This window comes from Arachis ipaensis, chromosome B5, assembly GCF_059453495.1.
Source record: "Arachis ipaensis isolate K30076 ecotype BB chromosome B5, ASM5945349v1, whole genome shotgun sequence".
NCBI lineage: Eukaryota > Viridiplantae > Streptophyta > Magnoliopsida > Fabales > Fabaceae > Arachis > Arachis ipaensis.
Window position 1 is genome coordinate 133,922,399 of NC_142440.1, and position 144,179 is coordinate 134,066,577.

Consider the following 144,179-nt stretch of genomic DNA (forward strand, 5'->3'; position numbering starts at 1 on the left):
ACCTCTATTCAAAACACAAAACGTCAAAACCTTTTGCCGAATAAAGTTCAATTCACTATTCAAAACACAAAACCCCAACCTCTGTTTTTTGGAACACAAACACAAAAGCCTTAATCCCTACCCATTATTTGAAATGTCTCAAATTCGATGAGCTTCTTCATTAACGCGCATTCCTCTCTGCTTGTTCATCATTGTTTGCATTTTGAGCTTCTTTAATTTTAAACTTCGATCCTCTCTGCTTGCATTTGTTTATCATTACAAGTACCTATGATTCTGCCACTTTTTTTTTCTTTTTATTTTCGCGTTTTAAATCCTAATTTTAATAATGTTGTTGTTACTATTATAGTATTTTTTGTGGTATTTCATCGCCATCACCATGTTCGATTATCAGTGCTCGCGTTTATGCTCGCGCATTGAGCTTTTCTAGGTTTGAGATTTTCGTGTTCGATCAACACTGCTCGTTGTTCATCTCTAATCTCTTCCAATTTTTCGACGTTCTTCTACTAGTGTTCATCACCGTTGCTCATTGTTCTGCAGCTGCCTCTATTTTTCTTTTCTATTTTTGTGTTTTGAATCCTAATTTTTGGCTATATAAAAACTGTTGCTGTGCGCATTAGTGTTGAGCAATGTTCTGAAAACTGGACCAATTATCAAATCGTTTTAGTTATTGGTTTACTGGTTTATTGGTCTAACCGGTTCAATTATAGTTTAATCGAAAAAATTATTTTATAATAAAATAATAAATAAATTATAAATAAACACCCTAGTTGTAAAATTCCAAAATTAATAAATGATTAACTAATAAATTAATTATTATTTAAAGAAATTAGAAAATTAAACGTTATAGTTTAATGGATAGAAATAATTAAAGTATAAATTTTAACACTAATTCTAAATATTTTAGCCCAAAATTAGGTCGTAGAGCCGAACCGATTGGATCGGGTCCATATTGGACCTAAGGACCAGCATATAACTTAACAACACAACCACTTCTTCCCTTCATTCATCACATGTCACGTTGAAATTGGGAAAGGGGATAGCAATCAAGAACTCAAACCCTTGCTTCAATTTCAATTTCACTAATCTTCCAATCTGGAGCTCTGATTGACGAGTCGTCAGCGACCATGCGTTCATCTCGAAATTCTCTACAAAATTTACCGAATAATTTGTTAAGAAAATCACATTTTTTCACGCAACCTTTCCCTTTTCAGTTTCGGAAATCTTAGGTTTTGGTATTGAGAAATTGAATGATTTTGATGGTTTAAGTGAACTCTAGCAGTGGGTAATCACTAGATTTTGCCCGTTTGACTCGTGGGATTAGAACACTCGTTAATGTGTGACCCCATAGGTTCAATACTATGCGGGTAGTAAATTAGTCTTACTAAATTTACTAATCAAGGTTGGCATCTAGCAACACTCATTGACAACCCAAAAGTATGAAGTAATGATATTTTTACTAAGAACCCAAGATGAACAAAAAATATAACTCTTTCCATCTTTTCAACTCTTAGCTAACTTTTAGAGTATGGTTTGATTGTTAAACTCTAACTTGTTACCATTATTATAATGAATTATGAATAACTTAAGAAACTCATTTCTTAATTTATTCAAACCCTTTAGCCAAGGCATTATTTATTTCATTTTATAATCGTAGAACTCAAACTCATTACCATAGTTGATGGATTCCATATTGACTAATCATTAATTCTACAAGTATTTAAATCATACCCAATGTCCATTCAACTAGCACCGTAAGGTATTAGGTGTCCTGAATCAAAGTATAATAAATACATTGTCAATTACTATGATAGTCGCAGGTCAAAGGAAAATTCTAATATTATGTTCATCATAAAAATATCTTATTGACAAATATACGGTAATTATAACCATTAGAAATTCTCAAGGTGAGTCAGTTTAATAGTCGTGTATATATATATATATATATATATATATATAGATATATATATATACTCGAATCACTAATGTCCCAAATTTAGTGATTCTATGATTAAAAACAATTTAAATTAAAAGTACTCAAAAAACGTATATCTCATTATTACGATTCCTATCATAATTATTCATTTCTAATTTTAATTAAGGATACTATCATAAATTATAAAAATTTATTCTTATAATAATAATAATAATAATAATAATAATAATAATAATAATAATAATTTATGATAGCATTTTATTAAACATACACACTTATCTCCAACACTAATTTCATTCTCTGCAAAACCCACAACACTTATTTCTATCTTTTCACTCTTCGAATTTTACTACCGCGCACACTCAACTACCTCTCTTTCTTCTTCCGTCACCATCCTTTCCCTAGGTAACAACATTTATCAATAAGATTCAAAATCATGTGTCTAATAGTGGGTGTTAAGCTTAGTTTGATTTTGGGTTACACTATGATGACAAACATTCAATTGGGTTGAAAGCCCAATAGTGTTTAATATGTGCTTTATTGTGGCAGGCCCAAGTATACTAGCTTATGATGCATCAGCCCATCAAAGCAAATAGAAAAGCAGCTCACATTGTTCCTTAGTGCAGTAACCAAGTCCAACAATTCCTCTTAGCACCATTCAGCAACATAAAATGATTATATTTGCTAAAAGCAATATGAGGACAGCTGTATCATGCAAGGACAGGTGTGGGTCTGTAAAAGAAAGAAAGGACACTAGACAACCACTAACTCAAGGACATCAGCTGAACATACTAGGATCGTGGTTGAGCAAAACAAAAACGAGCAAAGAGCACAGAGCAGCAGCAGCTAGGAAATGGAGCAGAATGAAAAAGAAGAGCATGCCAAGGAAGAAAGAAACACCAAGGACAGCAGAGGTAGTGGTCGAGCTCCTCGGACAGCAGAGGTGGTGGAGCAAGATGAAGAAAGGACTGCATGCCATCAAGGACAGCTCCAACGAGCAGCTGGCACAAGGAAATGGAAGAGGCAGAAATTCTAGGCAAGCTGGAGATATATAAGAAGACTCATTCCATCATTTCAAGTGAAGGAAGAGAGCACACACATTCAGAGCACCATCTCTAACACAAAGCTGGAATCTCTTTCTTCTACTCAAGCTTAATTCTGATTTTATGTTATGGCTGTCTTGCGTTATTTTCTGTTTTGAAAAAGGTATTTATGTGAGATTCAAAAGCCAAGAGAGAAAAGGCAAGAGTGATGCAAAATAGCCACTATTTTTCTGATGTAATTTGGGTTTATGAACTAGGATTAGTTCCCCTTGCCAAGTTGGGTTAGCACTTGGTGAGAATTGAATCTGTGTAGATTTCCCTTCCAAGTTGGGTTAGCACTTAGGGGTTGCTAAGCTTTGGTGAAGAAAGCTTAGGGGTAGATACTAGTTGAATTAAGGAGTAATTCAATAAGTATTGGTGTATGTAATCTGAGGATTATAGTAAAAATTCCACCATGGTTTGTGGTGGAGACTGGACGTAAGATTCATGGTACTGAGAATCTGAACCAGGATACATGCTGGCCCCTTTCTCTTCTTCTCTGCTCTTTTAATATTCTGCGTATGAGATTATTTCAAATAATCTCCTGCAACTTAAGCTTCCACTGCAACAGAGTTTGAAACTCTAAATTTTAAGCTAACTTGATTCAACCCCCCCTTCTCAAGTTCATCTAGAACCATCAATTGGTATCAGGAGTAAGGTCTCAAGGAGTCAAACTTCACAGCTTGGAGCAAAGATCCATGGCCAATAACATGAATCCCAACATCGTGGCTTTCACTCTCACTGAAGGGCAGTCCAATAATAGACCTCCCTACTTCAATGGCAGCAACTACTCTTATTGGAAAGAGAGAATGAGAATCTTCGTGTAGTCGATCGACTACAACATCTGGAAGATCATTCTCAACGGTCCAGACGCTCCCACCAAACAAAATGCTGATGGAGAAGTTGTGGCAAAGGAGGACAACGAATGGACAGATGAAGAAAAGAAGAAGGTTGAACTCAATGCCAAGGCAATCAACCTGATGCACTGCACAATCAGTTTTGAAGAATTCAGAAAAGTGTCAAGGTGCAAAACGGCTAAAGAAATCTGGGATAAGCTCAGACTCACTCATGAAGGCACTAAGCAAGTGAGGGAAACCAGAATTGACATGCTGATGAAGGAGTATGAAATGTTCAGTATGAAGGAGGATGAGAGCATCGATCAAATGTTCGAAAGGTTCTCAATAATCATCAACAATCTGGACGCCATGGGAAGAAACTACTCTGAAGAAACCTTAGTAAGAAAGATTCTGAGAAGTCTTACTAAGAAGTGGGAAGTGAAAAGCACAGCCATCTCTGAAAGGAATGATTTGATCAAAATCACCTATGATGAGCTGAGAGGCAAGCTGCTGGCTTATGAAACCACTCACATGTCTCAAGACAAAGATGACAAAAAGAAAAGTGTAGCACTAAAATCAAGAATGACAGCCCAAGGAGAAGAATCTGATGACAGCTTCTCAGATGAAGAAATGGTGCTCTTTGCAAGAAAAATGAGAAGACTACTGAGATACAAAAACAAAGGCAAAGGAAGCTCTTCATCCAAAGATGTCAAGAAAGATCAAGTCAAGTTCACATGCCATCACTGCAAGGAACCTGGTCACTTCAAGTCAGATTGCCCTCAACTTAAAAAAGGCAAAAAATCAAAGAAAGACAAAAAGAAGGTGATGATGGCAACATGGGAAGACTTGGAGAACGACACTAGCTCAGAGAGCTCAGATCAAGAAGCTCAACTATGTCTGATGGCAGATCATGATGATGAAGATGAGGTAGATCTCTCTGACTTATCTATTGATGAATTGCACTACATTATCAAAGACATTTCTGTGAACTCTAAGAAACTCTCGGATAAGTATGCTAAATGTAAGAAAGAAAATGAGGCTCTGAGGACAGAAAATGACCTTCTTTTGAAAAAGGTTAAGGCAAATGAAACTAGCAATGAAAAGTTTTTAAAAGAAGAAAACATTGCCTTACGAGCTGAATTAGAAAAATTCAAACTCAAGCATGAAGTTACTGCTTCCACTGATTTGATTTCTGAAAACAAAAAGCTGAATGAACAAATAAAAAATTTGAATGAAGACTTAGCAAAGTTTGTTCAAGGTTCTCAAAATCTGAACAAACTACTTGCTAGTCAAAGGTTTGGATCTGAAAAATCTGGACTTGGATTCATAGAGGAAAACAAGGCTGTTTTCAAACAAAATTTTAAAAAATCTGAAGCCTCCTCTTCCAAGCTTTTCAAACCAAAAGGATTCAGCAAACCTCAAAAATCAGTAAGTAAGAATCATTGCTACAAGTGCAATAGAAATGGTCATGATCCTCCTCAATGTTTCATCTTTCTTAAGTCTTTTGGTAATGATAGTAAATTATATAAAGTTGTTCATGATTATAATGCTCTTGGGCAACCAAGAAGATTTCACATCAAAGGATCCAAATGGATTTGGATACCTAAGGTTAGTTGAAGAACATGCAGGTTTGCCTTGCATCCAAGAAGAAAATGGACATGTGGTATCTTGATAGTGGATGTTCAAGGCATATGACCGGAAGGGATACTTTCTTCATTAAACTCAACAAGTATAATGGAGGATTTGTCACTTTTGGAGATAATAGTAAAGGTAACATAATTGCCATTGGTAAGGTTGGCAAAGATTTTTCAACTTGCATTGATAGTGTCTTTTTAGTTGATGGGTTAAAGCATAATCTATTGAGCATAAGTCAATTGTGTGATCTTGGATATGCTGTAACCTTTAGAAAATCTGATTGTAGAGTCATGAATGAGAAAATAGGGGCTGTTTTATTTGTTGCCAAAAGAAGTGACAATGTTTATGGTATCACTCTAGATGATCTAAAGTTCAAAATGTAACTTGTTTCTCTTCAATGGAATCTGAAAAATGGATGTGGCATAAGAGGTTAGGACATGCTAGCATGTTCCAAATCTCCAAGCTTGTAAAAAGAGGCTTAGTTAGAGGTCTTCCTAATATAAAATTTGATAAGGACATCATTTGTGATGCTTGTCAAATGGGTAAATAAATTAAAACCTCTTTCAAACCCAAGGAAGATGTCTCTACTAAGAAACCATTGGAGTTGTTGCATCTTGATCTGTTTGGACCTACTAGAACTCAAAGTCTTGGAGGAAAGAGTTATGGCACGGTAATTGTGGATGACTATACTAGATTTGGCTGGGTGTTCTTTCTTGCTCATAAACATGAGGCCTTTTCTGTTTTTGAAAAATTCAGCAAAAAGATTTAAAATGAAAAAGGTTCAAAAATTATTTCAATAAGAAGTGATCATGGTAAAGAATTTGAAAATCAATACTTTGAATCTTTTTTTGATGAACAAGGCATATCACATAACTTCTCTTGTCCAAGAACACCTCAACAAAATGGTGTTGTTGAGAGAAGAAATAGAAGTTTACAAGAAATGGCTAGAGCCATGTTATGTGAATATGAAATCCCTAAGTTAAACTTATGGGCTGAAGCTGTGAACACAACTTGCTATGTTTTAAATAGAACCATCATTAGGAAGTTTTTGAAGAAAACCCCATATGAACTTTGGAAAGGGCATCCTCCTAATCTTAGTTATTTTCATGTGTTTGGCTGCAAGTGTTTCATCTTGAACATCAAAGAAAATTTAGGAAAATTTGATCCCAAAACACATGAAGGAATTTTTCTTGGTTATTCCACTAATAGCAAGGCCTATATAGTTTATAACAAGAACTCCAAAACTGTTGAGGAAACCATGCATGTCACATTCTATGAATCTAACTCTGTTCCTAGTGTTTTCATTGATGATAGTCTAGGTTTTGAAGTTGAAGTACCTAAGAACAGTGAACCAGTTCCACAAAATCCAAGTTCTCATGAAGCTGCACCTGCTAGCAACGAAAATCCTAATTCTGCAGGAGACAATTTGAAATTATCTCCTGTTTCTGCAGAAAATACTGATGCAAAGGCCATTGTTGACCAAGAGGAATCTGAATCCTCAAACCAGTCAAGAAGACCAAGAGAATGGAGGTTTCTGAAAAACTATCCTGAGGAGTTCATAATAGGAAATCCATCCACTGGTAGGACTACTCGTTCATCTTTGAAAAGAGCCGAATCCAACAACATTGCTCTTTTATCAAAGATTGAACCTCAGAACATTCAAGAAGCTCTTGCTGATCCTTCATGGGTATTAGCTATGAAGGAGAATTCCAGCAATTTGAGAAGAATCAGGTCTGGTCATTGGTGCCTTATCCAAATGGAAAGAAAGTCACTGGCACTAAATGGATTTTCAGAAACAAATTGGGTGAAGATGGATCCATAGTCCGAAACAAAGCTAGATTGGTTGCTCAAGGATATGATCAAGAGGAAGGGATCGACTTCGATGAGTTCTTTGTGCCTGTAGCTAGAATGGAAGCCATCAGATTGCTACTTGCTTATGCAGCTCATTGTGGTTTCAAGCTATTCCAAATGGACGTAAAGTGTGCTTTTCTCAATGGCATAATAGATAGAGAGGTTTATGTGGCTCAACCACCTGGGTTTGAAAACAAATCTTTTCCTAACCATGTTTTCAAACTAGCTAAGGCCTTATATGGCTTGAGACAAGCTCCTAGAGCTTGGTATGAGAGGCTTAGCTCATTTTTGTTGAAAAATAATTTTCAAAGAGGAGCCACTGACACCACTTTATTTATTAGGAACTATCATGATCATTTTATTCTTGTGCAAGTTTATGTTGATGATATTATATTTGGTTCGGCTAATGAGGATTTGTGTGCAGATTTTGCTAAGCTTATGACCAATGAATTTGATATGAGCATGATGGGAGAACTCAATTTCTTCCTAGGCTTGCAAATCAAGCAAACTGCTGAAGGCATATTCATACATCAAGAAAAATATGCAAAGGAACTTGTCAAGAAGTTTGGGCTGGACTGTGCTAAGCCTATGGGAACCCCCATGCATCCTAAATCAAGCTTGATAAGGATGAACATGGTAGAGATGTTGATGAGACACGTTACAGAGGGATGATTGGATCCCTAATGTATCTAACCTCCTCAAGGCCTGATATCATTCAAAGTGTTAGAGTTTGCTCAAGGTTTCAATCAAAGCCTAAGGAGTCACATCTCTCTGCTGTCAAGAGGATCATCCGATATGTACTTGGTACCACTAATTATGGGTTATGGTTTCCTAAGACTGATTCTTTTAAATTAGTGGGTTTCTGTGATGCAGATTTTGCTGGGGATAGAATTGATAGAAGAAGCACAAGTGGCATGTACTGCTTTCTTGGGAAATCTCTCATTGTTTGGTCTAGCAAAAAGTAAGCTACAGTAGCACTTTCAACAGCCGAAGCTGAGTATATTGTAGCCTCCTCTTGTTGTTCTCAATTATTATGGCTGAAAACTCAACTAGCTGACTATAAATTGAATGTCTCAAATATTCTATTATTTTGTGACAACATGAGTGCTATTAATATTTCCAAAAACCCTGTTTTGCACTCAAGAACAAAACACATTGAAGTTCGTTTTCATTCTATAAGAGAACATGTGCAAAATAGAAATTTAGATATTCAGTTTGTTAATTCTGAAGGTCAGCTAGCTGATATATTCAACCATTGATAGAGGAGAGGTTCTGCAAGTTGAGAACTGAACTGGGCATTCTTACTTCATCCTTGTTCTCTTAATGATTCTGATCATGAGATTTTTTTGTTTTATCTCATAAATCGCGGTGAGATTTTTTTTTTAGGCAGATGATGAGCAGACTTCTTTAAATCACCATGAAGCCAATGGATTCAAATCTGAACACAATACATGATGGACGTCTAGTGCTAAAGCAGTCTTTGCACCCATGAGCTTTTTCTTTATGGAACACTTTGGGGCTTTTTCAATTTTCACTGAAAGTGGGCTTTCTATTTTTTTGGGCTTAAATTCAATCTCTAAGTTTTTGAGACAACTGGACTCACTTCGTTATTTTTTTGTCAGTCTCAAAATTTTTGTCATTTGCACTGTGCTTTAATTGGGTCTCACTTCATTTGCATCCTTTTATTAAATTTCCTCTTTGTTTGCATTTTGTCCTTATTTCAAACGTACAAAAGTTACAGCTGTTACTTTTAAAACGTTTTCAAAGATGGAATTTTTATCTTTTCAAGGTGCAACCTTTACACTTCTCTAAGTTTATAATAACTTCCCACTGCATGCATCCATTCACACCACACTCTCCACTCTCCACTCTTTCATCTTCTCCGAACCAGTGCTCTATAAAATGGCACGAAAGAAAAGAGCAGTTCGCAGAGGTTCACATAGTGGCTACCATCGTTCTGACCATACACACTCTTCTCCCTCTCAATCACCTACTCATTCTTCACCTCCTTCACCACCAAACCCTTCTCCTAACATGGCCCGCACTAAGACCACTGCTCGTCGCCCTGGAGTTGCTCCTCGCCCTACGCCTCCTCCTCCTCAACCAAACATCTCTCAGCCTAGTTCTTCCAAACCCAGCTCTTCCAGAGGAAAGAGGCCTCTTCACGAAGATGAAGAGACTCGCCCTACTCAGGATTGCCATACTCGCGGTACAGTCATTGCCTTTGATCTTCGTCCTGTTGCTGAACCTAGACTCTCCAATCCTATTGCTTACAAGTCTTTTTATGCTGATTTTCCTGATGAGTCGTTTGATCGTCGCCGTTTTCAATCTCTCATGAACTACCTGTTTTTCTGCAAAGATGTTTACAAGCGTACTTTTTGTCCCTCTAAGCTTGTCAATCTAGACAAACTCCGTAGGAAAGGTCTGAACTTTACTCCATTGTTTGCATATCAAGGTTGGACATCCATACTGTCCATCAAAGAGAAAATTTACCCTGATTTGATAAAACAGTTCTATAGCAACATGTCCTACAAAGAAGGGAGAATCGCCTCTTTTGTTAAAGGCAAAGTGATTATTCTTGACAAATATCACCTAGGCAATGCCCTAGATTACCAGGATCGAGGCCCTGATGTCTACACCTCTGGTAAGTGGGACGAAACGCTCAGTGTTTCATACTTTGATGCCCTAAGCACTGTCTGTATCAATATCCCTCTCTTAGAAGGTAACACTCCTACTCATAAGTCTCTTGGTCCAGTCTGTGCCCAGCTGTACCGGATTGTAAACCATGTCATGTTACCTCAGAGCGGCTCTTTTCAACGTGTATCATTCTGTGACACTCTGGTTTTGTATGCACTGCTTTCAAAAATTCCCATCTCTTTTGCATATTTACTTGTAAGGCATATGTATGCTTGTGTCAGTACCAAAAATGCATTACCATATGGCATGTTTCTTACAAAAAATTTTCAATATTACAATGTTGATTTTGGGGCTGAAATTGCAAAAAACTGTAACTCATATATCAAAGGAGGTGGTGCAGTAAAGAAAACAGCTCCTAGGCATCGCCGAACTGATAACAGCACTGATGTTCCCTCTGTTGATGAGGATCCTCTGATCCCCCCTTCCACCTCCACTACAATCAAGGTCATGACACGCATTCTGAAGAATGTGCTTGAAGAATTCATCAATCTGACTGACCTTCTTCTCCATCATGGTGCTGAGCGCAAAAGGAACCAAGTTTTGGAGGAAAATGCTCTCAAGAAGACCAAGGGAATGATTCGCATTCTGAGAGACTTTGTGGAGGATGTTGAGGTTGGCCTCACCACATCTGACAATGAGGGGGAGGACGATGGAACCTCTGATGAATCCAACTCTGATGCCTAGCTCTTGTTATCTCATATGCGAATATGACTTGTTTTCATTTTGAACTTGTTTATTTTACTTTCTTTTGGATGACTGTAACAGACTTAAACCACTCTGCTACTTGGACTATATGCACTAGCCACTAATAAATTTTGTGCAGGTTTTTTCTTTTCCCCCTTGATGACAAAAGGGAGAGAAAAGAAAAGGAATGTTAGTTTTGGCTTAGGGATTAATAGTAATAGTTAAGAACAATGTTTGAAAATATTGGTCTTGGCTATTTTTTAGTTTTGTTCAGGAAAAGATGTAAGCCATGATCAAGGGGGAGTAATGCTAGCATTCAAGGGGAGCAACTCTCAATCCGAATGTCACCAAAGGGAAGTGTTCTTAACTCATTTAAATTTTTCTTTAATTTCCCTATTTTATCATGTTTGTCATCAATGAGGAGATTGTTAAGCCTAGTTTGATTTTGGGTTACACTATGATGACAAACATTCAATTGGGTTGAAAGCCCAATAGTGTTTAATATGTGCTTTATTGTGGCAGGCCCAAGTATACTAGCTTATGATGCATCAGCCCATCAAAGCAAATAGAAAAGCAGCTCACATTGTTCCTTAGTGCAGTAACCAAGTCCAACAATTCCTCTTAGCACCATTCAGTAACATAAAATGATTATATTTGCTAAAAGCAATATGAGGACAGCTGTATCATGCAAGGACAGGTGTGGGTCTGTAAAAGAAAGAAAGGACACTAGACAACCACTAACCCAAGGACATCAGCTGAGCATACTAGGATCATGGTTGAGCAAAACAAAAACGAGCAAAGAGCACAGAGCAACAGCAGCTAGGAAATGGAGCAGAATGAAAAAGAAGAGCATGCCAAGGAAGAAAGAAACACCAAGGACAGCAGAGGTAGTGGTCGAGCTCCTCGGACAGCAGAGGTGGTGGAGCAAGATGAAGAAAGGACTGCATGCCATCAAGGACAGCTCCAACGAGCAGCTGGCACAAGGAAATGGAAGAGGCAGAAATTCTAGGCAAGCTGGAGATATATAAGAAGACTCATTCCATCATTTCAAGTGAAGGAAGAGAGCACACACATTCAGAGCACCATCTCTAACACAAAGCTGGAATCTCTTTCTTCTACGCAAGCTTAATTCTGATTTTATGTTATGGCTGTCTTGCGTTATTTTCTGTTTTGAAAAAGGCATTTATGTGAGATTCAAAAGCCAAGAGAGAAAAGGCAAGAGTGATGCAAAATAGCCACTGTTTTTCTGATGTAATTTGGGTTTATGAACTAGGATTAATTTTCCTTGCCAAGTTGGGTTAGCACTTGGTGAGAATTGAATCTGTGTAGATTCCCCTTCCAAGTTGGGTTAGCACTTAGGGGTTGCTAAGCTTTGGTGAAGAAAGCTTAGGGGTAGATACTAGTTGAATTAGGGAGTAATTCAATAAGTATTGGTGTATGTAATTTGAGGATTATACTGAAAATTCCACCATGGTTTGTGGTGGAGACTGGACGTAGGATTCATGGTACTGAGAATCCGAACCAGGATACATGCTGGCCCCTTTCTCTTCTTCTCTGCTCTTTTAATGTTCTGCGTATGAGATAATTTCAAATAATCTCCTACAACTTAAGCTTCCACTGCAACAGAGTTTGAAACTCTAAATTTTAAGCTAACTTGATTCAATCCCCTTCTCAAGTTCATCTAGAACCATCAGTGGGTTTTGGTGTTTCTAGGAATAGATCGAAAAAAATTAAAAGAAATGTTTAATGTGGTTATGGTGTATTAAAATAAGATTCAACATGCCATCATTTAACTATACACGTAACTAGCACATTAATAATGTCTCCTTGATATATAGCTATGTATCTAAAACCTTAAAACCTAGCTAGTTATCATTGTTATGGTTTGAGAAGTGTCATGCGCAATTTATTACTATTATTTTCAGTTTGTTTAAATTGAGGTTTGTTGTCATGCATATCCTTTCAAATGAGTACTCTAGAAATATTTGTAGTTAGTTGAAAATAGATTTTGGGTTATGTACATGGCATGGAGGCATAAACATATATGTGTAGCTGTATTAGTAGGCCCTTCTCTGCTGAGGCAGTGGTCTTGGTCTATATTACATTATTATATATGTGACCGCCGTTGCCCGTTGACTTTGTATAATATTATACTGCAATAAAAGAAGAACATGGAATCATTGTTTATAGGCGAGTTTTATGATGACCAAGATTGTCATGCTTAAAAGTGACTATGTTTTAACCGGTAAATTAGTGAATGGTATGTGACATATCTATTCAAGTATTAAAAGTTTTTAATGTTAGTATTAAAAAAGATTAAATATAATTAAGTACGATAATTTGCTAAGTTTTACGGCACTAACAGTATAGTTATTTTAAATCCAAAAAATTGATTATTTCATGTGAATTTTAGATTGTATAGACAAAAACCATATCAAAATAAAATATCTCTTAAAAATAATAAAAAAAAAGAAAAAAACACGAAAGCAATTTTTTTTGTTATCTGGCCAGTATTGCATCTGAGTTCGTGAAAGAGCGCATAAAGATTGATGAAAAGAGTTTTGGTGTATTGAAAGTAGAAGCATACTACTGCCGGCGAAATTCTGAGCGTCAAAGGAGGGATTTTTTTCAGAAATAAAATAAAAAAAATTCATATTTTTTTAAATATTATTTTTAAATTTTAATTTTTTAAATATGATTTTTTTCTTGTTTAGAACAAGTTCGTCATACTCCAACGAACTCTATAAAAATTATAGAGTTCGCTTTATCCCGGCAAACTCCTTCAACTTTTTTTTGAGAACCACGTTTTTAATCTATTTTAATCCATTATCATTATCTCCAAATAGTATATAGATCTATAAACAGGATATAGGAGTACACAAAAATATACGGACAACAAGCATGGCTTCTTCAAAAAAATTTTTAATTATAAATTAAAAAAAATTAGTCATATTTAACAATAGCTTGTTAAATATGACTTATTTTTTTTAATTAATTTTTTTTAAAAATAAAATACGACTTATAATTAAAAAATTTCTTGTTAAATATGACTCATTCCTATGTACCTGGCTTGTTAAATATGACTTATTTTTTTTAATTAATTTTTTTAAAATAAAATAGGACTTATAATTAAAAAATTTCTTGTTAAATATGGCGTATTCCTGTGTATCTGTATATTTCTGGAGACGATGATAATGGTTGCCATTGTTAAATATGGCTTTTTTTAATTTATAATTAAAAATATCTTTGAAGAAGTCATGCTTGTTGTCTGCGTATGTATTTTTCTGTACTCCCATATACTGTTTGTATATCTATATACTATTTGGAGATGATTATAATGGATTAGAATGGATTAAAAACATGGGATTCAAAAAAAGTTGAAGGGAGTTAGCGGGGTCAGGGCGAACTCTATAATTTTTATAGAGTTTGTCGGGGTGCGGCAAACTTGCTCTAAAAAAAATCGTATTTGGGGAATTAAAGTTTAAAAATGGTGTTTGGAGAAATATTAAATTTTTTTATTTTATTTCAAAAAAAATCCTACCAAAGGAGAGACAGAATCATCCAATGGTGAGACCCAGAACAAGCAATCTAGCATTCTTCTCTTCCAATCAACAGAGAAGAACGGAAAAGGAAGTATTGGTGCAGGCGAAGAGTAACCCGTTTCTATGGCAGCAGTGTTCAATGGCTCACCAACATTCTACTCTATTCCGTCATCCAGCAGCGCACGTTATTGGTAGAGGAAACGCCTCACTAAGAAGAAGTGTTCTTAGTTATCTTGATTAGGATTAGGAACGATTGAGTGAGATAAAAGGGAGGAAGTTAGTGGAATTATCCCTATCCATAACCCCAAAAAATATTTTTTGTTTTTTTTTTAAATCTAGTAAGTTAAAATACGTAAATCACTATAAAAAAAAATATCGAACTAGTTGTTTCCATGGTTCTAAAAACCGGACCGAACCGGCTAGTTCAACTAGAAAAACTGGAACCGGTTACCTAGCCAGTCCGGGTAACGTGGAAAACCGTCTGGCAAAAAACCGATGGAAAAATCGGTCGAACCGGCAATTAACCGACGAACCGGAAGAACTGTCCGGTTTTTTGGCGGTTTAGTGGTTTGCAACTTCACTAGCCAAACGACGTTGTTTTGGCTTTAAAAAAAAAAAAAAAGAAAGGCGTACGCGAAAGTCCCAAGCTCCTGACCTAACCCACTATGCCAATTGCCACAGCACTAACCCTAATCTCCCATTCTCCCCTTTCTTCCCCTCTCCAAGTGCATTCGGCGCCAGCCTCCATTCACCCACGAAGGCCACGAGTGCCACCCACAGCAGCCGCGACCACCACCGGCCGAGCCCGCCTCCTCGTCGCCGAACGTCACCTAGCCCGCCTCCTCATTCGCCACCCACAACCATCCACAGCAGCCGCGACCACCACCGACCGAGCCCGCCTCCTCGTCGCCGAAAGTCACCTAGCCCGCCTCCTCATTCGCCACCCACAACCATCCACAACAGCCGCGACCACCACCGGCCGAGCCCGCCTCCTCGTCGCCGAACGTCACCTAGCCCGCCTCCTCATTCGCCACCCACAACCATCCACAGCAGCCGCGAGCACCACTGGCCGAGCCCGCCTCCTCATTCGCCGGTAAGACTCTGTTCTTGTCTCCTCTATGCTGCCTTCTTGATTTTGGATTTTGATTTTCTGAGGTTCTGTGAGCTCGCCTGTTCTATGCTGCGTTCTTGATTTTGGATTCTGATTTTCTGATGTTTTTTATTTTGAATATGTTTTGCTGCTTCATGAATGATGATGAATATTTTTTGCTGCTTCTTATTTTGATTGCTGTTTCATTATTTTCATGATTGCTGTTTTTGATTTTGAATATGTTTTGCTGCTTATGTTAGCTGCTTCATGAATCATGATGAATATGCTTTGCTTCTTATTTTGTGAGCTCGGCTGTTTTTTGATTTTGAATATGTTTTGCTACTTCTGTTAGCTGTTAGCTGCTTCTGAGGTTCTGTTAACTGCTTGCTGTTTCATTATTTTCATGATTGCTGTTTTTGATTTTGAATATGTTTTGCTGCTTATGTTAGCTGCTTCATGAATCATGATGAATATGTTTTGCTTCTTATTTTGTGAGCTCGGCTATTTTTTTATTTTGAATATGTTTTGCTGCTTCTGTTTTGCTGCTTCTGTTAGCTGCTTCTGAGGTTATGTTAGTTGCTTGCTGTTTCATTATTTTTATGGTTTTCTGAAGTTGTTTTCTGGTCTTTGATTTTCTGATTGTTATAGATTGAATTTATATACTTAAGATTATTTTAAATTTTTTAATAATTTTATTTAATATTTAATTAAACCGGTTGAACTCCGGTTGAACTCCGGTCGAACCAGTGAACCATTAAACCAGTGACCTCACCGATTTATTGACCGGTCTGGTTCTCGCAACCTTGGTTGTTTCTTTCACTAATTAGTTGTTCTCCTCTCACTGGCACGCTTACTGGCCGCGCTGGGGCTTAACCCTCCGATACTTGACCTCCAATCTCAATTGGAATCCTAGTTTTCCAATCACTATACTATACCCAGAACCAATCTTTATCAATTTTTCCATAAAATTACATTATTGATTTTTTTTTCATGTTAATTACTCTAATTTTATGCGCCAAATAATTTACTGCATTTAAAAAAGTCAATGTCCATTCTCTATGTTCAAACGTTATAGATGTCTTCTTCACATTGATTCACTTGTTATGACCACCTTAGCCATCAATATACATCAGCCACCACAGACGTTACCTTGTTTATAATGCACTTATATTTTAACGCACATCCATACTGCTCATAAATATTTTTTCCTAAACCAACGTTTTAATGCACGTATATTTAACACAAATTCAACATCTAATTGATATAAATCTCATCTATTTACTCTCTATTCATTTTAAAAATAAATTTCAATAAAAAATATCTCTATTTAAATTCAAATAAAATTTGAACTTTGTGTTTTTGTTTAAATTTTGAAAAATTTGTGATTTTACAAAATTATAAATGTAAAACAAATAATTAATAATTTTTTAACTTTATTAAAAATTATCTTTCAATTTATTAGCATTTAAAGTATTTTATGGAGACTTTTAATGTGAAAAAGTTAATGTAAAATATAGCCTCAAAAAATAATATAAGAGTTAAAACATAAAATAGTTATATTTTTATGTAAAATAGTAACATATAATTATTTATTTATTTAAGAAAATCCGTTTTATGATTCTATGTATCCTAGAACATACGCCATAACAGAAATGACTCTCGTTTTATCTTCTTTTTTTCTTTTCAGGGAGTCTGCATGGGATTACATCTTTAATTTGTAATTGTGCGCATTCGAAAAATTAAAGGGAACGTAGTTTGGTAATAAAGGTCAACCCTATGATACTTTTCACCAAATAGTATAATATTAAAAGAACAAATCAAATTCCCCCATTTTTTCTCAATATTTAATTCCTTCATTCCTAAGCTAGCAGAGCAAATGATGCATGGTATTGGAGATTAGAGCTTTATGAATTATCTTTTTTCCCAAGTAGTATTTTAGCTTTTGAAAAAGTTGAATGGAAGTTGGGGAGGAATGTTTCCACTTAAAGCGATAAAATAAATTCCCAAATTCAGTTTTAATTAAAAGTACTTATCAAAGTTTAAAAGTGATCTTTTTTTATTGAAATTTTCAAATTTTTTGTCTACTTATACTTTTCTTATTATTAATCCTCTCGTCAATGCACAAATTTTCTAACTCTCATCTTGCCAAAATCTAAATTAAGAAAAAAAAATTCTTTTGATAGATGACTACGATCGAGAGTAGATATTCTAACTCTCATCTTCCTAATATCACTCTTTACAAATGATAATTTAGGAATATAGAAAAAGTATATAGAGAGAGAGAGGTCAGTTCTATAGTAACTACAATTCAGGCAGGGACGGAACCTCTCGTGGTAAGAAGGGCAATGGCTCTCCTAAACTTTAATTTGTTTTTATAAACTATATATAAATTTTGGTTTAGCTTTTTTTTTTTTTTTATATTAGAAAATTAAATTTTGATCCCTCTCCAAATTTTATGTTAGGTCTGTCTACAGATAATTATATTTTGATCGTCAAATGGAGACTCGACACGTGACGTTAGTGTTGTTTGTTGTTTAGTTGAATGATAATGGATTAATTATCTTTTGGCGATAAATCGCTTTTTTTAACCGTCGTATTTTCTATTTTGGTATTATATGTCTCAAAAGGAGTGAAAAGAGTAATTTTATCTTCGTTTGAGAGTTCTGTAGAGGTGGTGGATAATGTCGGTAGACATTCAACAAGTCTCAAGGATCAATATTTTATTGAAATTTAATCGATATTTAATTATTAAAATAAAATATGTAATCATATTATTAAATATAATTTTATATTATTAAAAGTATTAATAATAATTAATTAATAACTATAAATCATAAAATATACTAATCTTCAAGTACTACTGCTAAGAAGGTGCTGTTTATTATGATTTGTTGCAAGAATTATCTATTGATTTATCTTTTCTTTTCCGGAGAATACCCTTTTATCTCTTACTTCTTTAATGCTATTATTGGATGGCCCATAGTCAAAATTGTAATTGCAACACCTCATGCAATGAAATTTACTATGCTTCATTAACCTAGTTCCCGTAACTCTAAGCCAGTCAACAACTTCAACACAATCTACTCTCTCTCCAGGTGTCGGCTTTTCGTTCGTCAAAGCAACATAACCATACTAACCATATATTATGCTTTTTGGCTAATAATTAACCGTTAATAATTTAAATATACAAACAAAATTGAAACACTTTAAAAATATTACGACAAAATTAAAATATTTTAAAGTTTGAGGGAAAAACTAAAACGTTGACAAAACATTGTGGGTATTTATATACATGGTCACTGAGCGTACATATTCAAATAAAATTACAATGGAATATATTAAAATGAAATTACTAAAATGAGATAATAATATCCATTTCAATAACTTATTATTCTTCTATGTACTTTTATCAGAAATGAGATTAACGGTAGGTTCATCATTTAGAAAGATGGAAGAGTGATGATTGTGTGAAGTGATTATAATAAAATAAATAAAAGGAAGATTAATGGGGGTGCAAGAGTTGCGCATAACAAGGACTTTGCCTTTTTTGGATATGTTTTTGAAGTGTGGGCAACTGTTATTCAGTATATGGTCTAAAATTAAGACCATGATGGAAAAACAAAAAAAAAAAGTTTGTGGGTTGGTGGCGCCACCTTTGTGTTTTAGGGAATGAGACGCATGCAATGCCGCAATTATCAGATAGATGGTTTAAAATAACTATTATTCTAGTACCCACCCAAAAATAAAAACTATTATTCTAGGAAGAGAAATATCAAGAGACTAATATTTTTTGTCAATATTAATGAATATTTAATTAATATTTTATTTTTATATTTTCAAAATTTAAAATTTAGACTTTAGTACTTACTCTCTTTAGTAATATATGATTAATTAGAAGAGTTTTGTTAGGCGATTAACATTTTTTTAGCGTATAACTAATATTTATATATATATTTAAAAAATGAAAGATATGACAAAAAGGGAAAGTAGAATATTAATTAGTTAAAATAAATTTGTTGGTTACATATTGTTTACAAAATATTAGTCAAAATTTTTTTTGGGGGGGGGAGGGGGGAGGGGGGTTTATATACTTAAAATCTCAGTACACAATAAATGTAGGTATAATCATATAAAAATACATGATCGATATTTTCAATGTTTGAAAAAGATCATTTCTAATACATTAGAATATACGTAATTTTCATGAAAGGAAAGACAGCCTTATTATTCCACTTTGTAGTACTACTAGCTATAAGAACTCTTCACCATCACCACTCACTATTAAATGGTTGAGGACCATCCACTTCGAGTTATTTGTGGTAACCAAAATTATCAGACTAAGAATATCGTTAGTGGTAATTTAGTATAATTCTTTATGCGCTTAGAATTTCCATTCATTATTTCAGTAGTTTGATGGCTGGTCTTTATAGTTGTATTTAAAGGAATAAGCATTGAGTTTTATGTTAACTTAAAAAGCATATTATCACAACATATGTTAGGGGGGGAAAGAGAAAAAAGGCCGTTTGCTTTCAATTCCTTTTTTTTTTAATAAACCAAAAGTGGGGCATTTTCCTTATAGATATTAATGAATAGTAGATTAACTTTATAAGTGTCTTAACATCACTAACTTATCTATATATCAATATACTTTTCATTTTTTTAAAGGTGTATAATAATAACAAATATGATACTATTATAGATGATATATAAGTATTTTACACTCTAATTAAGAGCTTTTGAATTTAAGTGTTAAAAATAGCAACAATGTTATTTTTTATGAATTTATATGACGATGAAGGATATTTTAAAAGAGAAAATTTTGTACATTAAATTTCTCCCAATTCCTTTTCGTAATAGATGGATGTTAAGAATTTTTTATTATGAAATATGTATGATAGATGAAAAAGAAATTATTTAAGACGATGCTCTTCCTCCAAAAAAAAAAAAAAAAGATCTTGTTTTAGCCCTTAAAAACATAAATATCCCATTTCTTAAAAGATTTTTAACATTAATTGAATATTATATTTTCCGGCTCCAAAAAGGCAAAAACATATAAGTTTTATGATGAATAGAAACAGACATGAAGCGCAACAGGACTCATGAATATACTAATCTTATTTTTGTTAGGTTTGGGCATACAACATTTATATAAATTATAAAATATAAAATATTTTGTATATAAATTATAATAATATCTTAATACTTTATTGAAAAAAATGTAAACTAATATTTTTAAATATTTTTATATCTTGTAAGAAAGCATTTTAGATAATTTTTATAGTAGTAAATAAAAATATGTACTTTTTCTAAATTTAATTTAAGTGTATTGACTACAAATAAAGTTAGACACATTAATATATTATCATATTTAAATGTGTTGTAGTGTGTCTTAAAAAAAATTATTATTTTTTATTAGATTATAATTAAATACAAAAAATATGAATATCAAATAAGTATTATATTTAAAATATGACATGGATACAACTTAACGAATTAAAGTATATATACATATTATATTACACAATTTTGGTTCCTAAAAGATGTAAGCAATATTATTAGAATAGGAGTGTTTTACCAAAGATAGAGAGACTCAAACCTGCGACCTCTTAGATAAGTATAGAGAGACTATACTATTTGAGTTATAACTCTTGATATTAGAACAGGAGTGTTGTTACATGTATACCTTTCTTTTATATATTTATATCTTTTGTGCATATGTCGTATAATATACCTTACCTGCTATGTCATAAACTCATAATCAATATTCTGAAAAAACTGAATGAAACATCAATTCCTTCAAATTACTGGTTCATCCTTTTATAAAATAATATATAAAATCATAAATAAATACATAAAATACAAAGATAAATAACTAATTTATATTCTTATTATATAAATATAAATATAAATGAAAGTTTATAAATATTCCAGCATTACTTTTAGTTTATCTAACTACTGTAATTAAAAAAAAAAAAACATTTTGTATTAAAGTTAACATAAAAACTGTTTTAGGGTATATATGATGGGCAACAGGCCCAACATAAAAACATTAATTCCACTGAATTTAACACAGACTTGTTAAAAATTTCATAACTGACCAACTATTAGCCTATAACCCATTAAATTATGGGCTTCAAGCTTTTATCTATTACTATTTATAATTAGTCCATCATATTTAAGCTACAGATAAATTAATTCAACAATTCTACATCCGTTAACCCGAAAAAAAAAAAAAAAACACTTCTCTACATCCATGTGACCATGTCCAAAAGAAAACAACTCTACATACTTTTAAAACTAACAACTACCTTGCTCAAAAAAAAAAAAAAAATTGGCTAAATGATACGCAGAGAGAATTTTTTTACAATAAAATTCTATCCCTTAATCTATAGAATTTCGTAATTCCCTGCTTCGAAAAAAAGAGCGATCCAGCATGGAGCCATAAATGCATATAGAATCAATATAAACAACGATAGATTGTAGCTAGAATACAAACTTTGTGGGTGAATGATTCAATGGTCCGGCATTTTTTTTACCAAGATAATTATTCTCTTATACGGTTATACCGTTAGGTTTTCGGATTTAGTTCTTTTTTAGAAATTATTGGGCCTTATAATAGCCCATTTATTAAAGCCCAATTAGTCTAATAAGTTTTTCCACCCAAAAGTTCTAATAATTTTAGAATAGCATTATATTTTTTTTGGTAAAAAAATTAAATTAAAATCCTGAATTAGTAACAACATAATATAAAATGTTAAAATTTAATTAATATTTTGACCCAAAAAATGAACAAAATTTTATTTTTTAAAATTAATTTTAGTTTGATAAAAATACACATTTAATGACAAATAATTCATGTATTTAATTCAGTCTTTTATTGGGTTATCTAAAAATTTATTTATAAAACACATATAAAAAATAATAAAAAATATCTTTAGACTATTTTTAATATTTTGTTAATCGCATAAAAATACAGAAAAAATCATTTAAAATAAAATTATCAGATTAAAAACATAATTTTTTTACTCTTTTAAATAGACTTGTAAAAAATTATATTGATATTTATAACATTTTATCATAATTTTCTCATTTATTCAGAGTATTCCTACTAATTACTCAATTCAAGTTGATAACTTGATGCTATTGTGTGAAGTGATTATTTTTAACCAGATATCTTTGGAGAAGAGCAAGAACCACCATCACCTTTCAAACCAACTTTCTACTGATGTCAATATGGATTCTTCAATTTTTTCTCCTCTGCAATAATTTGCTATTTTTTCTATTTTGTATATATTACATATTCCTTGTGTGTTAATTTAGTTGCTAAAAGAGAATCATAACTTTTTTTATATTTATATTTCCAGTAAAATCCTGTTAAAATGGTAATATTTCAGCCTGTATATATTGTGTAGATACGTAAGATGTATTACTGAAAATTGTATATTAGCAATCAATTCATTGTAATGTTATGTAAAGATCATGTATACCTTCTCGAAAAGATGTGAAACAGACAACTAAATTATCATGAATGGATTCAGAATTTAATAAAAATGTCCGGATCGGACCGGCCGGTTCTTTAATTTGAAAAAAAAAAGAACCTCCCTACCACATCCTAACTAATTGTTTTTAGATGATTGATATAAGATTCAAATATTCAACCATTTTTACTTATGTATAACATGTATTAATTGATGGATATTAGAAATTTAAACTCTTAAGACTTGATTAGTGTTCTAAACACTACTAGAAATGCATGTATGTATGTATGTATAATACTTTTTTTAATTATATCCAATCTATAATATATATATATATATATATATATATATATGTGTGTGTGTGTTAGATTGGATATAATTAAAAAAAAGTGAATAATATCTCTCTCACAAGACCAAAATTAATATTTTTCACTCATCAGTGTTATCATTGTGTAGGTTAATAACACTAATATAAAATATATAAATATTATTATTATTCTCAATTTATTATTACATAAAACTTACTACTTTAACACTTTAACAGTAAATATATTTTTATTATTATTGTTACATAGTATAAAATATTTTACTTTTTTTAAAAACATTTATCCTAAAAATTAAATATATTTCATGATTAACGTAATAAATAAAATGTATTATAATAATACATATGTTTCATATATTTAATATTAATCATAATACATATATTTAATATTAATAATAACATAAACTATATTTCTATTAATGTAATAAAATTTGGAGTTAAATATTTTTGTAACACGTTAAAATATTTAAAAATATCAAAATTTTAATAGGTACATATATTTCATATTATTCTCTATTTTTTTTGGGAAACAATCAAATAATTATTCTTAATTTATACATAAAAAAACTTTGAAATGTCATTTTATCAAACGAACTAAATAGTGAGAGCATTATCTCCTCATTCTTCTTTAATTTTTTTGGGTCATGGATCATTTTTTTTTGTCAAAGTTCAAAATAATGTCCCACATATTCTTACTTTCATAATTCATTTAAGAATGTAAAATCCAAACAATTTTTTATATTATCAGAACATAATGATAAAAAGAAAATTTAGAGCTGACTGCATAATCTCATATCATACAAAATAAAAAGTCCATTTAGACTAAGCAAACCTGAAAAAGTTCAGCCCAATTCTAAAAACTATAATCACTCAGATTAATACAATTGTTTTTCTGAATTAAACATGCAACCAGTTATGACAATCCATTTACATCAACCTGCAGTCACACGCTTTTAGGTTTACAGTTTTCCATGTGACTCAGAAAAAAAAAAGCTATGCGTTGGTGCCTGGTATACACACACCTCAACATCTATATGTATGGATATTTTTTCAATTTATACCAAAAAATTTGCCTAATTTTTTATCTCTCTGAATAGCTGAATAGCAAAAAAATACTTTCACATGTTTCCACCATTCTCTCTCATATTCATCAAGAATAGATTCCTATAAACCTCAAATATCTATCATTTTATAATTTAAACAATCATTAAAAAAATAAGAATTAATTGAGGATAATAGTAAAAGTACAATTTTACATCAAAATATAAGAATAAAAAATGTATTGAATAAAAAGTTTTTCGAGACAATAGACATTGTGAAATGAAAAAGCACTATTATTTATTTTATATATTTATGTTGTCTCTAGAATTATTACTATGAGATTTGTCTTCTTGTATAATTTAAAATTGAAATGTGACGTATATTTGATTATATTTTTATTTCAGCATAAATTATTATTATTTTTCTTTCATCGATTTCTGTTGTAATTTAATGACATATTTGAAGCATATAAGGGTTATAATTTATAAAGTATATACCCACATAGTTATATCACTACCTTCCAAAAAACATTACAATTCTAAACTCCAAATAAGGTTTAAAAAAATAAATATTATATCACTCTAGTGATATATTAAAATATATTTTATAAAAAAATATTTAAATATGTAATATAAACTTAAGAGAAGTAAGCATTTTATACATAGTTGTTCTTTTCTCTGTTTTGGTTCTTTCAAGTAAAGTTAAATAATTAAATGTAAGATGTAATGCTTACTCCACCAAAAATTATATATTTTATAAAAAAATATTTAAATATATAATGCTCACTCACTACAGCAGAGGCGGAGCATAGCAGCATTTTTTTTAATGATTAGTGGCGGTTTTAAACCGCCGCAAAATTAAAGGCTGGCGGCTCTTCCAACCACCACGATTATGAGCGCGGGAATTATATTTGGCGGCAGTTTTCAGTAACCGCTGGCATAATCGCCGCCAAATCAATATTTCACGGCAATCGTTCATAAAACCGTCGCCAAACGTGGGTGACACAATTACTAGCATGTTCATCGGCGGTTCCAAAACCGCCGCTATTCACTTTGATCTTTTCATGATGCCGCTTGTTTTGCTGCGCTATTATAACCGCAACAAAACGGTATTGTTTTTTCTGAAGCATTTTTCGGCGGTTACAAACCGCCGCAATCTTTGACAATTTTCCAGTTACTTTGGACGACTTTCCTGCGGTTCTAAACCGCCACTAAATTAAGAATAATTAAAAAACAGGAAATTTGAATTTTCATTAAAAAATCGTATAATTTTTAATATCAAAACTATTTTTTTTCTTTTTGTGGCTTTTTAGATTTTTTTAATATCTTAAGTGTTAATATTTTAGACCTTAGAATGTAAAATTGTAGAAAAAATAAATAAATTATCTGCAAGCTAAAATAATATATTCATAAAAATATGAAGAGTACAAATCTCTTGCAAAGAGTTGCATAGTCTAATTAAAAAAAAAAAATACTTGATTCGATCCAAAATATCTCTAATCCTACTATTATTGTTCACTCTATTATTTCACGGAACTCATCCCTACAGTGATGTCTCGTGGCAGCTCCTCACCCTGCCTTTGAAAAAGATAAATCAGAGCTCTTTCCATCGCCTGCATCTTTTTCTTCTCTACTGCTACCTCGTCCTCCATCACCTTCCTCTTCAACTTCTTGCCTTCCAATTCTGCCTGTAGTGCAAACAGCTTCCTTTGGGTCTCCTCTACTTCGACTCTGTTGCCTGGCACATGTGAATTCGAACCGAAGAGTTGGGTAGGAGTCGGACCGAAACCCACACCACGTACTCTACTCGGTTTCTCTTTACCCAAAACCTGAGCAATGGAGTCATTTTGAGATAACACTCTAGAAGATTCATCCTGTTGCTCAATCTCCTCAATTCTTTCCTACAGATACAAATTAGCAAATACAATCATAGCATTTATTGGTCTATGTCAATAAAAACTCAGTCAAATATGAGAGAAAAATATATGGTTCGAAAGTAACTTATGTAAAACAACCAAAATAACGCACGTCACATAGGATGTTGCTAACACTATAAAAAGAAATAAGGAATAACATAAATTGAATTATTTCAATTTCAACCCAACTGTCTCTAAATTACATAGAAGTTTAAACACTCTAGAAACAACTGAGGTAAATTAGCAAACTAAATAAAAGTAACCAGCATTGGAAAATGAAAATTTCCTTTGGTCCATTTTGAATTAGGATTAATAGAAACTCATCTTTGAATATCTTCTTGCTGTTTCCAACCCAAGTCCAAACCAGTCAGCAAAGAAAAATAGAACAAAATATAATAGAGAACTAAACTATTAACGTATTTGAAAACATAATTTTATTGAAAATTTCTGAGAAGTAGTACTTACACCAATTGCCCTTGCTTCATCATTCATATAGGAGCCATCATTTTCTTTGTGCACTGTGATCCATAACTCTCCTCTACCGACTCTCCTTCCTTGTTCTTCATACTGTAACAACAATGTTTACGCCATTACCGTATTCCACACAATCAAGGAAACTTAAGTCATATAGATAGTCCAAACAGTGAATAACAAGTGGAGTACATCTTCTTCCATCCGCCGTGTGAAGCTTTTCAAACCGCCAGTGTGGGTATATAGTTGTTTTGATCGATTAATCGCGTTCTTCCTGCACTTCTCCTATTGGTCCATAAGTGCCAAATTAAAGTCACGATTAGATACTGATTTAAAAGGACTCAATGCAACATAAATTGCTGTGTTTTCTACCAATGGTATACTAGATTACCTTCGTCTCAGCTTTGGTGCGATATTCTAGGAACTCTCTCTAATGCTCTCGATCAATTCCCGGTGGACGGTGCTCAATATTCTGCTCAAATGTGAATGTTGGCTCGTAAAAAGGCATTATACAACCTCAGCCTTGTTTCCTTCCAAGACCTTCCCATACTTTTCAAAATATATTTCTTGATACTGCCTTCACTATCTTCATCAAAATGAAAAATTTGCTACACATATAATACAATTTGTCAATAATTGAACAATAAGCAGATTTATTACAAAGGGGATATAAATCTTTACCTTGACACATTCGTTATAAACCTTGTCTTTAGTGGTAACCTTATGGCAACTTTCCTTACCGATAGAAAATTTTTCATAGTTAGATCCCAGCAGACCAAGCACCCCACTCAACAGTCCAGCCTCGTCTCCAATTGGCTGCATTTCGTTGTTGAATCTGAGCACAATCCTTCTACCATTAGGCCGTTCCATAGCCTCCCTCACGCTTAATCTTGCCGGCTTGACTGTGCCATCAGATTCTATAAGCCAAATATAAATCCTTATGTGTGCATCTGTTGTTGATATTATGCACGAAAAAAAATTATATAACATAGCTCAAATCGATTATAGAAAAATTATAAAATACGTTACCGATGATCTTAACTATCCAAAACTCTGTAGTCTTGTGTCTTTTGCGACTCTGAGCTCCAGAAGCACTAAAGTGGTCGTCAACCTCATGATCACGAGATTCTACCTCTGGAGCATTACCCTTCAAAAGGGTCTCCTGGCCTAGCTCCGAGTTGTGAACGTTATTTGCGCTCATCCGTGTAGCAGGCCTTGGTTTATTGCGCGGTGGACGAAATGGGCGGGAAGTTGGAGGGATACCGTCACCACTGGCCGGGAGGACTTGAGAGTTAGCCTAGTGGGAACCAGAGGCCGAAGGCGGAGCGGTTAGAGGTTGCTGACATCCTGGTCCTGATTTTGGCTTTTTTGTGTACCGACCTTTCCTAGCCATCTTAACGCCCTAACACCAGGGGGTTAGGATAAAAATCAAGTCAAATTAAAATCCAATTAAGATGATTTGTTAGTAACCATGAGCAAGTTCGAACAGCATTAATCAACAATTATAACAGAAAAAATCACTCAAGCAGAAGGTAAATACATGTTTCATAATCTGGGTCTTTAGTAGTCAATAGTAATGATTTGCTTCCAAAATTTAAAAGATGCATTTGAACAATATTGCCCGGTACTTCAGAATAATCAGCAATGTGAAAAACTAAATGATTGATGCATCTATGAGTGTATCTGCACAGAATTTTGGTGATTAATTAATACAGTTATTTGAATGCATTTACAAGCACAATACAAGTGCACCAAAATTGGACTAAGCGAGATTCATCATTACAAAAGCAAATCATGAACCTTGAAGGCCAAAAACAAGTTATAACACCAAATGAAACCAAAATAAACAAAATATAAAGCCTAGTAAACTTCACACAATGGACAGGACTATATTGTGCTTAGACCCACTACATGCAAGCAAATTGATATACCTAGTGTTTTCAATGAGTGGAATTTCGTGTGGCAAGAGAAGAGAGATGTTCAAACTATAGCTGTGTGTTCTTAATCCCTAAAATCCCTACCTTTCATCCTTTCTTCCCAATTAGATCAAACTCCCAAGCATATCCTAAGAGAATATTGACACAGTATGGAAAAGCCATCTCAATAAAATGTTCCATTTTAGTAAAAAAAGAAAAAAGTTAAAAAGGAAGCATACTTTGATAATATAAAAAATAAAATAATGTTTCACCCATGACTCTATTCTTGATTTGTTCATGACCAAAGTCCAAACACAAAATGCTTTTAATAATGTGTACCAATGGTAATGTGTTCGCAGGGGGGAAGTTACGACACATAACACGCCTACTGTGCTAGCTAAGTAACTATGTATATACCATGATATGAATATATCAAATGTACATGGAAGGATCACAGCCGTTGGTGTTTGGTGAGTGCTATTTCTCTTTCTGTAATAATGAAGAACCTTGTTTTAGCACTTTTCCTTATGAAGTTATGATAATTTTATTACTATAAAAAATTAAGCTTGGTTAGTTTAATAATTAGTTCATTAATTTATTTAAATAAATGTTAGAATTCAAATTTTATTTTGTTTATATAGTAATTGGTTAATAACAAATTTTCAAACTATAGCTGTGTGTTCTTAATCCCTAAAATCTCTACCCTTCATCCTTTCTTCCCAATTATACCCTAAGAGAATATTGACACAGTAAGAAAAAGCCATCTCAATATCAACACATAGATGGAATAATAATATGAAGAACTCCTAAACTCTAGGACTACTCATGAAAACATCAGCAATATTAAAGGATTTAAGATTTTAAAGACACTTATGAGAATCAAATTCATTCAATGCCCTCCAGACACCCACCATAAATGCAAGCTTATTATGATCCCAAGAACATCAAAACATATTAAAATAGGAAGCTTCATGGGAACAGATATGCAAGTTAATCGCAGTAGTAGTAATGAACCTATAGTCCACCTCTCATCCTAAATTGTGAAAGTAAACACACCACCTGTTTCCCAACAACAATTGACAGATAGCAAGATATCTTGAATATCCAATGCTTCTTATAAGTCCCACAATGACTATAATAATCAATTAATAATTAAAAATCACACTAATTCATCCAATTAAATGCATGTTCTATTTGACAGACAAGTATTCATATAAACTTCATTGACTTGTTCGAACACCTACTGCAATCACATTAGAACATCACAAATGTTATTGGAAGAAATTGGGGTGGTTACCGGAACAGAGAGGGCCAGCCTAATAGCAGTCCTGAACCGACGACTACCAAAATAATAGAGAGAGTGACGTGACCGGCAGGTTCTGTAACCTGAAAATCAAGGATAGAGATGAGTAGTTCTCCTCGGCGACAACAAAGATAGGCCATATTAGTGAGCTAGGGCTGCGTGGGTTATAAAGTGTATAAGGAGTGGGGAGAAGAGGTAGGGTGCAGCAGCTGGGGTTTTTGAAATTGGGTTGAAACAGATCTACTATTTGTTATAATGAGTAAATATTGCCCAAAAAAAAAAAATTAAGTGAGACGCGAGAATGATTATAGCAAGAGAAAACTAAAACACTAAAAATATTATAGAATCTAAATTTATTACTGATTTTTTAATTTTGAAACAACAACAACAACAACAACAACAACAACAACAACAACAACAACAACAATAATAATAATAATAATAGGGTAAAAGGAACAATAATAACAGTAAGCACATCGGACACTTTTCATTCAAAACTGAAACATCTTATCATATTAAAGTTCAAATATATCTTATTTCATATTATATTTATTCTATTATACAACGTGTCGTAATTGACCTCACAAATGAGAAGCTACATGTCCTAATATAAGAGCTTTCTAAATTGCACCCGAAAAATAAGAGTTCAGAACATCTGATTCTGAGCAGCTAGTAAAGCTAAGTTAATACTTTGGATTTTTGTTGGGGTGAAACAAACCAAAATGGCTTCCGGTTTCAACAGGGCCTTTAAGATCTTCATCAAACATAGCAAACAAATAAATTTAAATTTGACTTTTGCCTTTCCTCTGTTGATAATTTATGTTAGAGCCTTGCACTACTATACCACCTTACTAGAACAGACCCAAGGCACAACTTCTCCATCTATTTCTATCACATCTATCTTCACTATGGTTATGATATTTCAGTGATGGAAAAGCATATCTCATTTTTGCCGCAGTTCATAGTGCAGCTGGTTCTTATTTTTCTGTTTTGCAAAGGATTTGCCATTCTATCTATTTGCTCAGACTGTAGCATTTGTAGCATTCAACAAGGTTTGCACTTAAATTTTCCACTAGTTCTTATTCCCATTTAATTGTGTACAAGGACTTTGCACTTAAACATAAGCATTCAACACCATGAACTTGAAATAGTGACAATTTTATGGCACTTGAAACCTTAATTTTTGTGTGTACCTTGAATGATACAAGTGTAGCATAGATATTATGCATTGCCTAGAACACAAACTGGGCTTGTTGATCATTTGGCATAATTTCATTGCCAACAAAAATGTACCTGAATTTGACATAATTTCAGGGTTGTATATTCTATGCGGAACAGAGCAGGAATCATAGCAAAACAGGTCACTCATTGTCTCAAAGAATTTATATTAATCAGCATCTTGAAGTAGTCAAAATAAAAAATGCAGAAAAAGGTAAAATAGTAGACCAAGGGCCTTCAATAATGCAGCATACTAACAATACCTAAAAATAATATGAAGAGTTATAAAGTCACGACAACTTTAAAACACAAGTCTTGGGCATCCTATAAATCTGAAACCAAATTCTTCAATTATACTATTGCAATATCCTCAAGGATTTAGGTATTCTGTCGCCCACATAGCTAGGTGCCATGCATTCTTCTTATCAGGAGACATTCCACTATATAGATATTCATTCTCGTCTGGCGTTTTATTGAGGTCATATGACAGCATCGAGGCCTTTTGTTTAGCAGAATCAGCCTCTTCAGAGCTATCGGAGGAGACAACGGCCTCTTTCTCCACTAAATCCGGAACCACCTCCCCCGTTTCTTCGAATGCCTCCTGAATCTGGGATCGAGATAACCCTGAGAGGTACATCATAGCCAAATATAGGCGCAGAATATCAAGAATTAGTGTATGAACATAATCATATTAATTCAACAACCAAAAAGTTGATAATCTTACGTTCCCATAGTCGTTCAAGTCCATGTTCTATGAGTTTGAATTCCTCTCGTGCTGCAATATCCAGTTCAATAATAAGAGTATTTTCATAACGTACCTGCACAACACACCACCAAAATAATGTAGAAACACTTTTTGTAAAAACCTGAGACAATGTAATCCCTTACAATATATGATATATAAATTTATTCAAATTATTCCTAACCTAAAAATTAGAATACTGGTGACTCGCTAGTAGAAGAATTACATATTTTTTTGATATAGGAAACAGATTAGATCGCAAGAAGACTATGGTATCAAAGAAAGAGAATACAAGTAACAGCAGCAAAATAAGGAATCTTTGGGGTTATTCCTTCTACTCAAGTCAGAATAGCAAAATATGCCTCATGCACACAGTTGAGTTTATGATATAAAATTAAAAGATAATCCACCTTCAGCAATATCCGTTAATATATATATATATATATATATATATATTCCTTGAACTGAGCGAAGAAAGGTACTTCAAAGATAGATCTGCTGAAGATTGCATCTAAACAATCTCCAATAGACTTACCAAAGAAAGTTCTAATAAGGTTAGTCTTCAGACTTAGGGGCCACCTATCGGTGGCAGACTTCAAGTCAAAAGAATAAACCTTACTGAAACCTTTTCATCTATCCAACGAACGGTCGGAGCTGATTCAAAGTTCCATCCATTGGAATAGACCGAAGTGATGAGGAAATCATGAAGAGGCTTCAATACCCTTTGATTCACAAAGTTACCTATGGCGAATATCCGTCTCTTACCAGCACCATCCTCGGTAGATTGCGATAGTCTACCAGGGGAGCCTGAGTCAATAGACTCACCGAAGTGTCTAGACCCGAAAGAGAGTTGATGGTACTCTCAGCGGTCTCTGTAGACTATGAAGATATCTCTTCATTCTTTTGGTTAGAAGGGTCTCGGATAAAGGGGACCTTAGAGGAAACCCTGCATCATAGTCACAATGGCTATTGATGTACAAACCAAATGATTTCATGACGCAGATGGTAGGGTAGAATATTCCTTCACGCGTCTTTTCACCTTTACGGCCTCCACGAAGGTCTCGCTTTCCAGGCTCCCAATGTACCCCTTGACACAAGGGAGTTGAGAGAAAACTAGGAAAGTACCTTAGGATCAGGTCTTTAAATTAAGCGACAATATCATTTCTTAATTGAGACTGTCTTGGCAGACCGGTGGAAGGGGTTACTATCGATTTCAATATCGATCTGTCAATCCGTTTCGCCAGACGAAGAGCCCGACAAAGACTAAAGAGATATATGAACCCATACATAAGTCGGCCTTCAGATCCTTCTTCATAATCATTTTGTGATGGAAGGAAGGTATAATGGTATCCTGACCTCGTCAGAGACACTGGCACAGGTAATAAACTGTGCGACTTACTAACCCCTGCATACGCTTGCTTACAGTAAGTTGCTGTTTATTTTTCTTAGAAAGCAGTAAACAGAGGGCTAGATCGTCGGTTTAACTAAATTACCTATTTGGCAACGAGGTATGCTCCTATACAGAGTTCCTTAGTCAGACCACCGGTAGCTATTATTAGTATTATCTTTTGATAGATACTAATAGCCCAAGATTTTTGGACTACCTCTGCCTTCCCTTTTTGTAACATAACCAGGTGCCCCCCTTTTCAATCACTAAAAAAAAAAAAAGACCAATCAAAGCCCTATCTAAGTAAAGCTTCGTCTGTTATTTTTCCGGTCCCAGGGGAGTTTACTCAACCCATTCCCCAGTCTTCCGCACTGCTCAAGTAAGTGTGCGTGTGCGACTCCGTATGAGGACCTCTTTCCCTTCTGCCCACTCTCCGTTCACACGGTTCTCAAAGCAGAGGAGGCTGGTTGGGCAGCTGGTACCACGAGCCCTCTGTCCCACACATCTATCCAGAAGCAAGTATAGTTCACCGGTTCCACCGAATGCTCCTATCTCTCGGCAAAGATCGTGTGAGTGTGCAGTTATGCTTCGGATGCTTCGCCATAGAATAGATCGACCCAGTTCCCGTTCTTTTCCGGTTCACTCGCTTTATATCTCCAACACACTAGGCTAGGAAGGACGCGGTGGGAAGGAAGCAGCCCTAGCCTCTGTCCGGCCGATCATTCCGCTGGCATCTTGCATTCACGCCTCCGTTTGACTGCCACTCAGGGATGGAGTTGTAGATACGTTAGTCTTAGCGGATCGTTGGCTCCACCTGTTATCTCCTTCTACGACATGCTGTTGTCGTTGCCATATTCCTTATGTAACTAAGTCATCTCTGCCTCGCTGCGGGTCAGCACCTCCGAAAGAAACGGAGGACTTCATTCAGTGAGTCCGCGATCGCCCTATAAATGATCAGAATAAGGTAAAGCTTGAAGATAAGTTTTGTATTCTATTAATTTCTCAGTCCCTCTAGTTGGGTGGGCAACTGGGGGGCATACGGACGCATACATCCCATACGGGAAGAATCTATACTATTATGATGTGAACTCACTCTATCCCTTTATAATGAAGGAATATGATATGCCTGGTGGAACGCCTGTTTGGCATGGTAATTTTCATGGTAAAGACTTGGATAGCTTGTATGGCTTTATTGAAGCATATGTTGAATGCCCCGAGATGCCGTTACACCATACACGGTAGGAAAAAGCTTTTCGGTCATAGGGGAGTTCAGAAAGAATCTCGATGATGAAACATTTTTGTATTTCTACCACTGCCGAAAGCTCCTTCTTGTACGCTAGCACTTTGGTTCGGCTACCTTTTTCGTCGTGTTTGCCGATGGAACATCAAATAAAAAATTGATTGATCTCTTCGATTCATAGCTTGGCAAAAAACCTGAAATCCTACCTTCGATAAAGTGTTCACAAAGCAGAGTGAAAGGCACCCCATCGAGAGAGAGGGACCCAGCCCGGCCTCTTTTGTTGCTCTGGGTTAGCTCTTTTCTTTTGTAGCTCTAGTCAGTGTATAACTCCTATTAAGGAAGCGCGTAGCACTCCGCGATCTCAGGGCTTGGAAGACCCTTCGCCAAAGGGTGTCGTTGCTACTTTTTGCGTGACTACTGATAGTGATGACCCCGCTACCGAATACTGCTGAGACAAAACTTGAGCATTTTCTGCATCGGTGGATGAAGAATCGCGAACATAAGAATTTATGGTTGACCATGTTCCCAGAAAAAAGATACTTTAGAGAAACAACGAGCACGACTAAAGTGGCTATACATACAAATCTATTTAGGGATAGATATGCTTCGATTGGAACTGGAAGTTCCAGAACAGGCAGCTGGTATACCACCATAATGAAACTGCCTTTTCTTTTTTTTATTCGGATAAGATTTTGGTTGGCTTCGTTGGGAGGCTCGCGTAGTTTGTTACGTCAGCTCCAAAAGGATAAATTGCGTTGGAATCGATAAAGTTCCGTGGAATTCATAATTGCATAAAAAAAAAGAAAAGGAGTCTTCAACCCTCTATGAAAAGCTATTAATAAATTTCAAAGGCCGCTGGATTGCCTACCAAATGCAATTGGGGGCATAGGAACGCTACCCGTCCGATCCAAAACACGGCGTAGCAGCCCTGGTGCCAAGCTAAAGACAAGGGTGGTCTACGAGCAGCTGCTCAATCGATTAGTTATGAAATACCATTAACTCTATGTGTGTTATCAATATTTCTACGTGCGATTCGTTGATACAAAAACTTTTGGATGCTATTGCTATGGCCCTTTCCTTGTAGGACAACTTTATAGGAAAATAGGAAAGGGGCAGAATATAAAAAATTCATTATTATTCTCACTTCAAGTCTGATTGAAGAACAAAATCTGATAGTTATATGAGTGAAATCAGACAACTTCTATAGAAATAGAAATTCGAGATTCTATTTAGATAATTTACAAATACTATATTAGATTAGATAGTAGATTACCAGCCTATTATATAATATATATTATATATGGGTATATGGTTATATATGTTATTTCTATGGTATGATGATTTGAAATTGCAGTCAAAATATTGAGTCTCATTTTCTATGTAAAAGAATTAAGTGAAAAAAATTAGAAATAGACGAGTCTTATTACCCCAGGATTGGATAATTAGTAATCTTGTCTTGAAGCGGGCTCAAAAGACCAACCTTATTGAGATTGAGTTTTTGCTACTGTTTGGATGATTTATTATTCATGTATTAACAGAAACAAAAAATAAGGGCAGCTCAAAAAAAAGAAGTGGATGGTTAGAAGCACCAAGATACACAAGGGATTAGTAACACGGATTATGTAAATTGTCAAAAGGAACATTTCCACATAATCTAAATAAAGAATACTAATTGGGGCTTAAAGTTGGTAGAAAAGAGAAGGCAGTCCTCCCCCAATTCCGATCTAGAGCATGCTCCTATCCACTGATTAAATAAATGACTATCGGGAACAAAATAATCTGTTAATATTTTTTTTAAGTATCCCCTCGTTTTCTCTCTCTCTTTTTCTGAAGAGAGAATTTTTCTAATAAATTAGAAAAAAATATGCAAGTCTTTTTCGTAACCTAAAACGATGGACGGAGGGTTATAAAGATAATTCCAAAATATTTTCTTTATTGAAGAATAAAGCTATTACTTAATAAATTTTTTATTTTTAAGGGATAAGATCAATTCAGAAGGACGTTTTGTATCATTTTTGATTTTCTCCTTGTATTTTTTAAAAAATGTCCCATCATTTGCTGTCTCATTATTCATCGAATAACATGAATAAAATTAGCAATAATGGAATTGTTGTTGCTTTTACCGAATCACATGAAATTTTTTTACCAACCCCGTATAGAAAATACCTGTTAGGAAGAAACAAAAAAGGTGGGAATCGAATTTAATACTAAAATTTGAATTTGCAACAAAACAAATGGATAGAATCCAAATGGAAAGGAATTGAAACGATCCAACTCGACTTCTTGGTTTTTTTAGAATATCCAAAAAATGGATTCCATTTATAACATAATAACATTATTATGTTATGATATTACATATTTCAACTCGATTTGGATACCGGGAAAAAATCGACTCGGGATTTGTTCGGCTCGATAAAAACCTAATCTAATAATCCTAAACAATATAATATAGAACAATATAATAAAAATCATAGAATTCATTTTAGAATACTTAATTCCTCCCTTTTCAATTTTTTTTCCAAATTCCAAATTATCAAAATTATATATATAGATTTCTATTATATTAATAGGGAGAATTAAATCACTGTTTTCATCAAGGTCCATTGTTGTGACTGGAAGAATAGATTCTGAATCGGATGCCCTATCTTCCTTCCCCTTATTCTGAGTGAGGACATATCCTAATGTAATGGTAATGAACTAGACGACCTCAGAAGGAACCATTAGAGGAGAAGGGTGGTCGTAGATCAGGTGAGGAAGGTTACTGGCCCAATATGAAGGAAAACGTATAAGATTCTGTGAGTACCTGTTGCTGTATGAGATCTCTAAGGCATGCATACCAAATGTAGAGAAAGTTAGAGGAAAGCCTGAAAGTAATTTAAGCTTATTCGTCCAAACATTATATTATATAGGCCTGACCCTGGTTGTGGGAAAGACTTTTTCAATTGCCATTCCCGATCGAAAAAGAAAGCCAGGAAGCTAGACCAAGGAAGCAAACCTCCGCGTGTTATGCGAGTTTTGTCTATGAGAATTTGAAAGATGTTTATAGGAATAAAAGAACATGGTTTTGATTCCTATAGGGACTAGCAAACTTGTCTTGACCCCTGTCCTAAAAAGCAAAGCGGGGCCAATAATCTACTGCAACTAGCCAGTAGCTCTACTAAGCGAAGAACCGCTCGCAGCCTTTTCTTCGCGAATAACATGTGCGGGTAGCCGCCTAGGAGAAGAGAAGCAAGCTACCTTCCATCTATATCTATAGGTGGCAACGGTAAGAGCTGGTAAGCATGGTAACTGTATCGGCGGCCGGCGCTCTGCGTTCTATCTAGGTTCCGCTCTTACGTACGCCCCACCTCACATAGAAGAAGGGGAACCCCTTCCATAGAAGAGTGTGGGTGAGAGGGGATTGAATCATTCATCAGATACGTCTTCTTCCGTGATCCATTTTATGTCAACTCTCTTTATCAAAAAAAAAAGGCCTACTTTACAAACAAAGGGAAGGTCGTTTAAATCCACTTTCTTAGCTAAGGCTATCACCTTAGACAATTAAAAGAAAGATAAATAAATAACACTTCACTAAAGGTAGCCCAAAACGTAATCACTAGTTGAAAAGAAAAAGAAGTTAGTACGGCCTTTCAAATAGAATCTAATAAGAAGTCCCGTGCCAAGCCCTAAGAAATGGGCAAAGAAAGGCACACAGAACGAATCCCGCGGAACAACCAAATGAAGAAAGCCATTTCTAATAGAGGTGCCTACGCGTCTTGATAGAGGGGCGATCATAGGTTCACCTAGACAAGAAGGTAGCAACGGAAAGCAAGGCAAAAGCTCAATCCAACATACCTTGCAGACTAAAAAAACAGGATGAAGGTTGTGTGGAACTGCCTTTCTTGAAGCAGTTCCCTGCCAATCGAAGACCTGAATGTAGCAGCTCCAACACTAGTAGAGGAGCGGGGACATCTCAAAGTAGCCTAGGGGCAAAAAAGTTTTGAAGGGAATTGCACAGAAATGCTATACTCAGTCCAAGCACGAGAATGCCAATCAACTGTAATGGTAGCTCAACCAAGGACTCAGAAAGCACTTTTTCCAGCACTTGTGCCAACCAACCCAACAAAGCAAGCCCTTCTATTGGATACGAGATTGCAACCAGAGCCATCTTGATTCAAAGAGCTTAGGGAGAGCAAGCAAACGGAACTTCACATACAAAATTTATTGAGTAGCCAGAAGAAGTTCCTCAGAGGCTAGGGGTGAAAACTATTAAAGGTGTCTAATCATATAAATAAAACTGACAAGAACTGGACTTATTTACCTCAGGGTTACTTTCCGAGGCGGTAAGGAAGTGTAGCAGCATCGGGGGAGTCCTATTAAACCTCTATTCCATCAGGCACACTAAAAGCTGGTCTTTAAGAAACCAACCTGAAAGTAGGAAACTTTCCTTGGGATTATATATCATCATAGGCACCCATTTCTGTACCGGTTCCGGAAGAGCGAAGAAAAAGGGGAAAAATCGTGAATAACTAATACGAACAGCGGCAGAATAGGAGCCGAAAGCTAGAGCTGACTTTCACGAATCAAGCCCGGTAAGGTTACCTGCGTTCTTCACGGCTAACTGATGTTAACCTAGGGGCTCTTTCAGGAAGGCTTGAATGAATCAAGGGTCTAAGGTCTTCAAGCCAATCTGGGAGCGATAGAACGGGAGCTGGCACGTCTAAGGACGTGTCTTTCTGAAGTCGACGAGCGGGTGGAGCAAGCCCGCTCAATGGATTCGGTTTCGGTTTCGCTTCCTCCGGTGGTGCTTTATCTTCATTCCCATGAGGTCGCGGTACCCTATCGCCAAGATCTTGTGTAGCGCCGGGAAGTCGGAGGCTTCCACGACCATGGCGCCGATGTTCATGATGCCGTGGAACCTCCCCGACAGCCGGTGAATCTGGACGGTGCTGAAGCAGGGTGTTCTGGCGGCGTCGGGGTCGGCGAGAGAGGAGAGGATGTTGCTGATGAGGAACCTGACGTTCCCCAGACCAGAACTGAAAGGACATACCAGCCCCCAAAGGATCCGGTAAGTAAAAAAAAGGGTAGCCCCGACTTGGGGCTGGATTGAATCCTTTTTTTCATTTATCGATGTGATCTCTGTCATCACGCAGTTATGACCTGTTATAGCCTGCTTACGAGTGAATCTACTAGAAGAGCTTAATTGCTATCTTTTTGGCTGTTGTGCGCGATAGGTCCCCCAAATATTGTATTAAAGGAACCTACGTATGGATGAGAAGAAGATGCAAGCTATCAAGGGATGGGCCCACTTGTGTTGCCGAGTTAAGATCATTTCTTGGGTTGGTGAACTACTACAGGCCGTCGTCCATTAAGGGCTACTCTGCAAGGGCCTCTAACTTGTTGAAGAAGAAGAAGCCATGGTCCTGTACAGAGGAGTAAGGCCTTTTCCTGCGCAGCTTAGGTGGAGGGCGAAGAAGGCCTCCTTCCGGGGGGGCCCGAGCCATCAGTGAGATACCACTTTGGAAGAGCTAGAATTCTAACATTGTGCCAGGAACTATGGGCCAAGGGACAGTTTCAGGTAGACAGTTTCTATGGGGCGTAGGGGCAATGGCTTGATAGGCGCGGAAGCCACTTCGTACCTATATAGTGAAACTCATTTCGTTCCTCTGCGCAAGCGCAGAGTCACTTCGTACCTCTTCGAGCGACCCCTATTAAGTTAAGGGCCTGAGTCTCAACTAAGCGACTACGGCGACTACGTTCCTTTCATCTTTTCAGAACTCAAAATCTAATCTTTCCGCGTTTTCTAAAGCAAAGGAAAATTATGCAAGCTCCCGAAACAAGGGCGAGTAGCCGTGCCGGTTCATGCAGAAAATCTTCACTATAATGAACTTATCCTAAAACATAAAAATAGAACATAAGTAGAATAAGGGGAAAAATTGACTTTTTGGCCAAAAAGAAGCACAAGGCGTAGTACGCTATTAGCTGAAATAGAAGAAAAAAGAGCAGGGACGAAAGTCGGCCTTAGTGATCCGACGGTGCCAAGTGGAAGGGCCGTCGCTCAACGGATAAAAGTTACTCTAGGGATAACAGGCTGATCTTCCCCAAGAGCTCACATCGACGGGAAGGTTTGGCACCTCGATGTCGGCTCTTCGCCACCTGGGGCTGTAGTATGTTCCAAGGGTTGGCCTGTTCGCCCATTAAAGCGGTACGTGAGCTGGGTTCAGAACGTCGTGAGACAGTTCGGTCCATATCCAGTATGGGCGTTAGAGCATTGAGAGGACCTTTTCCTAGTACGAGAGGACCGGGAAGGACGCACCTCTGGTGTGCCAGTTATCGTGCCTACGGTAAATGCTGGGTAGCCAAGTGCGGAGCGGATAACTGCTGAAAGCATCTAAATAGTAAGCCCACCCCAAGATGAGTGCTCTCCTATTCCGACTTCCCCAGAGCCTCCGGTAGCACAGCCGATACAGCGATGGGTTCTCTGTCCCTGCAGGGATGGAGCGAAAGAAGCTTTGAGAATTCAAGAGAAGGTCACGGCGAGACGAGCTGTTTCTCATTAACGATAGGTGTCAAGTGGAAGTGCAGTGATGTATGCAGCTGAGGCATCCCTTAATGAATCTATTCAGCTAGGAGAAGAAGTCTAATGCCAGGAATTTATTGAAGTTGCAGCCTTAGAATCAACTACTTATCCTTCCTTATCAGTTGCAGTTATCTTCTGTCTTTCTTTAGATCTAGTAATTCCTTTCAGTATTGACTTAAGTCGAGCCTACAGCCTTTGAATTTGAAACAAGTAAAGTTTTCAAGTAGTTAGAAGACTTATAGCTTGAGGTGGGGACTTCGTCTCTTTATTTACTTCCTCACGCCGGGGATTTTCTTTTGATTCCTTACCAGCTATTCCTGTATCTTCACATGAATCAAGTCTAGTCTCAGGTCAGCTGAAAGATCATTTTCTTGGTCTTGCTTCCTCAGTCACATGTCTTGAAGCTAAGCCATAAAGAGAATATGATGAGATTGCAGTTGATTACTCATTTCTGGAGTCAAGAATGCTTTAATCCCTAGCCTAGATAATGCTATCGATTCCATTTCAAGACCTGGGCATTAAAATCCTACACCTTTGAAATCGGGGAAGATCGGACAAGTCTAAGCTAAAAGATCAAAGCATCCCTAATCAAAAGATAGGAGAGCACCCCTTCTCCCGAAGTTACAGGGTCATTTTGCCGAGTTCCTTTGACATGGTTCTCTCGAGCGCCCTAGTATACTCTACTTGTTCACCTGTGTCGGTTTGGGGTACGGTCAGTTCACCGGGAGGATCGCCCTCCCAATTCGAAGTTTTTTCCTGGAAGTTTCTACCTTGTTGACTATGACAACAGTCGCGACTATAAACAGACTCGCTACTATGGCGGGGCGGTATGCTCTGCTCTCTCGCGACCCCTACTCTAACGAGTAAGCAAGTAAACCACCTTTTGAAGCACCAGTCGCGTAGGGCGACCGGGCTAGGCCGAGTCAGAAAGGCTTTGATGACTCAAGGTTCATATTAGGGAAAGGAGAGTGAGGGGCAGAGGGGGCTGCCCTCGGCCCGATCATCCAATTCACTCCAATGAGATTCTAACCTTAATGAAAAAATAAAGATTGTGAGAAGTTCCCGAGTGTGAGTAAAAAAGCCCCTTTTGAAAGGATCTTTCTGCTTTTTAGTTTCCTAATATGTGTGTACATATTGATTGTATCAGTACTACCAGTGAGCTAAGAGCTAACCCCTTTCTTTTCCTATGGAATTTTAATACTCACCCCTGAAATAGAGATAGAGAGAATCTATTAAGTTGGAAGGCGGAAAGAAGCACTGGCTATAAAATGTGCCATTATGGGATTCCATTTTCTAGTACCATGGCCAAAATGAACTCCCGCTTCCATCATCTCTTCCAACATTATGTTCCAGTATCTTTTTGTCATTGATCCCCACAAAAAAAGAGACAGGGTATCCTGAAATAAGAAAAGTTTTGTTCCGATGGAACCTTCTCTTTTATCGAAGATTGGCTCTTGATACATGGTCAGGCCATTCAATTTTTTTTTAATTTTTTCTTTATTCTCTTTCAAAAATGTAATCAAATGCCTTGTTTTGAGTGAAAGGGAGAGCAGTGGCCCGCACCGCATTCACAGGTAAATTTCCCTCTAAGGGGCGGGGTGTGGAAAGCACTAGAAGTTAGTTGACTTCTCGACTTCTTACCTGTATTCCTTCTCTTACTAGCCTAGCTTGAATATTTCTTTTCTACCAACTTTAAGCCCCAATTAGTATTCTTTATTTAGATTATGTGGAAATGTTCCTTTTGACAATTTACATAATCCGTGTTACTAATCCCTTGTGTATCTTGGTGCTTCTAACCATCCACTTCTTTTTTTTGAGCTGCCCTTATTTTCTGTTTCTGTTAATACATGAATAATAAATCAAGTGAGCAGCTATAGCATCATTGTTCATCTTCCCCTACTCCGCTCTTAGAAAGAGAGTCAACCGATGCCTTTTATTTTTGTTAATTAACTTAGCTAGTGATGAGCGGATAATTTATACGCTTTTTGGCATTGTTTTTAGTATGTTTTTAGTAGGATCTAGTTACTTTTAGGGATGTTTTCATTAGTTTTTATGTTAAATTCACATTTCTGGACTTTACTGAGTTTGTGTGTTTTTCTGTAATTTCAGGTATTTTCTGGCTGAAATTGAGGGACTTGAGCAGAAATCAGATTCAGAGGTTGAAGAAGAACTGCTGATGCTGTTGGATTCTGACCTCCCTGCACTCAAAGTGGATTTTCTGGAGCTACAGAACTCGAAATGGCGCGCTTCCAATTGCGTTGGAAAGTAGACATCCAGGGATTTCCAGCAATATATAATAGTCCATACTTTGGCCAAGAATTGACGACGTAAACTGGCGTTCAACGCCAGCCTTCTGCCCAAATCTGGCGTCCAGCACCAGAAAAGGATCCAAAACCAGAGTTGAACGCCCAAACTGGCACAGAAACTGGCGTTCAACTCTACAAATAGCCTCTGCACGTGCAACACTTAAGCTCAGCCCAAACACACACCAAGTGGGCCCCGGAAGTGGATTTATGCATCAATAACTTACTCATGTAAACCCTAGTAGCTAGTTTATTATAAATAGGACCTCTTACTATTGTATTAGGTATCTTTTGGTCTCAGTTTTAATCTTTTGATCATCTTAGGATCTTAGGATTATCTTTGAATGCATTGTTCTTAGATCAAGGGGGATGGCCATCTCGGCCATGCCTGGACCTTCACTTATGTATTTTCAACGGTAGAGTTTCTACACTCCATAGATTAAGGTGTGGAGCTCTGCTGTTCCTCAAAGATTAATGCAAAGTACTACTGTTTTCTATTCAATTCTTCTTATTTCGCTTCTAAGATATCCATTCGCACCCAAAAACGTGATGAAGGTGATGATTATGTGTGACGCTCATCATCCTTCTCCCTTATGAACGCGTGCCTGACAAACACTTCTGTTCTACATGAATTAAGCTAGAATGAGTATCTCTTAGATCTCCTAACCAGAATCTTCGTGGCGTAAGCTAGAATGATGGTGGCATTCAAGAGGATCCGGAAAGTCTAAACCTTGTCTGTGGTATTCCGAGTAGGATTCAATGATTGAATGACTGTGACGAGCTTCAAACTCGCGAGTGCTGGGCGTTAGTGACAGACGCAAAAGGAGGGTGAATCCTATTCCAGCATGATCGGGAACCGACAGATGAATAGCCGTGCCGTGACAGGGTGCGTGAGCATATTATTCACTGAGAGGAGGGGATGTAGCCACTGACAACGGTGATGCCCTTGCATAAAGCCAGTCATGGAAAGGAGTAAGACTGATTGGATGAAGATAGCAGGACAGCAGAGGTTCAGAGGAACGAAAAGCATCTCCATTCGCTTATCTGAAATTCCTACCAATGATTTACATAAGTATCTCTATCCCTATTTTATTATATTAAATTCGAAAACACCATTATCACTTTATATCTGCCTGACTGAGATTTACAAGGTGACCATAGCTTGCTTCATACCAACAATCTCCGTGGGATTCGACCCTTACTCACGTAAGGTATTACTTGGACGACCCAGTGCACTTGCTGGTCAGTTGTATCGAAGTTGTGACAATTATGAATTAAGATCAGAGCACCAAGCTTTGGAGCCATTACCAGGATTTGTTCGAGCCTGGAGATCACAATTTCGTGCACCAGCTAGCACCCCTCAAACATCTGCAGATCGGAGTCGTTCACTTCCCTTCCTAATGCGAAAGAGCGTATTCTTTTATTGCATTTATTGCAGCTAGCACTACATAAAAGACTGGTTGCTCGATTGCACTTTTTAGATGTAGATGAAAGTTTCATTGAAGTGTCTGCCGCCCGGCCTGGTTACCCCAATCCTTAAGTATTTTCGTGCCATGATCTTATCATTGAATAATCAACGCAACTTCTTTTGGTTGGTCACCATTGGATGATTCCGCGATACACTCCCCCTATCTGCTATTCTATTATCTAATAGTATCGTCGAGGTATTCTAGATGGGGCCAACAAGAGCCATGTTTGCATTTGATGAGCCTGACTAGTAGCAGCAACCAGGTTATGTCTGTGCTGTGACTTTATATGAACCGTGTCAGAATGAACATCAAATCAACCAAAAGTTATCAGCTTCTTTCTTAAGTGCTTCAGTTCGACGTGATCTATCGCAGACGGTTTTGAATCAGACTCTTCCCCTACTTTCCACGCATCATGAGTGGATTCACCTTTCTCCCTCTGCAACCCCAGCCAATTAGTCATCTGAATCTTTGAATGTGCTAATGGTTGGGGGTCCGCCCAAGCTTTCTCGATCAATAGAGCTGTCAAATTTCCCCTCTCCCCGATTCATGCTGTCTTTCGAATCCCTTCATCTGACCCCGTAGTGAGGAGTCTGCATTTCAGAACCTGCAGCTATCTCCAAACCAAGCCCTCGAAAGAATCTAGTGGTTACAGAATCCTCCAGCGGGGAAGGTAAAATTGACTTGCCCTACAGATTTAAGGGTAGCGGCTATTATTAGCACTTGTCGCAGGGAACCCAGTCACCAACAGCTTTTGAGCCGGACTAATTCAGTCCCACTCTTGGGGTGGGGGACCTTATTCTTTTTGGTGGATTTCCGATTGGTCCCATCCAAATCGAAAGAGAATGAAGTAGGTTCTACGCGCTTTTGAGAACAAAATTTTAAATACATATTTTTCGGGTCTTGAGCCTATGATATGAGTTCTGTCGCTGGTTATAGAAAGCAAAGATTGGGGGCTCTCCATATTGCAGACGATGAAAAGGAACTACTGGGTGCATCGGATGATTGGAACAAAAGCCATTCTTTCACAACCGATTCTGGGCATTCTATAGAATGCAAAACCTGACTTCCTTTTTAAAGCTACTAAGTGAAGGGATTCCGATTCCTCATTTCGACAAAGAAGCTGTCGACTTAGTGCACACTACGGCAGGAGGGGCTACGAAACGAAACCAATAAGCGTTCCTTTCATCCTCTTTCTCACGACAAGTGGAATCTGGCCTATTCAAGAAGCCAAAGTCTTTTCCGGGAAAGATCAGATATGGATTAGAATTCTCTTCCGAATCTACTAAGCCTCATTGTCAAATAAAAATAGAATACGCTATAACAAATTAATAAATCAATTGGATATTCGGGAGTTAATAATTCGTTAATTGAATTTGAAGAGTCATTTTGAATTATTCAATTTTTTAGGTCTTGAATCTTGATTAATTTTTTTTTTTCGAAATTCATGGAAGAATAAATCGAGGAAATCGGGAAAGAAAGTTGCTCTTTAGGTGCTGGAAGGGGTCTATCTGCAGCAAGCCCCACTAGTAAAGTCAAAGGGAAAATGATAGGACCGATGCTCTTGCTGAATTGACAGGCCTTCTTGACTCATTTGCAGGGTTTCCGTATCCATCTTGTTTGCAGCCTTTCGTTTATCCATACTACCAGACGAGAGGACTATAGATAGATGTAACGTCCGATACGGTTCTTATCGGACATTGTTCCTCTATCATAGTGCTTCTATTTTCCATAGCCTTCCATTCCAGTGCTGGTAGTTGAATAAGGCCAGGCCAATATGAGCTGAGCTGCTATTAGCTATCTTTGCCTTCCTTTGCGAGTATCCCAGTAGGAGTAGTAAGCTAGGGCCAAATAAGTAAGATGGCCGATTCTTGCAACTTCTGCGCTTTCCCGCTCTTAGCAGCTCAAGCCGGGATTTTAACAAGATAAATAGGAAGCGTCGGGGAGGGCTTTGATAGCAATAGCATAAATCATTCTCAATATCGATCTGAATTTGCTATTTAGGCTTGGAAAGCCATCTAGGAGGCATCTTCTTGAAACTATCCTTTCCGTTTATGATGCTGTAATGGCGTGTAAAGAGTAAGATAGAGGAATCAAGCTTATGGATACCACTAGCCTTATCCAAGACCGGATCACAAAACAGAGGGGTGAAGGTCAGAAAGCCTTGCAGTCTTTTTAGTTAGTGCTTTGGAAGTTTCCATGCAAATGGATCAGACAGATAAGAGCACATAGCATCACTTACATCAGAAGTGGGATCACTCACTTCAAACCTTACTTCACAAGATCTTATCGCATTGAAAATCCGTATGGTGAAGTTATGAACGGAAGCACAGGGGTTAAGTCGAAAGTAGAAGTCGAAAGAGTAGGAGTAGGCGAGAAGCCGGCGCGTCTTCATTTTGGCTATTTTGCCAAGTTTCTTAGAGAGAGTTGTCTCGCGCCCCTAGGTATTCTCAACCTACCCATCAGTGTATGGTTTTTTTTTCATTACGCTTTTCCTAAAGATTGGACTTGATTAGGCCCCCCCCGGAAAGAGGCCTTAGTAAATAGGTAATCAAACAAGGAAAGAACAAGAGCACTAGAGCGGTGGGAGGGTTAGGCCTTAATTAAGCTGACATCTAAGGTAATCTTTTCCTGGAGTAGGCTATGGGCAATGCCTTAGATAATTGAATTTTTTACTTGATCCAGGAACTGACTATCTAATCATGGAGCAGCCACAAGGACAAGGCAAAGCTCACCCTGATTACGATTATGTGTCAGAATTGAGAAAAGCTATGTACGGGTTAAAGCAAGTCATCAAAAAGATGGAATGCTCAACTGCAAGCCTATCTCAACTCCAAGGGAGGTTAAGGCTAAGCTATGCTCAGCAGAGGATCAAACTATACCTAATTTCTGATCTTGCTTTTTCGAAAATCAAGAGCAAAGGGACTTGTCTCGGGATCCAAAATAGTCAAAACAACAGCTATAACCAGCCCTCTACCACACCTACTCAAAAGAAAGTGGAGAGATTTGGTGAGAAGGATGGATTAGAGTTTGACAAGAAAGAGATTGAAATCCATACCAATCAATAGAAACAAAAAATAGAGTAAAAAAAGGGGGATAAAAAAATGAAACATTGAAACACGTCTTTCCTTAGTCATGGGTACTCCCCACACCCCAATTTTCAAAGATTTTACATCTTCACAATCAAGCAAGTATTTAATCATACCATTGGACACCTGTGAACTCGGAGAGCTTTTAAGCATACCTTGCCTGGAATCTGCCCTAGGCTAACCACTTTCTTCTCTTATGAATTTTTTTTATAGATGATATGCTATTTTTGTAGCAAGAAGCGCCCCAAGCGGAACCGTTACGACAAGTTCGCTTAGGGTGTTTTTAGTGCAGGAGTACAACAATCGGCCTATAGACTACCTTACCTGCCTACTTCTTAAGCACTTTAAGGTTAAGGCAAATGCTTATCTAAATAATTATAATTAGCCTCATCGTCGTTGGTCCTTCGTTCACTCCCGTTTCTAAGAAAACGTCATTCGACTTGCATGTGTGAAGCATATAGCCCAACTAGCATGATTGAGCCCTGCAGTGGTAGAACCTGGTCTTTGCACTCATTTACGCACACAAATAACATATATATCTTAATAGAGTAATTTCTTGATATGGAATGCAATCTAGATGAAACTGATAGATTAGACGGAAGAGCTGACTGAAGACATTGAATTCGAGATGCAAATGGAATAGGAATTCACCCACCCAATTTCGATAAAAGGTGGACAAATTCATAGCTGCCGCAGGTTAGACCATGTCGCCTAACCTCTCTTATGACATCCTCATGAATAAACAATAAATCTCATTCTTTGTTGTCAATTTCTGCTTTATATTGCGAAGAAGCATGAATTCTTTTTTAAGTCTAACCTGTTGTACTAGTTCAGGTATAACCAGGTATGGAGTAAGATGATGATAAAAGGACTTCTAGCTTTGAAACTGAGTCACCGTGAGCGCATCTTCCTAAGGGTACTACGAAGGCTAAAGTAATTGCGGACTAACTGCGGCAGCTTGCCATCATACTAAATGAAAGTTTTTTGATTAATTGAAATCGAAATGAGAAGATGGTTTTGTCATTATGAGATAAAAAAATGAAATTTGATACATAATTTATCAATATTGCTTTTTTTATTCAAAAAATCTTCTCCATTTTAATTATAACAGTAACTGTCAGTATATGTAAACCCTAGAATATAACTAGAAATTGTTACAGAGATAATATCTATCGGGTATCTTATCCGTATTCCGCATATGATACGTATATACCAGAATTTGAAATAAGATTCTCGTGCTTCCATAATTGAAAGAAGTTTTCCTTAAAAAAATAAATTCAATAGAAATTGAAAAATTGACTACGACATGCTCTGTACCGAATAAATAGGACTGCTATAAAAGGAAGAGACATGTATCTAATCTGGATACTAGATATATGGCTAGCTATAGCAACGAAAGTTAGATTTGTGCAGGTTTAATAAATATACTAGCTTTATTACGTATTCCAATTGTATTCTCAAATAAGAAGGGGTGGTGTGTAAACTCTCCCACCTTTGTAAATTAGAATTCTCCCTATTAATATAATAGAAATCTATATATATAATTTTGATAATTTGAAATTTGGAAAAAAAATTGAAAAGGGAGGGATTAAGTATTCTAAAATGAATTCTATGATTTCTATTATATTGTTCTATACTATATTGTTTAGGATTATTAGATTAGGTTTTTATCGAGCCGAACAAATCCCGAGTCGATTTTTTTCCCGATATCCAAATCGAATTGAAATATGTAATATCATAACATAATAATATTATTATGTTATAAATGGAATCCATTTTTTGGATATTCTAAAAAAACCAAGAAGTCGAGTTAGATCGTTTCAATTCCTTTCCATTTGGATTCTATCCGTTTGTTTTGTTGCAAATTCAAATTTTAGTATTAAATTCGATTCCCACCTTTTTTGTTTCTTCCTAACAGGTATTTCCTATACAGGGTTGGTAAAAAAATTTCATGTGATTCGGTAAAAGCAACAACAATTCCATTATTGCTAATTTTATTCATGTTATTCGATGAATAATGAGACAGCAAATGATGGGACATTTTCTAAAAAATACAAGGGGAAAATAAAAAGTGATTGGGGGTGAAAATGCGGAAATGTCTACAATACCGGGATTGAATCAGATACAATTTGAAGGGTTTTGTAGGTTCATTGATCGGGACTTAAGAGAAGAACTTTATAAATTTCCAAAAATGGAAGATCTGGATCAAGAAATCGAATTTCAATTATTTGCGGAAACATACCAATTGGTAGAACCCTTGATAAAAGAAAAAGATGCTGTATATGAATCACTTACATATTCCTCTGAATTATACGTATCTGCGGGATTAATTTGGAAAAACAATAAGGATATCCAAGAACAAACAATTTTTATTGGAAATATTCCTCTAATGAACTCCTTGGGAACTTCTATAGTAAATGGAATTTATAGAATTATAATCAATCAAATATTGGAAAGCCCTGGTTTCTATTATCGGTCAGAATTGGACCATAACGGGATTTTGGTCTATACTGGCACTATAATATCGGATTGGGGAGGGAGATTAGAACTAGTGATTGATAGAAAAGCAAAGATATGGGCTCGTGTCAGTAGGAAACAGAAAATATCTATTCTAGTTCTACTATCAGCTATGGGTTTGAATTTAAACGAAATTCTAGAGAATGTTTGCTATCCCAAACTCTTCTTGTCTTTCTTGAATGATAAGGAAAAAAAATTGGGTCAAAAGAAAACGCCATTTTGGAGTTTTATCAACAATTTGCTTGTGTAGGCGGAGATCCTGTATTTTCTGAATTTTTGTGCAAGGAATTACAAAAAAAAAGTTTTCACCAACGATGTGAATTAGGAAGGATTGGTCGACGAAATTTGAATCGAAGATTGAATCTTGATATACCTCAGAACAATACATTTTTGTTACCACGAGATATATTGGCAGCTGCCGATCATTTGATTGGAATGAAATTTGGAATGGGTACACTTGATGATATGAATCATTTGAAAAATAAACGTATTCGTTCCGTAGCAGATCTCTTACAAGATCAATTCGGATTGGCTCTGGTTCGTTTAGAAAATATGGTTAGAGGAACTATATATGGAGCAATTAGACTTAAATTGATACCGACTCCTCAGAATTTGGTGACTTCAACTCCGAATTTACTTCCCAACCGGCTAATGCTTCTAGAAAGGGTCTACGGGGAACCTTCTTCTCTTATGGAATTTATTACGTTAACAGTTCTTACAAAACGGAACACTTGAACGAGGAATAAAACTTCCTTTCTTCACTTATTATCTATTTTCACTTCTAAACCCTTCTTTTTTGGTCGAGTTACTCCGTATTCCCTCACCCGATTGCTCTATATTTTTACATATACCCTCTTTGGTCGAGAATACAGAATATTCATTCGAAAACAACAAACGCCACTATTAGTACTTCCTCAGAGCGATTGAACTAGCCTTTTGACTAAATAGATATGGGCATAGAGAGAGAATCCTGAACTACAGGAAAAAGGGAGAGCTACTTGCCAGCAGAAGTAAAGAAAGAAGCAAAAGCTTTCGAATGTAGTCACTCAAATCCCTTTTTTTTTTTACGTAAGTAAGCCTGCTGGCCTTGGGAAAATCAAGGGTCTTTCAAACTCCACAAGACTCCTGCTCTCTCACTGGCTAGCTTCTTCCCTGGCCTACCATCCAAGGGCAAGGGAACTCCACGATCAGTTGGATTGGGTCAGGAACGGTAATAAGGCTCTAGTTCGACTAGCAGCTTGCCTTATCGAATAGGGGCGAGAGGGAGAAAAAAATAGCAAGTACTACTCTTTCTCTTTGAACGAATCCGAAGCCTATCTTTATAACTGTGGGGAGATGGATTTGATTGGAACCTAAATCCTTGGATCGCCCATGTGTCTATGAAGAGGTTAAGCTAAGCCACTTCTTTCGCCTTTCGCTTTACAGTAGTTATGTGATCTTAGCCTTTAAGCTTTGAGCTTGCTTTTTCAAAAAGATGACGATGTGAAGCTGTGAACAAAGAGTCTCTTGTCCCGTCTTAGACTGCTTTGGCCGGTATTTGCGGATATGCAGAAATCTTTCTCATTATTATAATGGATCCTCAAAAAAAGTTTGTATCGAATAAAATATATAATTCGGCTTTCTTGTATTAAAACTTTGGCTCGTAAACACAAGAGGACTTTACGCGCTTTTTTGAAAAGATTAGATTCAGAAGAATTATTAAAAGAATTCTTTACAGAGGAAGAAGAGATTCTTTCTTTGATCTTTCCAAGATCTTCGTCTACTTTGCGGAGGTTATATAAAAGTCGGATTTGGTATTTGGATATTCTTTTCAGTAACGATCCAATCAATGTAAATTGATAAATCAAAATTATCCTTACCTAAAATTTGGATAAAAAATGCATTTCTTTTTTATTTCAAATAGTATTCTCTATAGGATTCTAAAATGTTTATGTAATGTAGTAAAAGGGGGATTTGAGATTCATCAACACTGAGTATTTGACTTTTGGAGAGTATTGTTCTGGATAAGTAACTCAGGTTTAGATGTATACATAGGGAAAGCCGTGTGCAATGAAAAATGCAAGCACGGCTTGGGGAGAGATTTTTTATTGTTTTCCTTTTTAAATTCATTAACAAATCCAATTTCTACTCCAATAATGATATCTATATTAATTTTATTTAATTATAAAATCATTATTATTTCTATAGTATATCATTATTATTAGATTTTTCATATTCTTTATATTCATTATCTAAATTATTTGATAATTTCAAAATATGTTTAGATTTCTATTAATGTTTATATTAGAATAATATTTCTTTTATTTATTATATTTCTTTTTTTATTCTCATTCCATTTTTTGTGGTTTTTTTTTTTTTTTGCTACAGCCAGAGTTCAGCAAGAGTCTAGCCGGGCTCGGGGACTGTTTCCAGGAATTCCAGATAACTCTGATTTATTTGAATTTAAAAAAAATGAGATTCGCCCCCCTTTTTAATTGATTAGGGGGGTTGGTCCCCTTACGACACACGAGAACGCTCTAATTTGTAGAATTTCGTTTAAATTCAAACCCATAGCTGATAGTAGAACTAGAATAGATATTTTCTGTTTCCTACTGACACGAGCCCATACCTTTGCTTTTCTATCAATCTCTAGTTCTAATCTCCCTCCCCAATCCGATATTATAGTGCCAGTAATTTAGGAAGAAAATGGAAAGGACTATTCCGGCATCATTGAACATACTCTCTCCTTCAGCTCATCGCACCGAGCTTCCTTGCACTATGTGTGAAACGGACTATTATCGGATTGGACACGCCTATAGCTAAAGGAACGTATAGTGAGCCGTAGCGGAAGATCGACAAAAATGGAAAGGACTAAACCTCTTATAGAGAAAATCTGTTCGGAAGAGTTCATCACTAACGATGAGGCACGAAGAGGAATCTCTCCCGAAGAGGGGGTTCCATCCTCTTATAAACTTTCCCGTCCCCATGAAGAGTAGCCCGAGTGAAAAAGTTCTTGTAGTAGTAGTTAAGGAGTAGCTAGCAGCTATGAGTTCCGAGTTGACGAAATCAAATAAAAAAGAAATCTCTCCGGATTGGTGACACCAGTACCACACTCTACGGCACACATCCCAAGTTGTAGTAGACGAAGATGGTCACCTAGGATAGGCAGACAAACCTGAACCTTAGAAAGTTTAGGTAGGCTCAAGCCACTTCTACTTTACCGAAAGTGTGATGTGAAGACAATTCTTTCAATAGGCTTCAGTCGACCAATCCCTAAGTTAAGTAAAGTAGGGCTTAGAAAGTACTGGAAGAAGAAAAATTACTTATTTATTTGCTTGCCGAGCAAGCGAAGATATTTCTGGTCATTATTTATTAATGTTAATAAATCAATTAAATAAATTTTTTTTTTACTTTTTGTTTTCTTTCTTTACCCCCACAAAGATATTGAATATAATGATTTTTTTTTGCCATTGAGATTTTGAAAATGAACATTGAAACGTACTTATACGCAAAGCTGCACTTCCCGCGCTATTCCGTGGTTCAGTAAGAGAAGGCGATCCCTTCTCAATACCTTACCGGGCCTTGAACAAGAACGAGCCGTGGGAAAGTCCCCATCGACCTTCAAAGCAGCATTTAACGCCTTTTTGAGATAGGTGAGAACTTTATCCACTAGAAAGAGAATTACCAGATACGAATACAAATAGAGTTGGAATCGATAAGCCAAAAGCTTTCAAGTTAGCTATAGTAAGGTCTGATTATAGGAAGAGCACAGGCTCGACCGATAAAGAGATCTAAGGCTTCTTTGAAGATCGAAGAACGGAGTTTCGGACAATTATGCCATTCGGAAGAAGTCTTCTAAAGAGGGAAAGCCTGTTACGAGTAAGTGGAGAGGAAAGATCTCCAGAGATTCTTAAGGGCGGACACTTCACTTCAAGCTCCGTCTATGATCGGCTTGCTTTCTCGGTATCGGCGGCTATGCTTCGCTCTATCGCTAGTGAAAGAAGATAGCAATTTAAGTCGATTTACTTAGTTAGTCGGGACTTGCTTCTTAGCGTTCGGATAGGCATTTTTGATGCGGCTATTGAGATAGCCCTTTTGGCTATATTTTCTGGGACTCTGCCCATTTCATAAAGTATTCTACCGGGTTTAACGACAGCTACCCAATATTCGAGAGATCCCTTTTCCGAACCCATACGCATTTCAGTTGGTCTTATTGTAACCCGGAGCAGGCGAGAATTCCTAAGATAGACTTAGACGTCATGTCAGAATAGATCTTTCTGGGGGATTCCGACCTCCCCCCTGCTACGACATTTGCACATTTGGATGCTACGACCGTACTATCAAGAGGATTGGCTGCCAAAGGTATCTATCCAGCTGTAGATCCTTTAGATTCAACGTCAACTATGCTCCAACCTTGGATTGTTGGTGAAGAATCGACAGAAAGACTTCCTAGTTCATCCTCTACTTCGACCAGCCTCACTAGCCATCGATCCAGCTCAGCGTGAAGAGGTGCAACCCCTACTAAGCAAAGTGGACAGCTGGAGAGATGCTTTGGTTGATTTCCTCAATTATTGATGAACCTTGGACAACTTTCTCTGAAAGCACCGAGGAAACATCTCTGTGGGATTTGGCGATAGAGGATAAGCCCCTTCGCTGCCTCTCATTTAGCTACTCTTCAGTATTTTACATTTTACCCTAAAAGGTCGGAAAAAACCACTACATTTCTTGAATGGTCGCTGCCTACATAACTCTTTCTCCCTCTTTTCAAGGAAGTGAGTCTCAGACCTATTTATGTAGTTCTCGGTCCTTTTTTTACAGTGTCTGACTGGTACTTTTGTGGCTCTTCACTCCAGCCCTGAAGTATTCTGTAAGCTGTCATGAGTACGCCTTTTTAGCCTACTCCGACAGCAAATTGGCGTAGTTTTGGCAGCCAGCCTCCGCACCCTGGCATAGGCATTTGCTTACTTGCTCGCCCTCTTTTTTGCTTTTATGGTATAAGTATTGATGGGAAAGTTGGATCTTCTTTCTATCTATTGATTTTTATTGATAAATAGAAGTGGCCCACCCACTCACGACCCATGGGGAAGTCATCTACGCTCAGCAGCGCAAGTAGGGAGGGGGGATCCAGAGCTAAGACTCCCGTCTATTGCATAACCTAAAAAAGCTATAAGCAAAGTACTAGAGGTGCGCTTCGCCCGGTGACTAAGAAAGAAATTGGTTTGCACTTTGAAGTGATGAGGTTGCAATCCCAGGGAACAATTCAGACTGAGTTCAATTAATCCCGTCCTTCCTTCAGCTTACGGGGATAGAGTTGAAGAAGGAGATGAGCTACCTAGACCTTTTCTTTGTATGTATGGGTCTCGGCAATTGAAGAGAGAAGGGTTGCGAACCAGACGGAACAAAACTAGGTTTTGGAAGATATGGCACTCAAAGTTGTAGAGCTGGTCGTCTTTCATATCGAGCCATTGAAGCAGCGCGTCGGGCTATAATCGAACACTTCCATCGTGCTATGAGCGGACAATTCCGAAAAAATGGTAAGATAAGGGTAAGAGTTTTCACGGATATCCCTATTACCGGGAAACCTACATAAGTCAGAATGGGAAGAGGAAAGGGAAATCCTACGGGTTGGATTGCTCGTGTGTCCACGGGACAAGTCCTATTTGAAATGGATGGTGTGAATTTTGCAAATGCTCGACAAGCCGCTACATTAGCGGTGCATAAACCATGTTCGTCAACCATGTTTGTTAAGTGGTCGTAACGTAATTGGTTAGTGGGGAAAAACCGGGCCGGGATTCAAAAGAATTAGGCGAAGGGTGGGGGGTCGGGCCCTCTCCTTTGCATTATGTTAGTTGGGCCTCCCCGGGTGTTTTTCCTTCTTTATTTGTTTAGGATTTAGGTTCCTTATTACCGAAGGAGCCTCTGTGGTTCCTTGGATGGCAACTGGGACAAATTCAGGGAACAGTGGCTCGGAGAGTTGGCTAAAATACCTTAACCGGTCACCATCAGAGGGTATGGAAAATAGCGAAGCCGAGCCCGCTTCAAGAAACCCGGAGGCACGAGACAGTGATCCCAGGGAAGAAATAGGACCTTCCTCGGTAAGGCAGCGAGTGGATTCGGCGAACGCTCTCCGAACCGTGCTAGATAGTCACCCATCACACGACTCTCAAACCCAACCTGTGGTGAATCCTGGGAGACAAGGTCAAAGCACTTGATCCTTTGCCCCATACTTTGAGATGCTTCTCCCCGCCGATCAAGCAGCGACGCTGCTCGTGATAGGCTTTGCTTTAAGCCGCTATCGTTCGGTTCGAATAAATAAGTCAAGTCCCCTCCGGTCGGTTCGCTCAGGTGGTCTTCCCTTATCTTCTCTAACGTTCAGAGTAGTTCTGGTTTAAAAAAGGAGCACCGGCCGAGCGCCCTGAATGAATAAGAAATGGATAGCAAAGGGAATCAATGATTCTTATTCAACCGAGTTGAAGTTAGCAACATGTCGATTACACACCGGAGGTTGGTAAGAACTGAGGGACAATGCCCCCTAACCTAAGTGGGCCTACCAGCGAAACAACTGGTATTGGGTCGGGGGTGGGGGGTTGGTTTCGTGCAAGGCCTTCGCAGCAGGAAGAGGCAGTTGTCATTTGAAAGGAAAGGCCCTTTGTATAGGGTTCCAAACCTGCGCACCCTGATTCCAAATTTCTATGTTATTAGTAAAGCCTAAACTTATTGAAAACTAAAGCGCTAACGCTATAATAATTATAAAAATAGCAACCTTTCACCTTATAAAACAAAACAAGTTTACTTACTAAAAAAAAAGAAAGTGGCAACAAGCACCTTCTTTCTCACTTTCTTAAAGTCGCTTCTTGCTTTAGAAAGATTGCAGCGTTAGCGCTTCTTGACTAAAAAACATCATAGAAAGAGTCAAGGCTCCTCTCCTTTTCTACGAATCTACAACTCTCTTTACTGAGCGAGACTCCATCCATATCCCTACTAGTGGTTTTATTGAACATTTTCCATTTTATCATTTGTTTGACAGCCTAAACTAGGCTCCATTTTAGATAGGTTTTCGGTCTTAATAAAAAAAAGGTCAGGGGCGCGTCGAAACGGTCGGTGGCTGCTTAGTCTCATCCGAGAGTCTAATCTCTTTGTACTTCTTTTTTATTTAATTACCATCCCCGGTTTCACCTGCGGCAACCCTTCTCCGACCAATTGAAGTGGCCTAAGCACGTGTATAGGCGTAGGAATTGCATTTTCTCTACCTTGAACACTGGAGTCTTCTTGTAGCTATATCTTACCACTGGATTGGACCAAAAGAAAGCCTCAATCTACTCGAATATGTTAATAACGGATCGAGTCCATTAGTACGAGCAGCCAATGAGTGGGAAACACAAAGTATACTAGACTCCCTTTCTTTTAGACCAAGACATACCCGATGATAAGCAATGAATTGAGGATCCACAATGTCATGATGGAGTCTTCACGTTCATACAAGAGAGACTCCGTAGGCGGATGAAGAGCCAGTAGAAGCACGTGGAATATATGCACCAGCACGGCATGTAGGTGAGCAGAATACTTGAAGCTGACGGTTTAGGTAACTACCCCATAAATCCGAAGTAGCGCATGTGAACTGAAAGTCCATACCTTCGGTCTATCACCGCGGAGTGCCGGACCTGCCTTCCCAGAAAGCACTCGCATACAGATTCGAAGTCTTCATTCGAAGATTCCACCTATACCTTTTTCACTCGAGAAAACAATTCTAGCCTCTATTCTTTGCTTTGTCTTGAATCAAAGAGGAAGGACAAGAGCTCGGATAACAACGATCACAACTTGAAATGCTAGACTAGAACTACTTTACTTAACTTATTGGCTATATGACTGTAGTGAAGATATGTGAAAGAGGGAGAATGCGCTACATCGGATCTTGCTGTAGTTGATGAAAGAGCTGTAGTGAAAGAGTGAAAGGCTAGTTGAGTTAAACAGTAAATTGTTGGCTGATGACCATTCAAGTTATCCAGGAATTCTGGTTAGAAACAACATTGTCTCCAAGTCTATCTCTGAAGACCAAAAGGAAATTTTGGGGGACAGGTCCCTATTGAGAAGGGAAGAAATGCCAGAGGTCTAACCTAGCCCTTTCTTTCATGCAGTGAAGCGGCTAGAGCCAAAAGTACGGGATTGTTTGAAGGCCTTTCTGGTTTCAGCCGAAGTAGGTTCTTCATCAAACTAGTCGGGAAAGAAAGCTAGCCTTTGAAGGGAAGTTTTAGAGTGCCTTCTCGCTCCTCTCCTAAAGTCCGTTCCTTCCGTTACTAACTTTCACGGCCCTTAGCCTTAGTTGGAAGCTAAACCAAAGCTAAGCTTGTAGGCTCGTAGAGAAAGCTATTGTGCAGGTATACCCACAATCCATGTTCCTGAACAGTCTCGTTCGAACATCTTAGGGTTCACTTCAAGCCGTGGCTTGCTTTCTCGGTATCGTAAGTCTAAACTCTTTATTTAAGCCAGATAACTAATAGATAGAGATATAGCAAGACAGCAATGAGTAGTTCGCTCCAGGACTCTACCCCCTCGAGAGCTGGATGCCGGCCGAGATGGAGCTGGGAGCCAACCTATATGGTGAAGGAGAGAGCGGACAAAGTACCAGACGATTTGGGTTGGATAGAGCGTACGATAAGAGTAAGCAGACGATGTCGATAGAAGACGATTCGTGGGATCTTCCTCAAAGTCAAAAAAGAGAAAAATGAGCTAAAGATGTTATGCCCAGCCCATGGAATTAGATGTCGAATGAGTACGATTTCGAGCATAAAGAGAGAAGAAAAAGGAACTTTTTAGCAAGATAGCTGCCAGAAAGACTGAGCTTAGGTGCATAGCGCTAAAATAAGTGGTTGAAGAGTAGCTTTCCATCCCGACAATGACTCTTTCCATTTTTGGGATTTCACTTAAAAAAAAGACTGGACTTCAAGCAGCAATGAGAGTAAAGGCAAGGAATTGATGCGCCCCTCCAACAAGAAAAGGGAATGGGGCAAGGCAAATTTCCAGACAATGGCAAGTGCTTGAGAAGGAGCTGTGAAAGAAGGGGTTGCTAGAGAATAGGGAGCTCTTGAAGAAGAAGGGATTTCGGGGTGAACGGCATTCTACACTAGTCGATTTCCCTCATTGCACTGTCCCCTTAATGCTACGAAGTGAAGCAGGCATAGAGACCAACCGTAGGGTCTCTATCCTGTGATCTTTCATCAACCTCGGCTCGGTATCGGTAGTCTCAGTCTTTCCCTTCGCACAACAAATCCACTTTGAAGTTGACTTATCCGCTCGGCCAATCGTCGGAATGTGTACGAGATACCATAAGGGCCCAATATCTCAATAGCTCCTTTGTCTAAAGCTTCGAATGAGACTTCATATCCGAAATGCAGGAACGCACCTCATTCATTGATGGGAGAGTCCCCACCGGTCAGCGATTTGGTTTTATGCATTACACAAGATGGCACAGACGAGTACTAATTTCATTGGGTACGCAAAGGCCTAACCCAATAGAGCAGTAATCATTGAAGATAGGTCTGGCGCTCCTGCACCTATCGGTACAGTGGCTTGACGCTCCTGGAATCATCAAGAAAATGGATGCGTGTCGTTAGCCTTTCTCTAAAGTAGGCTTTCTCGCAGCTCAATCCCTTGCTTGTTCGCTTCGCATAGGCTACACAAGCGATACACTGAACACCCCTTATCCTTAATTTAATCTTGCCTGAATTTGCCAGTATTCTTACATATACGAACCTTCTTTCTCAGTCGGGCATGGTAATAGATTCAAGAGGTATTGGAAAATCTTACCACGGAAGGAAGAGATAAGGAATCCCTAGCTTTTGGAAGTGAAGAAGCGGATAAAGTAGTGATTCTTTGACTTCGAATATGGTTTACAGGTCGACTTCAGTGAAGACTACTCTAGAATCTTGGATTCCTTTCTACATGTAATTGCTAAAGCTTTCGATCCATTTGGATTGGGGCAGCTAAGCTTCGAGCAAAGCACGAGAAGTAGTCTTTCAATTCCACTCCACCTTACGCTATTGCTCCTCTTCCATGATGAAGCGTAGCTATCCCCTTTATGTGTAAGCCCTTCCAAGGGGAGGAGGTTGAAAGCAAGAATTCGGACACCATTGGTCACAGAACTCCTCAGACTAAAACCTGTCCTCCACCATACCATGGACTCTACACTACATACTTGATTGACTGGCTTAGTAGACCGACACCTATGTGCTAATTATTTTATTGGTAATGGTATGTTTTGTACGTGGATACCACGAGGTTTAGTAATAGATATGGAACAACAGACTTTAAGTCTTGAACGTTCTATTCTACGAGGACCGATAAGAGTTCTTGCTTAAAATAAAAGGTACGTACTAACTGAGAGTTGAATCTATCCTGACTTTCAAGTAGTGCTTGATTGAGGGACCCGAATCCGTACTTTCCGGTACTATGCCTACTCCCTTTTCCTCTTTCAAGTGGGTTGAACTCTTTCGGGAGAGATTCCTCTCCGTCCAATCAACTAATTTCATAGCAAGAAAGCTCTTACCTAGTCAGCAGGGAAGCAACCAGCGAAGAGTCCAATTCATGATTCCAGTTCAGAAGGACTTCATTCAATCGAAGAAAAGAAGGAAGCCTTACGAACAGATAGCCCAGACAGGGTGACAAGATGTGACAACCAGAAGGAATCAGAGCAATAACGGTTCAAAGACACATGGTATGAGCTAGCAGCGATACATAATGGAATAATTTAGTAATAGTTCTTTCTATTAATACTTCTATATTAATACTTATAATATAAAAGGATTAATCGTAGAAATTAGTCGTATAAATAGAATAAATAAATGGAATAGTATTGAATAGTATTCAATTTGAGAAGAGAATCTTTATAGAGGATTTCGAATAGATTCGAAATTTAATAGATTAATAAAATCTATAAATCTGAATATATTACTCCTATTGAATATTCAAATTCATTTTTCTATTACTATCTTTTTTATTTTGTGATTTTATTCTATAAATTTAATTATATTAAATTGATAAATTTTGAAAGTTGAATTCAATTTCTATTTTGAGATTTGTTTTTAAGTTTTACAATATACCATAACAATATACCCTCCCTATATATAAATATAAGATGATATAAATATTAAGTATAGAAGATTTTTCCAATAGAAAAAAAAGTTTGACCCCTCCCTCCCTATAATGTCTTAGTTTTCTTTATTTTTATTTGGGGGCTTATATATTCTATTTTTTTAATGTGCCTCACAATTCGAAAGAATTCGTGGGGAGGGGTCATTTCAGTTCATTTTTTGATCTATAACAAATAGCTTCAAGAGATGATAGAATTAAGAATACCCACTAAAAAAACTAATACAATCCATAATGAGGTACCGGAAAATACAATATTTTTGTTACTTGACCAACCATCAGGAGAAGCAAATACAACCGGTACACTAATCAATAAAATTGATGAAGTAGCAATTAATGCAAATATTTGCTTTCTTTCTTAGGCGCCTGCTTTCCGATAGACGAGTTCATTGAGCAATGGCGCACAAATCAATAAGAGTTGATGCTTTGAGAGAAAGCAGCTCGTAAGCGGCTTCCTTTTTCTGTTCCACCACTACAGAAGGTACTTGTCCTTGTCAGAGACTAGTACCTTCTAATCTTTGGAAAAGGTAGAACGGGTTCTTTCGGACCCTTCGCATGAAGCAGTTTCTTGCCGCCTAATGCATGCTCCATCGAGTAGGGTACGAGAGAGAATGGCTCTTTGAGGGGAAGAAAATTCTTTTCTCATAATCATTCAATAAAAAGCAAGTTGCTAGCCTAATCCCAAGTATTATAACAATGGCAGATCTCTTCTTTCCTTTCTTCATAGCGAAATTAAAGAATTGCCTAAAGATTCAAGTTATTACCAGATTAGCTAACATAACATTATTTATAAAAACAATCTCTTTTAATAACCGATCGTAGAATAGAAAAAGTATTCTCCCACGGAGGAGCCCCTGAAAGAGCTCTCTAAAATGCTTGCCGATTAGAAATCATTTTGAAAGAATGCTTCGCGTGCCAAAACATTTCTTTCTCGATGAGACGAAATTACTTGGGGGGTTAGCCCTTTCAGTTGCTCCTCCGTGGGAGAATACTTTTTCTATTCTACGATCGGTTATTAAAAGAGATTGTTTTTATAAATAATGTTATGTTAGCTGATCTGGTAATAACTTGAATCTTTAGGCAATTCTTTAGTTTCGCTATGAAGAAAGGAAAGAAGAGATCTGCCATTGTTATAATGCTTGGGATTAGGCTAGCAACTTGCTTTCTATTGAATGATTATGAGAAAAGAATTTTCTTCCCCTCAAAGAGCCCTTCTCTCTCGTACCCTACTCGATGGAGCATGCATTAGGCGCTGCGAGGATGAAAGCCTAGTACTTTTTATACGTCAATAGGACTTCCTCCTTATATATGAATAAGCGCAAGTTTCCCTTTCATATGAATCTTCCTATAGAAATTTTTAATAAGGGGTAGCGATCTACAACTGAGTCTTCTTCACATCAAAAATAGTCTATGACTCCCGAGATGTTTCTGATTCAATAATTCCTGAAAACAGGGCTGGCGCGCCTAACAGGAGATTCGATAACGAGAAAATTCAACGATAGAACAAGAAGCATGCTATGGGAACTCAAAGGAACTGGCACTCTGTATGTGCTGCTATGATACTAAGCTCTTACTGCTCTCTTATGCCATTACGCTTACTTGAGCTAGCTCTTATCGGTAGGACGGAAAAAAGAGAACTAACTGACCTTAGATCTCTGGTCGGCTATCAGTAAAGGAACCTTCTGGCCGGTTAGGTTAAGCAAAGAGCTCTGGCAGGGATTCTTTCCTGAAAGTGCGAATGTGAAAGAGCCCCTAGATTAACATCAGTTAGCCGTGAAGAACGCAGGTAACCTTACTGGGCTTGATTTGTGAAAGTCAGCTCTGGCTTTCGGCTCCTATTCTGCCGCTGTTCGTATTAGTTATTCACGATTTTTCCCTTTAATGGTATCGATCGATAGGGAATCACCTTCCTCGAACTATCCATAGCTGGAGCTTACTAGAGAGCCGTCAAGAAGCATCCAACCAATCCAGTTTCACCAATCCTATTAGGCTGTTTTGGAAAGCCAGCGAGCTTTAGGGCAAGGAAGTCAAATTGTTGATGCGGAGAATGCCCTCTTTCTCTTTTAAGGATCAAGAGTTTCCCACATACACAGAATCAAATGCTAGTTCGTACCCAAGGGATTCTATCTTCCTAGATGGGCTTGTTCTTGAATGCGCAGGGATTGGGACTAAGAAGACTGCTGCCATTCCATTCAGGTAATGCAATTGTGAATGTCCGATCAATAGCAAGAGTGCTGTGGCACTTCTTAATGACTTTCCTGTTTCTGGCTGCAAAAAGTCCTTCTATCTGGGTATGTATTAGAATACAATGCTTCTCAAAAATAAGAAGCATTTTGTGCCGGGCCATGAGAAGGAAGACTAGTTATATGCTTTTCACATGCAAGTTAACAAGTTCAAGCAAATATAAACATCATCATGCTAATCTCAAAGAGCTCGGGGCTTCCCGCCAGAAAGTGATAGAAAGTACACCCCGAGACATAGCGTGAAGTTCGTTGTCAAGGTAGATCGTGCCTGTCAAGATATTGCGTATAATATATATAGAGGGATAGCCAGTCGCGTGAAAGACCAAGACAAGCGCCACTGGATAAGCCCGATTTCGAAGCTAGAAGAACTAATTCATAATCCGTTTTTCCAAACAAAAGATAGAGTTCAAATTAATATTCAACCAGCTTGGAGACAACTGTTTTCTGTAGCTTTCAAAGTGATGCCTTCTTTGTGCTTAATAGAACGACATGCTTACTACAGATAGAACCAGTGGACTGAAATGATTCTGATTCTTCCTTACGAGATATCCCCAGGGATTAAGAACCTCTTAGTTTTTTGGGACCATGTCCCATCAGTGAGGGACTGGTGCACGAATTGTGAATCACACATTTCACAACTCGTACCACTAACCAGCAAGTGCACTGGGTCGTCCAAGTAATACCTTACGTGAGTAAGGGTCGAATCCCACGGAGATTGTTGGTTTGAAGCAAGCTATGGTTATCTTGTAACTCTTAGTCAGGATATAATATCAATAATAATTCTTAGTTTTAATTGTAAAAAGTCAAAGGGCATAAAACATATACTTGTTACTCAATAATGGAGAATATGTTGGGGTTTTGGAGATGCTTTGTCTTCTTTATTTTAGTTTTTCTCTTGTACTCCTCTTCACACACGCAAGGCTCCTTCCATGGCAAGCTGTATGTAAGGTGTCACCATTGTCAATGGCTACTTCCCGTCCTCTCAGTGAAAATGGTCCAAATGCTCTGTCACAGCACGGCTAATCATCTGTTGGTTCTCGATCATGTCGGAATAGAATCCCTTGATTCTTTTGCGTCTGTCACTACGCCCAACAATTGCGAGTTTGAAGCTCGTCACAGCCATTCAATCCTTGAATCCTACTCAAAATACCATAGACAAGGTTTAGACTTTTCGGATTCTCATGAATGCCGCCATCAATTCTAGCTTATACCACGAAGATTCTGATTAAGAAATCTAAGAGATACTCATTCAATCTGATGTAGAACGGAGGTGGTTGTCAGGCACACGTTCATGGGTTGAGGAAGGTGATGAGTGTCACGGATAATCACCTTCTTCATAGTGAAGCGCGAATGAACATCTTAGATAGGAACAAGCGTGTTTGAATGGAAAATAGAGATAATTGCATTAATTCATCAAGATGCTGCAGAGCTCCTCACCCCCAACAATGGAGTTTAGAGACTCATGCTGTCAAAGAGTACAAAGTTCAGATCTAAAAATGTCATCCGGTACCAAATGAATCTCTAAAAGTTGTTTAAATACTAAACTAGTAACCTAGGTTTACAGAAAATGAGTAAACTATGATAGATAGCGCAGAAATCCACTTCTGGGGCCCACTTGGTGTGTGCTGGGGCTGAGACTTAAGCTTCTCACGTGCCTGGGCTGTTTTGGGCGTTCAACGCCAGGTTGTAACCTGTTTCTGGCGTTGAACTCCAACTTGTAACTTGTTTCTGGCGCTGGACGCCAGACTGCAACATGGAATTGGCGTTGAATGCCAGTTTACGTCATCTATCCTTAAGCAAAGTATGGACTATTATATATTTCTGGAAAGCCCTGGATGTCTACTTTCCAACGCAATTGAGAGCACGCCATTTGGAGTTCTGTAGCTTCAGAAAATCTACTTTGAGTGCAAGAAGGTCAGAATCCAACAACATCAGCAGTCCTTTTTCAGCCTGAATCAGATTTTTGCTCAGCTCCCTCAGTTTCAGCCAGAAAATACCTGAAATCACAAAAAAACACACAAACTCATAGTAAAGTCCAGAAATGTAATTTTTAATTAAAAACTAATAAAAATATACTAAAAACCAACTAAATCATACTAAAAACTAAGTAAAAACAATGCCAAAAAGCGTATAAATTATCCGCTCATCACAACACCAAACTTAAATTGTTGCTTGTCCCCAAGCAACTAAAAATAAAGTAGGATAAAAAGAAGAGAATATACAATGAATTCCAAAAACATCTATGAAGATCAGTGTTAATTAGATGAGCGGGGCTATTAGCTTTTTGCTTCTGAACAGTTTTGGCATCTCACTTTATCCTTTGAAGTTCAGAATGATTGGCATCTATAGGAACTTAAAATTTAGATAGTGTTATTGATTCTCCTAGTTTAGTCTGTTGATTCTTGAACACAGCTACTTTATGAGTCTTGGCCGTGGCCCTAAGCACTCTGCTTTCCAGTATTACCACCGGATACATACATGCCACAGACACATAACTGGGTGAACCTTTTCAGATTGTAACTCAGCTTTGCTAGAGTCCCCAATCAGAGGTGTCCAGGGTTCTTAAGCACACTCTTCTTTTGCTTTGGACCTTGACTTTAACCGCTCAGTCTCAAGTTTTCACTTGACACCTTCACGCCACAAGCACATGGTTAGGGATAGCTTGGTTTAGCCGCTTAGGCCAGAATTTTATTCCTTTAGGCCCTCCTATCCACTGATGCTCAAAGCCTTGGTATCCTTTTTATTTACTCTTGCCTTTTGGTTTTAAGGGCTACTGGCTTTTTGCTCTTGCCTTTTGGTTTTAAGAGCTTTTGGCTTTTTCTGCTTGCTTTTTCTTTTTCTTTTTTTCGCTATTTTTTTTCTGCAAGCTTTGTTCTTCACTGCTTTTTCTTGCTTCAAGAATCATTTTTATGATTTTTCAGATTATCAAATAACATTTCTCCTTTTTCATCATTCTTTCAAGAGCCAACAATTTTAACATTCATAAGCAACAAATTCAAAAGACATATGCACTGTTCAAGCATTCATTCAGAAAACAAAGAGTATTGCCACCACATCAAAATAATTAAATTATTTTAAAATTCGAAATTCATGTACTTCTTTTTCTTTTTCAGAAAACAATTTTCATTTAAGAAAGGTGATGGATTCATAGGACATTCATATCTTTAAGACATAGACACTTAGATACTAGTGATCATATAGTAAAGACACAAACATAATTAAGCATGAAGCATAGTAAATGAAAAACAGGAAAATAAGAACAAGGAGATTAAGGAATGGGTCCACCTTAATGAGGGTGGCATCTTTATCTTCTTGAAGAACCAATGGTGCTCTTGAGCTCCTCTATGTCTCTTCCTTGCCTTTGTTGCTTTTTCCTCATAGCTTTTTAATCTGCAGTCAATTGCTCTACCACTGAATTATGGAAAAATAAAAGCAATGCTTTTACCACACCAAACTTAAAAGGTTTGCTCGTCCTCGAGCAAAAGAAGAAAGAAGTGGAGAAGATGGAGGAGATGGAAGTGTGTGAATGGGTGAGTTTGGGAGGGAAATGGTTTGAATTTGAATGGTGAGGTAGGTGGGGATCCTGTGGGATCCACAGATCCAGTGGGATCAAGGATTTAGCATCCCTGCTCCAATTAGGCGTACAAAATGCCCTTACTGTGCAATCCTGGCGTTTAACGCCAGATTGCTGCCTGTTTCTGGCGTTTAACGCCAGACTGATGCTTGTTTCTGGCGTTAAACGCCAGCTTGGTGTTTGTTTCTGGCGTTAAACGCCAGACAGATGCTTGTTTCTGGCGTTTAAACGCCAGAATGATCTTCCTCTAGGGTATGCTATTTTTCATGCTGTTTTTTATTCTGTTTTTTATTTTTCATTTGTTTTTGTGACTTCACATGATCATCAACCTAAAGAAAACATAAAATAGCAATGGAAAATAAATAGATATAATTAAATAACATTGGGTTGCCTCCCAACAAGCGCTTCTTTAATGTCAATAGCTTGACAGTGAGCTCTCATGGAGCCTCACAGATAATCAGAGCAAGGTTGGGACCTCCCAACACCAAACTTAGAGTTTGGTTGTGGCCTCCCAACACCAAACTTAGAGTTTGACTGTGGGGGCTTTGGTTGACTCTGCAGTGAGAGAAGCTTTTCATGCTTCCTCTCCATGGTTATAGAAGGAGAACCTTGTGTCTTATAGTTTGCAATGTCTTCAAACCACAGAGCTTCCTGAATAGCAAACAATTGCTCATTCGGAAAGGTTTCAGAGATCTCAGTAGGAAGGAGGGATGCTCCTGCTACTGGTTCTATCCGGGACAGGTGATCAGCTACTTGATTCTCTGTCCCTTTTCTGTCTCTTATTTTTATATCAAACTCTTGCAGAAGCAACACCCATCTTATGAGCCTGGGCTTTGAATCCTACTTTGTGAGTAGATATTTAAGAGCAGCATGGTCAGTGTACACAATCACTTTTGATCATACTAAGTAGGATCTAAACATGTCAATGGCATAAACCACTGCAAGTAATTCTTTTTTTGTGGTTGTGTAATTTTTTCTGGGCATCATTTAAAACATTGCTAGCATAATAAATGACATGCAGAAGCTTGTTATGCCTCTGTCCCAATACTGCACCAATGGTATGGTCACTGGCATCACACATTAGTTCGAATGGTAATGTCCAGTCTGGTGCAGAAATAACTGGTGCTGTGACCAGCTTAGCTTTCAGGGTCTCAAACGCCTGCAGACACTTTGTGTCAAACACAAATGGCGTGTCAGCAGCTAGCAGATTGCTCAGAGGTTTTGCAATTTTTGAAAAATACTTTATAAACCTCCTATAGAATCCTGCATGCCCCAGAAAGCTTCTGATTGCCTTAACATTGGCAGGTGGTGGTAATTTTTCAATTACTTCAACTTTAGCTTGATCCACCTCTATTCCCTTGTTTGAAATTTTATGCCCAAGGACAATCCCTTCAGTCGCCATAAAGTGACATTTTTCCCAATTTAAAACTAGGTTGGTCTCTTGGCATCTTTTCAGAACAAGTGCTAAATGGTTAAGGCAGGAGCTGAATGAGTCTCCAAATACTGAAAAGTCATCCATGAAGACTTCCAGAAACTTCTCTACCATATCAGAGAAGATAGAGAGCATGCACCTCTGAAAGGTTGCAGGTGGATTACACAGACCAAAAGACATCCTTCTGTAGGCAAACACTCCAGAAGGACATGTGAATGCTATTTTTTCTTGGTCCTGAGGATCTACTGCAATTTGGTTGTAACCGGAATACCCATCCAAAAAGCAGTAATATTCATGACCTGCTAGTCTCTCTAGCATCTGGTCTATGAATGGTAAAGGAAAATGATCCTTCCTGGTGGCTGTATTGAGCCTTCTGTAGTCAATACACATACGCCACCCTGTAACTGTTCTTGTAGGAACCAGTTCATTCTTTTCATTATGAACCACTGTCATTCCTCCTTTCTTAGGGACAACATGGACATGGCTCACCCAGGGGCTATCAGAAATAGGATAGATAATCCCAGTCTCTAGTAATTTAGTGACATTTTTCTGCACCACCTCCTTCATGGCAGGATTTAGCCGCCTCTGTCGTTGAACCACTGGCTTAGCATCATCCTCCAATAGGATCTTGTGCATGCATCTGGCTGGGCTAATGCCCTTAAGATCACTTATGGACCACCCAAGAGCTGTCTTGTGTGTCCTTAGCACCTGAATTAGTGCTTTCTCTTCCTGTGGCCCTAAAGCAGAGCTTATGATTACAGGAAAAGTGTCACCTTCTCCCAGAAATGCATATTTCAGGGATGGTGGTAGTGGTTTGAGCTCGGGTTTAGGAGGTTTTTCCTCTTCCTGAGGAGTTTTCAGAGGTTCTTTTATTTCCTCTGGTTCCTCCAGATCAGGCTGAACATCTTTAAAAATGTCCTCTACCTCTGATTCGAGACTCTCAGTCATATGGACCTCTTCCACCAGGGAGTCAATAATATCAACACCCATGAAGTCGTCTGATGTGTCTGGATGTTGCATAACTTTGACAACATTCAACTTAAACTCATCCTCATTGACTCTCAGGGTTATCTCCCCTTTTTGGACGTCAATGAGGGTTCGTCCAGTTGCTAGGAATGGTTTTCCTAGAATGAGAGTTGCACTCTTGTGCTCCTCCATTTCCAGCACTACAAAGTCAGTAGGGAAGGCAAATGGCCCAACCTTGACAATCATGTCCTCAATTATGCCTGATGGGTATTTAATGGAGCCATCAGCAAGTTGAAGACAGATCCGGGTTAGTTTGACCTCTTCAGTCAAGCCAAGCTTTCTGATAGTGGATGCAGGGATTAGGTTGATGCTTGCCCCAAGATCACATAGAGCTGTCTTGGTGCAGTTACCCTCTAATATGCATGGTATCATAAAGCTCCCGGGATCTTTAAGCTTTTCTGGGAAGCTTTTCAGAATGACTGCACTGCATTCTTCAGTGAGGAGAACTCTTTCAGTTTCTCTCCAATCCTTCTTATGACTCAAGATATCTTTCATGAACTTGGCATAAGAGGGTATTTGCTCAAGTGCCTCTGCAAACGAAATCTTTATTTCAAGAGGCCTGAGATAGTCTGCAAAGCGGGAAAATTGCTTATCCTGCTCGTCTTTGCGAAGTTTTTGAGGATAAGGTATCTTGGCTTTGTATTCCTCAACCTTAGTTGCTGCAGGTTTATTTCCTACAGAGGTAGGTTGAGAAACCTTCTTGAGGGATTTATTATCAGCACTTGCAGGTGTCTGATCCCTCACTGGCATTTGAAAGCCAGGGTTGGAAGCTGGAGTGGTGTTAGACGCCAACTCCTCATCTGTTCCTGGCGTCTGAACGCCAGAACTGTGCTTCCTTTGGGCATTCAACGCCAGTTCCTTGCTTGTTTCTGGCGTTGAACGCCAGTCCTGAGCATGGTCTGGGCGTTCAGCACCAGCCTTCCACCCAATTTCTGGCGTTTTAACGCCAGAATTATTTTTTCCTGGGCTCTTACTGTCCTCAGATGAATGTTGGGTGGTTTGCTCATTTCTTGGCTTCCTGCTTCCTTGAGGTGGGGTATTTAATATTTTCCCACTTCTTAATTGAACTGCTTGGCATTCTTCTGTTATTTGTTTTGACAGCTGCTGTTTTGTTTGCTTCAATTGTTCTTCCATATTTATATTAGCCATCCTTGTCTCTTGTAGTCTATCTTTGAATTCGGCTAACTGTTGTGTTAGAAAGTCCAATTGCTGATTGAATTCAGCAGCTTGTTCTACAAGACTGAGTTCAGCAGTTACTGTTTTAACCTCTTCTTTCATGGAAGGGTCACTGCTTAGGTACATATGCTGATTTCTGGCAAATGTATTAATGAGCTCTTGAGCTTCTTCAATTGTCTTTCTCATGTGGATAGATCCACCAGCTGAGTAATCTAGAGAGATCTGAGCTCTTTCTGTAAGCCCATAATAGAAGATGTCTAACTGAACCCACTCTGAAAACATTTCAGAGGGGCATTTTCTTAGCATCTCTCTGTATCTCTCCCAGGCATCATAAAGAGATTCATTATCTCCTTGTTTAAAGCCTTGGATGTCCAGTCTTAGCTGTGTCATCCTTTTTGGAGGAAAGTATTGATTCAGGAATTTTTCTGTCAGCTGTTTCCATGTCTTTATGCTAGCCTTAGGTTGGTTATTTAACCACCTCTTGGCTTGATCTTTTACAGCAAATGGAAACAGTAATAATCTGTAGACATCCTGATCTACTTTCTTATCATGTACTGTGTCAGCAATTTGTAAAAACTGTGCCAGAAACTCTGTAGGTTCTTCCTGTGGAAGACCGGAATACTGGCAGCTTTGCTGCACCATGATAATGAGCTGAGGATTCAACTCAAAGCTACTGACTCCAATGGAGGGTATGCAGATACTACTCCCATATGAAGCAGTAGAGGGGTTGGCGTATGACCCCAGAGTCCTTCTGGACTGTTCATTTCTACTTAGATCCATGATGGAGAAAGGGAGATGATGTAAAATAGAGAAAAAATATTTTTATTTATTTAATTATTTATTTATTTCGAAAATAAATAAATTAAAATAAAATAAATAAAAATGGGTGAAGATTTTCGAAAAAATGAGGAGAGAGAAAGTGGTTAGGAAGTTTTGAAAAAGATATGATTTTTTTTTGAAAAGGGTTTTAAATTTTGAAATAAAAAAAAATCTGAATTTTAAAATTGATTTTCGAAAAACTACTTCAAAATAGAGGGAAAAGATATTTTTGAATTTAATGAGGAAAGAGAAAAACAATAGAATAACACAAGATCTAAAATTTTTTAGATCTAATGCTCCTTGTTTTTGAAAATTTTGGAGGGAAAACACCAAGGAACACCAAACTTAAAAATTTTAAGATCAAGACACAAGGAAAACTCAAGAACGCCTTGAAGACTCACAAGAACAGCAAGAACATGAAGAAGGAACACCAAACTTAAAATTTTTAGAAAACCAAGCTAAAATTTTTGAAAAACAAAGAAAAATCAACAAGAAAACACCAAACTTAAAGTTTGGTACAAGATTTAAAAAAAAAAATTATTTTTGAAAAAAGGATTTTTTAAAAAAAAAGATAGCCAATTACCAAGAACATAAGCACCATGCTCTAACTAATTGAGCTATAAATTTAAAGTGTTTTAACAAGGTATAAATAAATAATATATAAATTTTTTTTCGAAAACTAAAATTTTGAAAAAGAAAATAAGGATTCTAAAATTTTAACAAGAACAATAATAAGAGACTCTAAACCAAAAAGAAAAATTTTTCCTAATCTAAGCAACAAAATAAACCGTCAGTTGTCCAAACACGAACAATCCCCGGCAACAGCGCCAAAAACTTGGTGCACGAATTGTGAATCACACGTTTCACAACTCGTACCACTAACCAGCAAGTGCACTGGGTCGTCCAAGTAATACCTTACGTGAGTAAGGGTCGAATCCCACGGAGATTGTTGGTTTGAAGTAAGCTATGGTTATCTTGTAACTCTTAGTCAGGATATAATATCAATAATAATTCTTAGTTTTAATTGTAAAAAGTCAAAGGGCATAAAACAAATACTTGTTACTCAATAATGGAGAATATGTTGGGGTTTTGGAGATGCTTTGTCTTCTTTATTTCAATTTTTCTCTTGTACTCCTCTTCACACACGCAAGGCTCCTTCCATGGCAAGCTGTATGTAAGGTGTCACCGTTGTCAATGGCTACTTCCCGTCCTCTCAGTGAAAATGGTCCAAATGCTCTGTCACAGCACGGCTAATCATCTGTTGGTTCTCGATCATGTCGGAATAGAATCCCTTGATTCTTTTGCGTCTGTCACTACGCCCAACAATCGCGAGTTTGAAGCTCGTCACAGTCATTCAATCCTTGAATCCTACTCGGAATACCACAGACAAGGTTTAGACTTTCCGGATTCTCATGAATGCCGCCATCAATTCTAGCTTATACCACGAAGATTCTGATTAAGAAATCTAAGAGATACTCATTCAATTTGATGTAGAACGGAGGTGGTTGTCAGGCACACGTTCATGGGTTGAGGAAGGTGATGAGTGTCACGGATCATCACCTTCTTCATAGTGAAGCGCGAATGAACATCTTAGATAGGAACAAGCGTGTTTGAATGGAAAATAGAGATAATTGCATTAATTCATCAAGACGCTGCAGAGCTCCTCACCCCCAACAATGGAGTTTAGAGACTCATGCTGTCAAAGAGTACAAAGTTCAGATCTAAAAATGTCATCTGGTACTAAATGAATCTCTAAAAGTTGTTTAAATACTAAACTAGTAACCTAGGTTTACAGAAAATGAGTAAACTATGATAGATAGCGCAGAAATCCACTTCTGGGGCCCACTTGGTGTGTGCTGGGGCTGAGACTTAAGCTTCTCACGTGCCTGGGCTGTTTTGGGCATTCAACGCCAGGTTGTAACCTGTTTCTAGCGTTGAACTCCAACTTGTAACTTGTTTCTGGCGCTGGACGCCAGACTGCAACATGGAACTGGCGTTGAACACCAGTTTACATCATCTATCCTTGAGAAAAGTATGGACTATTATATATTGCTGGAAAGCCCTGGATGTCTACTTTCCAACGCAATTGAGGTCGCACCATTTGGAGTTCTGTAGCTTCAGAAAATCCACTTTGAGTGCAGGGAGGTCAGAATCCAACAGCATCAGCAGTCCTTTTTCAGCCTGAATTAGATTTTTGCTCAGCTCCCTCAATTTCAGCCAGAAAATACCTGAAATCACAGAAAAATACACAAACTCATAGTAAAGTCTAGAAATGTGATTTTTAATTAAAAACTAATAAAAATATACTAAAAACCAACTAAATCATACTAAAAACTAAGTAAAAACAATGCCAAAAAGCGTATAAATTATCCGTTCATCAGGGACCTCTCAACCGGTTGGTTTCAAAATGCCTATACATGTCATGTGTCACATAAACGGGGTACAAGGACCCCGTGGTCTTGAGAGCCTGATATGAATCCCAATTTGATTCATATGATTTGAGTTTCCATTATTGAACTTTTATTCTATGTCAGGATTGATGGTGAGAGCTTAAAGTCATATACGTTGTATTGGCCAATCATTGGCAGGAGTATGAACCCCTTATAAGTTACTATCGTGATAATGGAGTCTGACTTCTTGCTTGTGGTACACCATCTGAGGTATCTCTTTTAAAAGCATTTGGCAACTTGTCCATCCAAAGCTCTAAGAATAGAGTCAGAGAAGTCTATCTAATGGATGGAATCGACTAAGATTTGATCCAGTGCTCTTTCTGACTTCAAACTATTGGCTGGGAAAACTATAAATAATGGCATGTTGTGTATAGAGTTTGCGGGAAGGAAGATTGCTTTCGCCTATTAGAGCAGAGGACAGCAAACCAAGAAAAATTCCTAGATAATTTCGATTGACATTTTGGGCTTCAGGTATTCACAAGATCCCTCCGGGCTTTCACGCCTTAGGCCAACAACTCTAATCACTGACAAGACTGAACCACCATTGATCTATCGGAGATTCAAAACTGCTGATAATGAAGACAGATATATATAGAAAGTGTTCAGTGCACTAGCTCAACCTCTCTTTACTTGCTCCTTTTTTCACTCTAGCTACTCTACTTATCGCTACAAGTATGGAGCTCTATTTGTATACTCATTTCAGATATTACACTAGCTCTTTACTCTAGCTCTCCTTGCTCGCTCCTATCTCTCTTATTTTAAATAAGTAAGCAGAGGAAGTGAAGGGTGGAAAATTACATAAGAGATAGAAAAGTTCCATACGCGGAAGACGCTAAATGGTAGAGCATAGCTTTCCCAGGCTAAGGTTGAGAGGAATGAGGCAAATCGCTTGCTTACTTGAGTTCTGAAAGTACCGATTTCCTGATCTCGGAAAAGTCACCAAAAAAGGATCTTTCGTGTATAATCCTGCATAATCTCGAATGTTATCAGTTCTGGTACGTAGACCAAATAATACAATACAAGCAAAAGTTCATAGATTCATGGAGATATAGAACAACATATAAGTTATCATGCTTGCATATCCACCATTTGAGTCTCCAACAATTATTCCAATAATAACATATCTGATTTGACCTATGGACAAATACGCAAGCATACGTTTCATGCTTGTTTGGGTAATAGCTAAGCTTTGTTACTGATGACGATGGAGGAAGGAAACTTCCATTAGTCTCCCTTAGGAGATACACATCCCATTAGTATTGGTGTTGGTGTGCAAGTCCCACATCTAACTGTAAAGGACAGCACTACTTAGTGAAAGAGCGCGGATATTGTATAAAAAGACTAAAAAACTTTCAAGACGGAAGTTATCCTATAGATGCAGTATTCATGCCTGTTTGAAACGCAAATCATAGTATTCATTCTTATGTGAATGGGAATGAAAAACAAGAAATACTCTTTCTCGAAATATGGACAAATGGGAGTTTAACTCCTAAAGAAGTGCTTTATGAAGCTTGAAGAAAAGAGCAGAAAGATTTTTCGAAGGCTTCAAGCCCTATTTCAGCTGAGAGCATTGATTCCTCTGGCACCTCTCTTCCACAGCTTGGCACTTTTCAAGAAGGTGCCTACACTAAAGTGTACAAAGTGGCATAAAGTGATTCTCCGGAAGTAGTGGTGGCAAATCTTTGGGATGGACTTAAAAACTCTTTCTTTCTTGAAACGAAAGAATATGAAATGAAGAATGACAGGGCTAGGTAAAAGGTGCATTAGAGCAAGTCACTTATTATCCCCACCCACAGGGGGTAAGGAACTGGGACGGAATGCGAGCCAGAGGCGGTACATCCTTTCCGGTAAGCAGCACGTGTGGGTGTGCTTATTTGAGAGTAACAAAGGAAGTAGGAGAAATGTTCATGAGCGGGTGGCTAATAGATTCTCGACAAAATAAGTCCCTCAGTCCTCAAGTCAATCAATAGATGTGCGGATCTATTATTCTATACGAGAGATTGCTATATCGTAGCATTCATTCTCCGATATGAGACCTGTTGAGGCTCTTGTACCATTCCCCGCTCCCAAGTCACACGGGACTCCAGCCACTTGTTGTGGTCATTTATCTAATTTGTTTGGACCATGACCACTTGGAACACGGGCGCTAATGGGCATACCAGAAAGTAGGCTTAGAAGCTGGTTTCATACGACCTGGGCCGGGGAAGAGACCCTGACTTACTACATTTGCAGGTTGAGTTCCAGTCCCACCAGCTTGATAGCTATCTATTTCGAAACCGAACTAAAATGAACTGCCAGATCGACCAAGTGAGAAAACACTTAGAAAGCGCTTGTGCCCCTGAGGCTTGTAGCGACAAGGCACGCTGCTTTGAGCTAGGGATTTGTCAGGCAGAGGGATTGATCAGAAAGCCTTTCGACCTACTGGAACCTAAAAATCAAAGGGGATTGGTAGCACCCCTGATTGAGACTAGACCATTAATAGCCCTTAGGAAATCCTCTTCTTCCTCTGTAAAGAATTCTTTTAATAATTATTCTGAATCTAATCTTTTAAAAAAAGCGCGTAAAGTCCTCTTGTGTTTACGAGCCAAAGTTTTAATACAAGAAAGTCGAATTATATATTTTATTCGATACAAACTTTTTTTTGAGGATCCATTATAATAATGAGAAAGATTTCTGCATATCCGCAAATATCGGTCAATTATATCAAAATCAGATGAATCGGCCCAAACGGGCTTACTAATGAGATGTCCTAATATATTACAAAATTTCGCTTTAGCTAAAGATCTAATTAAGGGAATAATTGGGACTATTGTATCAAGTTTTTTCATAACAATTTGTTTCTGCTAGACGAGAAATGAAGAACATAACCAATACAGGGAACAAGGGAATATCGGACCATATCTGCTTTTGCACCATGACAATCTCACTCAAATTACGGGGACCTACACATATTAGTACAGTAGACCGGGGTACCCGGCCAGAACCACACGTGCAAGTTTTCCTGCATGTGGCTCGTCCGCGCTTTCCGAGGCGCAGCCTGTTACTCAGCATGGGTTCCAGGGAAGGGGGCGTCACACTTTCGTGTTTAGAGCATTGTCCGAGTGAATAGGCAGCGCCTACCAAGCAAAGCTTTCTTGAGGAGGCTGGGCTGGTTCCCTTTCGGCGCCCGCATTTTCTTTCTATTTTGGGGCAAGGCAAGCCTCGGGAAAGTATAGGTTGGCTCCCAGCTCCATCTCGGCCGGCATCCAGCTCTCGAGGGGGTAGAGTCCTGGAGCGAACTACTCATTGCTGTCTTGCCCCAACCCAAGGCCGTTAAGGTTGGTGAGGAGCATTGTTTTTAGGGGGAGAAGCGTGGTTGACAAGCCACTTCGAGGATCCCTCCGTTGTTTTCTTTTCCTCCCGCACCGTTTCCTCGAAATGAGAAAGAAGATGGTACACTCGAATTGTATTATTTAAGTGCTTATTGCTTGCCAAAGATCCTACTTCTACAATTGGTAGGTCACCGGTTTATTCAAATAAGTTGTGTTTTCTGTGGTTTTCCCATGTTACAACTTCTGTACCAATTCGATCGATCCGGAATGGATCGGTTAAACATTCCATTACTTATTCTATAAACTGCCTCACCCGGGAAGGACTCACTCAATGGCTAACTCTTTGCTGGCAGGTTAGCTTAATATACTTAATATCCCACGCTTACTCTAGCTTACTTGGGCTTCCCTTTGGCCTTTAGTAGAGAAAAAAGCTCTTGAAATTTCCTTTTCTATTCCAAGGACTCTCATTTTAGCTCTTTTTCCTTACTTTAACAAGTAAGCAACGAAACGCCCCTTGGGCTAGAAATTTTTGACTAACTAATCAAATAACGTGGAATGAAAGCGGAGGAGATACCGCTTGCAACATCTCATGTACATGTATACAGCTACTTAATATATAGAAAGAGTGGCTCCTGCGTCAGGTTGTCCTTTGCTTCGATTTCCAAGTCTTTTATCTCCTTTGGGAGGCTCTCGTCTTGGGGCTTTTCTTGTCTGTCACTTGAATTAGGTTCGTTTCAGTAGCTTGCCATGGTTCCTTTGAGGAGGGGTGTTTACAAGGGTTTTTTAGTGCAAAAATGTAGTGGTAGACGAGAGGGAACCCGAAAATGCAGATGTAACCCTAGACTGTGAGTCCAGGTGATTTGACCCTTCGTAAAGATTTGATTCGAAGCTGACCTGCTCCAAATGCTGATTCCGCACAGGTGTCCTCGTTTTATTCGAGGATTGGATTTGTCTCGCTCCTCTTTCCGGATGAGCTGAGATAGATGCTGTTTCAGGTCTTCCCTACCTTGATTGGGAATCCATTCATGGAATAAAACCAACGGCAACTTCCGCGGAGCCATATCTATATGCGCCTATCAGTGAGCCGATTGCTCTCCGGGGCCTTTCTCGAAAAGCTTCATCGCTCGTGTGCTGTAGCTCCGAAACAGAGAAATAAGGATAAGGAGGCTGAGATGAGAAAAGAGAGACCTCACGGCATAAGCCATAGTTCCCAAGAATAGGTCCTAACTAACGCTAATGATATGGAAAAGAGGCCTAGTACTTTTCTTTCCTTACTTATTGACTTGACCTTGAGGGCCTTCCCTCGAGGGAAGTAGTCACATAAGTACAGCCGGGAAGCCAGAAACTATTGAATTGATAGGCCCAGTCCTGCATCTAAAAAGCTAGGAAATTCAGTTTGATCTGACCTAGGCTGATCTGTATATGACCTTGTATTCTCATTCAAGACCTGGTGGGGAATCCCTACCTGAAGAAGATCCTGTAGGCGAGGCAGTAACTAAGGAAAAAAAAGCCAGTAATCCCTAAGAATCTCTTATCCTTTTCCCTGGGAACAAGGACTGAGTTCCAGAATTCAGGAAAGCACTAAAACTGGAGATTGAGCTCCTCTAAATCCGATAAATCCGAAGTCAGGAGTTAACTCCTTCGAAATAGCAGTTATCCACTCCGCACTTGGATACCCAGCGTTTACCGTGGGCACGATAACTGGCACACTAGAGGTGCGTCCTTCCCGGCCCTCTCGTACTAGGAAAAGGTCCTCTCAATGCTCTAACGCCCACACCGGATATAGACCGAACTGTCTCACGATGTTCTGAACCCAGCTCACGTACTGCTTTAATGGGCGAACAGCCCAACCCTTGGAATATACTACAGTCCCAGGTGGCGAAGAGCCGACATTGAGGTGCCAAACCTTCCTGTCGATGTGAGCTCTTGGGGAAGATCAGCCTGTTATCCCTAGAGTAACTTTTATCCGTTGAGCGACGGCCCTTCCACTCGGCACCGTCGGATCACTAAGGCTCTCCTTCGGACCCTGACGTGAACGGCAGCTTTCATTGAGTCTAAGTTTGATGATCGAACATTCTTTCAATTGCATGTGTTAAAAAAAGCACGCACAATTGAACAAAAGATAGAAGATCAAACTCCTCAATAGTCAGATAGGATCGTAGGTGTACGGTGACCGGCTTCGCGAGACCTTATCGGTCTACTCAAGGCGTTGCTCTATTGGGCGCAGCTTTCTTGATCTAGCTTTCTGACTAACTGAATAGGCTCTTTTCAATTCTTTCTTCTCTTACGATATTTCGGCCACATTACTTCGAAAAGTGTCCTTAATCTTATATACGATACCACCCACTTCCTCCCTTTCTTCCCCCTATCTCGCCATACTAGCAACTTGATTAGCTACTAGTTACTAGAATCGTTCAAACATCAAACAGTCTCGGGCTATTTCGCCCTTAGCTCGGCGTTTATCTTTCCGGTCTAGCTCAACGATGAGCTCTTTCGATGTTCAGTCTGTTTGGACGGATATGACGTTGCATGTCATCATCATGCTCATCATCGGCTGGTATCCTCGGGTCCCGACCGATATCCGTCTGCAGGCTTAGAGCTTTGCCACCAATGAATTCATTATCATACTATAATAACAAGGGCTAGGAATCCACTGAATAGCTAGTAACATAGATTGTGTCTAAAAAGCTAAGAATCTCCAGGTCGTAAGCCTTTATACCATACTGCTTTTTCTAATTATATATTTCTTTACTTCATATTTATATATCATTCTCCGTTTCATTTCCTTCGAAAGATATGGCTTCTGGTGGTTGTGTCCGCGAATATTAATGATTATAAAGTGGCATAGCTCCAGACATGGGCTTCTTCCCAAAAAACTATGGTAGCCGGCAATAGGATACCCTTACTTAAGTTTCTCCGCACTTGGGCATAAATATACAATGCCACTTAATCCACTATCAATGTATCAATGGTGGTGGTCCTTCTGTGTAAAGTTAGCTAGTGTGGATTCGTGTAAATCTGCCAAACAACCTATTGACAAGAGCCTATTCATTTTATTCTTGCTATTTTCGCACCCCTGTCTGGTTTTTTGAGAAAGAATGGGGAACGTCCGGTGCAAAAGTAATTGAATGGGTAAGTCGCCAATCCCTAAAACGGACTATGTAATATACTTTATCAGGTTACGGGTGGGCATTTTACCAGAGGTTTCTATTGGTAGAATGGTCCTTCGACCCTTTTGTTTGATTCCGACGGCCGACATAGATCTCATGAGACCTGCCCACTATTACTACGAATAAAGCCCTGCCTTTTTCCTTCGCTACTAGGAGAGTAAGCTACTTCTATTAGCGCCGGACTTTGAGTCGAATTGATCGTGTCATGTGCAACGTCCATCAATGATGGTTCATTAATGTCCATTGATTTAGACTCCTTCCACCTTCCCAACTACGAATAAGATCGAGAGTAGCCCGAAAGCCCCAAAAAACCAAGAACGAAAACGAAAGCCTTTCGATTCACTCCCCATTCTCTCTTAAATAAAGCTCTAGTTTGTACCATCCAAACAATTCAATTGTTTAACGTACTCCCTCCATTGCAATGGTTGAATTTTTCAACTTCAACCAAATGATTCAAAAAATTAATAGAATTAAATTAATAGAAATCTTTTCTTTTTAGTTGGATGAAATCTTTCGAAAGTCTTTAATTTGTCGTGAATATCTTTGCTTCGGAACAAAACAATTAGAATTAGGCTCGGTCAACTGGAACATGTATCATCAATATAGGGGAGCCATAAGCTACTTAGCAACCCTTTCTTAATAATGAAAAAAAGATTCTTAATAATGAAAACAAATTTGAAAAAATTGAGTCAACCGCTAGAACTACTACTACCGGTTAAAAAAAATTAGAGTTATTGTTCAAGTGAATTCAAATTGGAATTGAAACACAAATCAAATGTGGATTGATGTTTTGTTCGAAAACAAAAACTATGACAATCAAATTTTGATTGTTGTCTTGTAAGAAAAAAGATAATCTATAACGAAGAATCAATCTTTTTTTTATGGAGCCGGAATATCCGAGGCAAGAATTTTCTGCTTTGTGGAGTCAACTCGTCTTCCCCGAAGCGGAACCCACGTATAAATTAGTGTATACATATGCACATATTGAATTCTCAGACTAAGAATCCGGTATGTTCCCCAGCTAATGAAAGGTGAGCTTGAGCTTCCAGCCCCGCACTCTACGACTTCGAAGTTAAATCATTCCTCATTCACTTACAGGCAAAAGGCGATAGGCGATCAGTAAATAGCCGAATTGGCATCGATTGAAGAAGAAATTAGTAGAACCAATCCATTTTCCAATATAGTTGGGAGACTTTACCCAAGAAATGGGTAAAAAAAATGAAAAGATCGGAACATGGGAATAGATCTGATACCAATACGAACTACCTATTTCAATTGTTGTGCTTTCTTAAATTGCATACCTATACAAGGGTTCAAGTTTTGATCGATATTTGCGGAGTTGATTATCCCTCTCGAAAATGAAGATTCGAAGTGGTCTATAATTTACTGAGTACTCGGTATAACTCACGCATTCGTGTACAAACCTGTGCAGACGAAGTAACACGAATATCTCCAGTAGTCAGTCTATTTCCATCAGCCGGCCGGTGGGAGCGAGAAGTTTGGGATATGTTTGGTGTTTCTTCCATCAATCATCCGGATCTACGCCGTATATCAACAGATTATGGTTTCGAGGGTCATCCATTACGAAAAGACCTTCCTCTGAGTGGATATGTAGAAGTACGCTATGATGATCCAGAGAAACGTGTGGTTTCTGAACCCATTGAGATGACCCAAGAATTTCGCTATTTCGATTTTTTTAGTCCTTGGGAACAGCGTAGCGACGAATAATTCAGAATCCAAATAGGTCCAGCTCTGGGACAAATCAATAGGAAATGCGAATTTCTTTGTAATAAAATAAGAAGAAAAAACTTCAAAGAGTCTTGGAGATATCAGAAGTGAGAATGCTGACATGAGTAACGAGAAATCCAGTGAAAACACGATCGCCTGCCAGTGGAAGGCTTTCTTGCGTTTCAGTAAATCAATCGGTCCTAGACTTTAAGCTAGGCTACTGGATTATTCAATTGAGTTGCCTACCCTCAGGTCATTCGCAGCCTTAATAAAGTATCTTTGCTAGCCGTTGTAGAGTAGCCCTTAATGGACGGCCTGTAGTAGTTCACCAACCCAAGAAATGATCTTAACTTGGCAACACAAGTGGTCGTGTAATTAACACCTGGGCTAATATTATTAACCGAGCTAATCTTGGTATGGAAGTTATGCATGAACATAATGCTCATAACTTCCCTCTAGACCTAGCTGCAGTCGAGGCTCCATCTCTAAATGGATAATATTTTTGTCTTAAGGGATACGAGTTTTTGAAAGTAAAGGAGCAATATCAACAGCAACGGCCCTCCAGCATGTCCTCATATCGCGTCCGTCACCACAGCTGCGCATCCCAGATAGATACATTGTGTGTTGCCATAGTGACTTGGTCGTCAAAAGGGGCACAAACAGAAAGTGCTTTTCCATATCCCAAAAGGCAACTAACTAGAACCCTCTATCTATTATGGAGAAAGTATAGGTGCTAGGATTACTACTAATAGATTCTTTGACCCGCAACGGTCGAGCAACCACTACATTTCTTGAATGGCCGTTGCCTACATAACTCGTCTCCCTCTTTTCAAGGAAGTGAGTCTCAGACCCTATGTAGTTCTCGGTCCTTTTTTTACAGTTTCTGACAGGTACCTTTGTGGCTCTTCACTCCAGTCCTGAAGTATTCTGCGTTTCACGCGAGCCCTCAAACCATAAAACCATAAACACATGCAATCCCATCTCCAACTGAGACCATTCGACTTTCATTTAAACTTCCCATGATCGCCATCTTTTCACCTCCTAGATTTAAGGGACAAAGTTCAAAATGATGTCCAAAGCAGTCGCAAAATGGGGGCTTTGTACCCCCTCACTCAAGAGATCCACGAAAATATCTTCTAACTCGGCGGGTGTTACAATAATACGTAGATGAGTATTGGATGACCCGCCTACGCCCCTACCCCCCTTTTTTTGGTTTGTAGTCTTGGAAAAGGGGATGGAGGGCAGTAGGATCTGCACGTAAATCCGCCAGCCATCTCTGGTACTCAGCCACGGACTCGTCAATTTCTAAAGAATTTATGATATTTCTTACGCAAACCTGTGCAAGTGATATTCTATCTTCTGAAGTATCTATTTGCCATGGTTTTAGATTACGATAAAAAAATGAATAAAATGGTTCAACACCAATGTTTCTAATTCATCTTTATTTCGTTGTAATTCGTCAGGAGCGGGAGGAATTACTTCTCCCCCGTATAGGAGGCCTCACTGGTAAGCGTGGAATTGGATGGTGTTGGCTGGTTCACGCTGGACGCCGAACCAGCCCCCTGTCCTAGGATGGACGCCCAGCCCGAGTTGCCTCCAGACGAACCCAGGATGGAGGTCCAGCCTGAGTTGGCCCCAGAATGCGCCCCAGCCCCTTCGGGAGCCATCATATTTAGAACCGTTCCCTGCAGATTGGAGTCGAAATAGGAAGTAACCCCCACCCCCAGTCGAAGTAGAGGGGGTAAGGCGCATTCAACAGGGCAACAAGGGTCAGCATTTGAAAAACAAATAATACAGTATACAGATAGAGTTTATAAAAAATAAATAGCAAAAAAAGACCCAGGACCGCACGCCCCAAGTCCTTCAAATGGTTGACCAACCGCGATCTGAGAACTTTTTCCATTGAAAATTCGTACGGGGACCATAGAAAAGCCAGACCCAATAAGACCAAAGAAACTAGCAGACTGATCACTAAAGAGATACAAATAGGTGCAAATTCTGACATGACCACAACCCACTTGGTTCTTTCGCTCCTTGCTCGCGGAGCGGCATACCAAAAAAAGAAAGGGTAGTACCAATGAAGCCTACTATTAATGACTAGTTGAACATCAGGAACGGAACAGAGAACAAAGAAAAAGGAATTGTCCCGAGGGGCACTACTCCTTCTTCTCCTTCATCGTCGAAGGTCCTTTGTTCTTCGCTTTGAAAGAGACCGACTATAGATCTCTTTCTCTCACGCTATTTTATATGAGGTACACAAGAGTACTTCGCGCCACAACCATCTCTTTTTTATAAGTTCTACGGACCGATGCCTGCTGCTTCATCTGGGAGAAAAGAATCATAGATATGCCGGTCATTAGAAGGAAGAACCGCCATAAAAAGATTCCTCGTGTATCATCTGTAGCAAAACTATGAACGGAAGCTAGCAATCCGGACCGTATTGAGAAGGTTCCTGAGACACAGCATGGAAGAGTCACAATATTAAGAACCGAGATCCAAGAATGAAGAAGGGGTAGAATTATAGAATGAATACGAGTTGTGGCTAATACCCAAGGCATAAAAGAAGCATTTTCTACGGGATCCCGAAACCACCAGCCACCCCGACCTAATTCATGATAAGCCCACCAACTTCCTGGCATGATGCCCACGGTTAAAAACCACCGACATGTCAAGATCCAAATTCGAATCAGTTTCTGGTCCTGGTCAGATACCACTGTGTTCGCGCCGGCGCTCCAACAAAGAGGCGAAGTAATGGTATCTTTCTGTTCATTACGAATGACACGCTTCGCCTGCTCCCTCCCCGTGCCCACTAGTGCTCCTGTCCAGAGCAAAGAGAAGGCGAAAAAGCGCCGCCAATGCATCATAAGCAGGCTTCTATTGCTACGCAACAAAAGAGCTGGATAGCATTTTGCGACCACATGTTTGAATTTGTTGTTAAAAAGATCCCTTGTTATACGGGATCCGACGCATCCAGCGGAGCGAAGCAGCGTTCCCTTCTTTTCGGCGGCATCCTTCCGCATTGGCAGCGAGTGGAGTGCCACAATCCCATTCATCATTTTGGATCTACATAATCCAAATGCCATAGCACTGGCGACGTCTCTGGCATAAATGCAAGGAGGATGTATAGCTGATATAGTATCTTGTGGAACAGGATTTGATTTTGCAAGCGGTTCGGTACGAACGAAGAAATTTCAAACAAAAGGATCGGAACTCGCTCATAGGAAAGGAGAGAAAAACAAAGCAATGCCAAGAGCTCTGTCAATCTGCTGTTCATCGATAGACGAAGCTCTCTCTTTATCATCTCGCGCCAGATGCAACAAAGAATGAGTCCTTCTTTTTCCTTCTCGCGAACCACGGGAGCGCCTAGCACCTAGAGGAGCAAAGCTCAATTTCCTTTCAGGGTAAAGCGGCGCATAAAAAAGGGCTGGCCCGTCAAACGTCTGGTTCCTTCGCGAACGAAGTTCAGAATCAACAAGGGTTCGTAGAACGAAGGGAGTATACAACTGGGGTGCAGCCCCACTTTTTTGTTCGTAACGAGGGAGAGATAGAATGGAGTTCTTCACGAAGTTCGAGACAAAGTAATAAAAAACTTCTCTATGGCCTCCTCGTTTTGAGACATTATGGCTTTGGGGTCGACCCCGGTAACAAAGAAGGAATCCATAAAAACGTGGGATCCGACACCATGATAAAATACTCAATTTCAAAGTGAGTAAACAGAATTCCATACTCGATCTCATAGATACATATGGATACATATAGAATTCTGTGGAAAGCCGTATTTGATGAAAGTCGCATGTACGGCTTGGGGGGAGATCTTTCATATCTTTCGAGATCCACCCTACAATATGGGACCAAAAAGCCAAAATAAATCATTTTAGCCCTTAGAAGTTATAAAAAAAAACAGATTATCCCTTTCACGCTCATGTCATGGCGAGGTACTGTAGAAGAAAAAACCGCAAAATCCGATCCAATTTATCGTAATCGATTAGTTAACATGTTGGTTAACCGTATTTTGAAACACGGAAAAAAATCATTGGCTTATCAAATTATTTATCGAGCTCTGAAAAAGATTCAACAAAAGACAGAAACAAATCCACTATCTATTTTACGTCAAGCAATACGTTGGAGTAACTCCCGATATAGCAGTAAAAGCAAGACGTGTAGGTGGATCCCTCGGGTTGGTATGCTTGTGTGTCAAGCAATCCCGCTTCAGTAGCAGACTTCGGTCAAGGAAATCGCTTCAAGCAATGGCTTTGGATCGACCTGACTTCTTAGAGAGTAAAGCCAGTGAATGAATGAAATCCGTTGAATGAATAAGTCTTTATGGCTCAAGCAGCTAGCGGACCTCCAACATTGAGAAAGTCAAGCATGTCAGCACGCCCCCTACCCATGTAGTCGGCTTCCCGGTAGTTTGCGGGACGCTATTGGAATCGGTCTATCTAAATGGCCTATCTCCGGATGTATGTATTCTTGAAGTCCATTTATCTTCAATTACCGGGCATTGATGCTTTGGCCGGCTCTTGTTGAAGTCGCCCGACTCCACGTCCATTCAAATCGAAAGCAGACAAAGTCCAAAGGTATCGATCCAAGGGCGTCCTCCTGTTGTTTCGATCTTGATCGGTATATTTGGTCAGCAATCCCTTGCTCCATCAAAGGAAATCAGGACTAACGAGGACGCGAAAAAGCATCTTTCTATATAATTGCCATCCCCGGTCTCACCTGCGGCAACCCTTCTCCGACCAATTGAAGTGGCCTAAGCACGTGTATAGGCGTAGGAATTGCATTTTCTCTACCTTGAACACTGGAGTCTTCTTGTAGCTATATCTTACCACTGGATTGGACCAAAAGAAAGCCTCAATCTACTCGAATATGTTAATAACGGATCGAGTCCATTAGTACGAGCAGCCAATGAGTGGGAAACACAAAGTATACTAGACTCCCTTTCTTTTAGACCAAGACATACCCGATGACATGCAATGAATTAAGGATCCACAATGCCATGATAGAGTCTTCGCGTTCATACAAGAGAGACTCCGTAGGCGGATGAAGAGCCAGGAGCGGGAGCCCCAACTAGAATAGGTGAATTATTAACCAACTATTCCACCTCCAAGGATGGAACGATTCGTCTTTGAGCATCGCTGGCAATAAACCTCGTTGAGAGAGCAGCGAGCCCTTAGCGACTGCAATTCGTCTTAGCTTAGTCTTCTCTTCTGAGATGATTGGAGGCTGGGGAAGGGGAACTCTTGAAGAAGGGCAAAATCTGAACTCGGAACTAAGCGATTGGCATCTACTTTTTATTCTATTGAAGAATGTAGAACTAAGAAGAAAATAAGAATAGGGATCAACGTCGAGCCATCCTTCTCAGTCTCGCAGCATCAATTGAATCGGCAGACACAAAGACGAAGACAGAGACGAGCTAATATGTAAAGTAGTGGAATGGAAAAGGATGGACGAGTGGAATAAGGGAAAGCAGCTCAATTGACAAAAAAAAAAGAGTAGCCCCCTTTTGCTTCTGCCTAATCCGTCCGTCCCGGAAAGGTCAGCAACCTAGAACCACTCTCTAGTTTCGACCCCCCAACTCATGCTTTGTTGTTCTTAGTCCACGGTCTTCCAATTAGAGCTAACTCTAAAAGTGGCAATTATACCCTTATTGGGCTTTATCCGGGAGGAATATACTCATCTTCTTGCTAAATTAGTCACTAGGTTTAGAATGACTGCTTTCGGAGAATGACTTATCAATTGAGTTAGCATGACGTGATTGATTACACTTTCTATATATAGGCCTGACCTCGCTGCCCAAGCAGATCAAGCCATAAGAAGAAGATCCTTGATCTGGCCTGATAATGGCTTGATGGGCCCAAAAAAACTACAGATAGTGATGTCGCTCTTACCAAGGATACTTGTGGGTCTTTACAACTGCTGAAGGTGAAAACTGCTATTCCTTAGTTTCAAACAGCCGATGAAAGGCCTTCAAGCAAAAACAAAAGAGAACGAAAGAGTGGATTTCAGTCTATCGCGAGAGGTAATTCTAGTCTTTATTGACATTAGTAGAGATGTAAACAGTATCTTCAGTCCTTCCGTCTATAGTTGCCGATGTGAACTATCGACTTTCTAGTACTACTTCAAAAGCAGCGGGGGGGGGGGGGGGGGGCAGGAAGCGGAGTCTATGCTAGCAGGAAAAGGCCTTCAAGCACTGGTATATTGATTTGATTTACTAACAAGGCCTACTAAGACATAGATGGCCTACACATCCCTACTTGCTCGCTTGTAAAGCCCATACAGAAGGTAGTTATGGAAAGCCGGATTTAGATTGAGTTTAAAAGCCTTCTTCCTCCGATCAGGCTGAGGGGACAGAAGCTTAGACGTCAGGATATTGAGAAGAGCCAGAGAGGCTAGCTTATATTGAGATCTTGTAGGCAAGCTAGAAGTCTTGACGCCTAAGTGACCGGGCACTTCAGCAGCCTAACTGGAAGAAGAAAAGCCATTGAATCCATTCAAAATCCTAGCAAAATATCTTCTGAAACCGTCTTAAGAACGTACTAAACCAAGGGCGGGAACATACGGAGGAGAGTGAAGGAGTTTCATTGCAGGTAAGAATATCCTTAAACCCACCCTTCGACTTCGATCGGCCTAAGAAGGAGGATCGTGGTCTTATTATCCTCCCGTCTCTGGAACAATAGGAGGGCTACGCCCCTTTAGCTACCTGGGTGAGTGCCTCTTGGAATATTCGACTTAACTCCGAAATCCCTCAACTCAGGAACTGACGGTTGGCTTGAAGAAAGACCTTCCAGGAGCTCTACATCACCCTATATATGGGATTGATTGAGCCGGCATTCATGCTAATTCAATGTGGGCATTCCTACGAACATACCATACATGGAGCCAATGTAAAGCCGGGTGCGAAAAGTTTAGTTCATTTGGCGCTTTTGAGAGTAAGCAAATGAAGATCTCGAGTTAGGCGCTTGAGATGCGACTGAACTAAGACCTGTACGTGTACGGTCTGGTTTCAGTGCACGTGTGGAAGGCAACTCTGTTTAGCCAGCAAGCATAGGAAAGTTGTCCCTGAGTCCATGTCGTGATAATAGAGCAAAGCCTTAATGCCGAACTTGGTAAACGAACAAAAACAACTAAGAGGTCCCTTCCCTCCTTTGCTTGCTTGGATCAGGATGTAAGGCCTAGCCTGGGATACTTCCGACGCACAGTTCAGCTAATTCCCAAAAGAGAAACTTGCGCTTATTCATATATAAGGAGGAAGTCCTATTGACGTATAGAAAGTACTAGGCTTTCATCCTCGCGGCCTAAGGGCCGAGTCCTACTCCTCAACTGGTACACAACCCATTACGTTAGTTAAGTTAGGACTTTCTCATCGTAACTCGTGGAACTTCTTCGCAATGGCTCCGTTCCATGCCTCATTTCAAAGGAAACCTCAAAATGGCTCTATTTCATTATATTCCACCCATATCAAAATTTCACTCATTTTAGATCCCCCCTCTTTGGTGTCAGTGAGATAAGAGATGTCGTTTCTAGTCTATCTCTTTCTATTTCTATATAGAAATATGGAAGGTTGAAAAATCATTATATAAATATATGGATTGAAAATTAGATAATAATCCGGAGATTGCAATAGATAATAAAAAACAGAAGATAATAAAAAATAGAGGTTTGCGATGATTTTTTAATCTTTTATACTGGATAATCTAGTATACTTATGTATGAAGATAATGAATTCGGTCGTTGTGGTCAGACTCTATTATGGATTTCTGAGCACATTCTCCATAGGGCCCTCTTATCTCTTCCTTCTTCGAGCTCGGATTATGCAAGAAGGGACCGAGAAGAAACTATCAGCAACAGCTGGGTTTATTACGGGACAGCTCATCATGTTCATATCGATCTATTATGCGCCTTTGCATCTAGCATTGGGTAGACCTCATATAATAACTGTCATACTAAGGCAAGCTCTTGAAATTAAACCCAAACAACGGGAAAGTTATCATTTTGAAACCTGCGAGCTCTAGAGCAAGCAAATAAGAAAGCTAGAGATAGGGGGTGCGGAAATAGCAAGAATAAAATGAATAGGCTCTTGTCAATAGGTTGTTTGGCAGCTTTACGCGAATCCACACTAGCTAACTTTACACAGAAGGACCACCACCATTGATACATTGATAGTGGATTAAGTGGCATTGTATATTTATGCCCAAGTGCGGAGAAACTTAAGTAAGGGTATCCTATTGCCGGCTACCATAGTTTTTTGGGAAGAAGCCCATGTCTAGAGCTATGCCACTTTATAATCCCCACCAACTGGGGCAGCGTTTCCGCCACCTTAATTATTATATGAGACGGCTTGGACCACCTTTTCTGGATCGCGAGACAATGGAAGCAAAGGTTGAGAAATCCATTCGTTTAGCTAATAAGAAAATCTTAGTTAGATAAATTAAAGAGGGACAACAAAATCTTGACTAGCATATCTGCCTCATCATCCTTCTAATACATCTGACGACGGATAACAAATTGGATTGGATAATACGAGGGAAACCAGACCGGGTCAAAGAGACCGGAACTGGTAAGCGATCGTGAGGTCGCCGATCACCTCCATAGGCAATCTGAAGAGAGATTGCACATTGCTTCAGATACAAAGCAAGGAACAAACCCCTGACTTCCTATACAAATGCTTAACAGCCTTCGCATACAAGTAGACGGCTATGCACGACTCCTTGGTAAGATGAAGAAGGAATGGCGTGGCGAAAGAGCTACCTGGAAGCTAGTTACGGTTGTGCAAAGAATATGAAGGAAACTTGTACCCTATTAGTTCAGTCAGTCAGTTACAAGTGAGAAGAAGGATATCAGGTTCCAAAGACTCATCACAAATATCGTAGGTGATATCCGAAACCGCTGATGTTAGGATTAAGGAAGTAGACTAGAATCTCGGAACCAAGCTCAACGCGGCATGTTCCGGTATTGCCAATACAGTCTTGTCCAGTAACCCGCAAGAATGATTAAACCAGTGTCCTCACTGATTAATCCCGCGGAACCTAGTATAGGATCTCGTATGAGGATCCTCGGCATTCTGAGTGGATGTATGATTCTAGTCGAAAGCCCTAATCCATTAATCACAAAAGAAGCGCATCAGTACAAGAAAAGAAGGCTTATATGGATCCTGCAAGTGGCTCTCCATACTACAGAGGTAGCTTGGGAGCACATGCCTATCTGTGTACTGTTCTATTCTAAAAAGAAATCATAAGAGAAGCAAAATAGAAGGTTTGAAGACGCTCGACCAGAAGGGGGAAGTAGTACGCCCGGTTCACCAGGTTCTACCACTGCAGGGCCCAATCATACTCCAAATAAGAGTTTGATCCTGGCTCAGAAGGAACGCTAGCTATATGCTTAACACATGCAAGTCAAACGTTGTTTTTGGGGAGCTGGGCAGAAGGAAAAGAGGCTCCTAGCGTGAAGGTAGCTTGTCTCGCCCAGGTCTTTCTGGTATGAAAAGATTCCTCAGAGGCTAGGGGTGAAAACTATTAAAGGTGTCTAATCGTATAAATAAAACTGACAAGAACTGGACTTATTTACCTCGGGGTTACTTTTCGAGGCGGTAAGGAAGCGTAGCAGCATCGAGGGAGTCCTATTAAACCTCTATTCCATCAGGCACACTAAAAGCTGGTCTTTAAGAAACCAACCTGAAAGTAGGAAACTTTCCTTGGGATTATATATCATCATAGGCCAGCCAGGAGAAAAACCGCTTTCTTTCCAAAGAGATTCATGAGTTCCAACTCTTCCATATAGCCGTCTTGATGAGGGCAAGACTAAAATACGGAATAAGGAAAGCAATGGCATCGATTAGAAAGAACATTCTAGATGGAAAGATATGTCTTGTGACCGACTAGCCTTTCTTTTTTAAATATATGATCTTTTTTCCGCTGTCTTTTTAGGCTCTTAATGTTTATATATATATTTTATGGTCCTTCCATTAACCACTCCTTGCTCCCACACTAGAAGCTACTACCCCTTCGGACCTTGTTGCTTAGTCCGTTCGTGTGGTACCTTTGACTCTTTCTGGTGCTGCGCTGCTTAAAACTAGGGTCCGTGAAGGTAAGGATTGCTTTCAATCAAAGGTAATGGACAGTCAGGAGGGTGTTGAACCTTTCATGGTCTGGGTTTGTTTGCTTCTGCCCTTTCGATTGCGGATGCGAGAACAAACATAAGTATCACAGCTCCTTCTCGAGCAGTAAGAGCTCCCTCATCCTATTCTTTGCCTAATATACCCGCTCTTCAAGAGTTAACTCTTTTGTGCATTGGTGTATTTTTACTATGGATTCAATTCCTTCAATGTGAACAAAATAGGATTGGATTAATGGACAGAATCCTTTCGACATGGTCTTCTCTCTCTTTCCTATTGCTATTGGGATCCCTTTCATATTCATATTCAATAAATAGATTGCCTCTATCCATTTTTCCCTCTCTACTTCAAATGGTTGGTTTGCACTTAAGTGCCTTAAGTAGCCCTCGAGGAGTCCGTTTATTCTCTCCATCTGAGCTTTCAAAGATATACCGACAGTAGGTATCTGATGGTTTTCAGCCGAATCGAGCTACATTCTATTCTGGTTGGGAAAGTGGCGAAAGTTCCATTCATCCGGGATTACAATCTCCATCAGCCAATGCAGAAGACGGGAATGTAGGTGACAATAAGATAGATGTGTCTGGCCGTAGTGTGCACTAAGTCGACAGTTTCTTTGTCGAAATGAGGAATCGGAATCCCTTCATTTAGTAGCTTTAAAAGGAAGTCAGGTTTTGCATTCTATAGAATGCCCAGAATCGGTTGTGAAAGAATGGCTTTTGTTCCAATCATCCGCTGCGCCCAATAGTTCCTTTTCATCGTCTGCGAGACTTTTAGTTAAATGAAAGGGTCCAAAAAGAGCTCGAAAGGAGCCAGGTGGGGGAGAAAGCGGCCGTTGCACTGATAGGAGTGTAATCTAATTGAATCTATCTATCTTTCCTGTCCTTGAGGAACAGGTTAAAGAGCTTAGGCAAGACTTGGCCCCTATTTGAAGTAGACCTAACTCGCTCTTTGGCTCGCTCCTTGCTTTTGTTCAATTATAAATAAGAAAAATAAATTAGATATTCGAATATCTAATAGTGTGATAGAGATGGTGATAGACTAGACTATCCCCTATCCGGATAGATATGTCCCTATGAGCGACTACGCCGATCTTTATATGTTTTGGCCACGTCCGTTTCCGCTCCGAAGAGGAAGGTTTGGATCTTTCAATCTTATGTCGTGAGGGATGTGACCTATGTTAGGTCCATAAAATATCACCGCTTTTGGTGTTCTATGATTCACCTCCGAATAATGAGTAGGTAGCTGTATGAGCGGTAAGTCTATTAGCACGATGATTCTTCTTCGCCTTTATTTCAAAAATCTTTGCCCTATCTAAGCTATATAAAAATAGCCAACAAAAAAAGGTATGCGCTTGTCAATTCATTCTTGGTGTAATACGTAAATGATTGGTGTCATAATTTTTCACTGATCAGGTGTGGGCTTACAGGGCTAGGGCTCATCCGTGTAAGAATTAGGAATTCCTCTTCCAACTCGTCCCGGAATGGGCGTTATGGCAAAGAACAAGAAGAAAACTAAAGGAGGAATTTGTCCAATAGTAACAAAAGGTGCCTCCACTGGTTGACATCCGATCTTAAATACTTCCACCCTTGGGAATTGGTTGAATAAGCTCTAGAAGCTTCCCTAACCTATCGACACGAGACATCCAGACTAAAGGTTGGATACTCCAACCTAAGACTCACGACAGGCGGCTACCCCCCGGCCTCTTTCTCCTGGCTCTACCACCTGGAATATGAACTAACACCCATCCGGTACCATCGAGCTAGGAGACCAACCAATAGCCGCATCAAAAATGCCTATCCGAAATCAATTCATTATTTCAAGATAATAAATAATAAAAACCAAAGGAAAGAGGTCTTTTGGAGGAAAAAACATGGCAATTTTTCCTTTCTTTTGTTGAATAGAGAATATTTTTTTTTACTTCAAGCCTTGGACTTCGCGCGTGAGAACAGCGATTGAGGAACCAGCGCTTCGTCCCTTCGCATGGAATGCATGTTAAGTCAGTCAAGGGGGTCTTAGATCATGACGATTCTTAGAAAAGGGAAAAATATGATTTTTTCAGGACATATCTTAAAGTCCTAAAGGATTGAAAAGAAGAGTGAGCGACGAGTGGTTCAATCCGGAATGAAAGTGAGAGACCACTAGCGGAAAGAGTTTTCTAAAACACTAGGGTTTCTTGCATAAGATTTAGCGAGAAGTCCGACTAATCAAAGGAGTCTGAGCATCGGTTCGCTGCCCTAACCGTGCGATTTCAGGGCATCTTTTCATTTTCAAGTATTCATCTAAACTAAATGCTGGTGTCGGGTATCATCTCGATCCATTGGCAGCAGAAAAGAGTGATAGCTAGCTTAATTCTATAGGTTCAAAACTAGAGAAGTCTTCCTTCCAAGTAAGGATTGAAGATCATATGCTTACACAATCTCCCAAAAAAGAGGGTCTTTCCTAGCGACCTTACCCACACTTGGTAATTGAGGAGTCAAATCATTCTTTTTCTCTGATGCCTTAATCCTTTTAGTGTATCGGCATTTCAGTTGTAGCAGTTGTAGCTCTTCCTCTTCTCTTGTAGCTTGAGTGCTTGTTGTTGTTGTTTAACGTCTTTCGATTCAAAAGCAATCCTGCCAGCTAGTGTACCTCCTGACTGTCCGCTGCATTTGAAATGAAAAAAAATAGCAGTTCCTCATCTCCCGAAATTGGATAGGGGATTGGCCTTTCCTTATTACTTATTATAAAGTAGTTAGGAGGCCAAGTACGTTATCGAGGCATCTAAGACAATCAAAACAACCGCCCTAATGGCTTTTTTCACCCATGGGCAGCTAGTTGAGGCCAATCAACCCGAAAGGGAGGTCGAGAAGGAGGGTCGAGCACAAACCGTAGGCCAACAGTGGATGGACGACAACCAACCAGAACGGATGATCGATGAAGATTGTTTAGAACCTTCGGGGAGTTCTCCGCACAAAGGAAATATATGAAACTAAAGTCCGTTCCTTCCGTTACTAACTTTCACGTGGACAAACCGTCTCTTGCCAGAATAGGGGGTTACAGAAGTAGGCAAAGAATAGTAGCAGTCCGTCTTTCCTTCGATTGGAGATTGGCTTGGTAGTTCAGAGTAACCGAGGAGAGGTTGAGAAGAAGATAATGAATGGAATGGTCCGGCAGTCGCTATAGAATATCGACTTAGTCTTAGTTCAGCTAGTCTTATTAATTAGATCACCTGTGTGTGCCTTATAAAGAGAGGGAAGTCCGCCATCTTGTACTGATCCCCTTCGGCAACTCGGCCGGTGGAAATGGTTCTATTGAAAAAGGTCTTTCGGTTTCCTCTAAGTCAATACGTCCACTCAGAATGGTTACTGGACAAGACTGAGGTAGCCAGCAGCTTTATTGTTTTATTGTCTGGTCATAAAACCCACAAGCAGTTCTGGGTGGTCTTTCCACCTCAATATAACCATAGCAAACCTGGGAACTTCCTGCCAGTGTATCCCGTATCCCTTCCTGGGTGAGAATCCTTTGAACTATACTAAGCCCTTTCGAGAGCCCTCTTTAGGCCCTCGTCTTCTTAGTATCCTGTGCCTGTAAGAAACAGAAATCCCCAATTCAAACTCGGAGAAGGAGGCAAGTGGATTCCCCCTTTGGGGCTACGAAACTAGGCTATTCAAACCAACTAGTCTAGCCAAGCCTTTGAAACCAAAAAAAGCAGTGCCAGATGCCGATTCTATAGTAGCGGATTCTCGAACTCTATCTAAGTAAATTCCTGGCCTTAGCCTGCAAAGAGCCTATTCTATCAAAGACTCGCTCTAGTCCCGTAACCAGGAGACTATTAGACCTATTCTGGGCATCCATGTCCTCCTTCCTAGCAACCTCTTTGTTCCTTCAAAGAGCCAATGCCAGCGACTCCTGTAAGCCATAAAGCGACGGGCTAACCGGCACTCCTCCCTTCCTCCTTGTCGGCAGATCGTTTGCTGTGAAGTTTCATGTCGGATTGCACACTAGCTTTGCCTTTCAGTCGAATGAGTTTTACTATTCGTTTCAAATGAGTGTAACTATGTGAAACTAAGGGAGAGGAACTGCCGCATACAAAGCCCATATGGTAAGGTTCTCTTCAAAGGTGAAAAATAACAGCTTGCCCGCTGAGAAGCCTTGACTTCTATTCGGGGCTATGGAGCGCGAACTTTCACTCATGAGCAGTGGGATATGGAAAATGGGAAGTGTTTTAGCCAGGTATGAATGAATAGATTGATTGTCGGTCGAATGGTCTCGGTTCTAGAATGATCAATAGCCTTCTCACCATACTTCAAAGTATATCCGCATTTTTGAATCGTATTTGATATGTAATATATCAATCTTATTTGTGCAGAGCTAGGTTTGATACTCCGTTAGGCGTAATTTGAAAGAAAGTCGAAAAATGAAAAATATATGAAAAATTCCGCCAAAAGGGGCAGGTCCAATGAATCACAACGAAGATCAAAATGATTCTTCAGGGACAGGAATCAGGGACCCTCCAGGGAAAACACTGGGGGCAAGTTCCGTATATTACACCAAGAATGAATTGACAAGCGCATGACTTTTTATGTTGGCTATTTTGATCTAGTTTAGATAGGGAGAACATGGTCAACCATAAATTCTTATGTTCGCGATTCTTCATCCACCGATGCAGAAAATGCTCAAGTTTTCCATTCTCATATGAGGCCGAAAAGTTTATTGGCAACAGGTCGGCACGATTCTATTGGATCCGATAGGAATCTCGATAGCGAGCAGTACCTATCGTTCGCAGCTACCCCTGGTCGTACGTTCCGCGCTTCGTCTTGCAATATATGTACTGAGATCTAGGACTGAGACACGGCCCAGACTCCTACGGGAGGCAGCAGTGGGGAATTTTCCGCAATGGGTGAAAGCCTGACGGAGCAATGCCGCGTGGAGGTAGAAGGCCTATGGGTCTTGAACTTCTTTTCCCGGAGAAGAAGCAATGACGGTATCCGGGGAATAAGCATCGGCTAACTCTATGCCAGCAGTCGCGGTAAGACAGAGGATGCAAGCGTTATCCAGAATGATTGGGCGTAAAGCGTCTGTAGGTGGCTTTTTAAGTTCGCCGTCAAATCCCAAGGCTCAACCCTAGACAGGCGGTGGAAACTACCAAGCTGGAGTACGGTAGGGGCAGAGGGAATTTCCGGTGGAGCGGTGATTGCTAAAACTCTAGCAGTTTCTTGAAAACTCGCTTCGGATATGAAACTTTGAGTATTCAGAGATGTTTTCGTTATTCCGGGCTCGGTAACAGATCGCTTCTTCCAAAGCACGTCCCGTTCGTTTAGCTCACAATAATCCAATTAGTTCGCTGGGTGATTTTTCAGCAGACAGGAACAGTTTGATTCTCTAAGCAAGCAGGTTTTTACCCCCGAGCTTGATTTAAGAAGTTGATAAAATGCTTGCTTTAGACATCATTGGTCCCAGACAAAACGCGCTCTGCTTGTCTAACATCGTGCCTGTGAAGAAAACCTCCGGCCCTTCCTTGTCAATGGGAAATCAGTCTTAGATTTAATAGCAGGGGCTTCTCTTTTCAATTCAATATTTTTCAAGACTTCTTGCTTTGTTTCCATCTCTCCTGCCTTTGCTAGTCTTTAATCGTCTCTAAATTGAAGCGAAGTCAGTCTTTCTTCCTAAGAACATGGAAGCAGAAACTAGAACAATAGAAAGATAGCTTGAAGCCTAAGACGGATAACTTCCATAGTGGAATTCCCGGATCGTGGGGCCCGAAACAGTGTTGATATGGCCGGGTTTGATCCGGCATAGCACAGTGGTGTTTACGTGTTCCCAACAAACTTTGAAAATAACTGATCCCCGGATCGTCTCGCAAGCACAATGAGCCGAAAAGCACTTCCACATACTTGAGTGGAGTGCTCACGCCCTTTATCAAATTGATATGCTGACGCGTATAAACGCAGAAAGTACGATTCCAAATACACCAACTTCTCTCAACTGCAAGCTCGACCACTCAAAAACCTGATGATTGTTTGAGTTCGTGCTTCTACCTCTTCTGGTCTACCATGAACGGACTCGAAGGATCATGAATTAATACTATGTTTCAAGCCTTAATACCTTTCTGAGGTAAGGGATTCTCTAGAGGTAATCCTGTCCATAGATAGAAAGTTATCAAATGATTGAACAACCGGGTGCAATTTACTTACGATACTTAGTTGACATTCATAAAAAGTATCTAATGAATTATGAGTTCAATACATCCTGTTTAGCAGAAAGACGGATATTCCTTGCTCATTATCAGACAATCACTTATTCACAAACCCCCTGTGAGGCTAATAGTTTTCATTTCCCATTTCATGGGAAACCCTTTTCGCTCCACTTAGCCCTACCCCCCAGGGGTATTTTAGTGATAGGTTCTATAGGAACTGGACGATCCTATTTAGTCAAATACCTAGCGACAAACTCCTATGTTCCTTTCATTACAGTATTTCTGAACAAGTTCCTGGATAACAAGCCTAAGAGTTTTCTTTTTTATGATAGTGACGATATTGATGATAGTGACGATATCGACCGTGACCTTGATACAGAGCTGGAGCTTCTAACTATGATGAATGCACTAACTATGGATATGATGTCAGAAATAGACCGATTTTATATCACCCTTCAATTCGAATTAGCAAAAGCAATGTCTCCTTGCATAATATGGATTCCAAACATTCATGATCTGGATGTGAATGAGTCAAATTACTTATCCCTCGGTCTATTAGTGAACTATCTCTCCAGGGATTGTGAAAGATGTTCCACTAGAAATATTCTTGTTATTGCTTCGACTCATATTCCCCAAAAAGTGGATCCCGCTCTAATAGCTCCGAATAAATTAAATACATGCATTAAGATACGAAGGCTTCTTATTCCACAACAACGAAAGCACTTTTTCACTCTTTCATATACTAGGGGATTTCACTTGGAAAAGAGAATGTTCCATACTAATGGACTCGGGTGCATAACCATAACTATGGGTTCCAATGTACGAGATCTTGTAGCACTTACCTATGAGGCCCTATCAATTAGTATTATACAAAAGAAATCCATTATAGACACTAATATAATTAGATCTGCTCTTCATAGACAAACTTGGGATTTGCGATCCCAGGTAAGATCGGTTCAGGATCATGGGATCCTTTTCTATCAGATAGGAAGGGCTATTTCAAAAATGTACTTCTAAGTAATTGCTCCATAGATCCTATATCTATCTATATGAAGAAGAAATCTTGTAACGAGGGGGATTCTTATTTGCACAAATGGTACTTCAAACTTGGAACGAGCATGAAGGAATTAACGATACTTCTTTATCTTTTGAGTTGTTCTGCCGGATCGGTCACTCAAGACCTTTGGTCTCTACCCGGACCTGAAGAAAAAAATGGATCACTTCTTATGGACTCGTTGAGAATGATTCTGATCTAGTTCATGGCCTATTAGAAGTAGAAGGCGCTCTGGTGGGATCCTCACGGACAGAAAAAGATTGCAGTCAGTTTGATAATGATCGAGTGACATTGCTTCTTCGGTCTGATACATTTATACAAAACTTCTACCCCGAGCACACGCAATGGAGCCGTAGACAGTCAAGTCAAATCCAATCCACAAAATAATTTGATCTATGGACAGCATCGTTGTGGTAAAGGCCGTAATGCCAGAGGAATCATTACCGCAGGACATAGAGGGGGAGGTCATAAGCGTCTATACCGTAAAATCAATTTTCGCCGGAATGAAAAAGACATATATGGTAGAATCGTAACCATAGAATACGACCCTAATTGAAATGCATACATCTGTCTCATACACTATGGGGATGGTGAGAAAAGATATATTTTACACCCTAGAGGGGCTATAATTGGAGATACCATTGTTTCTTGTACAGAAGTTCCTATTAAAATGGGAAATGCCCTACCTTTGAGTGCGGTTTAAACTATTGATTTACATAATTGGAAGTAACCAATTAGGTTTACGGAGAAACCTAGAAATCGATTACTGATCCAATTTGAGTACCTCCACAGGATAGACCTCAACAGAAAACTGAAGAGTAACGGCAGCAAGTGATTGAGTTCCCGATTTCCTTGATCCTTCATCTGGCTGGACTGTCTAGGAAGCCATAAACGGAAAGTGTGCTTAGGGACTTTCCACATGCCCACTTCTCCTTCCCCGCCCCATTTCTGGGATGGGCCTCGTTCTTATTTATTTGAGGGCTCAAATAAAAACTACAACCCCCGCACTAAAGCAAGAATTTGAAACTCAAATATCCTTTACATCATAGCATAGAAAGCAGTGCTTTATCTACGATCAATTCTATTTTTTACCTTTTCCCTCATTCTTTCCCGCCATAACCACCAACGGCAATCAAGCCAGCGGATATGCAAAAATCTTTCTCATTATTATAATGGATCCTCAAAAAAAAGTTTGTATCGAATAAAATATATAATTCAGCTTTCTTGTATTAAAACTTTGACTCGTAAACACAAGAGGACTTTACGCGCTTTTTTGAAAAATCTCCTTCTTGTACGTTAGCACTTTGGTTCGGCTACCTTTTTCGTCGTGTTTGCCGATGGAACATCAAATAAAAAATTGATTGATCTCTTCGATTCATAGCTTGGCAAAAAACCTGAAATCCTACCTTCGATAAAGTGTTCACAAAGCAGAGTGAAAGGCACCCCATCGAGAGAGAGGGACCCGACCCGGCCTCTTTTGTTGCTCTGGGTTAGCTCTTTTCTTTTGTAGCTCTAGTCAGTGTATAACTCCTATTAAGGAAGAACATAGAATAGTAGAGGATCCAGCATGCGGAACACGGCGATCATTAGAAATTCACGAATTAGAGATGCTGTAATATACTCTTTACCATAACTTCTCATACCAGACCAACCCACTAAAATACAAATAGGGATCAGAAATGTGGTCAATATCACGAAGAAAAAAGAGAGACCGTCTATACCCAAATAAAAATTGATGTTTTCATAAGGAAGCCATCGAAGGCTTTCCACAAGAAAAGTCGTAAATAAATCTACGATAACGATAGAATTTAATCTCAATCGTGAAGTAGGCTAAGTCCCGACCGTGGAAATAGAAGATTAAGTGGATTGAGATGAGATAGAAACCTCTTTCCTATCCTAGGAAATAAAAATCCAAAAAAAAGACACCAATTTGTATGTGAAAGGGAATCCTAATAACAAAAAAATATCATTCCTAAGAGGGATCCCCTCTTTTTTTGCTTCGTGGGAACCCTTATCTAATTTGAAATTAAAAAGTAAAAAAAAAAAACAGAATTTTTGATTGCATCATAAACGACATTTTTTGAATTTGGTATGGATAAAAGATCTTCCTATGTTATACTATTCCATTCTCGATGATGAATCGATTTGATAGCTTAACTTACATATTGTTATTCATGATATTATATTGGTTCTATTTAATATCATCGAGATGTGATTTAGGCCATTGAATTTGCTGACGAAAGATTTACCATCTCTATGGGATTAGATCCCGAGTTATTTATTGGAAATAAAAGAAAAAAAGCATAGAGAGTATGGAAGCGCATAGTATAGGAAAAAGCTTCTCTTCTCCTTTCTGAGCTTGCCTGGTCTTTTTCGCCTTTCTTAATGAAACTGATTCAAGCATTCGTTCAAGGTCGACAACATGGAAAAAGCGAGTGAGATCTTTGCTTTATTTACGCTTTAAACCGCTGTTTTACCATCATTTAATTCATCTGACGATGAAACGGCGGTATGATTGACGTTAGTACACAACGAGTTAGGTTGGGGAAGTATGATTCAAAGGCTAAATCACTGGTTGTTGAGAGGTCTCTGTCAAGAAAAAGCTAGTGTGGGTATGGAATAGCTCCTCGAGCAAAGCGAGAGGATTTTCCAAAGGTCACCTTTGGCTGTTGTCTTGACGCTTTAGTTACGAAAGTCGTCGGGGTCTAGGTTTGTGGATGGATTTAGTCAGCAAAAGTCCCTCAAACTCAATCAGTATCAACAACATGCCGTGTTCCCGCTCGGTTTCAAGTCTATTCCGTAGCGACTGCCCCAGGATTGGAGCCTTGACCCGCCCAACTCACGACAGTTGGTACATTAGTGAACGCTAATCCTAGTCCAAGCCAAAAGGCTACGCATGAAACTAAAAGCTACGCCTTGAAGCCACGCCATTATAGCAATCCTTGTGAACAGCTGGTTCACTGTAGGCTGTATTTTAGTTAGATAGGTCCGTTGGTATTCTATTATAAGTTCTTTTCTATTTGATTTTCTTTCTTCTCCCTTTGTTCTATGAGAAACTTTCTCTAATTCACTCCATCCCTCATCTACTACTTGTGCGTACAATGATTTTTGTGGAGGATTGATAGCACTCAGTTCTCTTCCTTGAAAGTGGGTTGATATCTTGTTGTCGCTCTTCTCTCTTTATCATAACCATGTAGCTAAACATAGCCTCTCCTGTAACATGGCATTTTGAAACCACAAAAGGGAAATATATTATATGCTTGAGTACGACAAAAGGGTCTCTATTATATGCTATTAAGTTTCTTCTAGCAAACATATCTCATCAAGTTTATCTTGCTATACAAAATACAATTAAACTCCCCAGCCTCAATAGTGATTCGGCTTAATGAACCAAATTTATTAATTTTAGAAAGCAAATAATATGGTTTAGTTATCTAGATAGAGAACTATTATATATATTAGATAAATAGCAAGGAAAAACACCACTATTTTACCTTCACCTCGTCAAGTATTTTCTGTGAGCACCACGTTTCCGTACTTGTTATAAGCCCAAACCCAAATTTAGCCCGGTACTTTCGGTTCCAATGAAGCAATTCCTAAAATTTAAATATAACCATATGAATATGGGTTTCATTCACGAATAAGAAAAGGATTTACAAAATTAAATTGGGTAGCAGCAAAGAAACCCTCATCATTGAAGCCGGTGCATAACGAATGGCTCGATAGAGGTGACTGTGTCCAGAGAAGGCATCCAACCATGATTGTATACGGGACTCTTTGAACCATAACTGCCTTGCAAATGAGGTTGCGTCATCCAACGAAGAGAAAGGAGACGCATCTATCATCTTCTCTGCGAACCAACGGCTTCAGAAAATGAGAAAGAAGTCTCTGCTCTCCAATTTTTCTAAAAGTCAACAGAGATAGAAAGAATGTCCAAGGACAGTATAAAAATGTGATTGTAGGAAGACTTGAAGGAGAGGTTACAGCATTGTGAAGACCCAGTTAAATAAAAGAGCTTTATACGAGAGGATAAGTTTTAAAAAATCTAAGATAACTCAATCAATTCAACCTATTGTCTAATGATATGACTAAAATACAATCCACTAAATATAACCCAGTATTTTAGGAATCGGCTGCTTCATCACAATCTTCAACCCCGTCGGTAATGGACTCCTCTAAATCGCCGTCTCTTGTCAACCGCAAGTCTTCGACATCAAATTTAGGCAAGCTAGTCATACAGGACTGTGGATGAAGGTCGACCTCACACTGTTCATAATCTTCGCCCATATCAAACAAATCTCTTGGCTTCACATGGACTACTACACTCCATCCGCTTTCCACCTCATCCTCCACATAGAACACAAGACGCGCCTTAGATGCCAAGATGTACGGCTCATCGTTTTCTCGATCACCGGTGTGAATCGGTGTGGCAAAATTGACACAGGTGTGACCCAAAATATCTTATCGGATGCCTTTCCCCGACGTGGTATCTGTCCAAAGACACTTGAACAAGACTACATTGAATTGACCACTGTAATTTAACTCGATGATGTCTACTAATCTCCCGTAATACGAGACACCGCTAACAGCAACATTGGCATCCCGTTTACTTGCATAACTTCTAGTATCCGAAGTGACATAAATCCCGCTATTCTGTGTTTTCATCCCTTCCTCCCTCGACATGGTCCTAAATTTAAATCCATTGATATTGTACGCTTGATAGTGTTTGGCTTGAGCAATCGGACCGCAGGCGAGCCATTGCAACTCGTTCAAATGATTGGTGCTTCCAAATGGGACCTGGCATTGAACCATTAGAGGCAAGAAAGCATCAAAGGGTAGTAGGATCCTGGAATATTAAAGATTACCTCATGCCTGAGGCAGTTTGAAAATTCTCTGTGCACAACACTATCTTTGTGAGACTGGGACCTTGTTTTACTTCGCAATTTTCTCTTTGTGATGGCTCTGTACTCACTGTGCACACAAAAAGATACTTCAAGTTCAGTACTATCAATACCAAATTGGCTCACTGTATAATTTAAGAACTCAGGCTCTATACGTACTCCAAGAATTTCTCTACAGCAACGCAATTGACCAGTACATGACGATGTGCTTGAAGCTTTTCGGTTGGTGTTAGTGTGAAAAATGAAGCTGCCCCGACCGCCTTTCCAACCTCTGGGAACATGTTGCCAATCTTGCTCGGTGGAGCATCGCTCGGCCGGTCATCAATGGGCGTCGGTCGGTTGATCCTAGTCTCGACGTTATCTAGGTATCTTGAATAGAATGTGAGAATTTCCTCGGATAGGTAGCCCTCTACTATCAATCCTTCTGGTTGTGCCCTGTTACGCATGTACTGCTTGAGATGACATAGGTACCTTAGAGAACATAACATATAAATTACTAGATGACAACTATCTTAATAAAACAGGCCAAAAAAGCTTAAGTAGATCTTTACCTCTCGATTGGGTACATCCACCGGTAGTGCACTGGGCCACCGAGATGTACCTCCTCGACCAAATGCACCATTAGATGAACCATAACTGTGAAGAAGGAAGGTGAAAATATCATCTCCATGTGGCACAGAGTATGGACCACACGATCCTGAAGGAGAGGAAGTTGTTGAGGATCTATGGATTTACTGCATATTAGTCGAAAAAGGCTGATAAATCAGCCAAGACGGCGGACACTGAGGTGGGCAATATGTGTTTTGACGCAATTAGCAATAGATGTTCCATTAGAACATGGCAGTTATGACTCTTCAAACCAAATAACTTGCACTGTTTTAAGTCAACACAGCGAGAGATGTTGCTAGAGTACCCGTCTGGAAAGACCACATTCTTGATGGTCCTAAGAAATACATCCTTCTGTGGGTTCGACATGGTAAAGACTGCAGCGAGATACTTTCCACCTTCAAGTTGCCACATATCATGCCTGATTCCCATCAACTGGAGATCTTTACGAGCTTTTAAGTGCTCTTTGGATTTACCGCTCTCGTTCAACATGGTGAATACAATGTTGTCGCACACATTCTTCTCTATGTGCATGACGTCAAGGTTGTGACGTAATTCGTTGTTCTCCCAGTATGGCAGATCAAAGAATACACTCATCTTCTTCCAGGGTGACTCGTCTTGCACCACGATCTGCTGTCCACGTCTTCTTTTACCGCCCACCGCTTGCACCTTGCCTTGTGAGACGGGAACACCCTCCAATTGTCTCAGGACATCCCTGCCAGTCAATTTGGTAGGTGGGGATCTATCCTCTACTTTACCATCAAATCTAATCTGGTCTTGTCTATATCTGTGATCGCGATTCAAGAAGTGACGATGACCCATATAACACCATTTCTGACTGAAGGTGAGTCGCCTAGCCTCGGCGTCCAAATTGCACGTGGGGCAAGCTCTCCCGCCATACGTATTCCAACCAAATAAATTGCCTAAGCCAAGAAAATCACTGATAGTCCATATCAACACAGCACGCATCTTGAATGTTTTTTTCTCACTGGCGTCGTAGGTATCAACACTGGCCCACAACTGCTTCAACTCATCGATTAGGGGCTGTAGGTATACATCTATGTCATTTCCAGGTATTTTAGGACCGGGAATAATCATAGAGAGTATAAAGTTGGTTTGTTTCATGCAAATTCATGGGAGTAAATTGTATGGAATAAGAATCACTGGCCATATTGAGTACTTTGAACTGAGGTTTCCATAAGGATTGAAGCCATCACTGGCCAAGGCTAAGCGAACACTGCGCGGATCGCCAGAAAAGTCAGTATATCTCATGTCAAATGCTTTTCAACCCTCGCCGTCTCTGGGATGCCTCAAGAAACCGTCAGAGTTGGTGCCTCTCTTGTGCCACAACATGTCCACAACTGTCTTGCTGGACATGAATAATTGCTGCAACCGTGGAATCAGAGGAAAATAACGAAGAACTTTCGCCGCCTGAGGTTTACCATTCTTCTTGACAACGGCGTTGATCCTTACTAAAGAATTCTTCCTTGTCTTTTGCTTCCACCTAGATGCTCCATACCATTTGCATCTAGACAAGTCGTGGTCGGAACCTTGGTATAGCATGCAGTCATTCGGACATGCATCTATCTTCTTGTACTCAATACCCAGCTTCCTTATGATCCTCTTGGCATCGTGCAAGGTCTTCGAAATCTGTGCATACTCAAAGGCATCCCCAAAAGCTCTAGAATCAGTCTGAAAGCCTTGTTGCTCACTCCGCACATGCACTTTATATGGTACAGCCTCACCAGGAAAGACAGCTTCGAGAATATTGAACATCCCGGATATAATTCCTGCTCGCCGTCCTTAAGCAAGTCTTGAAAGGCACGAGCCTCGTGACTAGATTCATCAGATAAGTACGGCCCATCCGCAACGTCTCCAGCATGCCCATTCGTGGATTCTTCATCCTCACTCTGCAGTCCCGGCAAATTGAATGCGTCGTGGATCATGTCACGCATTTGATCTCCTGAATTTATAGTGGGGTCTAGTTCTTCCCTACCGCTGGGTCTCTCGTCTACGATCCTCTCACCGTGATGTAACCAAAAGGTATAGTTAGGGGGAAATGTTTTCATCAGAAGATGATCGTATGCAGCTTCTCTAGTTTGAAAAAATCGAAACCCACACAAAGGGCATGGACAATGTATCATCCCATCGGATGATGCATTGGTAAATGTGAAGTCAAGGAATCTATTCAGTCCATCCCTATATTCTACACTACCTCGTGGCTTTGTAATCCAGCTCTTATCAATGTCTAAGTAAATAAAATAGCACATACAAATAGATAATTAGTAAAAAAAAGACATGGAACTAAAACAAATAAAAAAAATGGGGTGTGTGTTAGGAGAACCAATAACATTCCATCACAATTATAATATGGGAGAGTACCATATGTAATAAACTCGACAATATATTATAAGCAAAACCATGTAGGGAGCGCCGGAATAACTTAAAAGGGAAACAGAAACAAAGTTACTTGCATCCCGAATAACATGAAGCACATGAAAGGTATTGGAAAGGAGGCTTACTCATTGAAAAATTTTGTGCTTTCTTAAAGGAATACTAGTAGAAAGAATTGTTGGTTCCAAGTCCAAAAAATAAAAAGACAAAGAAAAGCTTCCTTAAAAATTGAAAAAGAAAACAAGATTAACTGTTAATTTTAAAAAATAAATAAGTCAATAAATATAACTAAAAAATCATAATGTACAGTGAATAGAATCTTCAAAATATCTTAAAAATGGAAGACATAACAGGATTGAAAGTTAGAATTACAAGACAATTAAAAAAAAGCTAAATTAACAATTATAACAGATAGAGGATAGGATCTTAAAATTGTAGATATATTATGCCTTGTATGCTTATAAGAAAGTCATATTATAGTTTCCCTGTCCTATCTTTGACCGTGTAAATAGAATAAAGTAGTTCAGTGAAAAAAATAAATGATTAACCCCTCAACTCAATTTCAATATATAAAAAAAACGCTTGTAACAGGTTTATTATATTAACAACCTTTGAGTTCTTTATTTTCATGCAGAATACACCTCCATTAGAGGCTCCTCTAAAATTGATAGAAAAAGTTCTAGTGGCCAGGGATATAAAGTTCTAAAGATGGTGATGTTCTTTCTACCTCAAGTGATATGGATAATATTTTCTGAAAAGGGTTAAACACAAGCTTCTCATCAAGATGCTTTGTTTAGAACCATGCCTATGATCCATCATTCAAGAATCAATTAATGGAGAGTTCAAACACAAAAAGTTTGTCTATGAATTTGCTTCGAATCCATTTGCAATTATTGATCTTACAATATAAGAGCATGACCAAATCCAATTATCCAAACAAATTTGTGATAGATCAGCATGAAAGTATTATGTACATCAAATAAAGCCACTTTATTCAATGACTCTATTGCCTTTTGTTACGCCAGCAAGATTCAATGCCTAATTTCCTTTTAATTTGATCTTTGTGTTACTTTCAAATTGATAATGTCACTTTATTTAGGAGATATTATTCTCAATATAAAATGCATTTATGACTAGATCTTATCAACATGAGATGTGACTGATAAACCCATATTTTATGATATATTTTGTGCCTAATTGAGTGATTTATTCAATCTTTCACTCACTTATTCATGTTAAATACATGGTTTTACTTTTCCTTCCTTATTATGTGATGTATGTGAAAAATATGTTTCCTATGCTTAAAAAGTAATTAATTTAATTGCCCTTTATTTCCATTCGATGCCGTGATTCGTGTGTTGAGTAGTTTCAGATCTTCTAAGGCAGGAATGACTTAAAGGATGGAAACATACAAAATTGGAAGGAAAGCATAAAACAGAGTTTTTGAAGAAACTGGCAGCGACGCGATCGCATGGACGACGCGATCGCATGCCAGCACGAAATGGCAGCGACGCGACCGCGTGCTTGACGCGGACGCATGATTGAAGCGACCGCGTGGCAAGGAAAACTCCAAATGACGTGACCGCGTGACCCACGCGGACGCGTGACAGAGGCTACGCACCAGAAATTACAGAAAATGCCAGCGATTTTTGAAGCCCTTTTCGGCCCAAATCCAAGTCCAGAAGGCACAGATCAGAGGTTATGAAGTGTGGGAATGCATCCATTCAGAAGAGAGTCTCCAATTAGTTACTTTTCATGATTTAGATTTAGTTTTGAGAGGGAGATTCTCTCCCCTCTCTTTAGGATTAGGATTTAGATTTAGGATTTTATTCGCTTTCAGGATTATCTCTTTCTATCAGGTTCAATATTCCTTTTATTATTTTCTCAATTTTATTTATGAATTCTTCTATGTTATAGATTACTCTTTTGAATTAATGTTATTTGACGTATTTCAGTTTACAATTGTTTCTTTTATTTATATTACTGTTGCTTCCAATCTAAAGACATTTTTATTCCGGTAGATTTACTTTTCGCTTTTGGTCTTGGTTAAGAAATCAGTAACTCAGGAGTTATCAAACTCAACATGAATGATAATTGTTATCTTTGCTAATTGAATTGAACTTCAATAATCCCAATCTTTCCTTAGGGATTAACTAGGATTTGAGGATCTAACTAATTAGTCACTTGACTTTCCCTTGCTCTAGCAAAGGTTAACTAAGTGGAATTAAGGTTCAATTTTCATCATCATTGATAAGGATAACTAGGATAGAACTTCTAATTTCTCACACCTTGCCAAAAGTATGTTTTTACAGTTATTTATTTATTTTACAGTCTTTTACCTATTTTAATTGCAATTTAAATTACTTGTTCCTTATCTTCACAACCCCGATTTACAATCTCCATAACCAATAATAAGAACATACTTCCCTGCAGTTCCTTGAGAAGACCACCCGAGGTTTAAATACTTTGGTTATCAATTTATTTAGGGGTTTGTTACTTGTGACAACCAAAACATTTGTAAGAAAGGTTGATTGCTTGGTTTAGTAACTATACTTGCAAAGAGAGTTTACTATAACTTCTAAACCATCAATCTTCAGTTCTTTCAAAATGGCGCCGTTGCCGGGGAACTGCAATCGTGTGCGTTATTATTGGTTATTGTAAATATTTTTCTTTTACTTGTTTATTTATCTTTATTTTTCTCTTTTTATTTCCATTAGCTACTATGAATTCTCACCCCTCTCGCTTTGAGTTTGGTTCTAATATTGTTGAAAGGAGTGAAAGTTATAACAGGAACATGCATCAAAGTCAGAGCAATCAAAGATGGATGGAGCCAAGAGGATCTGATCAACCCTTTAGGCAACAACACCCTCCAAGATATCATGGACAAAGACCATTCTACAATGCATACCAAGCAAATAGACATGGTGGACAACCTTGTGGTTACCAACAAGCCCCACCCTGTGCTTATAGGCCATCCTCTCAACATAACTTCGCACCACCACACTCACAAGCTCCTTTTCACCATTCGCCACCATATGATCCTCATCTACCCAAATTCCAATCCAATTACTCCCAAACACCACCACTTCCCAATGTACCACGTCCAAATCCATCACCCCGAGAATCAGAGGTCCGCCTCAAGGAAACAGTAGATCAACTTCAAACAACCCTTTATCAACTGGAGCAAGCAATAAGTCAATTATCTTCTAGACGTTCGAACATTCAAGGACCTCCCACAATTTCGTGTGGACAATCTAATGATGAGCGTAGCATGAAGGAGATACTAGAAACTCCAGTGGACAGAACAGGGCATGACTTCGTACTGAAACAAGTAGAGGAAGCTGTCATTATACAAGAAGAAGAGTTGGTTGAAGACCTAGGAGATGCTGAGCCTCCATGGGAATCCAGAGTTGTGGAGAATTCTGTCAAGGACGTTACAATTGATGCTAAGGAGGATAGTACACAACCCCCAAGGCAAGTCTTTTATGAGGAACTAGATGGAATACTCCAAGAAACATGTTTCCTTGATGATGATAGTCACAAGTCAAGTTCTCCTAGTAATGAACTTACATCTGCAAGTGAATTCTCTGAGATCGAAGAGTCTTCCCCAAGTGAATACAAAGACGATGCGGAGGTAGATTTTTCTCAACCTCCCGTTTATGACTTAAGTGACGAGGAAGACATAGAAGGCTTTGATCAAGACATGGATGCAATTGAAGAAGTCTGTAAGACAGTGAAGAAATTCACCGAAGAGCACAAGGGAGTAGAACTCACAGAACCACTGGAAACACCTATCCCAAGGCCACTACCACCCAATACAAGCTTCAAAGTGGGTACAATCCTTAACCTTTATCTTTACTTTTCCACTTGAATATGGTTTACTTGAAACAGATGGCCATCTTAGAGCTCTCTGCGGCTTTAAGAGTAAGAGGGAAATGGCTCGTACTCAGAGCTGGTGCACAAGGTTCAATAAGGTTCCACGCTTCAACTCGAAGTGCACGGATTGGCATCATAATCAATCGAATGGATCTAGGAAAATGTTTGGTCACCTTTGCGAGAATCTACTTTCTAAACCGCCCAGATGGAAATATATAGATCAAGACAAAAGCGGATCTAAAAGCAAAGTTTGGGATCCTGGAATCTATTTTGACATTCGTCACCCCGAGAGCCTGAGAATATGTTTGAAGCTGCTCAGAAGCTTTACATACCTAGTTTGGGACCCTGAAGGCTGTTAGCATTCCAAACATTGGTGGAGATTTCTGGACGAATTTAAGTGCAAGCCGCCATAACAGGAAGCTCATCCAATGTCCAAATTAAGGACTTTAACTAAAAGTGCTAGGTGAGAGACAACCCACCATGGTATGGTCATTTCTTTTTCAGTTTTTTTATTTCGTGTTATTTATTTTTATTTCCTTTTCAATTGAACCTGAATATTATTCACTCATATCGCATACTGCATAATTGCATACCTGCATAAAAAAAAGGGTGCGCGACGTGACCGCATCATTCATGCGATCGCGTTAGTTGCAAAAAACACTTCCCACGAGACCGCGTCATTCATGTGGCCGCGTGACCTGGAAATCGGCGTAAATTCCCAACGTCCAGAGAGTTAGGCTGGAATCGTGCGGTCATTGTGCGTTTCGCACAAAACAACCCACGCGGTCGCGTCACTGACGCGATCATGTCACTTGCACAACACCAATCCCACGCGACAGCGTGAGCGACGCGATCGCATCGCATGGATTGCACCACCACCCCAGAGGAGACAGAGAGTTGCGCTGAAACGACGCTGGAATTGTGCGTTTAGCACAATTTTCAGCGATGCGGTCACATGCCTCACGCGACCGCGTCATTCATAATTTACTCATTCCATGCGATCGCATCACTCACGCGATCGCGTCAACCCCCATTTCACCCCCGCCACGCGACCGTGTGCCCCACGCGATCACGTGGATTCAAATTTACTAACCCTCCAATCACGCGAACCCTACCCATTCGCGCCCCCCAGCCCCTTCTCCTTCCTCTCCTCTCTGCAACCTTCCACCACTACCATACTCCCAGCCACAACCACCGACCACCGCCCCCCGTCGACCACCCAGAACCCACCGCCACGCCACCCCCTTCCTTCCCCCCCTCTTTCTTCTTCTTCTTTCCCCTTCTTCCCTCTACCGCTACCACCCCTCCGCGACCGCCACACCCTCCGCGCCACTGTCACCGCCGCGCCCCCAACCACCCCAACGCCCCCCTTCCCTTCCTTCTCCCTATCCACATTACCCCCCCCCCCAAAAAAAAGCCTTCCCTGCCTCTGCACAGCCCTTACCGCCGCCGTACCACCCTCCACTGCCGCGTCGGCCGCCACCACCACCACCCCCAGCCATCTCCCTGCCCCACTTTCATTCCTACGCCTACCAGGTTCTGCCGAACGCCACCCTTCTATCATTTCGTAGTTAATTACATATTTTTCTGTTTATCTTCATAATTAGGCTAGTTAGATATGCATGTTGTAGTGGATTCTAGGTTGTTAGGTAGCCTAGGATGTGGTTAGTGGATTTAGGCCTGTTTAATTGCGCTGTTCATGTTTTTTGTTTTCTAATTTTCGCAATTCTGCTGTTGCTGTGATATTAGTTTTGTTCATATGCTTTACTTTCTTATTTCATGCTGCTTTTTACACTACTTTTCCATGTTCATATTCCCTTTATGTAATTGCAGCTATATTTTAATTCATATGAGCTATTCTGATTGCTATTTATTTTCCGGAAATATCCAATTTTAGCCGGGATGCTGCCCAAATTTCTGTAAATTGATTTGATTTTCATTCCTGTTTTGGTTTCGGCAAACTTGCACTCTGCTTTACTCAGCTTTTACCAAACCAATTCATGAATGACAGGGCAAGCTTCCTTATTCTTTTTAATTTCCTGGTTTATAAATTATATCTTGGATGATTCAATTCCACTTTTTCCTATTTTCATTTGATTCATCCTTAACTTCCTTGTTTGAATTTGAGTTATCTGTTGCTTTAATTTGTGAATTCTTGTTATTTAGGAAATGCTCATCATGCCACTTACTCTAACCCACTTTTTACTAATTCACTAATTTTAACTTCCAAACCTCTTTTTCATTCCTAACCCACTTACCTTTCAAAACATATCTTCTTGATTTTTCACTATTCTCCTTAACCTTCTAACCAAGGCATGATGATAATTTTTCCTACTTAACATGAATCCTTTTACATTTTGGATTGTGAATTTTTATTCTCGGACTTTTAACTCCTATACGATCCTAAATGCACATTTACTTAACTTATTTTCATTACTCCACTGCTCCTTTGCCACTATATGCTTATTTTGTGATTTGCCTATTTGTTTTCCTGTTTTTATTATATCCTGGTTTTCTATTTTTCAGGATGTCTGACACCCAAAGAAAAGGAAAAGAAAAGGCAACAACTGGCAAACGTAAACGCGGAGAAGCCTCCATGTCCATCCTGGACCTCATGCATGATGACTCCTGGCGGGAGAAACACTTTACCCCGCAGGAGAAGGCTGACCAGCTACTCCCTGCTACTGATCCCATTAAGTTTGCAAACCGATACTGCGAACTGAAGTATCCGGTGTTTGCAAACTCCAGGAACCTGTACCTGGAGCAGACTCTGAAGATCCCAGAAGAACTCCAGCAATACACCTCTGATCAGATCAAACAAAGAGGCTGGTTTTTCCTGGAGAGAAACCTGATTGAGATTAATGCATCTTGGGTAAGAGAATTCTACTACAATTACTTCAAAACTTCCCTAGATGCAATGAACTTAAGAGGGAAGCAGATACTGGTAACTGAAGAGGCCATAGAGAATGTTCTGAAGCTTCTGCCTAAATCCGATCAGCTGGATGGTTATCAAAAAGCTAAGGAGGATATGCGCTTCATGAAGTTTGATTGGGATGCCGTCAAGGCAAGGATAGCCCTTGACCCGACTGTTCCATGGGTCATGGGTCAGAACACCACCATACCTAAGGGAATCAAGCGGGCATACTTGAACGATGAGGCTCGGCTATGGCATCAGATCCTAAGCAACTTTATTATGCCGAGTACTCACGAGACGGAGCTACCTGCCGCTATGATCACCCTCCTATGGTGTGTGATGGAGGGTAAGGACCTGTACCTGCCACACTTCATTTGGTACTACATGGCCAGGGTCCACGTCCGAGGCACTCTCCCCTTTCCATATCTGATTACACAGCTAGGCCGTCGAGCTGACGTGCCTTGGGAGGATGCTGATGAGAGGCCACCTGCTGCAGAATGCAAGATTATCCCTCACAGCAGGAACTTTCTGGATTTGGGCTACAGACCTCCATTCCTCACTCCTACTGATGAGACAGCCACACCATCTGCCGGCCCCTCTTCTTCTACAGCTACCCCTGCTACCACCACTGCACCTCCACCTGCCTCAGAGCCAGTTTATCACCTAGTGCACTGCCTGTTTCGACAGCTAGACCAGATGGAGCGCCGCAACCGGCGCCGATATGAGAGAGCTGAGCGTCGCAGCAAGCGACGCTATGAGCACCTGAAGTTGATGATACGATCTGGCGATATCCCCTCCGAGCCTGACACACCATCAGAGCTATCTGAGGAGGAGGCGGATGATCACGAGGCAGAGACCCACCCCCAGAGAGAGGCTGCGCAGGCAGGCACGGAGCAGGCTGCATCACAGAGAGAGACCCCGCCTCAGATTCAGGCTGCAGACCCAGAGGTCCCTATTCAGTCAGCACCCCCTCTGCAGCAGGCAGATCCTCAGACCACCACCACAGAGACTCCAGCTACCCACCCTTCCAGTGATGACACCCCTTCACACCCTGCTTGAGTGAGCATCAAGGACGATGCTTCATTTTAAGTGTGGGGAGGTCGCCATCTCTGGCGTATATTTTTTTTTGGTGAACCACTACAGACTCTTTTACTTTATTTTGCTACTTTTTCTGTATTTTTCTCTTTTATTTTTATTTTTATTTTCTCACTACTTATACATTACTATTTTCATGTATTTTTACTCTATTTCTGCATGTTGCACTTTTAGTTCATATTTTAGCTAGTTAGTTTAGTTGCAATTCTAACTTATTAGTTATAGAAATTGTGGATTAATTAGTATAGTTTACCCTTTTTTTAGCATATGATAGTTTGGCTTAGATTGAAAAGAAAAAGGAAGTAAACTAGAGACTTTAATATAAACAATCCACACACCTTGTATATATGGCATTACATGTTAGTTAGTTAACAACATTTCATCAAGGAGAAACACTAAAACTTTAGAGCCACCTTAAGAATTACATTGAGAATAATGGGAACTCTTAATTTTTACTTGCATGACATATATAACTGATATATGATTTTTGAGTTAGAGAATACACAGCCTGTGAGTTTTAAGCTTAATTGTATGGTTACATTCAAACCATAATTTTTATTCCTGTGTGTTCCGCCCTTCTTATTTATTCTGGTGTTCTTTATTTTGTTTTAATCTATATATCCGATTATAGAATAGAAATACATACCAAGAGAGTGATTGAGGCCATTGTTTGATTTTAGCTCACTTATCCTAAATTAGCCTACCTTTTACATAACCCTTGTTAGCCCCCTTGAGCCTTTAAATCCCCTCTTATTCTACAAACCACATTACTAGCCTTAAGCAGAAAAACAAAATGAAAATCCCAAGTTGAATCCTTGATTAGCTTAAGATAGAAATTATGTAATTGTTTAAGTGTGGGAAACCTATTGGGAACATGGAAGATAAAAACAAAGGGTAGAAAGTTGAAAAGAATAAAATAATTCAAAATAAAAAATTTTTGGGAAGCATGCTCATGTGAAATCAAAATAATTGAATTACCATGTGCATTAAAAAAATATATAATATTTATTTTTTTTTGAATAAAGGAGAATACAAAAGAATTACCCAAATGCAAAATAAAGCAATGCACATGGGATAAAAATAAAAAAAAAAATTTGAAATATGAGCATGTAACATAAAGAGTGGGAAAAATTTGGGAAAATAGGTAAAGAAGCTTTGCTTTATAAAATATGTATGTTAGGTGAGATCTTAGACTAATCAAGGATTCGCTTAATTAGCTCACTTAGCCTTATACATATACCCTTACCTTTACCTTGACCCCATTACAACCTTAATTAAAGACCTCATGACTTTTGTATGCCTATATTCTATAATTATTGATTGGTTAGATGAAGAACAAAGTTATAGAAAGTAAGGATAAAAAGAAAAATAGAGTGATTGACCCAATAAACACTGAGTGACTAGAGAGTAAACACAAAATCCAGTGAGGGTTCAATAGCTCATTAACATATATCTGTGCTTGAATTATTAATTGTCTTGCAAGTTTATAAAATATTTTTCTTTCCCATCTCAATTGTAAAAGTGCTTTATCATTATCTAAGGTCTGGCTATATATATATGATTCCTTGAGAAATGTGAATTAATTCAACTACATGTAAGCTTTATATACAAGTGAATAAAAATAATTAGAATTGCATGATTCATTTAGGTAGTTGCATTTAGAATACATTGCATTGCATGAGATTCCACCACTTCAACCTTACCTTACTCTTTATCTTGGATTTAGTATGAGGACATGCTATTGTTTAAGTGTGGGGAGGTTGATAAACCCATATTTTATGATATATTTTGTGCCTAATTGAGTGATTTATTCAATCCTTCACTCACTTATTCATGTTAATTGCATGGTTTTACTTTCCTTTCCTTATTATGTGATGCATGTGAAAAACATGTTTCCTATGCTTAAAAAGTAATTAATTTAATTGCCCTTTATTTCCATTCGATGCCGTGATTCATGTGTTGAGTAGTTTCAGATCTTCTAAGGCAGGAATGACTTAAAGGATGGAAAGGAAACATACAAAATTGGAAGGAAAGCATAAAACGGAGTTTTTGAAGAAACTTGCAGCGACGCGATCGCATGGACGACGCGATCGCATGCCAGCGCGAAATGGCAGCGACGCGACCATGTGCTTGACGCGATCGCGCGCCTTAAGCGAAACGCATATGACGCGGGCGCATGATTGAAGCGACCGCGTGGCAAGAAAAACTCCAAATGACGCGACCGCGTGACCCACGCGGACGCGTGACAGAGGCCACGCACCAGAAATTACAGAAAACGCCCCCAGCAATTTTTGAAGCCCTTTTCGGCCCAAATCCAAGTCCAGAAGGCACAGATCAGAGGTTATGAAGTGTGGAAATGCATCCATTCAGAAGAGAGTCTCCAATTAGTTACTTTTCATGATTTAGATTTAGTTTTGAGAAGGAGATTCTCTCCCCTCTCTTGAGGATTATGATTTAGATTTAGGATTTTATTCGCTTTCAGGATTATCTCTTTCTATCAGGTTCAATATTTCTTTTATTATTTTCTCAATTTTATTTATGAATTCTTCTATATTACAGATTACTCTTTTGAATTAATGTTATTTGAGGTATTTCAGTTTACAATTGTTTCTTTTATTTATATTACTGTTGCTTCTAATCTGAAGACATTTTTATTCCGATAGATTTACTTTTCGCTTTTGGTCTTGGTTAAGAAATCAGTAACTCAAGAGTTATCAAACTCAACATGATTGATAATTGTTATCTTTGCTAATTGAATTGAACTTCAATAATCCCAATCTTTCCTTAGGGATTAACTAGGATTTGAGGATCTAACTAATTAGTCACTTGACTTTCCCTTGCTCTAGCAAAGGTTAACTAAGTGGAATTAAGGTTCAATTTTCATCATCATTGATAAGGATAACTAGGATAGAACTTCTAATTTCTCACACCTTGCCAAAAGTATATTTTTACAGTTATTTATTTATTTTACAGTCTTTTACCTATTTTAATTACAATTTAAATTACTTGTTCCTCATCTTCACAACCCCGATTTACAATCTCCATAACCAATAATAAGAACATACTTCCCTGCAGTTTCTTGAGAAGACGACCCGAGGTTTAAATACTTCGGTTATCAATTTATTTAAGGGTTTGTTACTTGTGACAACCAAAACGTTTATAAGAAAGGTTGATTGCTTGGTTTAGTAACTATACTTGCAACGAGAGTTTACTATAACTTCTAAACCATCAATCTTCAGTTCTTTCAGTGACCGTTTGAAAAGATCAAATTGAAAGTAGCATTCCTTCTTGATAGCCATAGTCAATGCAATCAGGAAATTGTTATCGTCAAGGTCCAAGAACTTGCATCCTAATAATTAAAACTAGATTAGTCCAGAAATTATTATCGTCAATGTCCAAGAACTTGCATCCTAATTAAAACTAGATTAGTTTAGGATTCCATATAAGATTATCTAATTAATAATACAATAAAAACAAGAGTAAATACTAAATACTCAATCCAACCATGACCATTTACTTGTTATAGAATGAATGCTAACAAAGTTGACATCAATAGTCTCTGCCCTCTGTAACCAGCAAGTATATTGAATTAGATATGTAGAGTTACATAAGAATTGTGTTATGACTATTGCTCAGAGCAAATGAATCAACAGGAGTTTAAGAAAATGGTTCATCAAAAGAGGTGAATTGCAGAAAAGGAGCTATTAACTATTTAACTCAACTTCTCTACTACTATATAAAGGTATTGGCCACTTGGCAGAGTTTAACTACCATGCCTTGCCATTGCACTGAAATTTAACCTGTTTTGAAATAACATGGATGGGAATATTCCTTCCATGATTTATCTTACATTTTCTACGAATGTTTCTTTTTCTCTTTAATAGCACCTATTGTTACTTGTTAGGAATCTAATAGAAAATTTATATAACATGAGAATATAATTATAAAATTTTAAACTACAGAGATTATTTATTAAAAATTTGATAAAACTGTAAGAACCTATAACTTAATTAAATCTTAAAATAAATTTCCAGTTACTTGATTGAAAGATCACTTCAAATCAAACTTTAGAACGAAAAAAGTGTTTGTCCTGTAATAAATTTCTCTCTCTATCTCTCCCACTTCACACTTCTCATAATTAATATGGATTACTCATTACACATTACACATATACTTTTTGCTGCAATTCATTGAAGTGTCTCCAATTTTTTTACTTTAACATCATGAATCTATATTTATACTATTTATTTCAATTTTTCTTTAATGACTTTGTTATTAGCTATGTTCTTCTGTTTATGCAGAGGTTCTTCAGGAGATTAAACATTAACTAAAAATCTCTATTGCAAATTCGTACATATACATGCATCAAACATCTCTCACTTTTCTTATTTTATTACCACTTTTGATTCTTCAAAATGAAAATAAAAACACACACATGATCAAACAACAACACGGTTTCTCATAATCATCCACTTCTTCAGTTTTGCCATTGATGATCGATTGTAAGAAAAAGGGAAGGAAAAAAGCAACAATGAACAATCAATTGAGAATCACATAATCTGTAAAATTAAATCAATCGAATGGTATCAACATGCTCTTTTGATCACTCAAACCACTCAACCTTGTTTCTCAACTCCACACTCATCACACAATGCAAAAAGTACTCTAGCTGTCTACACAATAAGAGAGTGACTCAAGGGTGAGAGATAGACGATATTAAGCTGAACCAACCAAGTCTCAATACCTAAGATCAAAATTAACAGATCAATTCATTCTTGCTAATCATAGACAGATGTATTATACTCTAATTTTTGTTATCTTTTAGAAGATAAAATTACAATCTGCTAATTAATCGTACTCAATTAGCTATCTAGCTAGTCAACTCTCACGTGTTCTAAAAGTTAAAGTTATGACAAAAGGAGAAAAAATATTAGCCAGCTGAGCTTGCTCATAGTGGATTAAGGAACATGAATCAAATCCCTAACTCTAAACAGCTTCAATTAACCCCAATTTATAGAAGATATAGACAAATACTTGTTTAGATCTCTGAACCAATAATGAAAAACCAGAAGAAAGGATCAATGTGGAAGAACGTACCAATGAAAGGGGAAAGGTCGCGATAGCTAAGATTGGCGCATGGTGGAGGACGGTGTAGCGGTTTCACGCAGGATCGATGAGATGCTCAACTTCGTCGCCAATTATAGAACCACGGTTGGCAGCTCTGCGATTCGACAGCCAACACAGAAGCGCCGGTTGGAGCAGAGGTCAGGGATTTGGCACACCGTGGATGAGGGAGTATGGTTCTCCGAAATTGCAGGCAGAAGCCTGAAAAATTGAGGGGTTTCTGCAAAATTGGAGGAGTCGATTAATGGTTGTAGGATGACAAAGGGGGAATCAAAAAATTCATTTATGATAGGATCCTCACCTGGGTAGGTTCTTCTGCTGATATTACGCGGCTCTGCTCCCGCTCGTGTTTGGCGCGCTACCAAAATCAACTGATGGGTTTTGAAAAATTGGGGGGGAGGGGGGAATCAATTAATGGGGGTAAGGTAATTAAAAGGGGGAATTGAATTAATGAATTGAAACTCACCTAGCGACGTTTCTGGGTGTACTCGCGGGTAGGTTGCGGCACAGGGAGGTTGGGTGCTCTTCGCACCTCTACTATTGCTTGTGTTCGCGCCAAGAGGATAGGTAAAATAAAGAGGGTTGAAGATATATAGAGCCCAAATTCGCAGCAGTTATGACTGCACGACCGCTATCCATGGTCGTTTTGCGGCTTCTGTCCAGACCGCTACTGGCCTCTGCCGGGATTTATTCAATTAGCGGCATTTTTGGCCATGGCTGCTGTTTAGCCGCCGCTAGACTCCGCCTCTATTGTAGTGACTTCTCTTTCACATTTATTATAGAAAGCAACATAAAACATTTCTCTTTAGTATTCATAAAAGACGTGCGAAATAAAGTATTCATACGATACCTTCTCCAATGTGTCTATAAATATGAGTGCCTTGGCTCTTCTTTTCTCCAACAATAAATCTACAACAATCACTTCTTTTCGTTAAATTTATAGTGCGGCATTTTCTTTGTGGTCGACGAACTTATAATTTGTATCTTGCTCTAATTTAGATCTATATAAGTTTGTCGGCCATGAAGAAAATCCCACACCGTAATTTTAAAATATTTGCTGATGATTTAGAATTCTATTAGAATTTGATGGATGCTGATAAACATTCACTCTATATAAATTTTGTGATTTTCCTCTTTACTTTGCTACATAAGTTGTGTGACTCTTGAGTGGATGTTACTGTCAAAATCAACTGCTTTTTTTTGTGCTGCTAAATGCTTAACAAACTTCTTTAGCTGGTTAGTTGTCTCTATATATGATGGTTAATGGGATATTAGAACATTTCCAGTACTATCATCTTCATTTTTGGATCTAGTGGAAGTTTTTATCGTCTTCATTTCGAACCTATAGTGGAAGTTTTGATGATCAATCCATTTTTATTCTTATAACCTTGTTTCATCATAATTTTCTCATTTATTCAGAGTATTTATACTAATTACTCAACTCAAGTTGATAACTTGATGCTATTGTGTGAAGTGATTATTTTTCTTGTATGAACAACCAGATATCTTTGGAGAAGAGCAAAAACCACTGTAACACCCTACTACACAGAGTTTTACACTTAAGTCGTAGAACAGAGGTAGTGTGGTGTTATGAATCTCTAATCAGTTAAAATATACATATAATAGTGAAAAGAGATAATATACTAGGAGTCTTGAAAAATGGGTAAAATAAAATCGCAAAATAAAAAGCGCAACGCTCAAGAGAAAGGATTACTTGCGTGTTAAGAAATCTAAAAGCTAAGGATAGGAATAAGTAAAGAGTCATAAGAGTACCAATAATACAAAGGCACTAGCTCCTGACTCAGCCTGCGAACCCAAGGCTGGCCGGAGAATACTTACTTACATATATATATATATAACACCCAAAAATACAAAATCAAGTCCCTAACTCTCCTGTAGCCTCTATGAGGAACAAAATAAACAAGACTCTTGGAGAGCAAGCTAAGTACATGAGTCATGTATATACAAACATAAAGCCCCAAAATACACCCAGGACTACTCCGCTTCTAGAATCCAGACGCCTAGCGAGGAGCCTCTCGACTTGCATCTGAAAATAACAACACAGTATTGGGTGAGAACCGGAGGTTTTCAGCATGGTAAAGGTGCCACGCGTATAATAAATAAGGTCTTGGGAATGCCAGAGGCAATCCTAGAACTTCGTCATACAATTATAGAACTTAATTTCTAGGTAAAAGCCATAAATAGGGGTAGGTAATCTAAGTATACTATACTCACTCGCCTTAAACCTAACACCTTACACTTAACCAATTCACCATTCCTCCGTCCCTCTGTCATCCATAATTCAGTAGAGATAACCAACCAAATAGATTCACACACAAGTAAGAAGCAGATAGTGCAAGTAGCAAGTAAACAAGTAGCAGGATACATATGTTCAGTTAGGCAATCCCAGGTAGTGCATAACAACCAAAACAAACAAATGCACATGATGCATGCCTATCCTATGGCTGATGAGGCTCATCTGTCGGTTATCCAGCCAACCCGACAAGTCCGAAAACCTTAGACTGTCCCCCGTTGCGCATCCCCATGAGTCTATGCATAGATTTTACATTCATTCATCATTCAAATCACTCAATGGGGGCTATTCATACCTGGGAATTTATACGTGCCCGGTCACCCTTACGACGTAGGGTCAACAGAGTATCGAGATTCAACCTGAAACACATGGTGGCAAGCCACGGTTCTTACACAGGGAAATTCGTATCTCAGATATCATCATTCATAAGCCATTACATTTTCATAATCATTATATAGTCATTTAGCAAAGCCATGGCATAATAATTCACTTAACATTCTCATCTCCTTCATATAACTCATCATTTACCTCTTACTTCACTCCCAAGTTACCCCAAATTCCTACCTTCCACTAATTACTAAGCTCAATGGTAAATTCTCAGGTTAACAGGGCAAAAATAGGGGTTTAGGGATTCAAAACCAAGTTTAAATCTTAAAACTCAGGTGCTGGAAAACAGGGCGTGTGCGTACGCACACACCTGTGCGTGCGCATAGCTCAGCAGAATATCAGGACGTGTGTGTGTGCACACGTCACTTGGTGTGCGTGCCCACACGTCACTTGGTGTGCGTGCCCACACGTCACATGGTGTGCATGCGCCTCACCTGTGCTAGCGCCAGCAACAAAAGGCCTATCTTGGTGTGTCGTGCGCACAGCTGTGTGCGTAGGTGGTATGCGATATTGTTACTCAGGTTGTGAATTATTGTTCGAAATTGATTCCCTGGCGATGGCACCAAAAACGGATGCACAGAACCATGGTCTAAACATATCTTCACAACTTCGCATAACTAACCAGCAAGTGCACTAGGTCGTCCAAGTAATAAACCTTACGTGAGTAAGGGTCGATCCCACGGAGATTGTTGGTATGAAGCAAGCTATGGTCACCTTGTAAATCTCAGTCAGGAGGATATAAAATAATTATGGAGTTTTCGAAAATAATATAATAAAACAAGGATAGAAATACTTATGTAAATCATTGGTGAGAATTTCAGATAAGCGCATAGAGATGCTTTCGTTCCTATGAACCTCTGCTTTCCTGCTGTCTTCATCCAATCAGTCTTACTCCTTTCTATGGATGGCTTTTTGTAAGGATGTCACCGGTGCCAATGGCTACTTTCAATCCTCTCGGGAAAATGGTCCAAATGCTCTGTCACAGCACGGCTAATCGTCTGGAGGCATCACCCTTGTCGATGGTTGCATCCTATTCCTCTCTGTGAAAATGGTCCGATGCGCTGTCACTGCATGGCTAATCATCTTTGAGGTTCTCGATCATACTGGAATAGAATTTACTATCTTTTTGCGTCTGTCACTACGCCCAGCACTTGCGAGTTTGAAGTTCGTCACAGTCATTCAATCCCAGAGTCCTACTAGGAATACCACGGACAAGGTTTAGACCTTCTGGATTCTCATGAATGCCGCCATCAATCTAGCTTACACCACGAAGATTCTGATTAAGAGATCCAAGAGATAATCATTCAATCGAAGGTAGAACGGAAGTGGTTGTCAGGCACGCGTTCATAGGGAATGATGATGATTGTCACGTTCATCACATTCAGGTTGAAGTGCGAATGAATATCTTAGAAGCGGAATAAGTTGAATTGAATAGAAAAACAGTAGTACTTTGCATTAATTCATGAGGAACAGCAGAGCTCCACACCTTAATCTATGGAGTGTAGAAACTCTACCGTTGAAAATACATAAGTGATAATGGAGTTCATTGGTCTCGGCCCCAGAGGGGGAACCGGAGTAACCAAGACTTCTATGATCCGAAGATAAAACTCAGGATGTCTAATACAATAGTAAAAAGTCCTATTTATAATAAACTAGCTACTAGGGTTTACAGAAGTAAGTAATTGATGCATAAATCCACTTTCGGGGCCCACTTGGTGTGTGCTTGGGCTGAGCTTGAATGCTACACGTGTAGAGGCTCTTTCTGGAGTTGAACGCCAGCTTTTGTGCCAGTTTGGGCGTTGAACTCCACTTTGCAACTTGTTTCTGGCGCTGGACGCCAGAATTGGGCAGAGAGCTGGCGTTGAACGCCAGTTTGCGTCATCTAAACTTGGGCAAAGTATGGACTATTATATATTGCTGGAAAGCCCTGGATGTCTACTTTCCAACGCAAATGGAATCGCACCAATTTGAGTTCTGTAGCTCCATAAAATCTACTTTGAGTGCAGGGAGGTCAGAATCCAACAGCATCAGCAGTCCTTCTTCAACCTCTGAATCTGATTTTTGCTCAAGTCCCTCAATTTCAGCCAGAAAATACCTGAAATCACAGAAAAATACACAAACTCATAGTAAAGTCCAGAAATGTGAATTTAACATAAAAACTAATAAAAATATCCCTAAAAGTAACTACATTCTCCTAAAAATATACTAAAAACAATGCCAAAAAGCGTATAAATTATCCACTAATCACAACACCAAACTTAAATTGTTGCTTGTCCCCAAGCAACTGAAAATCTAATAGGATAAAAAGAAGAGAATATACTATAAATTCCAAACTATCAATGAAACATAGCTCCAATCAGATGAGCGGGACTTGTAGCTTTTTGCCTCTTGAATAGTTTTGGCATCTCACTTTATCCATTGAAGTTCAGAATGATTGGCTTCTATGGGAACTCAGAGTTCAGATAGTGTTATTGATTCTCCTAGTTCAGTATGATGATTCTTGAACACAGCTATTTTATGAGTCTTGGCCGTAGCCCTAAGCACTTTGTTTTCCAGTATTACCACCGGATACATAAATGCCACAGACACATAACTGGGTGAACCTTTTCAGATTGTGACTCAGCTTTGCTAAAGTCCTCAATTAGAGGTGTCCAGGGTTCTTAAGCACACTCTGTTTTTGCTTTGGACCTTGACTTTAACCGCTCAGTCTCAAGTTTTCACTTGACACCTACACGCCACAAGCACATGGTTAGGGACAGCTTGGTTTAGCCGCTTAGGCCAGGATTTTATTCCTTTAGGCCCTCCTATCCACTGATGCTCAAAGCCTTGGGATCCTTTTTGTTTACCCTTGCCTTTTGGTTTTAAGGGTTACTGGCTTTTTGCTCTTGCCTCTTGGTTTTAAGAGCTTTTGGCTTTTTCTGCTTGCTTTTTCTTTTTCTATAAAATTTTTTTTCGCCTTTTTTTTTCTGCAAGCTTTGCTTTTTGCTGCTTTTTCTTGCTTCAAGAATCATTTTTATGATTTTTCAGATTATCAAATAACATGTCTCCTAGTCATCATTCTTTCAAGAGCCAACATATTTAACATTCTTAAACAACAACTTCAAAAGACATATGCACTGTTCAAGCATTCATTCAGAAAACAAGAAGCATTGTCACCACATCAATATAATTAAGCTAAGTTCAAGGATAAATTCGAAACTCATGTACTTCTTGTTCTTTTGAATTAAAACAGTTTTTATTTAAGAGAGGTGATGGATTCATAGGACATTCATAACTTTAAGACATAGTTACTAAATACTAATGATCATGTAATAAGACACAAACATAGATAAGCACTTAACATAGAAAACGAAAAACAGAGAATGTAAGAACAAGGAATGAGTCCACCTTAGTGATGGTGGCGATTCCTTCTTGAGGAACCAATGATGTCCTTGAGCTCTTTTATGTCTCTTCCTTGTCTTTGTTGCTCCTCCCTCATTGCTTTTTGATCTTCTCTGATTTCATGAAGGATGATGGAGTGCTCTTGATGTTCCACCCTTAATTGTCCCATGTTGGAACTTAATTCTCCTAGGGAGGTGTTGATTTGCTCCCAATAGTTTTGTGGAGGAAAATGCATTTGAGGCATCTCCGGGATCTCATGGTGATGAGCTTCATACGCCTCTTGAGCTCCATGAATGGGCTCTCTTGCTTGCTCCATCTTTTTCTTAGTGATGGGCTTCTCTTCCTCAATGTGAATGTCTCCTTCTATGAAAGCTCCAGCTGAGTAACATAAATGGCAAATAAGATGAGGAAAAGCTAGCCTTGCCCCAGGAGAGGGCTTTTCGGCTATTTTGTAGAGTTCAAGGGAGATGACTTCATGAACTTCTACTTCTTCTCCAATCATGATGCTATGGATCATGATGGCCCGGTCCACAGTAACTTCAGATTGGTTGCTAGCGGGGATGATGGAGCGTTGGATGAACTCCAACCATCCTCTAGCCACAGGCTTGAGGTCCAATCTTCTTAGTTGAACCGGCTTGCCTTTGGAGTCAATCTTCCATTGAGCTCCTTCCACACATATGTCCATAAGGACTTGGTCCAACCTTTGATTAAAGTTGACCCTTCTAGTGTAGGGGCGTTCATCTCCTTGCATCATGGGCAAGTTAAACGCCAACCTCACATTTTCCGGACTAAAATCTAAGTATTTCCCCCGAACCATTGTAACATAATTCTTTGGATTCGGTTTCTTACTTTGATCATGGTTCCTAGTGATCCATGCATTGGCATAGAACTCTTGAACCATTAGGATGCTGACTTATTGGATGTGGTTTGTTAGAACTTCCCAACCTCTTCTTTGGATTTCATGTCGGATCTCCGGATACTCATTTCTCTTGAGTTTGAAAGGGATCTTGGGGATCACCTTCTTCTTGGCCACAACATCATAGAAGTGGTCTTGATGGGCTTTGGAGATGAACCTTTCCATCTCCCATGACTCGGAGGTGGAAGCTTTTGTCTTCCCTTTCCCTTTTCTAGAGGATTCTCCGGTCTTAGGTGCCATCAATGGTAATGGAAAAACAAAAAGTTTATGCTTTTGCCACACCAAACTTCGAATTTTGCTCGCCCTCGAGCAAGAAAAGAAAGAATTAGATGAAGAAGAGGAAGAAAATATGGAGAAGAGGGAGGAGGTGTGTTTTGGCCAAGAAGGGAAAGAGAGTGTTGTGTTGTGTGAAAATAAAGAAGAATGGAAGGCTTTATATAGGGAAGGGAGGGGGATTAAGGTTCGGCCATATGGGTGGATTTGGGTGGGAAATTGATTTTGAATTTTGAAGGTAGGTGGAGTTTATTGGGTAGGTTTATGGGGAAGAGTGGGTGGATGTGAGTGGTGAAGGGTTAATAGGGAAGAGGGATGGAGGTGATAGGTGAAGGGTTTTGGGGAAGAGTGTTTATTGGGAATAGAGGATGATTGAGAAGAGAGAAGAGAGTGAGTGGAGGTAGGTGGGGATCCTGTGGGGTCCACAAATCCTGAGATGATCCTGTGGGGTCCACAGATCCTGAGGTGTTCAAGGATTTACAACCTTGCACCAAATTAGGCATGTAAAATGCCCTTGCACACAACTCTGGGCGTTCAGCGCCAGGTTGGTGCCCATTTTGGGCGTTCAACGCCCATTTGTTGCCCATTTCTGGCGTTGAACGCCAGAACCATGCTTGTTCTGGGCATTCAGCGCCAGCTCTTCTCCAGGGTGCAATTCTGGCGTTCAGCGCCCAGATGCTGCCCATTTTGGGCGTTCAGCGCCCAGATGCTGCCCATTTTGGGCGTTCAGCGCCCAGATACTGCCCATTTTGGGCGTTCAGCGCCAGAACCATGCTCTGTTCTGGCGTTGAACGCCAGACAGGTGCTTCCTCCAGGGTGTGATTTTTCTTCCGCTGTTTTTGATTCTGTTTCTAAATTTTTTGTTTATTTTGTGACTCCACATGATCATGAACCTAAGAAAACATGAAAAACAAAAATAAAATTAGATAAATAAACATTGGGTTGCCTCCCAACAAGCGCTTCTTTAATGTCAATAGCTTGACAGTGGGCTCTCATGGAGCCTCACAGATGTGCAGAGCTTTGTTGAGACCTCCCAACACCAAACTTAGAGTTTGGATATGGGGGTTTGACACCAAACTTATAGTTTGGTTGTGGCCTCCCAACACCAAACTTAGAGTTTGACTGTGGGGGCTCTAGTTGACTCTGTTTTGAGAGAAGCTTTTTATGCTTCCTCTTCATGGATGTAGAGAGAGATCCTTGAGTTGTAAACACAAGGTTGTCCTCATTTATTTGAAGAATCAATTATCCTCTGTCTACATCAATCACAGCTCTTGCTGTGGCTAGGAAAGGCCTTCCTAGGATGATGGATTCATCCTCTTCCTTTCCAGTGTCTAGGACTATGAAATCAGCAGGGATGTAAAGGCCTTCAACCTTTACTAACACGTCCTCTACTTGTCCATAAGCCTGTTTTCTTGAATTGTCTACCATTTCTAATGAGATTTTAGCAGCTTGCACCCCATAGATTCTCAGTTTCTCTATTACAAAGAGGGGCATGAGGTTTATCCCTGAACCAAGGTCACACAGAGCCTTTTCAAAGAGCATGGTGCCTATGGTACAAGGTATTATGAACTTTCCAGGATCCTGTTTCTTCTAAGGCAATGTCAGTTGATCCAGATCACTTAGTTCATTGGTGAACAAGGGAGGTTCATCTTCCCAAGTTTCAATGCCAAATAATTTGGCATTTAGCTTCATGATTACACCAAGGAACTTGGCAGCTTGCTCTTCAGTAACATCCTCATTCTCTTCAGAAGAGGAATACTCATTTGAGCTCATGAATGGCATAAGGAGGTTCAATGGAATCTCTATGGTCTCTAGATGAGTCTCTGATTCCTTTGGTTCCTCAGAGGGAAGCTTCTTATTGATCATTGGACGTCCCAGGAGGTCTTCCTCCTTGGGATTCACGTCCTCTCCTTCCTTTACAGGTTCGGCCATGGTGATTAATTCAATGGCCTTGCATTCTCCTTTTGGATTCTCTTCTGTATTGCTTGGGAGAGTACTAGGAGGGATTTCAGTGATCCTTTTACTCATCTGGCCCACTTGTGCTTCCAAATTTCTAATGGAAGACCTTGTTTCATTCATGAAACTTACAGTGGCCTTGAACAGATCAGAGACTAAGTTTGCTAAATTAGAGGTATTTTGTTCAGAGTTCTCTGTCTGTTGCTGAGTGGATGATGGAAAAGGTTTATTATTATTAAACCTGTTTCTTCCACCATTATTAAAGCCTTGTTGAGGCTTTTGCTGATCCTTCCATGAGAAATTTGGATGATTTCTCCATGATGAGTTATAGGTGTTTCCATAAGGTTCACCTAAGTAATTCACCTCTGCTATTGCAGGGTTCTCAGGATCATAAGCTTCTTCTTCAGAAGATGCCTCTTGAGTACTGTTGGGTGCAGCTTGCATTCCATTCAGACTCTGAGAAATCATATTGACTTGCTGAGTCAATATTTTGTTCTGAGCCAATATGGCATTCAGAGTATCAATTTCAAGAACTACCTTCTTTATAGGCGTCCTATTATTCACAGGATTCCTCTCAGAAGTGTACATGAACTGGTTATTAGCAACCATGTCAATGAGTTCTTGAGCTTCTGCAGGCGTTTTCTTTAGGTGAATGGATCCACCTGCAGAAGTATCCAATGACATCTTTGATAGCTCAGATAAACCATCATAGAATATATCCAGGATGGTCCATTCTGAAAGCATGTCAGAAGGATACTTTTTGGTCAGCTGCTTGTATCTTTCCCAAGCTTCATAGAGGGATTCACCTTCCTTCTGTCTGAAGGTCTGAACATCCACTCTAAGCTTGCTCAGCTTTTGAGGAGGAAAGAACTTGGCTAAGAAAGCCGTGACCAGCTTATCCCAAGAGTTCAGGCTATCTTTAGGTTGAGAATCCAACCACACTCTAGCTCTGTCTCTTACAGCAAAAGGGAAAAGCATGAGCCTGTAGACTTCAGGATCTACTCCATTAGTCTTAACAGTATCACAGATCTGCAAGAATTCAGTTAAGAACTGAAAGGGATCTTCAGATGGAAGTCCGTGAAACTTGCAGTTCTGCTGCATCAAAAAAACTAGCTGAGGTTTCAGCTCAAAATTGTTTGCTCCGATGGTAGGAATGGAGATGCTTCTTCCATGTAAATTGGAATTAGGTGCAGTAAAGTCACCAAGCATTCTCCTTGCATTATTATTATTTTTGGCTGCCATCTCCTCTTCTTGTTCAAAAATTTCTGAAAGGGTATCTCTGGATTGTTGTAATTTAGCTTCTCTTAGTTTCCTTTTCAGAGTCCTTTCAGGTTCTGAATCAGCTTCAACAAGAATGCCTTTTTCTTTGTCCCTGCTCATAAGAAAGAGCAGAGAAAAAGAAAAGAAGAGGAATCCTCTATGTCACAGTAAAGAGGTTCCTTATTGTTAGTAGAAGAAGAAAAGGAATAGGGGTGAAGAAGAATGAAGAATCCAAACACAAAGGTGATGATAGGAGCAGAGATGTGAGATGAAGAGAAGTGTTAGTAGATGAATAAATAAATAGAAGGGGATGAGAGGAGGAGAGAATTTTCGAAAATAATTTTTGAAAAAGAGTTAGTGATTTTCGAAAATAGTTTTTGAAAAAGGTTAGTAGTTTTTCAAAAATTCAAATAAAAAAATAAAATAATTAGTCTAATTAAAAAGAAATTTTGAAAAAGAGGGAAGATTTTTTTCGAAAATTAGAGAGAGATAGTTAGTTAGGTAGTTTTGAAAAAGGTAAGAAACAAACAAAAAGTTAGTTAGTTAGTTGAAACAAATTTTGAAAAGATAAGAAGTTAGGAAGTTAGAAAAGATATTTTGCGATCACTTTTTTGAAAAAGGTAAGATAAGAAGATATTTTTGAAAAGATATGATAGAAATTAGTTTTTGAAAAAGATTTGATTTTTAAAATCTCAATTAATGACTTGATTCACAAGAAATCACAAGATATGATTCTAGAACTTAAAGTTTGAATCTTTCTTAACAAGTAACAAACTTGAAATTTTTGAATCAAACATTAATTGATGATGTTATTTTCGAAAATTATGTGATAAAGATAAGAAAAATATTTTTGAAAAATATTTTTAAAATTTTCGAAAATAACTAAGAAAAATGGAAAAGATTTGATTTTTGAAAAAGATTTTGAAAAAGATAAGATTTTTAAATTGAAAATTTGATTTGACTCATAAAAACAACTAGATTTTAAAAATTTTTGAAAAAGTCAAATCTAATTTTCGAAATTTTAAGAGAGAAAAAGGGAAAGATATATATTTTTTATTTTTTTTTAATTTTTAATGATGAGAGAGAGAAACATGAAAATGATGCAATGCATGAGAATTTTAGATCAAAACAATGAATGCATGCAAGAATGCTATGAATGTCAAGATGAACACCAAGAACACTATGAAGATCATGATGAACATCAAGAACATATTTTTGAAGAATTTTTAATGCAAAGAAAACATGCAAGACACCAAACTTAGAAATCTTTGATGCTTAGACTCTATGGATGCAAGAATGCATATGAAAAACACCATACAACACAAAACAAGAAAACATCAAGATCAAACAAGAAGACTTACCAAGAACAACTTGAAGATCATGAAGAACACTATGAATGCATGAATTTTCGAAAAATGCAAGATGAATATGCAATTGACACCAAACTTATAATATGACTCAAGACTCAAACAAGAACACAAAAATATTTTTGATTTTTATGATTTTATGATTTTTTTGTATTTTCTTTTAATTTTTTTCGAAAATCATTTTGAAAAAGAAAAATAAGGATTCCAAAATTTTTAATATGAATTCTAGGAATCTTATGCTCTTTAGTCTAAAGCTCCAATCAAAGGGTCAGGCATGGTTTAATAGCCAGCCAAGCTTTAGTATGTAACTCAGACATGACAAGCCTAACATGCCCTACAGAGGAATTAGACATGGCTTTACAGCCAGCCATGCTTCAACATGCTTCATGAAACACTAGAATTCATTCTTAAAAATTTTGAAGAAAAATATTTTTTTGAAAACATTTTTATTTATTTTTTTCGAAAACAAAGGAGAAATTTTTGAAAGAATTTTTTTGAAAAATTTTTGAAAACTTTTTGAAAAGAAAATGAAAAGAAAATTACTTAATCTGAGCAACAGGATGAACCGTCAGTTGTCCAAACTCGAACAATCCCCGGCAACGGCGCCAAAAACTTGGTATGCGAAATTGTTACTCAGGTTGTGAATTATTGTTCGAAATTGATTCCCTGGCGATGGCACCAAAAACGGATGCACAGAACCATGGTCTAAACATATCTTCACAACTTCGCATAACTAACCAGCAAGTGCGCTAGGTCGTCCAAGTAATAAACCTTACGTGAGTAAGGGTCGATCCCACGGAGATTGTTGGTATGAAGCAAGCTATGGTCACCTTGTAAATCTCAGTCAGGCGGATATAAAATAATTATGGAGTTTTCGAAAATAATATAATAAAACAAGGATAGAAATACTTATGTAAATCATTGGTGAGAATTTTAGATAAGCGCATAGAGATGCTTTCGTTCCTCTGAACCTCTGCTTTCCTGCTGTCTTCATCCAATCAGTCTTACTCCTTTCTATGGCTGGCTTTTTGTAAGGATGTCACCGGTGCCAATGGCTACTTTCAATCCTCTCGGGAAAATGGTCCAAATGCTCTGTCACAGCACGGCTAATCGTCTAGAGGCATCACCCTTGTCGATGGTTGCATCCTATTCCTCTCTGTGAAAATGGTCCGATGCGCTGTCACTGCATGGCTAATCATCTTTGAGGTTCTCGATCATACTGGAATAGAATTTACTATCCTTTTGCGTCTGTCACTACGCCCAGCACTTGCGAGTTTGAAGTTCGTCACAGTCATTCAATCCCAGAGTCCTACTCGGAATACCACGGACAAGGTTTAGACCTTCCGGACTCTCATGAATGCCGTCATCAATCTAGCTTACACCACGAAGATTCTGATTAGGAGATCCAAGAGATAATTATTCAATCGAAGGTAGAACGGAAGTGGTTGTCAGGCACGCGTTCATAGGGAATGATGATGATTGTCACGTTCATCACATTCAGGTTGAAGTGCGAATGAATATCTTAAAAGCGGAATAAGTTGAATTGAATAGAAAAACAGTAGTACTTTGCATTAATTCATGAGGAACAGCAGAGCTCCACACCTTAATCTATGGAGTGTAGAAACTCTACCGTTGAAAATACATAAGTGATAATGGAGTTCATTGGTCTCGGCCCCAGAGGGGGAACCGGAGTAACCAAGACTTCTATGATCCGAAGATAAAACTCAGGATGTCTAATACAATAGTAAAAAGTCCTATTTATAATAAACTAGCTACTAGGGTTTACAGAAGTAAGTAATTGATGCATAAATCCACTTTCGGGGACCACTTGGTGTGTGCTTGGGCTAAGCTTGAATGTTACACATGCAGAGGCTCTTTCTGGAGTTGAACGCCAGCTTTTGTGCCAGTTTGGGGGTTGAACTCCACTTTGCAACTTGTTTCTGGCGCTGGACGCCAGAATTAGGCAGAGAGCTGGCGTTGAACGCCAGTTTGCGTCGTCTAAACTTGGGCAAAGTATAGACTATTATATATTGCTGGAAAGCCCTGGATGTCTACTTTCCAACGCAAATAGAAGCGCGCCAATTTGAGTTCTGTAGCTCCATAAAATCTACTTTGAGTGCAGGGAGGTCAGAATCCAACAGCATCAGCAGTCCTTCTTCAACCTCTGAATCTGATTTTTGCTCAAGTCCCTCAATTTCAGCCAGAAAATACCTGAAATCACAGAAAAACACACAAACTCATAGTAAAGTCTAGAAATGTGAATTTAACATAAAAACTAATAAAAACATCCCTAAAAGTAACTAGATTCTCCTAAAAATATACTAAAAACAATGCCAAAAAGCGTATAAATTATCCGCTCATCAGTAGGTACACATCAGAAAAACCTGATTCTGCTATAATGTCCAAAATTTTAGTTTTCCGCACCAATTTTTTGGCGTCCATAACTTCCTCTACAAAATTCGATTTTCCGCAAACCTTATATCAATATCAAGCTTTTAAAACCTTCTTTAATTTAAAACAAACATCATTTGCATTCAAAAATTGAGGAGCGAATTATAGACTACCAAAGTTCATCAAAAATCAAAGTTTACCAAAATCATGCCAAACTCTATTTTTACCAAACTTACTTATCATCCCTCACAAAACCTTCATATTTGCAACATATCAAACCTTATTCCACTATCACCAACCACTAGCATGTCAATGCCCATGCCATACCATAAAATCCACACAATAATCCCAATATTCACCACTTTAACCACAAGCTTAAATCTTTAAACATTCTTAATTTACTCCTTTAATTCATTAATGACAACTCATAAATCATCATTGACTTAATCAACAAGCCATAATGACCAAATTCCATTAACATATATCAACATCATCATCAACCCTTTATTAATAATTTTAAGAACACATATTCAACAATACCAACAACTCATGCTCATAAATTCCAACATAAGCTCAGTCATTAATTTATCCAATATCATCACAAAGCTAATCATTTAATACATTTATCCATTTCAACTTAACCTATATTTCTCTAGCGTAAGTTTTCACAAAACCTTATATGTTAAACACACAAAACATAAACCATACCTTAGCCGATCACTTTATTTAATCCAAGGCCCCCTAAGTCACAACACAGCCCCTCAAGCTTAGAGAAACCAGCCACAAGCTTAGCCTCAATCACCACCAAGTTTCCAAAAGCTCACTTTTCAATTCCAATGCTTATATATAAACTTAATTCACACCTAATACACATATATATTCCAAATTCAGCTTCTTCATAATAAAATAAAAATTAACTAGGGTTTAGGTTGTTCTTACCGTACCCATACGCATAATAACAAGCCCAATAAGCTCTGGAAGCTAAATCGAACCTAAAACACCAAATTGGGCAAGATTTCATCACAAGGGTTCAATTTCACCATAAGAAAGGGGGTAGAGATTTTGAAACAAAAATGGGGCTTACCGGTGAAATTGATCTGACAGAAATGTAGAGCTCGACGCGCTGGACGCGTGGCCGTGAACGGTGTGGCAATTGATGCTCGGACAGAAGAGTTATAGTGGTTGGAAAGTTGATGAGGGTTAGGGAAGTTCTTCTTCCTCCCCAACATTGTTCAGTGTTTTTGATGATAATGGGGAAGAAGATGATTCTGTCCCCTTTTAAAGTATGGATCCGGTTGGACCCACGGGTTCGGTTTGGGCCCCGTTCAACCGGTTCGGTCCATCTGATCAAATTTTGGGCCAAATTTTTTGAAATTGGTATCAAAATTCTCGTTTTGACGAGCTCTATCCTATTTTGATGTTAGATTTGCATTTTAATTTTTCTGATTAAAATTAATTTATTGACTAATTATTTACCAATTTTAGCGGGATTTACAACCACCATCAACTTTCAAACCAACTTTCCACTAATGTCAATATGGATTCTTCAATTTCTTCTCTTCTGCAATAATTTGCCATTTTTTTCTATTTTGCATATATTACATATTCCTTGCGTGTTAATTTAATTGCTAAAAGAGAATCATATCTTCTCTTATATTTATATTCCCAGTAAAATCTTGTTAAAATGGTAATATTTCAGCCTATATGTATTGTGTAGATACGTAAGATGTATTATTGAAAATTGTCTAGTAGCAATCAATTCATTGTAATGTTATGTAAAGATCATGTATATCTTCTCAAAAAGATGTGAAACAGACAACTAAATTATCATAAATGGATTCAGAGTTTAATCGGATCGGACCGGCCGGTTCTTTAATTTGAAAAAAAAAAAGAACTCTCCCTACCCCACCCCACCCCAACTAATTGTTTTTAGATGATTGATATCAGATTCAAGCATTCAACCACTTTTACTTATGTATAACATGTATTAATTGATGGATATTAGAAATTTAAACTCTTTTAAGACTTGATTAATGTTCTAAACACTACTAAAAATGCATGTATATATGTTTGAGTTTTAGTAAAGAACCATCAGCTCTAACAATATATATATATATATAGTATGTTAGACTGGATGTAATTAAATTGGGAGAATAGAGTTTTCCTTTATTTTGAGTGGGTGAAGTAGTTTTATGATGTGGGGGTGTTGAAAATTGAAACTGTACTTAAGTGAAGTTGGTGATTGTTGTCAAAGTACACAGAAAATTGTATTATCTACTAAAAAATTTAATTAAAAATGGAAACTAGTTGGTTTAACTAATTTATTAAATAGGTTATTATTTTTGGTTTGACTCATGCACCTTTTCTTATTTAAGTATATGGGTGTCAATATCTAAGTTTTTCAACTTGTAATAGTAATTTTAAAATGCATCACATAATTCATTGAAATTCTAAATATACAAATTGGAAGTTGGATCCACTTAATTTTATGTATATATATTTATATACTTAATTTTAAATAGCACACACACACACACATATAACTTTGCAAAAGTTAAACTTGCTGGCCAATTGCTAATGTTAAGTTAAATTCAATACCCTCAGTAATTAGTAATTAATATTCATTTATGTTAAATGAGAAAGCATAAAATTAATGATAGGTATGTATCTATTTGATTTAGTAGAATTTAAAATATAATTAGAGTTTAATTTTGATGTATTAAGTTTTAGATACTCATTAATTTGGACTAATGTATTAGATAATTTTTCAAATAATAAAATTAAAAATTATTTATTTTTACTAATAATAATATATAATTGGTTGTATATATAAAATTTTTTATATCAACAGTATATATGGAAATTAAATTTATATAATTAAGTGCAATATTAATGAATGTGTGAACAAAAGAAGGTTGAATTAAATTAAAGCATATATAATTATATATAATTTGAAGTAGTCAGGGCCGTTTGGAAAACTCTAGAAGTAACTTTTTTTAACTTTTGACTTACAAAAAGTGGTAGTATTAATGTCTGGTGCAATTTTTAAAGCTAAATTGTAACTTTCTAAAAAGCTATTTAGAAGCTTATAGAGAAGTTAAAAAAATGACTTCTCTCATAATACTTCTACTTTTCATCACATTTCTATAAAATAAGCACTTTTAGAGTTAAAAATCCAAACACAAAATAACTTATTTATAAGTTACTTTTAATAGAGTCATTTATTGTTTAAGTTATTTTATCAAAAGGAGCTTAATTAAGTTGGTTATCCAAACTGGGCTGAAAGTATCATATCATTAATAATTGGTTGAGCTTATAACGGAAATGATTGATAAGGAGGTATATGGATTATATCACAAATAATGTTCATCCACCCACCTGTCCTTCAAACTTATTAGTATAAAAAATAATTATATACTATGCTCTTAATTAAGATATATATAAATATATAACACCATCAAATTCTCAACCATAATTATAGACAAATTAACTTAGTTTGAAAATCAAAAGAAAGCCCTAAAAACATCGAATTATACCAACTTAGGAACATGTTTTTCTTTTTTCTTTTTTTCCTTTGTTTTTTTTATGTGGAGGAATAACATGTTGATGTTATGCATCCTATGATTACTTAATGAAACATCAAATAGATATATAATACCGGTAACATGCTTAAATAACATAATGACATAGTCACCAAAAAAAAAAAAATAACATAATGACATGCATTTAGTGATACAATTTATTTTTTTGAACTTATATTTTTTTTGTACAATCACAAAAAAAATTCGCAAATTACCGTTTGATTTACCGTATATTTTTAATATAAATCCAAAGAAAATTATTATTACTATCAGATTGCATTCGACAAAAAATTTTCTTGACAAAAATATTTTACCATCAGATATTTTAGATCCAACGCTAACTCTTAATCATTTTTCGTTGGGTTCTTCTAACACAAAAAAAAAAAAAAAAAAATTTAAAATGATATAAATTATGAGATATATGGCAAGTTTTAAAATTTTGTCAAATTAAAAAACCATATTTTAAAGATAATTATGAGATACTTGACATGTTCTAAATTTTACCAAAAGAATTTTTACAATAATAGATTATAGTGCCAAAATAATTATTGTATAAAGGTTCATTATGCTGCAGAACCTTTGTTACTTCTTTGTTTATTACTTTCATTGAACAATAATGTTGTGGAATAAATTTTTGATATTCTCACTATGCTTGTTTTTTAAGAAAAAATTTTTATTTTTTCTATGAAAAGAATTAATTTTTGATAAATAATTTTTGAAAAAAGGAATGATACTTTATAGTTAAGAATATTTTAATTTAAAAGAATATATTAAATATTTGGAAATATATTTTAAAATATTATAAATATCAATATAATTTTTTGCAAGTCTATTTAAAAGAGTAAAAAAATTATCTTTTTAATTTGGTAATTTTATTTTAAAGGATTTTTTTTTGTATCTTTTATGCGATTGACAAAATATTAAAAATAAATTAAAAATAGTCTAAAGATCATTTTTTATTATTTTTTATATGTATTTTCTAAATAATTTTTGGATAACCCAACAAAAGGTTGAATTAAATACATGAACTATTTGTCATTTATCCCAAAATGTGTATTTTTATCAAACTAAAATTAATTTTTGTTGTTCATTTTTTGGGGTTAAAATATTAATTGAATTTTAACATTTTATATTATATTGTTACTAATTCAGTATTTTAATTTAATCTTTTTACCCAAAAAAAATATAATGTTATTCTAAAATTTTTAGTTTTTTTGGGTGGAAAAAATTATTAGGCTAATTGGGCTTTAATAAAGGGCTATTATAAGGCCCAATAGTTTCTAAAAGAGAACTGAACCCGAGAACCTAGCGGTATAACCGTATAAGAGAATAGTTATCTTTCACCAATGTTAGTGAAAAAAGATACCGGACCATTGAATTATTTACCAACTTTGTGAGGTTTGAATTTTTTTTTTTTTGCCAAGCCCCTATACCAAAAACGGCCCAGATCCGAGAAACTCTGCCCTACCCAGTACCCTACCCAGTTTTTTGTGCATCTAACCCCTTTGGATATATATTTTTTTATTTTGGACTCAACTCGCAAACATATATAAATAAAAACTTAGATTACTAAATCTACATGCTCCCTCCAAATCAATACACTCCACTAACAAATAAGCAAAGTTGGTGTTCATACCCTGGGTTGAGTTATCCGACCTGTCGACGACAAAGCGACCGACCTCTTCAGGTCAAGCGGACCGACTTCTTCTTAAAAGAACTCGGCCAAGTCGACAGGAAAGCCCATAAAGGGCCCAAGTAGAGGAACACGACCCAAGACCAAAGGCCGTCCAAGCCTATAAGAGATAAGGACGGTTCCCATGAAGATAAGCTGACCTCAACTCAAAGATAAAGATAAGATAAGATAACTAACTTATCTTATCTAGAAAGGTCACTCTACAACTACTATAAATACACTGGAGCACCCAGGTATAACTCATACTCTGATTCTACTAAAAATCTGCTCAATACCCTTGCTAACTTAAGCATCGGAGTCTCTTGCAGGTACCCCCCACCCTTCGGTGACAAAGGATCAGCAGCACAACCAGTCCAGCAAGTCGGACGCACCAGCTCCGGTCGCCATTCACGAACCGGACACCTCGGTTTCGACTAGCATAGAAGATCTCGACCGAGATCGACCACCAAATTCAGGTAACCCTCGAAACATTGGCGCCGTTGCCGGGGAACCTGGAAGTCATCCCATCACCATGGCGGACAACCATGACAACGATCACGATTCAGGTCTGGAGGATCGAACACCGCACAAAAACGCGAACGTCACACTGCAAGACACTCCGGAGACTAACCAAGACAAAGACTCACCAAATTCAGGGGCCATAGAAGCACTCCTAGATCGCCTAAAACAACTGGAAAAAGAAATCCACCAACAAAGGGAAATCGGAAGAGATCTACAAAGAGAGATGCGGCGACATCGGGAGTTGGAAGAAAAACTGCAGCAATTGGAAGCCGATCTCAAATCAAAAGCCCCTCGCGCTAATCTCAAGGAGAATTCACACAAAGAGCAAGACCCCTTCACTAGGGAAATCATGAAAACCAAAATTCCAAAAGACTTCAAACTCCCAAATATGGCTCTATATGACGGCACCACGGATCCTAACCACCATCTCAGTAACTTCAGAAGCAAAATGTATCTTACTGACGCCCCAGACGCTGTTCGCTGTAAAGCCTTCCCAACAACTCTGACAAAGACAGCTATGCGGTGGTTTGACAACTTACCACCAAAATCCATCTCAAGTTTCAACGACTTAGCTAAGAAATTCTTAGCCAGATTTTCCATTCAAAAGGATAAAGCTAAGCACGCCCCCAGTTTATTAGGAATCAAACAAGGAGATCAGGAGAGCCTTCGCAACTACATGGAAAGATTCAACAAAACATGCATGGACATACAAAGTTTACCCACGGAAGCCGCAATCATGGGACTCATCAACGGCCTACGAGAGGGACCTTTCAGCCAATCTATATCAAAAAAGTACCCGACTACCCTCGACGAAGTTCAGGAGAGAGCAGAAAAATATATCAATATGGAAGAAAACGCTCGTCTAGAAGAGTCCTCAAAATCGGGAGCTTCCTACCGTGACAGAGATAAAGAATCCAAAAGGAAAGACGACAGACAAGGAGAGAAAATTAAGAAGTACCATAACTACACTCTTCTTAGGGCATCACTGGTCGAAATATATAAAGAAGTCTGCCACACGGAAAAAATCCCCCCAACTCGGCCACTTAAAGGCAAAAAGGGAGGAGGAAACCGAAAAGAGTATTATGAATATCATCAGGTCCGAGGACACTCCACTAACGAATGCTTCGATTTAAAAAACATCATAGAAAAATTGGTAAGGGAAGGAAAACTAGATCGATTCCTGGCCACCCGAGATGACGAGCAAAGAAAGAGACGAAGGGATGATGATACCGAACGAACAGAACGATCACCTCGGATGCCAGAAAGACACGTCCATATGATACATGGCAGTTTCGCAGCAGGAGGAATCTCCAAATCCTCTCGTAAGAGATACCTCAAAGAGATATACCATGTCGAAGGAGAGGAAGAAGCACTCAGCATCCCAGCGATAACATTTACTAAGGAGGATGCAACCGGTATCATTACCGGACACGACGATCCCATGGTTATCACCATCATCTTGGCAAACGCCAACCTACACCGGACATTAATAGACCAAGGGAGTTCTGCCGACATCTTATTCAAAACAGCCTTCGATAAGCTCGGTCTAGAAGAAAAAGAACTTAAAGCATATCCAAACAGTTTGTTCGGGTTAGGAGACACTCCGGTTCGACCACTAGGATACATACCACTGCATACAACCTTTGGAAAAAGAGACCAATCAAGAACTCTCAAAATAGACTACATCGTAGTCAACGTAAGCTCAGCCTACAACGCTCTCATAGGTCGGACCACGCTCAACCAACTCGGTGCAATAGTCTCGACCCCACACCTGTGCATGAAATTCCCAACTCCAAAAGGAATAGCTACAATAAAAGCAGACCAGAGGATGGCGCGTCGCTGTTACAACGAGAGCCTCAACCTCAGAGGCAAAGGAGAAGAGTTCCACACAATTGAGCTGGGCGGAGTTCAACGACGAAAGGAGTTCCGTCCCCAACCAGAGGGCGAGATAGAAAAAATTCTGATTGGAGACACCTCAGAAAAAACAACTAATATCGGCACAATCCTCAAAGGAGATCTAAAAGAACTGCTAATACAATTTTTGCGAGATAATGCCAACCTGTTTGCATGGAAAGCCGCAGACATGCCAGGTATAGACCCTAAGCTAATGTGTCACAAGTTGGCAGTCTATCTAGGATCTCGACCAGTACAACAGAGACGAAGAAAGCTCGGGCCAGAGCGATCCCAGGCTGTGGAAGAGCAAGTACAGGCACTATTGGAAGCTGGATTTATAAGAGAAGTCAAATACCCACTATGGCTAGCCAACGTTGTCTTGGTGAAGAAATCAAACGGGAAGTGGCGAATGTGCACCGATTATACAGATCTCAACAAAGCTTGCCCAAAAGATCCATACCCACTCCCGAGTATCGACGCCCTGGTAGACGCTTCCTCTGGGTATAAATATCTCTCGTTTAAGGATGCGTATTCGGGATACAACCAAATCCCCATGTACCCACCGGACCAGGAAAAGACTTCGTTCTTAACGCCAAAGGCAAACTACTGCTACATTGTAATGCCTTTCGGCCTTAAGAACGCAGGAGCCACTTATCAAATATTGATGAATAAAGTCTTCTCGGAGCACATCGGGAAAATCATGGAAGTTTATGTGGACGACATGCTAATTAAAACGAAAAGCGAACAGACACTGTTGACCGACCTAGCCCAAGTGTTCGACACCATCAGGAAACATGGCATGCGACTCAATCCAGCTAAATGCACCTTCGCGGTAGAAGCAGGAAAATTCTTAGGCTTCATGCTCACACAACGGAGAATTGAAGCAAACCCAGATAAATGCCAGGCCATATTGAACATGAAGAGCCCAACCTGCGTGAAAGAAGTACAGCAACTCAACGGGAGGTTGGCCGCCCTATCCCGATTCTTAGCAGGAGTTGCAATAAGATCTCTCCCCTTCTATGCAACTTTAAGAAAAGGAAAACAGTTCGAATGGACGACAGAATGCGAACAAGCGTTCCAAGACTTTAAGAAGTTCTTAGGACAGCCACCTATCCTATCCCGACCTCAAGAAGGAGAACCACTCATACTATATCTTGCAGTAGGAGAAAAGGCAGTAGCATCAGCATTGATCCGAGAAAGCGAAAACGGGTAACAACCCATCTACTTCATTAGCAAAGCACTACAGGGATCCGAGCTGAACTATCAGAAAATAGAAAAATTTGCCTACACTCTCGTCTTAACATCTCGGCGACTCCGCCCCTACTTCCAGGCCCACACCATCAAAGTTCGAACTAATCAGCCCTTAAAAGGAATACTATAGAAAACGGATTTAGCTGGTAGAATTCTACAATGGGCAGTCGAGCTGTCAGAATTCGACCTCCAATATGAAGCTCGAACCGCCATCAAATCACAATACCTAGCCGATTTTATCGCCGAGTTCACAGATGCCCTAGAGGCCCCCATAGAGTGGAATTTGTATGTGGATGGATCTTCAAACAAAACAGGAAGTGGCGCAGGAGTGATAATAGAAAGCAACCAGGGAGCCCAAGTTGAGCTTTCCCTCAAGTTCGGATTCCCGG

At 38.7% G+C, this 144,179-nt stretch overlaps 4 protein-coding genes and 1 pseudogene across 4 annotated transcripts in view; 3 read left to right on the top strand and 2 right to left on the bottom strand.

Moving 5' to 3' along the window:
* Nucleotides 1–5,869, top strand: part of LOC148565850 (uncharacterized) — a 7,284-nt gene extending 1,415 nt beyond the window's left edge. Inside the window, exons 3-5 of the mRNA XM_088487261.1 lie at nucleotides 3,886–4,644; nucleotides 4,759–4,931; nucleotides 5,480–5,869. Of these exons, the coding sequence (XP_088343387.1) occupies nucleotides 3,886–4,644; nucleotides 4,759–4,931; nucleotides 5,480–5,869 (1,322 nt within the window). The remainder of the gene's footprint in view (nucleotides 1–3,885; nucleotides 4,645–4,758; nucleotides 4,932–5,479) is intronic.
* Nucleotides 5,870–31,387: 25,518 nt separating this feature from the next.
* LOC148565851 (uric acid degradation bifunctional protein TTL-like) lies at nucleotides 31,388–103,561 on the bottom strand. The gene is made up of 4 exons (XM_088486504.1): nucleotides 103,403–103,561; nucleotides 103,211–103,312; nucleotides 31,742–31,835; nucleotides 31,388–31,641 (listed from the first exon to the last, which is right to left on the bottom strand). Exons 1-4 carry the CDS (start codon nucleotides 103,559–103,561, stop codon nucleotides 31,388–31,390), a joined length of 609 nt encoding a protein of 202 aa, XP_088342630.1.
* On the top strand, nucleotides 32,503–34,100 carry LOC148565852 (uncharacterized; annotated as a pseudogene).
* On the bottom strand, nucleotides 84,617–85,456 carry LOC107644004 (Cytochrome C assembly protein). The gene has a single exon (XM_016347770.3). It carries the CDS (start codon nucleotides 85,454–85,456, stop codon nucleotides 84,617–84,619), a length of 840 nt encoding a protein of 279 aa, XP_016203256.1.
* LOC110272311 (uncharacterized) lies at nucleotides 85,482–85,700 on the top strand. The gene has a single exon (XM_088489153.1). The coding sequence runs from the start codon at nucleotides 85,482–85,484 to the stop codon at nucleotides 85,698–85,700; it is 219 nt and encodes a 72-aa protein (XP_088345279.1).
* Nucleotides 103,562–144,179: the final 40,618 nt, after the last annotated feature.

Excerpts from the sequence above, each read along its gene's own strand:
- LOC107644004 (XM_016347770.3), bottom strand. The coding sequence starts at position 85,456 with ATGGCATTTGGATTATGTAGATCCAAAATGATGAATGGGATTGTGGCA.
- LOC110272311 (XM_088489153.1), top strand. The coding sequence starts at position 85,482 with ATGCAAGGAGGATGTATAGCTGATATAGTATCTTGTGGAACAGGATTT.
- LOC148565851 (XM_088486504.1), bottom strand. The coding sequence starts at position 103,561 with ATGATAGATGCGTCTCCTTTCTCTTCGTTGGATGACGCAACCTCATTT. Across the intron at positions 103,313-103,402 it reads CACCGGCTTCAATGATGAGG|GAATTGCTTCATTGGAACCG; the intron begins GTTTCTTTGCTG and ends TTTAAATTTTAG. Across the intron at positions 31,642-31,741 it reads ACTTGAACGACTATGGGAAC|GGTTATCTCGATCCCAGATT; the intron begins GTAAGATTATCA and ends TGTACCTCTCAG.